This window comes from Coregonus clupeaformis, chromosome 31 (genome assembly GCF_020615455.1).
Source record: "Coregonus clupeaformis isolate EN_2021a chromosome 31, ASM2061545v1, whole genome shotgun sequence".
NCBI lineage: Eukaryota > Metazoa > Chordata > Actinopteri > Salmoniformes > Salmonidae > Coregonus > Coregonus clupeaformis.
The window spans coordinates 9,202,443-9,324,338 of NC_059222.1; the positions used below are offsets into that span (position 1 = coordinate 9,202,443).

Sequence of the window (121,896 nt, forward strand, 5' to 3'; positions counted from 1 at the left end):
ATGAGTGGTTTGGAAGGAATCAGTGGCTAACTGCAAGCATTGCAAAGCAATCACTATTTTGCTTCCCCTGCTATTCGGTGGAGAGGGTCTGTGGTCCAAGTCTGGGTTTACGGGTCTCTTTTCCACGTTTAAAAGGATAAACATTCACACGCAACACCATGGGCCAGAAAAGGTTGAATACATTGGCCATGCTGTCAATCCAGCATGACTTCTGCCGCGTTCAAAACAACTGTAAACTCGGAACTGGGAAATCTCAGACTTCAGTGAGTTCAAGACAATTAGGAACTCGGGAAGAAATGTGCTCCGACTGGGAAAATACTTTTTGAACGGTCATCCAACTCGGAATTCCAAGTCGGGAACTCTGTGTCTTTCTAGAGCTCCGACCTGAAGATTACTGAAGTCATGATTCAACCTTGTTTTTTTCCCGAGTTGTCTTGAAAACACCATAAATCCAGAGAATGCCAGACTTTGATGACCAAGTTTCATGACAAGATTTGCCCAGAAGAAGGGCTGCCGCGCCACGTTCCTGTTCAAGTGAGTACAGCAAAACAGTGAGTCCAAAAATTTTGTGAATGCTGCTGCATAAATGATGTAATATGCCAGGAAGATATGTAAACTGTAGCTAAGAAAGTAATACTAAGTGTATGTTGTGTAGTAAGCTGTTAGTAGCCCATGTGCCTTACCCTAATAATTTGGTCCCTTTCCCCCTCATAATTTAGCCTACTGTTCTGACTTGGTGGTACACATGTAGCTTATAGCCTGTTTAGAGAAATGTCATCATCGAATATTCTAAGTGCTTTCATTGTCTGCTTATATGCCCCCTTTATTTATCCTACAGTTATGACTTGGTGTACAGGGAGAATACTCTAAGAATGGCCCATGTTCTGAATTCTGTCGCTGTACATTTCAAAAGTGCTGAACAAATAGTTATATTGACTACATCAGTCTTAGCTCCGCTGGTAGCCAGGTGTAGTGGTGGTAAGGATTCACTCCATGGTTCTGAAAATAAAGATCTGCTGTTGTCAGAGTGCTGTGTGTGGATGAGTGAAGGGAATCAAGCGCAGGAACAAGGATGACTTCAACAGACTTTAGTAATATCCAACACAGGAATGAGTCGCCAACCCAACCGGGCGGCGCGAACAATTACGCACAACACACAGTGCGGAAAACAAGAAAAAGCGCACGCAGTGCGAACTCTCGAAAATACAACAAACGAGAGAGACAAACTCCTCGGAGGCAAGCTGACAATAACAATCACACATAACACCTGACCCAAACAAACGAAACTAAATAGGGAACACAATCAAACACAAACAAGGGACAGGTGTTACAAAGAGACAAAACCAAACGAACATGAAACATAGAACGGTGGCAGCTAGTACTCCGGAGACGACGACCGCCGAAAGCCTGCCCGAACAAGGAGGAGGAGCAGCCTCGGCCGAAACCGTGACAGTACCCCCCCCTTGACCGTGCGCCGACCCGGGGCTCGGGGACGACCCGGACGACGCGGAGCAGGGCGCGCAGGATGACCCCGATGGAACTCGGTCAGCAGGGACTGGTCCAATATGTCCCTCCTTGGCACCCAGCACCGCTCCTCCGGGCCGTACCCCTCCCACTCCACGAGATATTGAAGACCCCCCATCCGGCGTCTCGAATCAAGGATGGACCTCACAGTGTACGCCGGAGCCCCCTCGATGTCCAACGGGGGCGGAGGAGTCTCCTCTATCTCATACTCCTGGAGTGGACCAGCTACCACCGGCCTGAGGAGAGACACATGGAACGAGGGGTTAATATTCCTATAGTCAATAGGCAGTTCTAACCTGTAACACACCTCGTTCAACCTCCTCAGGACTTTGAATGGCCCCACAAACCGCCGACCCAGCTTCCGGCAGGGCAGGCGGAGGGGCAGGTTTCTGGTCGAGAGCCAGACTCGATCTCCAGGTGCGTACACAGGCCCCTCACTGCGGTGGAGATCGGCGCTCGTTTTCTGCCGACGGATGGCCCGCTGCAGATGTACGTGGGCAGCGTTCCATGTTTCCTCCGAGCGCCGTACCCATTCATCCACCGCAGGGGCCTCGATCTGGCTCTCGTGCCAAGGTGCCAGAACCGGCTGGTACCCTAACACACACTGGAAAGGGGTTAGTTGGGTGGAGGAGTGGCGGAGAGAGTTCTGTGCCATTTCGGCCCACGGAACGTATCTCGCCCACTCCTCCGGCCGGCCCTGGCAATAAGACCTCAGAAACCTACCCACCTCCTGGTTAACACGTTCAACCTGCCCATTACTCTCCGGGTGGTAACCCGAGGTAAGGCTTACCGAAACCCCCAACCGTTCCATAAACGCTCTCCACACTCTGGAGGTGAACTGGGGGCCTCGGTCAGACACTATATCCTCGGGTACCCCGTAATGCCGGAAGACATGGGTAAACAGAGCCTCAGCGGTCTGTAGGGCAGTGGGTAGACCCGGCATGGGAAGGAGACGACAGGCCTTCGAGAACCGATCCACAACGACCAGGATGGTAGTATTCCCCTGTGAGGGGGAAGGTCGGTAACAAAATCCACCGAGAGGTGGGACCAGGGTCGTTGTGGAATAGGCAGGGGTTGTAGCTTACCCCTGGGCAAATGTCTGGGCGCCTTACACTGGGCACACACCGAACAGGAGGAGACATAAATCCTCACATCCCTAGCTAACGTTGGCCACCAGTACTTCGTGCTAAGACAGTGCACTGTCCGGCCGATACCCGGATGGCCAGAGGAGGGGGGACGTATGAGCCCAACAAATGAGGCGATCGCGTACCTCGAGCGGAACGTACGTCCGACCCACTGGACACTGTGGAGGACTTGGGTCGGTGCGTAACGCCCGCTCGATCTCGGCATCAACCTCCCACACCACCGGTGCAACCAGACAAGACTCTGGTAGTATGGGCGTGGGCTCAACGGACCTCTCCTCCGCGTCATACCGCCGAGACAGAGCATCTGCCTTCCCGTTCTGGGACCCAGGGATGTAAGTGATTTTAAACACAAACCGGGCTAGAAACATAGTCCAGCGGGCCTGGCGAGGATTCAGTCTCCTAGCTGCCCGGATGTATTCCAGGTTACGATGGTCAGTTAGAATGAGGAAAGGGTGTTGAGCCCCCTCGAGCCAATGCCGCCACACCTTTAGGGCCTGTACCACGGCTAACAGCTCCCTGTCTCCTACGTCATAATTCCGCTCCGCCGGACTGAGCTTTTTAGAATAAAACGCACACGGACGGAGTTTAGGTGGTGTGCCAGAACGTTGGGAAAGAACGGCCCCTATACCGGCCTCTGACGCGTCCACCTCTACCTGGAAAGGTAAAGAGGGATCCGGATGCGCCAACACCGGCGCCGAGGTAAACAGGTCCTTCAGTTTCCCAAAAGCCCTGTCCGCCTCAGCTGACCACCGCAAGCGCACCGGACCCCCCTTCAACAGAGACGTTATGGGAGCTGCCACCTGTCCAAAACCCTGGATAAACCTCCGGTAATAATTTGCAAAACCCAAGAACTGTTGCACCTCCTTCACAGTGGTTGGGGTCTGCCAATTACGCACAGCTGACACCCGGTCTACCTCCATCTTCACCCCTGACGCAGACAACTGATAACCCAGAAAGGAGACCGACTTCTGAAAAAACAGACATTTCTCTGCCTTGACATATAGGTCATGCTCCAACAGCCTCCTCAATAGTCGGCGCACCAGGGCTACATGCTCTGCTCGGGTAGGACTGTACACCAGAATATCGTCGATGTACACGACTACTCCCTGTCCCTGCATGTCCCGGAAAATCTCATCGACGAAGGATTGGAAGACTGAGGGAGCATTCATTAACCCATATGGCATGACTAGATACTCGTAGTGTCCGGAAGTCGTGCTAAACGCTGTCTTCCATTCATCGCCCTCTCTAATGCGCACCAAGTTATATGCGCTCCTGAGATCCAATTTTGTAAAGAACTGCGCACCGTGCAGTGACTCCGTCATAGTCGCAATCAGAGGAAGTGGATAGCTGTACTTCACCGTAATCTGATTGAGACCGCGGTAATCAATACACGGGCGCAGACCTCCATCCTTTTTCTTCACAAAAAAGAAACTTGAGGAAGCGGGTGAAGTGGAGGCCCGTATGTATCCCTGTCTCAGAGACTCAGCGATGTACGTCTCCATTGCCTTCCTCTCCTCTTGAGACAAGGGATACACATGGCTCCGCGGGAGAGCTGCTCCTGACTGGAGATCTATCGCACAATCCCCCGTCTATGAGGCGGCAGCTGCGCCGCCCTAGTTTTACTAAACACCAGTTTCAAATCCTCATACTCGGGGGAATATGCAGTGCTGTCATCAGATTCTGACTTTCCACCGAGGTCGCCCCTATGGAAACACCCAGACACCGCCCCCTCACACTGGGCAGACCACCCTTTAAGAGCTTTCTCTCGCCACATAATAGTAGGGTCATGGGTCATCAACCAGGGAAGGCCCAGCACTACCGGATACGCAGGAGAGTCAATCAGATAGAGCTGAATCGTCTCCTCATGACCCTCCTGCGCCATCATTTGAAGGGGTGCTGTGACCTCCTAATCAACCCAGACCCTAACGGACGGCTATCTAGGGCATGAACAGGGAAAGGCTTATCAACTGGAAGGAGGGGAATCCCTAACTCTATACAAAACTGGCGATCTACAAAATTCCCAGCTGCGCCTGAATCTACCAGCGCCTTATGCTGGGAACGAGGTGCAACCTGTGGAAAACAAACAGGCAAGGTTAGGTGAACGACAGAAAGCTCTGGGTAAGTAGGGCGCCTACTCACCTGGGGGGACCCCCAATGCGTGACCTGCCTTCTCCTCCACCGGGGACCCTCCCCAACACCTAGCCGCGGTGTGCCCTCCACGGCCACAGTTAGTGCAGGGAACGGCCCCCCTCGGGTTCCTACTCCTCCGTTCTCTAGCGCCAGCACCCCGAGCTCCATAGGGCTCGGCTCGGAGGTGCTGGAGAGTGGAATGGGCGAACCCCACCCGGGACGTCCACGGGTGGCGAGCAGGGTATCCAGCCGAATGGCCATGTCGACAAGTTGGTCAAAGGTCAACGAGGTGTCCCTGCACGCCAACTCTCGCTGGACGTCCTCCCGGAGGCTGCAACGGAAGTGGTCTATAAGGGCCCGCTCATTCCACCCTGCATCGGCCGCTAGAGTCCGGAATTCCAAGGCAAAGTCCTGGGCGCTCCTCATCCCCTGTCGGAGGTAGAACAGACGCTCCCCGCCGCCTTCCCCTCTGGTGGATGGTCAAACACAGCACGGAAGCGGCGGGAGAACTCCGCATAGGTAGTGGTAGCGGCGTCCATTCTCCTCCATTCGGCGTTGGCCCACTCCAACGCCTTGCCGGTGAGACAGGAGATGAGGGCTGAGACGCTCTCGTGTCCCGAGGGCGCCGGGTGTACGGTGGCGAGGTAGAGCTCCACTTGCAGCAGGAACCCTTGACACCCGGCAGCGGAGCCGTCGTACGCCCTCGGGAGCGAGAGCCGAATCCCACTGGGTTCCGGAGATGGGACAGGAGGACTGACCGATGGGGATGGTTCGGTAGGTGGGGTCGTGGGTACCCCGCTGGTTTCCCATCGGTGGAGAGTGTTCATCACCCCCTCCAGGGCATGACAGACCTGGTTAATCCGGTCCTCCTGCCCACGAAGACGTTCCTCCATACTTGCTGTTGGCGCGGTCGCTCGTGCTGATTCCATGGTCGATGTGTGATTCTGTCAGAGTGCTGTGTGTGGATGAGTGAAGGGAATCAAGCGCAGGAACAAGGATGACTTCAACAGACTTTAGTAATATCCAACACAGGAATGAGTCGCCAACCCAACCGGGCGGCGCGAACAATTACGCACAACACACAGTGCGGAAAACAAGAAAAAGCGCACGCAGTGCGAACTCTCGAAAATACAACAAACGAGAGAGACAAACTCCTCGGAGGCAAGCTGACAATAACAATCACACATAACACCTGACCCAAACAAACGAAACTAAATAGGGAACACAATCAAACACAAACAAGGGACAGGTGTTACAAAGAGACAAAACCAAACGAACATGAAACATAGAACGGTGGCAGCTAGTACTCCGGAGACGACGACCGCCGAAGCCTGCCCGAACAAGGAGGAGGAGCAGCCTCGGCCGAAACCGTGACAGCTGTTGGTACAGCTTTATGTAGTTCCTAACAGTTTTTGGGCACTGTTTATCACTTTATAGTGCAATTAATATATTGTTAGGTGTTGTGTTGTGTTGTGTAGTGGCTTTGCTGGCATACATAAAATAAAAAATTAAAAAGGAGTTTGCCCCACCAAGATTTACATGCTAAAATCGCCACTGGCTACAGCAGACCATGGCCTTATGATTTGGCCGAAATGCTTCATAGATGCTTTTTCTTTTGTTGTATTAGCTAATTAGGCCAATGTATGCATTTTATTCTGCTCACCCATCTGTCGATAGGTTTATTCTGTAGATTCAAACTGAGCCGACTGTCTGTTGATATGGCCAAATTATCAACAAGCTATTTCTGTTTTTGGTTGCTATTATTTCTTTGGGGGGGCATAATGGACAATCAATTCTCTGGTTATGGATATTGGTTATGGACATTGCGCCGCTCTGTGGAATCAAGCAGAGAAGACCACTCCGACTTGTTCTAATTGACTGAGACTTAGTCTAATAATTGAAACTTTTTGTGTTTGAACGGATGATCTGCCAAGAATGAAATAATGTTGTTTTGTTTGGAGCCCTGTTCTGTTATGTATATGGTTATAACAATTGGAATAATCTAGGCCTATACAATATCTAATAGCGTTTAAAGTTGTATGGCCACATTAGGATGGATTAAGGTCAGGCAATAAGAATCCTTTTCATTTTTGCTAATTGGACGTTATACAAATGGGGTGGGAATGAACTGGGAAAGTAAATTGACAATTTTCCCTTGCTGAAAAATGTTTGATATTTAATTAAGCCATGCAGGCGCCCCTCATTGGGACGCTTCGTAAGAACGCTGACATTAATGAACATGTCAAGCAGGCAGCCTAAGATCAGCATTTATTCATAATGTTTTTGTAATCGCTAATAATATAGCCCTTAAATGGAATTTAAATACTGAAATTATAGCATTTTCGTCTTCTCTTTTAATTTAGGAAGGAACTTATAACTCTAGGGTGTTCTTTACAATTTTGACTGCTGTATTGTGCATTATTCAAGATTTAGACCGCTAATCTCTTTACTCATTTATGTTTTACATTAGGAGACGGTTGCTAAGCACCTTATTATGCCACAACCCTGCATCTGTACAAGGGGGACATTCTTAGGGAGCGTCAATAGGGAGTGGGGGGGGGACACAATTTTTTCCCCTCATGTCTTGCTTGTTATATGTGCTTATTGTGTTATGTTTTGTTTGTCTTTCCTGTGTTTATTATGTCACTCCTAAGATGATTATGAATTTGAAAATGAAATGGTCAAATACAACTTTGTGAGCCACAATGTGAATAGTTTGGGAAGCACTTTGAAAAATTAATAAAGATTGTCTTATTTGAATAAAAAGAGAGTAGACATAGCTTTTCTACAAGAGACTCATCTCTTAACAACTGCTCACGAGCAACTTCGATCCAGATGGGTTGACAAAGTGTTCTATTCCTCTTTTACATCCAACACTAGAGGGGGGGGGGGATTTCAATTGTATTTTGGATGCCAATTTTGATAAATCATCGACTAATGTCCAGTCATTGTCCAATATGTCTATAGGACTTGTCCATAACACTCAAGATTTGGGACTTCAAGAAGTATGGAACACAACACATCCTAATGAAAGGGTATTTTTTTATTCTCATGTACACAAATCCTATTCAACAATAAATTTTTTCTTTGTTCCATAAAACATTTTTATCCAAGATTTCAAATTGTGTTTATTATCCTAGAATGCTATCTGACCACTCTGCCCTGTTTTTTGCGGGACCTCCTGTGACACTATGTCACGACTTCCTCCGAGGCTGCCTCCTCTCCTTGTTTGGGCAGGTTTCGGTGTTCGTCGTCACCGGCCTTCTAGCCACTACCGCTCCTCATCTCATCATTCCATTTGTTTTGTCTTGTTTATTACACACACCTGCTTCATATCCCCTCATCAGTACCTGCATAAGTGTTTCCTCTGCCCCCTTGTCTTTGTGTGTGATTGTATATTGTGAGATTAGTGAAGCTCGGTGGAGCTCCTTGTATTTTGTATCACCAGGTTATTTTCCCCGTGTGCCTTCTTGGTTTCAGTGCGCCTGTTTTGCGCACTGGACTGTTTTGACGCTTTATTGCGTAACTCTGTATTCCGGAATAAATCCTGTTATTCTGTGATTTACCCTCCTGCGCCTGACTCCTTCAAATAACCACATCACAGAATCACACACCCACCATGGAGTCAGCAGCAGAGGAACACATGCCTGGAGTCGTGGCACGGGTCCGGGAGCATTTGACGATGCTAGCCAGCTTGGGAGAAGCGATGGATCGGGTTCTCCAGGTCGTCCAACGCCTGGAGAGGAGAGGTCCTGATCTGTCGGGACCATCTGGGCGACCGGATCTAGCCACCCCCACCCAGAGGGATCCATATCTCCCGACCACGGGATTTCAACAGGGCAGCTGCTCTCTGCCAGGGATTCCTCCTACAACTGGAGCTATATTATTCAAACATCAGCCCAGCTCCATCGGAGCGGGAGAAGGTGTCCGCCCTCGTCTCCTGTCTCTCGGGGAAAGCCCTGGAGTGGGCCAACGCGGTTTGGAGTGAAGGAGGAGCCGTGTTGGACAACTACGGGGAGTTCGCTCGCCTCTTCCGGGCAGTCTTCGACCACCAGCACGCAGGACTTCGCCCTGGAGTTTTGGACTCTAGTAGCTGGGTCCGGGTGGAATGAGCGGGTCCTCATCGACCACTTCCAGTGCCATCTGCGAGAGGACATCCGAAGGGAGCTAGCCTGCTGGGACACCATGTTGTCCTTCAACCTACTGGTGGACATGGCCATCCGGTTGGACAACCTGCTGGCTGCTAGAGGACTTCCTGGAAGGGGCCTGCCCATTCCACCCCTCCCCCCCAACCCGGATCACGAGATGATGGAGATGGGTGGAGCGGCGATCTTGGACAGCAGAGGACGACAGCGCCAGTGTCACACTCGTGGCGCGAGAGGACATTCTCCTTCACAATGTCTTCAGCGTTCTTTTGCGTCTGGAGGCGGCAGGCAGGGCACTCTCGCGACACCCCAGGTATCGAACACCCTCACTCGTTCAGAGCCCTCTGCTGCGCACTGTACCCTACTCATCCACTTTCCTGATTACATTGTAGTTCCCCAGTGTAAGGCGCTGGTCGATTCAGGCACAGCTGGGAACTTTATGGACAGGTCATTTTCACATAGTCTAGGCATTACATTGGTTCCCCTATCCATTCCACTCCCCATTAGAGCACTTGACAGTTGACCATTAGGGTCCGGGTTAGTTAAGGAAGTTACAGCACCAGTCACTATGGTTACGCACGAGACTCATCGAGAGCAAGTCACTTTTTTTTTATTATTGCGTCTCCTGATTTCCCTGTTGTGTTAGGTCTTCCCTGGTTAGCACTACACAACCCCACCTTTTCATGGCCGCAGAGGGTTCTCACGGGGTGGTCGCGAGAGTGTCAGGGTAGGTGTCTAGGTGTTTCCGTTGGTGCAACCATGGTGGAAAGTCCAGACAGTACCGCCACCATGCGCATTCCCCCCGAATACCTCGATTTAGCGCACGCGTTTTCCAAAACGCAGGCGACCAAATTACCACCTCATCGGGTGGGGGATTGCACGATAAACCTACGGGTAGACGCTGTGCCTCCCAGGAGTCATGTGTATCCCCGGTCGCAGGCTGAAACTGAGGCTATGGAGACATATGTCTTCGAGTCCCCGCGCCAGGGGTTCATACATCCCTCCACTTCACCCGCCTCCTGAAGTTATTTTTTTGTAAAGAAGAAAGACGGAGGTCTGTGCCCTTGCATTGATTTCCGAGCACTGAACAAGGGGTCAATACGTTATAGTTGTTCTCTACCCCTCATTCCATCTGTGATCGAGTCAATGCATGGTGCGCGCTTCTTCACAAAATTAGATCTCCGGAGTGCGTACAACCTGGTGCGTGTCCGAGAGGGGGACGAGTGGAAGACAGCATTCAGCACCACCACAGGGCATTACGACTACCTGGTGATGTCTTACAGTTTGATGAATGCTCCATCTGTCTTCCAGTCCTTTGTGAACAAGGTGTTTCGGGACATGCTTGGTCGCGGTGTAGTAGTCTACATCGATGACATTTTGGTGTATTCCGCTACGCGCGCCGAGCATGTGTCCCTGGTTCTCAAAGTGCTGGCCCAACTGTTGGAACATGACCTTTATGCCAAGGCAGAAAAGTGTCTGTTTTTCCAACAGTCCGTCTCCTTCCTCGGATACCGCATTACCACCTCAGGTGTGGAGATGGAGGGATATCGCATTTCAGCCGTGCGTAACTGGCCGACTCCAACCACGGTGAAGGAGGTGCAGCGCTTTATTGACTTTGCCAACTACTATCGGAGGTTTATCCGGGGCTTTGGCAAGGTCGCAGCTCCCATCACATCACTGTTGAAGGGTGGGCCGTCCCGGCTCCGCTGGTCTGCTGAGGCTGACAGGGCCTTCAGTAACCTGAGGGTTCTGTTCACCTCAGCCCCGGTACTGGCCCATCCCAATCCATCACTACCATTCGTAGTGGAGGTGGATGCGTCCAAGGTAGGGATAGGCGCTGTCCTATCTCAACACTCGGGCACGCCACCCAAGCTCCGCCCCTGTGCCTTCTTCTCCAAGCAGCTCAGCCCGGCAGAGCAGAACTACGACGTTGGTGATCGGGAGCTGTTGGCTGTTGTCCGAGCCCTGACTGTGTGGAGGCACATGCTCGAGGGGGTGAAACACCCTTTCCTGGTCTGGACAGACCACCGTAACCTGGAGTACATCCGGGCAGCGAGGAGGCTGAACCCTCGCCAGGCCAGGTGGGCCCTATTCTTCACCCAGTTTGACTTTTCACTATCTTACATTGTATATTGTGAGATTAGTGAAGCTCGGTGGAGCTCCTTGTATTTTCCATCACCGGGTTATTTTCCCCCTGTGCCTTCTTGGTTTCAGTGCGCCTGTTTTGCGCACTGGATTGTTTTGACGCTTTATTGCGTAACTCTGTATTCCGGAATAAATCCTGTTATTCTTTGATTTACCCTCCTGCGCCTGACTCCTTCAAATCACCACATCACACACCAAAGTCTTGGAGATTCAACATATCACTACTAGCAAATCATGAATTTATTGATTATATTAATTTGAAGTGCATGGGAACACAGCAGTAGGCCCTTTAAAGGTCTGGGATACCCTGAAAGCCTACTTTAGAGGGAACATCATATCATTTGCTTCTTCTCTAAAAAGGACCCTTGAATACCTTGAATACTCACTCTATAGAACGATCTATTTTAAAAACAAAACAAAGATATGTAGAACAAGGTGAAATGGCTGGCAAGTTACTGGCTTGGCAAATAAATAAAGAAACCGAAGAAAGAGCCATCTTGAAAAAAATAACAGATGGCAGTGTTAAAGTCAACAGTAGATCCACTTCAAATTAATGAAACGTTTAGATGATTCTATGAAGACTTGTACTCATCTAGTTTGCAATGTAACTCAGAGACTCTTTAATGCCTTCCTGAAAGATATCAATCTACCAACTTTATCAGAAGAAGCAAAGCTAAATTTAGATCAAGACATTACTACTGGGGAGCTATCAGATGCTATGGGTTCCTTCCAAAATGGAAAGGCACCAGGATTAGATTGGTTTCCTATATAATTCTATAGACAATTCTCTGAGTGGTTGATGCCTCTTTTTCTCCATATGATCAAGGCCTGTCTGGAGAAAAAACAGCTTCCTCATACTTTACGTCTTGCAGCTATTACTTTACTAAAAAAGAAAGATAAAGATCACACGTTGTGCTCCTCCCATAGACCAGTCACTTTTAAATGTTGATTATAAATTGATTGCTAAAATATTAACTCTGCGCCTACAGTCTCATCCACACAGACCAAACTGGTTTTCTGCAGGGTCGTCTCTCCTCTGATAATTTACGTCGATATTTTGACTTTTCATACTAATGATCTTAAGACCCCAAATGTTGTAGTGTCCCTTGATGCTGAAAAAGCATTCGACAGAGTGGAATGGAACGACCTTATGTCTGTATTGTCAAGGTTTAATTTTTGTCCAATATTTATCTCATGGATTCAAATTCTTTATAATTCACCAATGGCAGTAGTTAAAACCAACACCCAATACTCAACCCCCTTCCTGTTGTCTCGAGGGACAAGGCAAGGCTGTCCGGCCAGTGCAGGACTTTTTGCTTTGGTCATAGAACCCCTTGCCGCCATGATTAGAGCACATTACCAAATTAAAGGAATTAAAAATTGAAAATAATACCATATTATATCATTATATGCGGATGATGTCTTGCTCTATCTCCAAGACCCCTCATACTCAATTCCATTCCTCCTGTCATTGCTTGAAGAGTTTGGTAAACTATCTGATTACAAAGTCAATTGGTCCAAGACAGATATTATGCCTATATCTACCTTCAACCCCAAACCTTTACTAGACCAATTCAAATGGAAATGGTCCTTGATGTATACCCATATACTGTCTGATATACAGTTGAAGCCGGAAGTTTACATACACTTAGGTTGGAGTCATTAAAACTCGTTTTTCAACCACTCCATACATTTCTTGTTAACAAACTATAGTTTTGGCAAGTTGGTTAGGACATCTACTTTGTGCATGACACAAGTAACCTTTCCAACAATTGTTTACAGACAGATTATTTCACTTATAATTCACTGTATCACAATTCCAGTGGGTCAGAAGTTTACATACACAAGTTGACTGTGCCTTTAAACAGCTTGGAAAATTCCAGAAAATGATGTCATTGCTTTAGAAGCTTCTGATTGGCCAATTGACATAATTTGATTCAATTGGAGGTGTACCTGTGGATGTATTTCAAGGCCTACCTTCAAACTCAGTGCCTCTTTGCTTGACATCATGGGAAAATCAAAAGAAATCAGCCAAGACCTCAGAAAACAAATGTGTAGACCTTCACAAGTCTGGTTCATCCTTGGGAGCAATTTCCAAACGCCTGAAGGTACCACGTTCATCTGTACAAACAATAGTACGCAAGTATAAACACCATGGGACCACGCAGCCGTCATACCGCTCAGGAAGAAGACGCGTTCCGTCTCCTAGAGATGAACGTACTTTGGTGCAAAAAGTGCAAATCAATCCCAGAACAACAGCAAAGGACCTTGTGAAGATGCTGGAGGAAAAAGGTACAAAAGTATCTATATCCACAGTAAAACAAGTCCTATATCGATATATAACCTGAAAGGCCGCTCAGCAAGGAAGAAGCCACTGCTTCAAAACCGCCATAAAAAAGACAGACTACAGTTTGCAACTGCACATGGGGACAAAGATCGTACTTTTTGGAGAAATGTCCTCTTGTCTGATGAATCAAAAATAGAACTGTTTGGCCATAATGACCATCGTTATGTTTGGAGGAAAAAGGGGAACGCTTGCAAGCCGAAGAACACCATCCCAACCATGAAGTACGGGGGTGGCAGCATCATGCTGTGGGGATGTTTTGCTGCAGGAAGGACTGGTACACTTCTTAAAATAGATGGCATCATGAGGAAGGAAAATTATGTGGATATATTGAAGCAACATCTCAAGACATCAGTCAGGAAGTTAAAGCTTGGTCGCAAATGGGTCTTCCAAATGGACAATGACCCCAAGCATACTTCCAAAGTTGTGGCAAAATGGCTTAAGGACAACAAAGTCAAGGTATTGGAGTGGCCATCACAAAGCCCTGACCTCAATCCTATAGAACATTTGTGGGCAGAACTGAAAAAGCGTGCGCGAGCAAGGAGGCCTACAAACCTGACTCAGTTACACCAGCTCTGTCAGGAGGAATGGGCCAAAATTCACCCAACTTATTGTGGGAAGCTTGTGGAAGGCTACCCGAAATGTTTGTCCCAAGTGAAACAATTTAAAGGCAATGCTAACAAATACTAATTGAGTGTATGTAAACTTCTGACCCACTGGGAATGTGATGAAAGAAATAAAAGCTGAAATAAATAATTCTCTCTACTATTATTCTGACTTTTCACATTCTTAAAATAAAGTGGTGATCCTAACTCACCAAAGACAGGGAATTTTTTCTAGGATTAAATGTCAGGAATTGTGAAAAACTGAGTTTAAATGTATTTGGCTAAGGCGTATGTAAACTTCCGACTTCAACTGTACCACAGCTTTCAGTCAATCAGCATTCAGGGCTCGAACCACCCAGTTTATAATTGTTCGAGCCCTGAATGCTGATTGGCTGACAGCCATGGTATATCGGACCATATACCATGCGTATGACAAAACATTTATTTGTACTGCTCTAATTATGTTGGTAACCAGTTTATAATGGCAATAAGGCACCTCGTGGTTTGTGGTATATAGCCAATATATCACATCTAAGGGCTGTATCCAGGCACTCCGCATTGCGTTGTGCATAAGAACAGCCCTTGGCAGTGGTATAATGGTCATATACCACACCCCCTCTAGCTTTATTACTTAATCAAATACTCTGTTCTCATCGTGTTCATTAATGAAGATGTTCATATTTGAAGATGGCAAAAAGGCCAGTCTCTTTGGCACATGACATGGAGTACAGGGAGTGGATTAGCTAAAGAGACTGGTACCCAGGCTAACTGCCTTCCATTTTTGAAGACATTTCCTTTCATTGTTAGAGAGGCCACATGAGTATCTGGTCAATGTCAAGGATAATCAGTCCCGTGTAGCTCAGTTGGTAGAGCATGGCGTTTGCGATTCCCACGGGGGGCCAGTATGAAAAATGTATGCACTCACTAACTGTAAATCGCTCTGGATAAGAGCGTCTGCTAAATGACTAAAATGTAATAATCTGTGGTCACACACGATAACTGAAAGGTTAGTCACACTATCTCAATTGGCCCAATGGGGGGCGCTGCATCATTAGTGGGGGATGACATGTTTACTGTTGCCTTGTTTTTCTATTATTTATCTTTCTTTCTCTCTGCAATGTTGGGAAGGGCCGTAAGTAGGCTAAGCATTTCCCTTTAGTTTACCTGTTTTTTTACAAAGCATGTGACAAAACAAATTTGATTTAATTTGTACAACTTGAGTCATTTTGTATTTGATTTCAAAACGATTATGTTGGTTGTAGACTAATATACATGACATGTAAATTAAACTAAACTAAAACAATTCAGATTCCTATACTTTATTATAGTATGATGCTCTTGTGTAGGAATTCCTTCTCATATTTCCCTCTGCAGTTGAATGGGAGCTATTTGATAGCCTACTGTAAATAAGGGGTTAGTATGGAATGCTGAGGGTAAAGTGCAACACAAGCGCGGGACGTGTGGCGCGACTTTTCTGCGCTCCATGGGAGGACTGTGGCGCCATATCGCTCTCAACAGGTCATGGATTACGTTTGGGGTCGGGACAACAATGGCCTTTAGGAAAGAAAAACAAGATGCCACGTGTTGTTAGTTGATTTTGTGGTTATTTTTGTATTCCGCAATTTAACCTTAAAGGGGCAATAAGCAGTTTAAATCACAAGAAAGCGTGGTCCTCGCCCCTGTTTTGGTAAAAAGCTGTGGCTGAGAAATGTAAGCACTCTCAAATTCATAGACAGAGCTATGGATGCAAGGACTGACCATCCATGATATCACAATTAGTTTTAACCATGTTTTGAGGCTATATAGTGATTGTTTACATTTACTTTGTTTACCAACATTGGAGTAAAACAAGCTTACATTTTGGGTTCTGAGGGGCTACTACAGTTGAACTAAGCTCATGAGGCATGTATAATTTATATTATTTAAGAATCCATGGCTATAATTATACGTATGCTACATTAATTCCGAGGTTGAATATGCAGTTCAGCGCGCTCCTCATATCCCCATGAACGTCAGCCGTGTCTGACAAGCCAAGTGAAACCTGGAGAGAAGGGAACCAACCAATCAGAGACTTCCAAGACGTGTAACGTGCTCGTGTGCAGTCTCTCCACCTTTATTATGAGCATCCAAGAACCTTCCAGCACTCAGACTTTTTCATGTATCATTCCGTAAAGCAACTGGCCGGGAATTAAATAATTAGGATTATGCAAAAACGACTGAAATGGATGAAATAATCTGATGGATTTCTATATGAACTGCTGCATCCTACTTTGGTGAGCCCTCCCCCTCTGCACTTCTTGCGCAGAGGATAGTGCTTCGCTGGAGTCCTTTTAGAATAGAGCGCAGTGACTGATCGACAGAGGGTTGCAACAGGTGCAAACTGTTCCAGAGCATCATCGCTGACCTGTCATTGAGGTAAGGATATAGGCTATCTGCTGTATTATGATCATTTTTGTTTAATTTTCGGATCATGTTTTGACACGGCATGTTGAGACGAATAGTCAATTTTTTATGGTGTGTTTTTAATACTGTAATGGGGTAGTGGCTCAAATTCGAATTAGTATGTTTTTTAATATTTGTTTTGTGCAGGAAATCTAATTGAACAGTCCTACAAAATTTCTACATCTTTGTGGGTGACCGTCTTGTGCGTCACGCTCTGAATGCCTGTCCTGATGAGTCCGGAGATCGCCTCCAGGTTTAAGGATAAATGGCTGAAACTACAGCCGGAGAACCCGGACACCGCAGCCGGGTCAGTGCACCTGGACGACAGCCTGACCAGTCTCCACTGGCTTCAGAACTTCTCCATCCTCAGCACTAACTCGGAAAGACCCACCGGCACCGGCTCCGGTTGCCCCTCACAGCACCTGCTCTCCTACCACCAGCGCCTGTACCCCCGGGGCACCGACTCCCCGTCTAGCCCTCCAGCCGGGGACACGGCCGCTACCGGGATGCCGCTCTGCCTCGGGAGCCCCGTTACCTCTGGCAGTAACTCCACCGACGCGCGTTTGGTGAATTACCCACACCACCAAACCACAACCTACCCTCACCACAACCACCACATCACGACGCAGATCATCCCACCTGAGGAGATTGACTTTAAAACGAACCCCAAAGTCAAACCGCCTTATTCCTACGCCTCTCTCATCTGTATGGCCATGCAGGCCAGCAAGAAGCCCAAGGTGACTCTTTCCACCATCTATAACTGGATCACAGACAACTTCTGCTACTACAGACATGCTGAGCCCAGCTGGCAGGTAAATGACCTGGCTCTCCTCTGTTGCTCTATTATTGATTAGCTAAATGGGACAGGGAGAGAAGAGATAGGGAGAAGGGGGGGCAGAAGGGTTGCCACATGCATACTAAACCTGTTGTTTTGTTGTAAGAATATTAATACACTTATAGAAAATACACTTAAAACACATTTATCCTATTATTTATCATAATCTTCCAGTCTAACAGTAACTTATAATGTATTCTATTAGGTATGACACAGCTTGACTAGCCTAGTCATATTCATTTTGATTTACATTTCTAATCACTGAACATGTCTGCAATTTCTACCCTCCAAGAGATCTCTGTCAGGCTTCTTTCTCAGGGGGTCAGGCACAAGTGCTCTACTGCTCCAGGGAGGGGTGTGCAGCGAGGGGTGTGTGTGTGTGTGTGTTAATGAGGATCGCTGTGAGAGCTCCCTTGGCAGCCAAGCACGGCTGATCATGTTTAAAATGCACAGAATTCTACACTAGAAAGCCTCATTAGGTGCATTTGATTTCCTACGCAAACAACAACAATACCTCCTCCCCCTTAAACGCCTTTCTCTCTCTCTCTTTCTCTCTCTCTCTATTTGACACACACAAACACACACCATTCATACATTATATTAAATTAGAACACATTCAACATGGATTTAACATATTTGTTTCTTCTCCGCTCGTCCTCACAGAACTCTATCCGCCATAACCTCTCGCTCAACAAGTGCTTCATGAAGGTGCCGCGGCAGAAAGATGAACCAGGGAAAGGAGGCTTCTGGCAGATCGACCCTCAGTACGCTGACATGTTCGTCAACGGAGTCTTCAAGAGAAGGAGAATGTCCTCCAACCACTACAACACCCACAGGCAGCGCAAGCTCCTACACAACCAGGAAACTGGCTACCACAGAGCCACTCAGCGGAGGCAAGATGGCTACCACTACCAAGGAGCTGGAGCCGGCAACAAGCGTAAACAACCTTCTCCAAGGCAAAACAGCAAGATGGCGCGGACACCCAAATCTCCGCTGTTAGCCACGGAGGCCCACAGCGCAGATGTAGTTCTGAGGGGAGACTTTGACCTGGCGTCTGTGTTTGACGACGTCCTCAGTGGAAACTGCAGTACATTCGAAGACCTGGACATCAACACTGCTCTGAGCTCCCTGGGCTGCGAGGTGGACCTGACCCTGCAGGAAAGGCACTCTGCTGGGTTGGGGAGGTGGTGTGGAGAGGGGGACAACCAGACCCAGACCCCGAACCAGACCCACCACTCTTACGGCTACATGGAGCTGAGTGGCTCAGTGGGATGTAACAGTAGTAACATAGGGGACCTTTACGTTCAACAGCAGCAGCTGAACCAGGATCAGTTGTTACAGACTCACCTGCACCAGTTTGAGGAGGTGACTCTGTTCCCAGAGCAGCAGGAGGTGCACCCCTGGGAGGAGATGAAGGAGGAAGCGCAGGCCACCCCTCAGACTCTGGATCAGGGCTTTGGGCTGTGTGAAGGATTCTTCTCAGAGATACAACCCTGGGAGAGGGCTGAGGCCTACCTGTGACAGACCAACCACTGTTGAACCGATGCTGATGCCAGCCCTTAACCAAGGGATTCAGGCCCTAGCCACAGCTTCCTTACATTAATTTCTGGGACAGGGGTTTCAGGAGACCACTGGTCATTCATGGCCTGTCCATGCAGTTCCTTCAGACTATGGCTAAAGACTGGGTTGTTGTGGTTTGAAGGAACATGTTGTATTTGTTTCACAACACAATGAAACACCATTGGTCTTACCTTCTGCTATGTGCCCCACACTCCAAACAAATATGCACTCTATTGGCTGGTGGGGCAGACCTACATACAGACTACTATTTTTCTACATTAGCATCATGAAATCTTATACACATCAAATGTATTTTTTTCTTGTTTGGTTTTGCATTATGTTTTTGAGAGATCTATGCTGTATGTTTATGACTTCATGAATATCTATGTTTCTGGTTTGATCACGGGCTAGAGAAGTCAATTAAGTCAAATGCAGTACTTAGTGTTGGGTCGTAGTCAGATTTCAATATGTTTTTCAAGTAATCAATTTAATATATATATATCGATTAGAGTCTATGATAAGAGTCTAGATGGCCATGTGTCTTGAGTCATAGGCTATGGCAAAGCAGAAAGAGGGACAGAAATGAACTGAAATGCCTCAATCAGAATACCCAAGCATATGCACTTTGAGTGACAACAGGTATGTTTGAGGATAGAAAATATATCAATTATCATGTTCTGCTGTGCATCAGAATGCTATTTTCCCTTGTTCCATAAAACATGCAATGACACAGATTCAGCGTGCACACACAATCGTTTGACAGCAATACCACAGTCTTAGTAGGCACTGATGTTTTTTTTCAAGTTTTCCATTATTCTGCCAATCTTGCATTTGATTGAACTCTGTTGATGAGTCAGTCTGTTCAGGATATACTGAGGAAATCTGAATTCTGTCACTGGGTGATCGGCTTCCTTTTTGTGATAATGATTACTGATTTGATTGATTACGTCAAACTACTATAATTTTGTATATTTAACAACAATGGACTGTTTTTGAAAAGATGATTCATTTAAAACGGTATGTTGTTTGGGAAAACTGATGAACCAATGAAAAGGCTTGTACTCTAGAAAGGTTAGATTTTCTTGAGTCAATTGTGAAGTTCAGATCAACCTTTATACAATGTCTTTAATGTCATTCTGTTGTTTTTATTTGTACTCTTATAAGTTGTTCAAAATGCAATCATGCCTCAATGCAATAAATGTTGTCAATTTAGATGTTTTATCTCATTCATTTGCCATATTGCATGTGAAAGTCAAAGATGCAATCCATTGGTCAATAAGGGTCAAGAACAGCTGGTTCATAGATGAGAAGATACAGTATATCGCACTCTTGGTCAGGCACAGACTAGCCTGGTCTCTCAGAATTGCAACATCACATTGAACAAATACCTATAACTCTGCTGGGTCTCTGCCAGAATCTTAGGTCGATGTGATCTGGCCAGGGTCAGTGCTAGGCTAGGTTATGAGGTGGTGGAATAGAGGTTGTTGTACAGGAGCATATGTACAGGTGAAAAGTTTATGGAATATAATGTGAAAAGAAACCTTGCTCTTTCAGTTCAGATGCACAACAAATAAATATCTTGCAGTTGGAGCATGAAGAACTGCATATAGGTTATTTTCTATTTCCAGTTGTCAAATTTTGCTGGCTTCTTTCATTTGAAAGATTAATGTCTCAGCATTTATGTTGATCAAGTCTCTATCCAGAGAACATTCTCTCAAACCAGGTTGGTTTGAACTAAGAGCAACAGTTTTCAAGGAATTACGTCTGTGCCATGCACACAAACATGGTTTCTCCCTTCAAATCTCTTTTTAATTGAAAAAGCCAGAAAAGGGGATAAAAAAGTGGATTATCCAATCCCATTGGTTCTCCTTCTCTGAGGTTGGAGGTCAGGAGTAAAGATCTTTTGGGATCAGCCAAATAACTCAGATTCCTAGAAACAGCAGGGACTGTGCAAAGAGACAGAATTGTGAGGTTACTTGATTCTACAATTTTCCTGAGAGCTGATGATAACTATGGTATATATCAGTTATATACCAGCCTGTACCTGTTGTTATGTTCCAGTCTCCCTGGAGTCCTGCTTATTCTAATGATGATGATGGTGGTGGTGGTGATGGTGTGTGTGTGCATGCGTGTGTGTGCCTGCATGTGTGTGTGTGTGTGTGTTTGTAAATGTGTGTGTGTGTGTGTGTGTGTGTTTGAGGTTTAAATATTGGCCCCCATGGTTGAATAGATAACATTATCTCTATGGAGGCAGGATTCTGCAGCTCTATTCACCATGGCTCTGAGACCAGCGCTGGCAAGCACGCGGACGCTGTGACTGCAGGACCAGGAACAAGACTAGCCTGTCACAGTGGGCTAATGCTACGCTACTTTATAGCTCCTCTGGCACCGTGTGTGTGTGTGTTTTATAGCCCCCCTGGCACCCCATGGACAAACCCTGATTAGCGGGGTGCATACAGACCCCCCTAACACATACTGGACAGGAGGAGGGAATTCGAGGAGTGGAGGGGAGTGGCTAAGATAGGAAATACACCTCAATGATTTTGTTAATAGGTTGATGTTTATGTATGACATGTAAATTAGGTTCCATTTGTTGCATTTGACAATCTTTGCTCTTTTCATCCATGTGCTTTGCTATGTTCCTGTGATGCGTGTGGTAGAAGGAGTCAGGCGCAGGAGAGTAATACGCATCCAAAGTGTTTATTCCGTCGATAAACAGTTGCGCAAGCATGCGACAACAAAACTCAGGCACAGGGGAAATATCTACCCTGGCAAACAACAAGGTAAGGGTAGCTCAACCAAGCTACACACAGCTCACAACAAACAATCACCCACACAGACAAAGAAGCAGAGGGAACACTTATACAATGACTAATTGGGGTTAAGAACCAGGGGTGTGTGATTAATTAGACAAGACAAGTGGAGTGATGATAAATGGATCGGCAGCAGCTAGTAAGTGACGACGAACGCCGAAACCTGCCCGAACAAGGAGGGGAGGCAGCCTCGGCGGAAGTCGTGACAGTTCCAGTGATACAGTGGTTGACATTATGAAAGACTGTGAACTTACAAGGTCATTGTGTCCTAAATTGTAGTCAGAGTGTATGTTTGTGTTTGTGCGTGTGTGTGTGTGTGTCTACAAGTCTACGTGTGTCCATGTGTCTGTCTGTCCAGAACACTTTACATGTAAAAGCTCTCAGCAGCCTGTGTTGAATGGGGTTTAGTGATGTTATTGTTAAGCTAAACCCAGAAGATTTCCTGAAGCAATTAACAATTCTGTCTATGTGACTATGATTAACAAGGGCTGTGTCTTATAACTTCTTCTTCGATCAAAGACAACGACCACGAATCCTAAATCGACCCCTAGCTATTCAAGGCACCTGAACTATGGGATATGAGATGGAAGCAATATGGTGAAAAAAACTCAAAATAGTATAATAGAGGTCCAGGTGAAACTATGAAGATATTATTAATATACCTATCAAATATTTGTAGGTCTACTCAAGTGCCTAGGAGTTAGGGACTGGGGGTCGATTTGGAATCAGGTACCACCATTGAACCACTGTATAGTAGTAGTTGTGGGGTGAGCTATATGCTGCAGAACAGAGAGCTTGAAATAGGAATCAAAGACATGCCATTTTCTTTTCATGAATCTCATGAATAGCTTATAGCGCTTGCTCACTGTAGAAGATCCTCTCTGTCTATCAAATTGTGTTAAGTATCAGTCCAGTCAGGCCTCATAACTGATGGGGCAGTGTTAGCAGTGCAATGGACAGTGGTGTATGATGGAGTTGGTATGTGCCATAGTGATGTGTAGTGTTGGTTTATGTTGGTGGTGTGTGTTGTTGGAGTGTGAGAACTGGCGTTCACTCAGTAAAAATTGCCTCTGTTTTCCAGGGAGTCCCCTGGACTGTTTTCCAGAGGGTATTGGTGTGTGTTGGCATTGCTACTACTGCTACTGCCCATGTCAGTGAAAGGCATTCCTCTCTGCTCCCTGTGGTCACTATGATCTTTGGGTACTATGGGACTAAACTGGCTGCTCAGGGGAGAGAAGACAGGGGAGCCAATGGGACTACAGACTGCAGGCTTTAGAGAGGAGGCCAGCCAGAGGCCAGCATGTCTGGGGTGGGTAAACTGGGCACAGACGAGGGGGACAAGAGGGACCAGAGGAACCCAGTCCTCCTGGACCTCTGCCACACACACTGCCCCATGCCAAACACACACTGCCCCATGCCAAACACACACACTGCCCCATGCCAAACATCAGAGCAGAGAACAAGTCTGTGCCCAGACTGTCCACCTCCCGCATTATGTCTGTTGTATAGTTTCTTCTTTCTCCACTCCGGAGACAGAAATCTCCTGGGAGGTTTTCTCTCATTTGGTAGTTTTGGAGTGCACTCCAAAACTACCAAAGCAACCAACATTCTAAATGAATGAATAACATAATACTAAACAAGTACATCATGAGAACTGATGTAGATGGGCTTTAACTGACTGGAGAGTGTAGCAGTAGCAGACTGGTAAAATCTCCTCCTTTCTTGAGACACATATTTTGGCTTTTCACAGAGATACATTGTCAATCATGGTGGAGATTGTCATGATGGAGATCATCATGGTGGAGATTGTCATAGTGGAGATTGTCATAGTGAAGACTGTCATGGTGGATATTATGAAGACAATGAAATTATTGCTTATATAATAGTTCTTCAAACTCTTGCAAAAATTATTTTTCAGTAGAGTATGTGTGTGTGTGTGCCTGTATTTCTATACATCCTGTGATGTCACGAGAGGCTGTGTCCTGGAGGGACGTTACATCCCCCTGAGGTGGCTGCAAACCCAGACAGCTATGGCTCCATCTGCTGGTATGGTCGGGAACTCCACCCCTCTATGGCCAATCTTCCCACGCAGCTGAAACAAATGAGGAGCTGATGAGCTGAAGGTTGGGGAAGGGAAGAGACACACTGAGGGAGTGTGTGGGGGGTGAAGAGACACAGTCTCAACCTGGGCTCTCTGGAGGACAAGAGTGCTGCACGTCCACTTCCATGAGGAATATAAGGATTTGGAGATACTTACCTTTGGGAAATACTCACCTTTGGATATATGCACCTGTGGAAATACGTGAGAGACATTTGGAAGGACTTTTTGCTGGGTTGGCCACTAGCTGCAACGTGGACTACAGTAAGGCTGGGGAAAAGTTATCTGAGCGAGGGAGAATTATGATTCTGGATGTGGAAGAGACATCCCTGAACTGTTAACCCTTAAAGAGCCACAAGAGAACAGAATTTTGTTATATTTTCGTTAATTTCCCAAGACCTATAATAAAATCCTTGTTTTGTTTGAACCTTGTCTCCTTGCACTACTTGAGCAATCCCGCTGAAAGCTGTGTAGCCTCTCGTGACGTCACAGATGGTGGTGAATACGGGCACGCTCAAGCGTTAATAGTGCATGTCAGAGGAGGATACCGAAGGTTTGATCACCCAGTTTTCCAAGTTGGCCGTAGGCTCCCCGCCCGACTGAAATGGAGGACATATTGAAAGCCCTTGTTGCTGGCCAGCAAGCCCAGATGCAAGCAAACGTGGCTCTCTTGGAGGAGCAAAAGAAAGCCAACCTTCTGAAGGCAGAGGAATTGCAGTTGCAGAGACAGAGGGTGGTCCAAAATACCCGCCCAATAAAGGCAAGTGACTTTATATCTAAGATGGGAGCTACCGATGACATTGAGGCATACCTGCATGCATTTGAGGCCACGGCCACTAGGGAAGCCTGGCCCAAGCAACAGTGGGTTGGTCTGTTAGCCCCCCTTCCTAACCGGGGAATCGCTGAATGCTGTCCGGGACCTGGGCCCTGACCAGGTTACTGACTATGATGCCCTGAAGTCTGAGATCCTCAGCAGATATGGACTCACAAAGTTTGGTATGGCCCAGCGCTTTCACAGCTGGACCTTCCAACCAGACCAACCTCCTCGGGCGCAGATGCATGAACTTGTCCGAATCGCAAGGAAATGGCTGGATCCGCAGAGGAATACAGCAGCGGCGGTGGTGGAGGCCGTTGTGGTGGATCGTTACCTACGCGCCCCCTGCCTTATGAGGCAAAACGGTTCATCAGTCAACAGGCCTTGACCACGGCTGATCTGACCGTGGAAGCTGTGGAAAAGTACCAGGCCACAGCGGAGATGCTGAATGCTTCCCGAAAAAGACCCCAGGAGTGCGGCCCCACCACAAAGGGGAAGAACCCGTCCAAAGGACCCCAAGGTCTCGAACCCAGCCACGTCAGGACTTATCCCGGCTCCAGGGGGAGCCAGAAACCAGGCGGGTCCAAGAAGAGTACACCAGGAGGGGGAAACTTCGACAGTGTTACCGGTGTGGGGAGATGGGACATATCTCCTGGCAGTGTGGGAAACCAGCCGATGAACCTATGCCCACTGCGGGAGTCCTCCAGCTCAGCACCCACACACCGTTTTGCCTCGCTCTTGGGAGTCGTAGATGGCGGCCCAGATCGACCCCCACCTGCCCGGTAACTGTGAATCACCATGATGTGGAGGCCTTACTGGATTCTGGTAGCCGGGCCACCCTGGTGCGTAAGGATTTGGTGGGCCCAACGTGTCTGACCCCGGGGAAAGTCCTCCCAGTTTCCTGTGTCCATGGGGACACCAGAGAATACCCCATTACTGAACTTACAATGACCAGCACACGGGGAACCATACACACGACGGCGGGGGTGGTTGATTCCCTCCCCGTCCCTGTCCTAATTGGACGAGACTGCCCAGCCTTTTACCCACTCTGGAGAGAGTCTCAGGAGAGGATAACCCGAGTACCTCGGAAACGGAGAGGCAAGACTCATCCTGGGAAGGCTCCGGTGCAATCCTCCGAGTTACTCACTCCCGCCCGGGCTCTGATAGGGATGGCAGGTGCCCAGACCGACACAGAGACGGAGCTACAGAATCTGGACAAAGAACTGTCTGGTCTGAAGGGGACCGCTGAGAGGTATCGTTTGTTAAAGCAACAGTTAGACATGAAGACAGAAGAGTTAGATATCCTCCAGGCTAAACTCCAACAGAGCTCCTTCCCTAAGCAACAGGAGGAGCTGGAGAGGCTGCGCAGGACCATCGAGGAGTGTGAGGAGACCCTGCGCAGTAGTAAGGAGGTCCAGAAGAAGGCAGAGGAGAAGTACAAGGTGTTGGAGAACAAGATGAAGAATGCGGAGGCAGAGAGAGAGAAGGAACTGAAAGCTGCTCAACAGAAGCTAAACTCTGCTAAAACCAAGGCTGATGCGTTCAGTAAGAAACTCAAGGAGAGACAACAGGAGGCTGAGTCCCTGGTCCTAGAGTTGGAGGAGTTGAAGAGAGAGCAGTCTGGCAAGCACCACGGCAATGCGGACGCCCTCTCCCGGCGTGATGCCTTCTTCGCTGCCTTTACCCCGACGAGGACGTCGGTCCCGAGGAGGGGGATGTGTGATGTCACGAGAGGCTGTGTCCTGGAGGGACGTTACATCCCCCTGAGGTGGCTGCAAACCCAGACAGCTATGGCTCCATCTGCTGGTATGGTCGGGAACTCCACCCCTCTATGGCCAATCTTCCCACGCAGCTGAAACAAATGAGGAGCTGATGAGCTGAAGGTTGGGGAAGGGAAGAGACACACTGAGGGAGTGTGTGGGGGGTGAAGAGACACAGTCTCAACCTGGGCTCTCTGGAGGACAAGAGTGCTGCACGTCCACTTCCATGAGGAATATAAGGATTTGGAGATACTTACCTTTGGGAAATACTCACCTTTAGGATATATGCACCTGTGGAAATACGTGAGAGACATTTGGAAGGACTTTTTGCTGGGTTGGCCACTAGCTGCAACGTGGACTACAGTAAGGCTGGGGAAAAGTTATCTGAGCGAGGGAGAATTATGATTCTGGATGTGGAAGAGACATCCCTGAACTGTTAACCCTTAAAGAGCCACAAGAGAACAGAATTTTGTTATATTTTCGTTAATTTCCCAAGACCTATAATAAAATCCTTGTTTTGTTTGAACCTTGTCTCCTTGCACTACTTGAGCAATCCCGCTGAAAGCTGTGTAGCCTCTCGTGACGTCACAATCCACACCAACTGTCTTATCCTCTTGAAGGCCCTACACTGAGCCTCTCTCTCCCCTGGCGTCCACACACACACTCCATTCTCTCTCTCAGACTACACAGACACTGCTCAGGGCTCTTATTTGATTAGCTGGGCTTTGCTTTGTCAAACCTGGGATCTGGCACACCAGGAGAGCTATGGTACACCTTACACTGGGCTCTGCCTATACACACACACACACACACACACACATCACTAGCACACACACACGCAAGCACGTAACACACATACATACACAATCCAACACCACCACCATCAGTAGCATAAGCAGTACTCCTAACAAAAAACAGTCCAGTCTAAATCATTTACATCTCTCTGACCCTGATCATGATCTCTATGACCTCACTCCATTGTTGGGAAAGCACCTCTGATTACATAAGGGTGACTGTGTGGTGTGTAACTCTATCTGTCAGGCCTTAGTTAAACTAATCACCTGCTGGTTAAATATGCATGAACTGACTGGTCACCTGTGTGGGGTGTGAATAGTCCATATGCCAAACATCAGGTGTCTTCCCTCAGCTTGCCTTACAGTGACCGCATCAACATGGTCATGGTTTTTGCAGAGCTGGTTTGCAGGAATCTGGTTGCATGATGACAAACCTTGCTGAGCTGAATTAGATGAGTAAGCTATGACAGGTAGAGCCTACCTGAGAGAGCACACAGACACACATACACACACACACACACACACACACACACACACACACACACACACACACACACACACACACACACACACACACACACACACACACACACACACACACACACACACTTACCACAAGGGGTTAATTAAAACTGATTGGGTCTTGTGGGACCAAACCTACCCCTGACAGGTAAGGTATCAGTCTCCCATGTACTATTCTGTGTGTGTGTACATATGTGTAAGCTAAGCAGTGCCTCCCCCTCCCCAAGTGCAGTGCCTCTCAGTGAGACAGGCGTGAAGCTGCAGGCAAGCAGGAATTGGTTCCGGAGTGTTCCAGTTTTCCAGAGTGTTCCAGTGCTCCAGAGTGTAGGCCTAATCAGCAGCCGAGCATGAGCATTCTGAAGTGACTCTGAAGAGCATGACGCACCTCTCTGGATCCTTCTGGGACCGCTGGGGGTAAAGAAACAGAGCCTAGAGCCCATGAGCACTACATTAGGCCTATCACTCTGCATAAACGCAGAGAGAAAGATGTACAGAAACACACACACACATGCACACACACACACAAAGACAGACATAAGATGCGGACACACGCGTACCCACACATACACAATGAGCTAAATCCATACAGTCAAGCAATTCAGAGCATTGTCTTTTACTGTCTGTGCCAAGATAATGGTGTGTTCATATTAGCATGTTATGTTCTGTTCTGTCAAAGGCTGGTTAGAGCTACGTGCTGTTTGTTCATGTCATCTAAGCAAAGCAATGTTCTATAGCAGCAGCATGGCAGGGCCAGGGGACAGCCCCTAACAATACACACCTCCCTCTGCTCTGCCAGCAGGCTAGAACAGCCAAATTGGCCCCTGGAGAACAGACAGCCATGGTAGAGATCTCCACTGGGGCTGGATGGGAACGCAAGAGAGAGGAGAGCGAGAGAAACAGGAGGGGAGAGAGAGGGGGTGAGGAGCCATGAGATCTTGTTCGAGGAGCTGGCGGAGAGGGATAGAAGAAGAGAGAGCGGAGAGGAGAGAGAGGGAGGAGAGAGATGGGGAAGGAGAGGAGATAATGAGATAGGGGAGAAGAGAAAATCATATTTATGTTTTGTTGTCACATACACCGGATAGGTGCAGTGAAATGTGTTGTTTTACAGGATCAGCTATAATTGTACAGCACCCCCTGTAGCAAATTAGGTTTAAGTGCCCTGCTCAAGGGCACATCGACAGATTTTTCACCTTGTCGGCTTGGGTATTCGAACCAGAGACCTTTAGGTTACTGGCCCAATGCTCTAACTGTGTTGACATGCAGCTTATACCTCCCAGTGCCCTGTCATAATGTCATAACACACAGAGCATCAGGAAGACAATGCTCATGTCCTCCTCCACACTTCTTTCTATTGGTCTGTAATTCTAGTCTGTACCTCCGGTCAATTGTCTAAAGCTGAAACAGCCTTGGCTACCAGGCTAGCCATGTTCACAGTCACTAGCATCATGGTAATGTCTGGTTCCAATAAAGTGTTTTGAAAGCGGCCAAGTCACCGTTGAGGGTCAGTGTCTGAATGTGGAGCAGTGTTTCTGTGATCAGAATGGCTCTTTAGAATTACACTCACACTGTCATAGTCATCTATGCAGTGGTTCCAAAACTGTGGGGCACGAGGGGTCGGTGGGGGGGGACTCAGTCCGGCTTTAAAGGAACTCAGTCCGGCTTTACTTACACTTGAAAGTTGTAATAGTAGAATGCACAAGGTGCAATTTCGAAATACGGTAGTGCATTATCAATTCCCCTTGTCATGTTAGTCATTGCATACCTTAGAAAGCTATTTATAACTTGTCAGAAATGTTCAGATGAAATAGCCCATGTCAGCTCTTTTTATTTAGTTTTTTTAGGCCATAGATATTGTTGTAAATTTTTTGTCACTTAAATATCACATGAATACACATTAGACATGGCAAAATGTATAGAACTGCAAGAAAATGTGCTTTAAAACAGCAAACTGTTGTCACGCCCTGGCTCTGGGGACTCTTATATGTTGAGCCAGGGTGTGTAGGGTCTATGTTTTGTGTTCTATGTTTCAGTTTCTAGTTCATGTGTTTTCTAGGTTGGCTGGGGTGGTTCTCAATCAGAGGCAACGAGAATCAGCTGTTGCTTGTTGTCTCTGATTGGGAACCATACTTAGGCAGCCTGTTGTGCACTTGTGTTTTGTGGGATCTTGTTCCGTGTAGGTTTGTGTTTGTTAACCGAGGACTTCACGTTTCGTGTTGTTGTTGTCGTTGTCGTTGTTGTTGTTGTTGTTGTTGTTGTTGTTTGTAGTACACTATTAAAAGTATGTACTCATATCACGCTGCGCATTGGTCCGCTCATTATGACGATCGTGACAACTGTTCTTTGCACCCCATGACAAAATGTGTAGAATTGCAGGAAATAAGCTTTAAACCTGCAAAATTCTCTCCACCAACAAGAAGGGTGTACTTGTGTCCATGGAAATAGACGTGGCGCGTGCGCGAGCGCAGGGGGGATTTTCCCCAATACTGGAAAGGGGGCCCAGAGTGAAAAAGAACCCTTGATCTATAGGACTCCAAAAGGACACAGTTCTTCATTCTGATTCAGCATCAAATCATTCTGTGGTGTGGTGTGGTGTGGTGTGGTGTGGTGTGGTGTGGTGTGGTGTGTCTTTCTTTCTTTCTCTCTCTCTCTCTCTCTCTCTCTCTCTCTCTCTCTCTCTCTCTCTCTCTCTCTCTCTCTCTCTCTCTCTCTCTCTCTCTCGCTCTCTCTCTTCTTAGTCCCACTCTTGTATCTCTCTGCCATTTGGATTCACACATTCTCCCATTCAGGCACTAAAAGAAGAGAAGAGAAGAAAGAGAAAGGAGATAAAAAGAGAAGAGAGACAAGCGTTTTCTCCCTGATGCCAGACCTGGGCCAGACCCTGGCCAACTCTGCTGTCATAGTGAGCTTATTATGCTAGACCACAGACACCCTGGGTGACACTGCCAACCAACCCAGACACACAGAGGAGATGAGGGAGAGAAGGAGGTAAGGCATGTATTTGTTAAGTTCATGTAGTCTGTGGCTGTGTGGGGAATGTTAACTCTGTTCATCAATGCTACCTTACTGGAGTGTGTGACAGGACCCTGCTGAGCAGGCGTGCCTGCGTTTGTGTGTGTGTCCAGTCTGCCCAGTAGAGACGATGAGAGACAGAGGTTTTCAGTGCAGACATGTACCATAGTTTGCCAGAGATCTGTCCGGAGAGATGTAAACTCCAGAGGAAAGATGAACTAGCTCTAAACCTTGAAGTGGCTTCAGTCTAATCATTCCATCTTTATTCTCTGAAACTAACAAATAAACGTGCTATCCAAAATCAGAAGGACACCTGTTTCGGCAGTGGCACCTATTCCTCCACATCCCCCTCTCTGTGTATTATTGATTTGGTCCCTCTCTCTGTATCATTGATTTGGTCCCTCTCTGTGTATCATTGATTTGGTCCCTCTCTGTGTATCATTGATTTGGTCCCTCTCTGTGTATCAATGATTTGGTCCCTCTCTGTGTATCATTGATTTGGTCCCTCTCTGTGTATCATTGATTTGGTCCCTCTCTGTGTATCATTGATTTGGTCCCTCTCTGTGTATCAGTGATTAAGTCCCTCTCTGTGCAGCATTGATTTGGTCCCTCTCTGTGTATCAGTGATTTAGTCCAGTGCACGTTGGGGTGAGGGTTGTGAATTCATTAGCGGTGGTAATTACAGGATCCCTCTCTACAGTAATCATGTGTCATTAAACCCCCTCAGCCTCACACATTGCCAATTAAGATCAGAGGGGGATAGGTTACACCCACCCACAACCTACAAACTGTGTGTATTCATGCATGTGTGTGTGGTGTGTGTGTGTGTGTGTATGTGTGTGGGTGTGTGTGTGTGTGTCAGTGAAGGCTCCACAGAGGAGCCAATCCTCCTCAGTGAATTTCATTAATTTTTTATAGTGAAACATTAAAAAAGTTATCCTTTTTAGATCAAACTATACTAAGTATATTCACGTCACCAAATAATTGATTAAAACAAACTTCCTCAACAGCACTCTGTAGGGTAGCACCATGGTGTAGCCGGAGGACAGCTAGTTTCTGTCCTCCTCTGGGTACATTGACTTCAATACAAAACCTAGGAGGCTCGTGGTTCTCACCCCCTTCCATAGACTTACACAACTTCCAGAGGACGTCCTCCAACCTATCAGAGCTCTTGCAGCATGAACTGACATGTTGTCCACCCAATCAGAGAATGAATCTAGTACTGAAAGCATAAGCTACAGCTAACCAGCACTGCAGCACATAAAATATGGTGAGTAGTTGACTCAAAGAGAGAGAAAGACAATAGTTGAACAGTTTTGAACAAATTAATGTATTCAAAAATGAGGGAGAAGCAAGAGAGAGAGAGATATTTTGTTGTAATTTTTTTCATTTTCTCTTAGCCTACTTAACTAGTGAATGCAGCTAGCTAGTTTAGCTTAGTCAAACACTGGACTCAAACAGAGAGGGATGCTATGTTAGCTAGCTGGCTATGGCTATTCAAAACTGGAAGTCTTCCAAGTCAAGGTAAGCTTTTGGTTTTATTAATTTATTTATACCGGGGCCCGCCGGAATAACTGCTAAACTGCTTGCTGCTGACTGTACACTCTACTGCATGATTGTAGCGGGTTTACTAATGCGTTAGTTCTAGTAGCTATGTTGACTATGAAGTTAATATGGTGACAACGATGTAGGCTGTGTGTAGTGGTTAGCGGTTATGATATGAAGGTTTGGCTCTGAAAGTTTTTTTCACCTGGTCACAGAAAGCTGATGTGTTGTGTACTGAAGTCCACAAGCAAAGGAAAAAGGTGAGAGGAGAGCTCATAGATGTGAGAAGGAATAGAACAATCAAAGGGATCATGCTTTTTGTATGTGGCTGCTATGAAAGTGAACTGTGTTTGCGTGTGATCAGGGGTATACTAATTCTGTTTTAAAACTTTTCTTAAACGGAACCAAACGGGGATAAACATACCTGAATTTGTCCAATAGAAACTTTAGTTTGCAAATGTTGGACTAATGATTACACCCTGGATCAGCTAGATGCAGGCAAGAGAGTTCAAGGCGGTATTGAATGTGTCAATGTCTGTTACTTTGATTACTCAAATGTCTCTCAACCTGTGCACCTACGTTGTAAACTTTCATTTATAGGCTAGGTTGTAGCAACCTCATGATGGGTATAGGGAATATTTGAGTATCATGTAGTAGCCTAAACCTATCGATGTTACTTTGACCTTGGTGAATGGAATATGAATGACTGTCATCCAATATGCTGTAATAGAAATAAGGCCATGCTCATTATAAAATTCATCTTCATCCCTCATCTTGAACGTCACCGACCGCCACTGGTGTGTGTGTGTGTTTTATTTTATTTTAATTATTATTATTATTATTTTTTTTCACCTTTATTTAACCAGGTAAGCCAGTTGAGAACAAGGTCCTTTCCTGGCCAAGATAAAGCAAAGCAGTGCAATAAAAACAACAACACAGAGTTACATATGGGATAAACATAACAAAGTCAAAAATACAACAGAAAATATATATACAGTGTGTGCGAATGTAGTAAATTATGGAGGTAAGGCAATAAATAGGCCATAGTGCAAAATAGTTACAATTTCGTATTAAAACTGGAATGATAGATGTGCAAAAGATGATGTGCAAATAGATATACTGGGGTGCAAATTAGCAAAATAAACAACAATATGGGGATGAGGTAGTTGGGTGGGCTAATTTCAGAATGGCTGTGTACAGGTGCAGTGATCGGTAAGCTGCTCTACATTTAACTTTGGATTGGAGATGCTTAATGTGAGTCTGGAAGGAGAGTTTACGGTCTAACCAGACACCTAGGTATTTGTAGTTGTCCACATATTCTAAGTTAGACCCGCCGAGAGTAGTGATTCTAGTCGGGCGGGCGGGTGCAAGCAGCGTTCGATTGAAGAGCATGCATTTAGTTTTACTAGCGTTTAAGAGCAGTTGGAGGCCACAGAAGGAGTGTTGTATGGCATTTAAGCTCGTTTGGAGGTTTGTTAACAGAGTGTCCAATGAAGGGCCAGATGTATACAAAATGGTGTCGTCTGTGTAGAGGTGGATCTGAGAGTCACCAGCAGCAAGAGCGACATCATTGATATACACAGAGAATAGAGTCGGCCCGAGAATTGAACCCTGTGGCACCACCATAGAGACTGCCAGAGGTCCAGACAACAGGCCCTCCGATTTGACACATTGAACTCTATCTGAGAAGTAGTTGGTGAACCAGGCGAGGCAGTCATTTGAGAAACCAAGGCTATTTAGTCTGCCAATAAGAATGCAGTGGTTGACAGAGTCGAAAGCCTTAGCCAGGTCGATGAAGACGGCTGCGCAGTATTGTCTTTTATCGATCGCGGTTATAATATCGTTTAGGACCTTGAGCGTGGCTGAGGTGCACCCATGACCAGCTCGGAAACGGGATTGCATAGCGGAGAAGGTACGGTGGGATTCGAAATGGTCGGTGATCTGTTTGTTTACTTGTCTTTCAAATACTTTCGAAAGGCTGGGCAGGATGGATATAGGTCTGTAACAGTTTGGATCTAGAGTGTCACCCCCTTTGAAGAGGGGGATGACCGCGGCAGCTTTCCAATCTCTGGGGATCTCAGACGATACGAAAGAGAGGTTGAACAGGCTAGTAATAGGGGTTGCGACAATTTCGGTGGCTAATTTGAGAAAGGAAGGGTCCAGATTGTCTAGCCCAGCTGATTTGTAGGGGTCCAGATTTGTCAGCTCTTTCAGAACATCAGCTGTCTGAATTTGTGTGAAGAAGAAGCGGGGGGGGGGGCATGGGCACGTTGCAGCGGAGGGTGCAGAGCTGGTAGCCGGGGTAGTGGTAGCCAGGTGGAAAGCATGGCCAGCCGTAGCAAAATGCTTGTTGTAGCTCAGTTGGTAGAGCATGGCGCTTGCAATGCCAGGGTTGTGGGTTTGATTCCCACGGGGGGCCAGTATGAAAAATGTATGCACTTGCTAACTGTAAGTCGTTCTGGATAAGAGCATCTGCTAAATGACTAAAAATGTAAAATGTTATCAGTGGTGACAGTGTTTCCTAGCCTCAGTGCAGTTGGGAGGAGGTGCTCTTATTCTCCATGGACTTTACTGTGTCCCAAAACTTTGTGGAGTTAGTGCTACAGGATGCGCATTTCTGTTTGAAAAGGCTAGCCTTTGCTTTCCTAACTGATTGTGTATATTGGTTCCTGACTTCCCTGAAAAGTTGCATATCGCGGGGGCTGTTTGATGCTAATGCAGTACGCCACAGGATGTATATATCTGTTCTTAGTTCTGAATTTTTTGAATGGGGCATGCTTATTTAAGATTGAGAAGAAAGCTCTTTTGAAGAACAACCAGGCATCCTCTACTGAGGGAATGAGGTCAATATCCATCCAGGATACCCGGGCCAGGTCAATTAGAAATGCTTGCTCGCTAAAGTGTTTTAGTGAGCGTTTGACAGTGATGAGGGGTGGTCGTTTGACCGCTGACCCATTACGGACGCAGGCAATAAGGCAGTGATCGCTGAGATCCTGGTTGAAGACAGCGGAGGTGTATGTAGAGGGTACATTTGTCAAGATTATATCTTTGAGGGTGCCCATGTTTACAGATTTAGGGTTGTACCTGGTAGGTTCGTTGATAATTTGTGTGAGATTGAGGGCATCTAGTTTAGATTGTAGGTTGGCCGGGGTGTTAAGCATATCCCAGTTTAGGTCACCAAGCAGTACGAACTCTGAGGATAGATGGGGGGGCAATCAGTTCACATATGGTGTCCAGGGCACAGCTCGGGGCTGAGGGGGGTCTGTAGCAAGCGGCAACAGTGAGAGACTTATTTCTGGAAAGGTGGATTTTTAGAAGTAGAAGCTCAAACTGTTTGGGCTCAGACCTGGATAGTATGATAGAGCTCTGCAGGCTATCTCTACATTAGATTGCAACCCCACCCCCTTTGGCAGTTCTATCTAGATGGAAAATGTTGTAGTTGGGGATGGACATTTCTGAATTTTTGGTGGCCTTCCTAAGCCAGGATTCAGACACTGCTAGAACATCAGAGTTGGCGGAGTGTGCTAACGCAGTGAATAACTCAAACTTAGGGAGGAGGCATGAAACAAAGGCTTTTACGGTTACAGAAGTCAACAAATGATAACGCCTGGGGAGTAGGAGTGATACTGGGGGCTACAGGGCCTGGGTTAACCTCTACATCACCAGAGGAACAGAGGAGGAGTAGAATAAGGATACGGCTAAAGGCTTTAAAAACTGGTCTTCTAGTGTGTTGGGTACAGAGAATAAAAGGGGCAGATTTCCGGGCGTTGTAGAATAGATTCAGGGCATTATGTACAGACAAGGATATGGAAGGATATGAGTACAGTGGAGGTAAACCTAAGCGTTGGGTAATGATGAAAGAGATAGCATCCCTGGAGGCACCGATTGAGTCGGGCTCCGCGTGTATGGGGGGTGCGACAAAGGAGGCTATCTAAGGCAGGTTGAGCTGGACTTGGGGCTCTACGGTGAAATAGTACAATAAGAAATAACCAAAACAGCAATAAGCAAGGCATATTGACATGGGAGAGAGGCATAAAGCAATCACAGGTGTTATTCGAGAGAGCTAAGACAACAGCTGGTAATGGCGACAAAGTTTGGGCTGAGGCTAAACATAAACAGGATGTGGTACCGTATAAAGGAACAGTCCAGCAGGCATCAGCTGTATAGCTGAGTTATCATAAGGTCCAGTGAACAGCAATAGGAGAGTTCAGAGATAGTTCGGGGGCTGCTACAGCACTGGCGAGCAAGAGGCACGGCTTGCGTGTGCTTGCGGGCCGGGGCTAGCAGATGGATCTTCGTGTTCGACGTCGTAACGGGAAGGCTGTTGAAACCACATCAGACGATTTTGTCAGCAGACCAGTCGTGTTGGATTGGCGGGGCTCCGTGTCAACACTAGGAGGTCCCGTCTGGTTGACAGAGAGATAGATACCCGGGAGATGGGCCTGGCTCGAGGCTAGCTCAAGTTTAACTGGTGCTTGCTAAGGGGCAATGGTAATTAGCCAACGACCACAGCCATTCGGTTGCCGCTAGCTAGTTGCGATGATCCGGCATTAGGGTCCAGTGATTCCGGCAGAAAATCCGATATGTTCTGGGTCGATAGCATGCTGTGCAGACTGGCCGACAAATTATCCAGGCTAGAGCTGGCTGGTGGGTAGTGCAGGCCACGGACAATGGTTTAGACCACTAACGGTGGCTAATACCAAGTAGCTAGCTAGCTGGCTACAACAGCCATTCGGTTGCAGTTAGCTAGTTGCGATGATCCGGTGTTACAGGTCCAGTATTTCCGGCAGAAAATCCGATATGCTCTGGGTCGATAGCACGCTGTGCAGACTGGCCGACAAATTGTCCAGGCTAGAGCTAGAGCTGGCTGGTGGGTAGTGCAGGCCACGGACAATGGTGAAGACGCTAACGGTGGCTAATAGCAAGTAGCTAGCTAGCTGGCTACCACAGCCATTCGGTTGCAGCTAGACTAGTTTCAGCTTAAGGTTCTTGATAAAAGTTATAAAGAAATAATAGAATCCTTTCCACGTTGGGTGAGGTGGGTTGCAGGAAAGTATATTTAGTTAAAGAATGAAAAGTAAAATTGAGAAATATATACAAAATAGACAACAACAAAAAACGGGCTATTTACACGAAGACACGACAGAAAACACAACTGCACTGCTACGCCATCTTGTGTATATGTGTGTGTGTGTGTGTGTTCATGTGTCCCAGCTAGCTAAAATACCGCAAAGTCAGAGTTGTGTTTGAATAGATGTTTGATCTCTCATTTGGGGTTATGTCACAATGACAAATGTCAAGCTGTTATTCGATGAAAAGCTGAAATGAAATAGACTAAAAACTTTTACAAAATTGTCACATTATGATCCATGAGATGCCTATGTGACCTATAGCATTTAAATGATTTATGAGAGGGTTGTGGAGACAAAGAGACTACTGGTGTCATCTGGAAATGTTAATGGTTCATAAAAGTTCACACTTGTGATTTGCGTTTATATCAGTATTTCTTTATTTAACTTTGGATGAATAAACACAGGATAATACATAGCATGAAGGACATCTCCCAGTAGCTACCGCTTTGTCTAGCAAACCGAGCGGATAAGACACAACCTCCTTTTAAATCCACATGATATACACTGAGTGTACAAAACATTGATTTCATGCCAATACTTGACATTGTTGGACATAAAAGTGTGTGTGTGCTTCTGTGCCTTCATGCATGTGAGTGATCAGTGTATGTGTGTGTGACTGCCAGTAAAACAAGAAGAGAAGCCAAACACACAAGGTGGTCTTCCAAAGACCCCTACAGCCCTGAGAGACAAAGAACAAACATGTTTTATTTATTTAACCAGGCAAGTCAGTTAAGAACAACATCTTATTTACAATAACGGCCTACACCGGCCAAACCCAGACGATGCTGGGCCAATTGTGCGCCGCTCTATGGGACTCCCAATCATGGCCGGTTGTGATACAGCCTGGAATCGAACCAGGGGGTCTGTAGTGACGCCTCAGATGCAGTGCCTTAGACCGCTGTGCCGCTTGGGAGCGCCGAGTGGCAAACAAAGGGATACAAGAGAGGAGAGAAAATAAAGGGTACAGGGATGAAAAGAGAGAACGTTAATGTCAGTGAGCCTTGAATCTGACTTCTGGTAAACATGTCAAATCAAATCAAATGTTATTGGTCGCTTACACATATTTTGCACATGTTGTCGCAGATGCAGCGAAATGCTTATGTTTCTAGCTCCAACAGTGCACTAATGCCTAACAATACAAAACAATACACAAAAATCCCCAAAATTTAAAGAAATAAATTAATATCAGAACAAGCAATGTCAGAGTCCACATGTGTGTGTGCATGTATGTGTGTGTGTTGAAGGTTCGGGTTACCAGATAACCCCACAGTGTGTGCCAGAGAAGAGCAGGACACTGGTGAAAATGTATTTCAAATTGTGTTGAAGTAGTACTGAGAGAAAGGGGGAACAGTTGAGAAAAGGAGGAAAGGAAGAGTCTGTTTCCTCTCTTCCCTCTGTTTGTTGTTGTCTTCCCTCCCTCTCACCCTCTCAGTGCTGTGAGGACACACCAGGGGAGAACGACTGCTCCCTTTCATTCAAGCCTTGGCAGTTCAAGGCTGACCACGGTCCTGCAGGCATTGTTAGCAGAAAACAGGATCCCTCATTATAGTGAATGGAAAAATGGCAATCTTTGTGTAAATAAAAAACATATTTAGAAGACAATCATGGTACCAATAATTGCTTCTAATACATCAGATGTATGTCCTTGAACCGAATATTTTAAAATCTGGCTTTCTGGAGTAGCTCAAACTGCGCATGTTATGTCTCCATGAGACGCCATCTTAACTGACTTCATTTGGCTTCAATGCGATATTGAGTCTTCACATAGGAATGAATGGTGTCACGTGATCGATGGCTTTGTCCATACATACATACATAGGTACAATCATTGGTACACACACACACGCCTCCTCCCCCCACCCTCAACCCCACATACACACACACTTGAGTCTTTTACTGATTACCTCACACAAGTCAAGCTTCTCTGAGTGGTTTAAAGTGGGACTGACAGCATGTTAACTACTTTGCAGATATAAAACAAAAAGACAATCATAATATCAATCAAAAATATCAAATTCCCAGTTTGTGATTCAAAACCAACTTTATAAGAGGATTCAGATTCAGATATTCAGATTCAGAGATTCAGAGTGTTTAATAGTCACATGTACAGGGTTGCAGGTGTGATTGCAGGGTACAGTGAACATCTTAGGCTTTGAACTCCAACATGCAGGACTAAGTGAAATAAATAAAATAATGAAAATGGTAATAACAAACTGTAGAAATATAAATAGCACTATACACATAATAACAACTGTGGCAGTGATGAATAAATACATGTCCATTGGGGTGGATGCAGAGTAAAGGCTGTTGAGGGGGGTGACCATAGGGAGCAGCAGCATGACCATTGAGTGGGTGTCAAAATATGAGTCAAAATATGTTCTATTTGACTCAAAATTCAATGACGTACAGTAAAGCATTGTTTGCAGAATAGATGGATGCAGTTCAATGCATTATTAATATAATTCACCAATACATTTCTTGGTAGTCCCAAAAATATTGCTATCAGGTTGTAAATCACAGTTGGCTTGGTACATTGTTTGCTGCCTCCACCCATTCAGGAAGCACTGTCAGTTTTAGTTTCAATAACTCAATAGGTTCAATAGGCTGGGAATGTCAATACAATCAAACTAGCAAGGGCAACGATCACAAGTCAGTCATAACGTGGCCAATAGGCTAGCGCACATGTCAAACACAAGGCCCGCGGGCCAAATAGGACACACAAGCGAGTATAAATGAGTCAACAGTTGAGTCATCTACTTTATGAAATTACAGCCTGATGCGCACAAATCGGTGAATTCAACTTCAATTGCACTGCTTTCGTGTGTCCCGTTTACAGCGTGCAGCTGAGGGAAAGTGTACAGACACATGCCACAGTCCTAGCTAGGCTACTAAAATGTTGCGGTCTGGCTTCGTTTTTTAATAAATGTTTTGGTATTTCGAGCTTGTCTCATCACTGCAACTCCCCAATGGGCTCGGGAGGTGAAGGTTGAGTCATGTGTCCTCTGAAACATGACCCACCAAATCACGCTTCTTAACACCTGCCCACTTAACCCAGAAGCCAGCTGCACCAATGTGTTGGAGGAAACACTGTTCACCTGACGACCGAGGTCAGCCTGCAGGTGCCTGGCCTGCCACAAGAGCACAATGAGCCAAGTAAATCCCCCCCCAGCCAAACCCTCCCCAGCCAAACCCTCCCCAGCCAAACGACGCTGGGCCAATTGTGCGCCGCCCTATGGGACTCCAGATCATGGCCAGCTGTGATACAGCCTGGGAACAAACCAGGGTATGTAGTGATGCCTCTAGCACTGCAATGCAGTGCCTTAGACCGCTGTGCCACTCGGGAGCCCCTGGCTTTGGTTTTTAAAGCTTGACAATTAATAATCAAAAAACAAAACCTGCAACAAAACACCACGCAAAGGAGAAACATGTAGTCCTATTACAGCAACACTTGAGCAGTAGCCTACGCTGGCTACTCAACTACAATTTATTTTGAGTGCACCATACAGCAATGCTGCATTTAACTGCACCGGTGATCCATGCAGTGCAAAATAAAATATATATATTTTTTTAGTTTAAATGTTACAACATATGTTTTGATTATTTGGAGTTATTAAATACCTCTTGATTAGGGTTGCAGCATATTATGCACATCTGCAAGCATAGCAGCAAAGGCTGGACAAATATGAGTTATAGCTCAGTTGGTAGAGCATGGCGCTTGCAACGCCAGGGTTGTGGGTTTGTTTCCCACGGGGGGCCAGTATGAAAATGTATGCACTCACTAACTGTAAGTCGCTCTGGATAAGAGCGTCTGCTAAATGACTCAAATGTAAATCTCTTCTTTTGTTTTAATATGTTAAAATGCTATACACAGCATCCTTTTTTCTAATAAAACAATGGCCAATTTGGGTCGCATTCACACGTTTTTTTGTAAAAACAAATAGGTTATGTCTGACCCGCAAATTCGTTTTTCAATATGGCCCATGGGCCGATTGAGCTTGACACCCCTGCCCTGGACTAGTGTATCTATTTATGTAGGTAGCTATTTATTTAGCAAGCTAAAAACACGGAGCCTAACATTAGCTAGCTATCTAGCTAGCTGCTGGGAGGATTTCATGTCATTGGATGAGTGGGTGAGTGACTGACTTTTTCACCTCATCGTTTTTCGGTGGCTTCAGCTAGAGATGCAGGTGTCATTTGGTTAGCTAGCAAGAAATGTGAATCGCTTCGCTAGCTATGCTGAACTTGAACGACTGTTATCCACAGTAGCATATCTCTTAGTTGTCAATCAAATGTATTTGGCATCGATCAAATGGGCGGGCAGGCAAGTTCCCATTCACTTGTCAAAACGTGAGTCGGGACAAGCATGCATTGGCAGGCAAGCTGCAGAAGGACGAGCAGGCTACTATTCTCCATCGTTTCAGTGCAATTTCGACGGCCAACTATCTTTAAAAGTTTGAGAGGGTTTATCTAATATTCCCTCGTTAGATTTTAGCTTATCTCACTCTGGCTAGCATTAGTTGTTGATCTTGTTGTTGTTGTGCATAGGCAACTGAGGGATAGAGAGCCTACCTTTTCACGGTTGTTTGATCAATAGGACTGTGAAGTTCCCAAATGTAAGAGGACTCCAGTGGTTTTTACATATTTGCATAAATCCATTCAGGTGTATTTTGTGGCTTTTGGCGAATGCGTTCTAATGATCTAAAGTCACACTGTTGCTACTGCCTGTAAACACACAGTCCAGTTCAAAGTAAATGATGGCAGGCCCTACTGTAGTTCTGATTGGCTATGGCAAACTGGTCTGCATAGACTCCGGTCCTGGACAAGACAGATGTTTTTATTCGGTTTTATTTACTGCAGTGTCTATTAATTGTCCAAAAGCACAGCTGCTTTCCCACTCTATATTGCTATGGAATTTTCACAAATACCTTACTATACGTCATTCCCAAACATTCTATGAATTTATGAAAACGTGAAAATGACGATATCTAAGTGCTCGCTTTGCAGACAAAGTAAAAAAAAATAAGTGTCATATTCTTCCTGGGGGTGTATATGAACAGATTTTAATAAGATTTCATGTCACTAAAATGCTGTCAGTTCCTCTTTAATGGTTGAGGATTATAGAGCAGGTTTTAACTCTTTACTTCCTGATGCCTTGACAAGCTCTTTGTTTATTGTCTTTGTCTCACTGTCTTTGTCCTTTCAGTACAGCTGAAAGAGCAGGCACACTCTTTCTGTCTCGTTTTTTACACAAACAGTCCAAAACATTGTAATAGGGACCACAATGGAAATAAGTCAGACTTTTTTGTGATATACCTGTCACGTTTTTAACTGGCAAATAACATCAATCAATAAACCTGTATTTACCTCAATATGTTTATTTTATGTCACATACACCAGATGGGTGCAGATGTGTTGTTTTACAGGGTCAGCCATAGTATAGCACGCATGGAGGAAATTAAGGTAAGTGCCAAGGACAGATTTTTCACCTTGTCAGCTCAGGTATTCAAACCAGCAAACTTTTGATTAATGACCCAACTCTTTAACTGCTAGGCTACCTGCCACCCAACCAAGATCACTTCCCTAACCCTAAAAACCCCGAGAAGAGAACCCTTGTTATTAGGTCAGGGGAACTCTGTGTTCTATCCGTCCTATCCAATCAATCTCTGCGGTGGTCGTTTGTTGTCTCACCTCCCTCTCTCCCTCTCTTCTCCTACCCTTTATCTTTTCCTCTGTTTTATATGTGTCCTGCTCGTCCCATTCCATTCAGGCCTCACTTATCATCACAATGGCCGCCTGGGGAGACCCTCTACCCAGCTATAGCCCAGGCCGCTGTGGGCTCCTGGCAGCTTAATTCACTGGGCCAACCCATTGTGAGCTGTAAAGGGGTGGTGGATGTCTGGGTCGGATGTATAGGGCCCCATAGTAAAGATTCAGAACACGCTTGTTGTGTCTGGTGGATGTAAAATGGAGGACCGGGACAGTTTGGGACAGGATGGTGCGGCTATTGGTTTTATGTGCTGACTGTGCGGAAATTGCGCTCTTGAATGGACAGGAAAGCTGTTGGACTGCAATTGTGCAGTGTTAAACTAGAAAGAGACAATGGATTAACGAATTGCTATGTATGGTGCAATGTTCTTCCAATTCTTGTACTTAGTTTCGGTATTATAGCCATTGGGAAAACAACTGGTTTTGGTACTGAGTAAATTAACTAGGATTGCTGTAGGCACAAATGCAGTTCCGCCATGCATCAGGCTTCAGACAACCTTTCCTATCTTTACAAATCTGCCAACAGATTTCTTAGTCTTAAGTGAATGCACATTCTAACGTAACCAAGGAAATGAATACTACCCTCTCTCGCTCTCTCTCGCTCTCTCTCTCTCACCACTAGGGTACCGACTCAGTGTGCCAATGGCATGAATGGGAAACGTGAATACAGTATAATGTGGAGTTGTGTGCGGGAGTTGAGACAAAGGTTTTAGAAGTGACTCCTTGGTGAGGTTTTGGAGGTCAGTCAGGCTGGTTGGAGAGTTTAGGCCTCTTTAGTAGCTGATGGAGGCAATACATGATTGCTTTGTCTGAAGAGCCACACTCCATCAAAATCATGCAAGTTGAAATTTTGTCGTCGGGCACTGACAGGGTCTGTCTGTGATTAGAGAAGTCTGTGTGTGTGTATATGTGTCCTCGTGCCTCAGACCTTGGAAAATTATACATAACATCATTAAAATGATGCCTTATTCAATTGACTTGATGGATCAGCTTCTCACATAAGCTTTTATCAACAGGTTAGTGGTTAAAAATATACATCTTTATGACAGTGGAGGCTCCTCAGAGGAGGAAGGGAAGGACCATCCACCTCAGTGAACATTTAAAAATGTTTCCTTTTTAGATAAAACTATACTAAATATAATCACGTCACCAAATAATTGATTAAAACACACTATTTTGCAAAGAAGGTCTACAGTAGCCTCAACAGCACTCTGTAGTGTAGCACCATGGTGTAGCCGGAGGACAGTTAGCTTCAGTCCTCCTCTGAGTACATTGACTTCAACACAAAATCTAGGAGGCTCATGGTTCTCACCGCCTTCCATAGACTTACACAGTAATTATGACAACTTCCGGAGGACGTCCTCCAACCTATCAGAGCTCTTGCAGCATGAACTGACATGTTGTCCACCAAATCAAAGGATCAGAAAATTAATCTAGTACTGAAAGCATAAGCTACAGCTAGCTAGCACTGCAGTGCATAAAATGTGGTGAGTAGTTGACTCAAAGAGAGAAAGAAAATAGTTGAACAGTTTTGAACAAATTCATTTCTTCCCAAATAAAGGATAAGCAAGAGAGAAATAGAGAGATTGTTTTTTGTTTTTTTTGTTTTACTTACTTCACTAGCAAATGCCGCTAGCTAGTTTAGCCTACTGAAACACCCTGCTCAAACAGTGGGATGCTATGATAGCTTGCTGGCTATGACTATCCAACACAACACTGGAACCCTTCCAAGTCCAGGTAAGCTTTTGGTTTAACTAATTTATTGCCACCGGAGCACGCAAGTGTAACTGCTTACTGACTGTACACTTTAACGTTACTGCATGATTGTAGCGGGTTTACTAACGCGTTAGTTCTGTTAGCTATGCTGACTATGATGTAACGTTAGCTAATATGGTGACAACAATGTAGGCTGTGTGTAGCGGTTTGGCTTGGAAAGGTATTTTTGCCTGGTCACATACAGCTGATGTGTTGTGCATTGAAGTCCACAAGCGAAGGGAAGAGGTGAAAGGAGGAGAGCGCATAACGTAGATGAGAAAAGGAATACAATGTGGCTGCTATGAAACTGTGAACTGTGTTTACACGTGATTAGAGGTGTAGTCATTCCGCCAATTCTGTTGAAAAACGTTTCTTAAACAGATGCAAACGGAACAAAAATCAACATACCTGAATTTGTCCAATAGAAACTCTCGTTTGCAACTGTTGGACTAATGATTATACCCACTATCAGCTAGATGCAGGCAAGAATGTGCAAGGCGGTATTGAATGTCACTGTCTGTCCCTGTGTCACTGTCTGTCACATGTGCACCTACGTTGTAAACTTTCATTCATAGGCTAGGTTGTAGCAACCTCATGATGGGTATAGGGAAAATTTGAGTATCATGTAGTAGCCTCAACCTATCACTGTTACATTGAACTGGGTGAATGGAATATGAATGACAGTCATCCAATATGCTGTAATTGTATTTATTTTATTTCACCTTTATTTAACCAGGTAAGCCAGTTGAGAATAAGTTATCATTTACAACTGCGACCTGGCCAAGATAAATCAAAGCAGTGCGATAAAAACAACACAGAGTTACATATGGAATAAACAAAAACGTACAGTCAATAACACAATAGAAAATAGAACATCTATATACAGTGTGTGCAAATGTAGTGAGTTATGGAGGTAAGGCAATAAATAGGCCAATTTAGACAATTTCATATTAACACTGGAGTGATAGATGTGCAGAAGATGATGTGCAAATAGAGATACTGGTGTGCAAATTAGCAAAATAAATGACAATGTAAATAACAATATGGGGATGAGGTAGTTGGGTGGGCTAATTACAGATGGGCTGTGTACAGGTACAATGATCGGTAAGCTGCTCTGACAACTGATGCTTAAAGTTAATGAGGGAGATAAGTGTCTCCAGCTTCAGAGATTTTTGTAGTTCGTTCCAGTCATTTGCAGCAGAGAACTGGAAGGAATGGCGGCCAAAGGAGGTGTTGGCTTTGGGGATGACCAGTGAGATATACCTGCTGGAGCGCATACTATGGTGGGTGTTGCTATGGTGACCAATGACCTAAGATAAGGCGGGGATTTGCCTAGAAGTGATTTATAGATGACCTGGAGCCAGTGGGTTTGGCGACGAATATGTAGTGAGGGCCAGCCAACGAGAGCGTACAGGTCACAATGGTGGGTAGTATATGGGGCTTTGGTGACAAAACGGATGGCACTGTGATAGACTACATCAAATTTGCTGAGTTGAGTGTTGGAAGCTATTTTGTAAATGACATCGCCGAAGTCAAGGATCGGTAGGATAGTCAGTTTTACGAGGGCATGTTTAGCAGCATGAGTGAAGGAGGCTTTGTTGAAACAGGAAGCCGATTCTACATTTAACTTTGGATTGGAGATGCTTAATGTGAGTCTGGAAGGAGAGTTTACGGTCTAACCAGACACCTAGGTATTTGTAGTTGTCCACATATTCTAAGTCAGACCCGCCGAGAGTAGTGATTCTAGTCGGGCGGGTGGGTGCAAGCAGCGTTCGATTGAAGAGCATGCATTTAGTTTTACTAGCGTTTAAGAGCAGTTGGAGGCCACAGAAGGAGTGTTGTATGGCATTGAAGCTCGTTTGGAGGTTTGTTAACACAGTGTCCAATGAAGGGCCAGATGTATACAAAATGGTGTCGTCTGTGTAGAGGTGGATCTGAGAGTCACCAGCAGCAAGAGCGACATCATTGATACACACAGAGAATAGTCGGCCCGAGAATTGAACCCTGTGGCACCCCCATAGAGACTGCCAGAGGTCCAGACAACAGGCCCTCCGATTTGACACATTGAACTCTATCTGAAAAGTAGTTGGTGAACCAGGCGAGGCAGTCAGTTGAGAACCAAGGCTATTTAGTCTGCCAATAAGAATGTGGTGATTGACAGAGTCAAAAACCTTGGCCAGGTCGATGAAGACGGCTGCACAGTACTGTCTTTTATCAATCATGGTTATTATATCGTTTAGGACCTTGAGCGTGGCTAAGGTGCACCCATGACCAGCTCGGAAACCAGATTGCATAGCGGAGAAGGTACGGTGGGATTCGAAGTGGTCGGTGATCTGTTTGTTAACTTGGCCTTCAAATACTTTCGAAAGGCAGGGTAGGATGGATATAGGTCTGTAACAGTTTGGATCTAGAGTATCACCCCCTTTGAAGAGGGGGATGACCGCGGCAGCTTTCCAATCTCTGGGGATCTCAGATTATACGAAAGAGAGGTTGAATAGGCTAGTAATAGGGGTTGCGACAATTTCGGCGGCAAATTTTAGAAAGAAAGGGTCCAGATTGTCTAGCCCAGCTGATTTGTAGGGGTCCAGATTTTGCAGCTCTTTCAGGACATCAGCTATTTGAATTTGGGTGAAGGAGGAGCAATGGGGAGGGGGGGGGGGTTATGGCATGGGCAAGTTGCAGCGGAGGGTGCAGAGCTGGTGGCCAGGGTAGGGGTAGCCAGGTGGAAAGCATGGACAGCCATAGCAAAATGCTCATTGAAATTCTCGATTATCGTAGATTTATCGGTGGTGACAGTGTTTCCTAGCCTCAGTGCAGTGGGTAGCTGGGAGGAGGTGCTTTTATTCTCCATGGACTTTACAGTGTCCCAAAACCTTTTAAATAATAAGCCATTTAGCAGACACTTTTATCCAAAGCAATTTACAGTCATGCATGCATACATTTTTACGTATGGGTGGTCCCGGGGATCGAACCCACTACCCTGGTGTTACAAGCGCCATGCTCTACCAATTAAGCTACAGAGGACTTTTGGAGTTAGTGCTACAGGATTCAAATTTCTGTTCGAAAAAGCTAGCCTTTCCTTTCCTAACTGATTGTGTATATTGGTTCCTGACTTCCCTGAAAAGTTGCATATCGTGGGGGCTGTTCGATGCTAATGCAGTACGCCACAGGATGTTTTTGTGCTGGTCAAGGGCAGTCAAGTCTGGAGTGAACCAGGGGCAATATCTGTTCTTAGTTCTGAATATTTTGAATGGGGCATGCTTATTTAAGATGGAGAGGAAAGCACTTTTGAAGAACATCCAGGCATCCTCTACAGAAGGAATGAGGTCAATATCCATCCAGGATACCCGGGCCAGGTCAATTAGAAAGGCCTGCTCGCTGAAGTGTTTTAGGGAGCATTTGACAGTGATGAGGGATGCAGGCAATGAGGCAGTGATCGCTGAGATCCTGGTTGAAGACAGCGGAGGTGTATTTAGAGGGTACATTTGTCAGGATGATATCTATGAGGGTGCCCATGTTTACGGATTTAGGGTTGTACCTGTTAGGTTCCTTGATAATTTGTGTGAGATTGAGTGCATCTAGTTTAGATTGTAGGACGGCCGGGGTGTTTAGGTCACCAAGCAATACGAACTCTGAGGATAGATGGGGGGCAAGCAATTCACATATGGTGTCCAGGGCACAACTGGGGGCTGAGGGGGGTCTGTAGCAAGCAGCAACAGTGAGAGACTTATTTCTGGAAAGGTGGATTTTTAGAAGTAGAAGCTCAAACTGTTTGGGCACAGACCTGGATAGTATGATAGAGCTCTGCAGGCTATCTCTACAGTAGATTGCAACTCCACCCCCTTTGGCAGTTCTATCTAGACGGAAAATGTTGTAGTTCGGGATGGAAATGTCTGAATTTTTGGTGGCCTTCCTAAGCCAGGATTCAGACACTGCTAGAACATCAGGGTTGGCAGAGTGTGCTAAAGTAGTGAATAATTCAAACTTGGGGAGGAGGCTTCTGATGTTAACATGCACGAAACCAAGGCTTTTACGGTTACAGAAGTCAACAATTGATAGCGCCTCGGAAGTAGGAGTGATACTTGGGGCTACAGGGCCTGGGTTAACCTCTACATCACCAGAGGAACAGAGGAGGAATATAATAAGCATACTGCTAAAGGCTTTAAGAACTGGTTTTCTAGTGCGTTGTGTACAGAGAATAAACGGGGCAGATTTCTGGGCGTTGTAGAATAGATTCAGGGCATTATGTACAGACAAGGATATGGAAGGATATGAGTACAGTGGAGGTACACCTAAGCATTGGGTAACGATGAAAGAGATAGCATCACTGGAGGTACCGATTGAGCCGGTCTCTGCGTGTATGGGGGGTGGGAAAAAGAAGGGCAGGTTGAGCGGGACTGGGGGCTTTACAGTGAAATAGTACAATAACAACTAACCCAAACTGCAATAGACTAGGCATATTGACATGGGAGAGAGGCATAACGCAATCACAGGTGTTATTCGAGAGGGCTAAGACAACAACTGGTAATGGCGATGAAAGTTTGGGCTGAGGCTAAACAGATAAACAGGATGGGGTACCATGTAAAGGAACAGTCCAGCGGGCATCAGATGTGTAGCTGAGTGATCATAAGGTCCAGTGAACAGCAATAGGTAAGTCTGGGAGCAGTTCGTAGGCTGCTACAGCACAGGCAAGCAGGAGGCATGGTTGTTGATTGCGCGTGCTAGCGGGCCGGTGCTAGCAGATGGATCTTCGTGGTTGTTGCAATGGGAAGCCTGTTGAAACCACATCAGACGATTACGTCGGCAGACCAGTCGTGATGGATCGGCGGGGCTCCGTGTCGACACTAGGAGGTCCCGTCCGGTTGACAGAGAGGTGGATAGCCGGGAGATGGGCCTGGCTTGAGGCTAGCTCTAGGCTAACTGGTGCTAGCTTTGGGACAAGTGGTCATTAGTGGTGATTAGCCAACAACAACATCCATCCGGTTGCAGCTAGCTAGTTGTGATGATCCGGTGTTAAGGTCCAGTGATTCAAAATCCGAAATGCTCTGGGTCGATAGCACACTGTGCAGACTGGCCGATAATTGTCCAGGCTAGAGCTGGCTTGTAAGTGGTGTTACATAGATGCTGTGTTCACGATGCATGATTAATACATAATGCATGGTTTATTTGATGTAGTAAATAAATACATGATTTATTGATGTATAGGTAAGAATTTAAATGTGATGTAACAGGTAAAATTAACGTTAGGCCATTGTTTGTGTTTTTATGTTCCATCCCGGAACTAACGTTCTCTGTTGTGTTACTGCTACGGAATTTGTTAATTGACTGTGTGCAATCTAACTTAAGCAGATCTTAGTCTGAGTTATAATTGTTGATGGCAGAGGCCAAGAAAGACAGTAAAGGGACTTTCAAGGGACTTTAAGGGACTTTAAGGATTCAGGACAAGCAGGACTTTTCAGGACAAGCAGCCAACAAGGTATTTTGTTCAACCTGTAGAACTTTGTTTATATTCGCCATTTGTATTGTCGCACCAAGCGCCATTTGTATTGTCGCGTCGAGCGCCATTTGTATTCTTTTGTTTCAGTACTGTATAATTTATTAACGTTACTGTGTTCATTCAAATATATAGTTCTCACGGCGTGACGTGGATGCATCAGAGAAAAAGACGTGCAAGGCAATAAACGCCAGTTTCAAGGAACCAACCTGTGTCTGTTGTCGTGAAGAGAGCTACAGGCTGGTAGGTAGTGCAGGCCACGGACAGTGGTGAAGACCGCTAACGGTGGCTAATAGCAATAGTTAATAGCAAGTAGCTAGTTAGCTGGCTAGCTGGCTAGTTTCAGCCGTTCAGGGTTCTTGATAAAAGGTATGAAGAAATAATAGAACCCGTTCCACATTGGGTGAGGCGGGTTGCAGGACAGTATATTTAGTTAAGGATGGAAAGTGAGATAGAGAAATATATACAAGGACACAACATAATACACGACCGCACTGCTGTGCCATCTTGGAATCAGTTATAGTAATAGTTATAAGGCCACGCTCATGAAAAAAACATTGTCCTCCCTAATCTGAAACGGCACTGACCGCCACTGCTTTATGATTCTGGTGGTCAATTACCTTATGTCAAGCCATAGGAATGTGATAAGTCTTATGAATTTGCCGTTTGTGAAGTGAATAAAGACGTTTTTTCTATCAAGACATGAGGAGCGTGCATGACAAGGACAGCTGGAGTGCACCTGATTGGTAGGGCTAAGCATGAATAGTCATTGAAATTTGTGAAATAAATCTCCTACTACATTCCCATTAAAGTGAGATGAGAAAATGATGGTTAATATAGCTAGTATGTGATCCATTTTAGTCTGATTTATATTGTAAGGATAAATATTGTGGTTGTGCAACATCGCGTTTCATAACTTACGAACCTATAGAGTTAATTATTCAAATACTTCCACCCCGCCGGCAGGTGCAAAAGTAACAATGCGGTAGTTCTGTTCTTGGTCTATTTAATTTCAACTCATTTACTCTAGAAATGAAATTACAGTTGCTAATGGTAGAGGACACGTATAAGTTGTTTGTCATAAAATATGATGTCTCTAGCTCTATCGAGCTCTGAGTAATTAGGAGAAAAACTAAGTGTTACTTTCCTCCCGGATCTCCCCTATCTACCCAGGTCATCTCTGTACCTCAATATCTCTTCTTTATCTACTCTCCAGCCAAGCAAATCAAATCAAATCAAATTGTATTGGTCACATACAGGTGTTTAGCAGATGTTATTGCGGGTGGAGTGAAATGCTTGTGCTTCTAGCTCCGACAGTGCAGTAATATCTAACAAGTAATATCTAACAATTTCACAACATGTACCCTATACACACAAATCTAAGTAAGGAATGAATTAAGAATATATACACTACCAGTCAAAAGCTTGGACACACCTACTCATTCAAGGGTTTTTCTTTATTTTGACTATTCTTTACATTGTAGAATAATAGTGAAGACATCAAAACTATGAAATAACACATATTGAATCATGTAGTAACCAAAAAAGGGTTAAACAAATCAAAATATATGTTATATTTGAGATTCTTCAAATAGTCACCCTTTGCCTTGATGACAGCTTTGCACAGTCTTGGCATTCTCTCAATCAGCTTCATGAGGTAGTCACCTGGAATGCATTTAAATTAACAGGTGTGCCTTCTTAAAAGTTAATGTGTGGAATTTATTTCCTTCTTAATGCATTTGAGCCAATCAGTTGTGTTGTGACAAGGTAGGAGGGTAGACGGAAGATAGCCCTATTTGGTAAAATACCAAGTCCATGGCAAGAACAGCTCAAATAAGCAAAGAGAAACAACAGTCCATCATTATTTTAAGACATGAAGGTCAGTCAATGCGGAAAATTTAAAGAACTTTTAAAGTTTCTTAAAGTGCAGTCACAAAACCCATCAAGCGCTATGATGAAACTGGCTCTCATGAGGACCGCCACAGGAATGGAAGACCCAGAGTTACCTCTGCTGCAGAGGATAAGTTCATTAGAGTTACCAGCCTCAGAAATTGCAGCCCAAATAAATGCTTCACAGAGTTCAAGTACCAGACAAATCTCAACATCAACTGTTCAGAGGAGACCGTGTGAATCAGACCTTCATGGTCGAATTGCTGCAAAGAAACCACTACTAAAGGACACCAATAAGAAGAAGAGACTTACTTGGGCCAAGAAACACGAGCAATGGACATTAGACCGGTGGAAATGTGTCCTTTGGTCTGGAGTCCAAATTCAAGATTTTTGGTTCCAACCGCAGTGGATTTGTGAGACGCGGTGTGGGTGAACGGATGATCTCTGCATGTGTATTTCCCACCATAAAGCATGGAGGAGGAGGTGTTATGGTGTGGGGGTGCTTTGCTGGTGACACTGTCTGTGATTTATTTAGAATTCAAGACACACTTCACCAGCATGGCTACCACAGCATTCTGCAGCGATACGCCATCCCATCTGGTTTGGGCTTAGTGGGACTATCATTTGTTTTTCAACAGGACAATGACCCAACACACCTCCATGCTTTGTAAGGGCCATTTGCCCAAGAAGGAGAGTGATGGAGTGCTGCATCAGATGACCTGGCCTCCACAATCTCCCGACCTCAACCCAATTGAGATGGTTTGGGATGAGTCGGACCGCAGAGTGAAGGAAAAGCAGCCAACAAGTGCTCAGCATATGTGGGAACTCCTTCAAAACTGTTGGAAAAGCATTCCAGGTGAAGCTGGTTGAGAGAATGCCAAGAGTGTGCAAAGCTGTCATCAAGGGAAAGGGTGGCTATTTGAAGAATCTCAAATATATCATATATATTGATTTGTTTTACACCTTTTTGGTTACTACATGATTCCATATGTGTTATTTTATAGTTTTGATGTCTTCACTATTATTCTACAATGTAGAAAATAGTAAAAATAAAGAAAAACCCTTGAATGAGTAGGTGTGTCCAAACTTTTGACTGGTACTGTACATATATGGACGAGCGATGTCAGAGCGGCATGGACTAAGATACAGTAGAATAGTATAGAATACAGTATATACATTTGAGATGAGTAATGCAAGATATGTAAACATTATTCAAGTGATTAAGATGCCGTATAATAGTATAGAATACAGTATATACATATGAGATGAGTAATGCAAGATATGTAAACATTATTAAAGTTGCTAGTGTTCCATTTCTTAAAGTGGCCTGTGATTTCTAGTCTATGTCTATAGGCAGCAACCTCTAATGTGCTAGTGATGGCTGTTTAACAGTCTGATGGCCACGAGATAGAAGCAGTTTTTCAGTCTCTCGGTCCCAGCTTTGATGCACCTGTACTGACCTCGCCTTCTGGATGCTAGCGGGGTGAACAGGCCATGGCTCGGATGGTTGATGTCCTTGATGATCTTTTTGGCCTTCCTGTGACATCGGGTGCTGTAGGTGTCCTGGAGGGCGGGTAGTTTGCCCATGGTAATGCGTTGGGCAGACTGCACCACCCTCTGGAGAGCCTTGCGGTTGCAGGCGGTGCACTTGCTGTACCAGGCGGTGATACAGCCCGACTGGATGCTCTCAATTGTGCATCTGTAAAAGTTTGTGAGGCTTGTAGGTGCCAAGCCAAATTTCTTTAGCCTCCTGAGGTTGAAGAGGCTCTGTTGCGCCTTCTTCACCACACTGTCTATGTGGGTGGTCCATTTCAGTTTGTCAGTGATGTGTACACCAAGGAACTTGAAGCTTTCCACCTTCTCCACTACAGTCCAGTTGATGTGGATAGGGGGGTGCACCCCCTGCTGTTTCCTGAAGTCCACGATCATCTCCATTGTTTTGTTGACGATGAGTGAGAGGTTATTTTCCTGGCACCACACTCCCAGAGCCCTCACCTCCTCCCTGTAGGCTGTCTCGTCATTGTTGGTAATCAAGCCTACTACTGTTGTGTCGTCTGCAAACTTGATGATTGAGTTGGAGGCGTGCTTGACCATGCAGTCATGGGTGAACAGGGAGTACAGGAGTGGGCTGAGCACGCACCCAGTGTTTAGGATTAGCGAAGTGGAGGTGTTGTTTCCTACCTTCACCACCTGGGGGCGGCCAGTCATGAAGTCCAGGACCCAGTTGCACAGGGCGGGGTTCAGACCCAGGGCCTCGAGCTTAATGATGAGCTTGGAGTGTACTATGGTGTTGAATGCTGAGCTATAGTCAATGAACATCATTCTTACATAGGTATTCCTCTTGTCCAGATGGGATAGGGCAGTGTGCAGAGTGATGGCGATTGCATCGTCTGTGGATCTATTGGGGTGGTAAGCAAATTGAAGTGGGTCTAGGATGGCAGGTAAGGTAGAGGTGATATGATCCTTGACTAGTCTCTCAAAGCACTTCATGATGACAGAGGTGAGTGCTACGGGGCGATAGTCGTTTAGTTCAGTTACCTTTGCTTTCTTGGGTACAGGAACAATGGTGGCCATCTTGAAGCATGTGGGGACAGCATACTGGGATAGGGAGAGATTGAATATGCTGGAAGAGTTGTTCTGCTCTGTTATCATCTGAAGGAAGACTCCCATCCAAAGGTTGTTGATGCAGGTGACTGATAGATTAGATAAATAGCAAACAGATGGGAGAGACTTTAAAGATACCCTCTTTAGGGCGCAGGCAGGCTGCCAATATAGGTGGGCGTCTTCCTCCTTTACATCCAGTAAATCTATAAGAAACATATATAACCTAACTGTAGTTTGTAGATGGTTTTAGATGTTTCACTGTTTAAAGACATGCTCCGGACTTTGGGGACTAGTAAGTATTTTTTAAACTTCCCCCTTTGGGCTGGATGTGTCAATGTTACTTTATGAGTAGTTAGGGGAATCAGGCATGCTATGGCGCTGCAGGGAACAATAATAGCCTCACCTTGGAGGTGTTGGTGAGTACTGCATGTCGACAGGTGGAATTCAAAACCACATACAGTACACCTCTGACTATACCCTTCACTCTGTTTGAGATACAATAGAGTTTTTCAGGGTTTGTCACTGACAATTTACCAGACTACAATTACCCCAAAATAGTTATTGTCAGAAATTATAGCTAATTTACTGTGGATGGTGGGCAAGCAATGCCTTCATCAGGAGACCCAGGCTCTAACAGATGCCCAGCCACCCACCACAGGTACACAGTATAGCCACGATCATCAGCCTGGCTGTGTCTCTGTGTGATGGGGTCAATAATAATCTACGGCTCTGAGCTCTGAAATGATGAAGGGAACGAGAGAAGACATGAAGAGATGAAAAACAAGAGATGTTTATTAGATGTTATTTACAATGTGAGCTGATTAGTGACAAATCAGTAAGTCTTGAAGAAAATGACCCCAAATGATCTGTTTGGTAAATGATATAATGTATGTCACTAAGTCAAGTCAAGGGGGATGCCATGATAATATGTCATGGTCTTTTAGGCCCTCTGATAATGCTTTTGATGATTGATGAGAAATATGACTTCAATAATCACTTGAGAAGCTGGGATATTATGCCCCGTTTCGCCTCAGAGCATTATGTCAACCAAACTTAAGCAGGGGAGTAGTTAATAATAACCAGTGATGGGGACTGGCTGATCCTGGCTCTCACACATTCAATACAGTGATGTAGGGTGATTTTCCACAGGTCAAAAGATTTTGAGAGCAATAATAATAATATGGGCATTCATCCAAATCTACAGTAGCTTTCATGCCTGTGTGCACCCGTTCCTGTGTGTGTCTGTGTGCCCGCATAAATGTGAGTGCATGCGTTTGTGTGTTTGTTATTTTCCCAGTGCTGAGTCAGAAGGGGACAATATATTAAGCCTGACCAGTGATAAGGGCCGCTCCTCAGTCCAGGCAGGTCTCTACTTGCCCTGTTCACTGATTAGACAGGATTGTTTTACACAGGACACATAATATAACAATGGCTGCCTGCTTCTTCACAACTATTGACCCATCACACAGTACAGTCAATGGAACACAGCCCAGGTGGACAAGACATTCTAGTTCTTTGGAACAGGAGCTCATGTGGTGGAAATATTTCTACTACCTCTACCTGGTTAAACAGAGATGTGCTGAATCACCTGTGTGTTTGAAAGGATGTGAATATATTAGTACACTGATTCCCTCTCTTCTCCTCGCCTCGCCTCTCCTCTCATCCTTTGAAAATAAACTATTAGAGACGTAAGGTCCGCTGTACTCCCTGACCTTACCCATTATGCATCTGTCCTATAAAGGGCACCCAAATCCCTCTGTGTGTGTGTGTATGTGTGTGATTAGAAACAGAGGACCAGAGAGAAGGGGCTTAGGGGATCAGGGCCAGGGCCGGGAGGGGGGGTGGGGGGGGCGACGTCTGTAGGGCTGCTGGGGGACACAAGGCCTTGGCAGGACGGGGTCTGGAACTGACAGGTGAGGGGTGAAGGAAAGGAGGGGGATAGCAGGACAGGAGGGTATTTTTTGAATGTGCACCCTTTAAAGAGCAGATACAGATTCTTAGTACACACTCTCCTCTCCGTGTGTCTCCTCTCTGCCTGGGGGAAGGGGTCAGTCAGTCACACAAGAACAACAAACCGGGAAAAGAGAACCAGTGTGGATGCTCTTAGCTTAGTGTATTAGACTGCTGTCTTAGTGCTTAAACTCCCTCCTCTCTCTCTGCCAGGGGGAAGGGGGCCAGTCAGTCACAGCCCAGGTGGCAGATAGGCCAAGTGTGATTCAGGCTATTATTATTCACAATAATACTGTGTCATTGCAGAGGGTGGAGGTGGGCACAGACAGGTGCACTGTAGACCCTCTCCCTCCCACCCCCCTCACCTGGGCTAAGGGCCTGGGGGCCTGGTGTGTGTGTGTGTATGTGTGTATGTGTGTGTGTGTGTGTGTGTGTGTGTGTTGCTCCAGGCACAATGAAGAGAGAGAACCTGTCAGTGACCACCTGGCGTGCAGCTGTCAGGGTCCAGTTTCAGGGTCGGCTTTCCAGCAAGGGGGGCAGTAGCACACCCACCTACCTGCCTGCCCATATATCCATCTATCCATCCATTTATTCATCCATCAATTCATCCAATTTCTTGTTGCTCCTAATTTCTCTCATTTCCTTCTAATGGAGGGATAGATAATAGTCATTATAGGAAAATAATAGTCTGTTACCCTGTTAACAAGCTTAGGATGATTGTCTCACGTCAGGTGGCGTCACTCCTACGTGACACTCATCCCTCAACTGACAGTACAGGCGGAATTGTCGCACCAGTGATGTAGTCAAGTCCCTAAACCTCAAGTCCGAGTCGAGTCCCAAATTCCTAGTGTTCGAGTCCAAGTCTAAGTTCTATATACTCTCTAGTCTTAAGTCGAGTCACGAGTCCCTTGATAGGCTAAAAGCTGCGATCCAACAAGCTTTGAACATACATTTCATGATGTAGAAAGTTAGTTCACTTACAGTGTTAAACATTACCAACTCAGTGGCCTTGTGGTAAGATGGTCCGCCCTGAGTTTAAAATGTTGGGAGTTTGATCCCCAGTCGAGTTATACCAAAGACTGTAAAAACGGGACCCTATGTGTCTGTGCTTGGCAGTTAAATTGTAAGTAAGGCCCTGCGATAGACTAGCTTCATGTCCAGGTTGCTACTGAAACAGGCTACTCACTTTTATTTACATTGGTAGGGCTTTTAGCTAATACAGTAGCTACTGCAGTGAATGAAGCAAGGGAGAGATATTTTCTAGTTAGGATCCACCTGGTTCTGGAAATGGTTGCCAGTTTATACTATCTGGTCATGCTACAAAGGACAGAGGTACGTCTAACCCCACTCTCCGCGGGGTCACGATTTTCTACCTAACTTCAGTTTCCCCTGAAAAACGGATGTGGGGACTCTGCTCAGATGTCTTTTTACGCCTGCTACGTTAGGTTAGTTTGACCCTAACCTTAAACTGAACCGACAAGGTTCTTATACCATGAAGCAACAAAAATGAAAATATATGTTGTTCTTGAAGAAAAGCTGAACTTTCAAGTCAATTTGTTTCTTCCACCACTAAATTGTGGGAAAATAACATCATGAATCAATCTAATGTTCTTTCCAGAATAATGTCACTGCAGGTTTAATTCTCAGTTAATCACCTGCATTCTTACAGTATGCCACAAAGATCACAGCAGGCAAAGTTATGTTTGGAACGTTGACGTGGTTAAAGGGGGATACTGTTGAAATTCAGTTTTATCTCCTAAATTGTAGCAATTTGACAAAATTACAATGCAGACTTGATAGTTGAATTTTTGTGAAGTAGTCCTGATCGTGTCAATTTCCCAATTACCTTAATCAACGATATAGCCAAAGTTGTGCTTTCTAGTATGAGCAACAAGAGTTTACTGGGCAGTGGGCACCGTTGGGTGGAGAGACGAGCAGGTGTTACAAACAGGGCGAAACATTTTCCCAGGTCATGTCGTTGATTGCAGTTTCTATTCATCCAGATCTCAATTGTTTCCTCCATCACTAAATGGTGACAAAGATCACAGCAGGTAAAGTTCCTTTTAGACCATTGACATGGTTAAAAGGAGATACAGTTAAAATTCCCTTTCATAAGAGATAAGATTAATAGAATATATACTTTATTAGTCGATACGGGACGGAAATTTGTCTTCAGCTTTTTTCACAACCCCTCAAATATACACACACACTTACACACAAACATTAAGTTGGAGTGGATTGAGCAGTTTAAATTGTAGCAATTTAACTAAATTAACTACCCATACAATGGTTCCTTAAGTCCCTACACCTTGAGTCCGAATTGAGTCCAAAGTCCCTAGCGTTGGAGTCAGAGTCGTACAGAGTCCCAAGTCGAGTCGTGAGTCCCTTGATAGGCTAAAAGCTGCGGTCCAGCAATCTATGAAGTTACATTTCATAATGTAGAAAGCTAGCTGACGGTGTTGCATATTAGTAGAGCTAGCTAGCTAATACAGTAGCTACTGCAGTGAATTAAGCAAGGGAGAAAGATTTTCTGACAACATCACTACTGGTCAAGTTCGAGTTCTGGACTCAAGTCCTAGAACACTGCGTTGCGCTATCTGATGTAAGACAATGGCTTAGGATTGGAAAGACAGACATAACATTTCCACTATGGTTATTCCATGGAAGGAGTGATTAAAGTGGGTATGCATTGTAAAGGGCGACCAATGACTAATGTCCAAATAAGACACAGACAGAGAACATTTATAAAACATTTACTTAACTAGAGTGGAGAGAGAGAAAGATAGAGTGAGAGAGCGAGATCGAGAAAGACAGAGAAAGAGTTAAAAAGACCAGACAGCATGTCCCTCTCTTTGATCCATATGACCCAGTGCAGTTTGCTAATCAGACAGAGGTCATCTAGTCGGCTGATGAGGAGAGGGGCAGGAGAGGACTGGGAGAGGGAGGGGTATAGCCCACTTAAAATTAGCATCTCTATAGGGCCATGGATGGAGGAGAGAGGGAGGGGATGGAGGGGAGGATAGGATGGGAAGAGAGAAGCTGGGAGAGTTTAATGGCACTGTGTGCCCCCCTCAGCTGTTCAGCTGTCTTAGAGAGAGAACGGGAGAAAAAGAAAGAAAGAGAGAGAGAGAGAGAGAGACGTTTTGAGGGGTAGAGGTATACGATAGAAAATACATACAGTTGAGAGGAGAAAATGAGCCTAAACTAGTCCCATCTAAAAGGGCTGGATGTGTGAATGTAATATGGCATACAATCTACAGGCAGAGAAGCATCTGTAAGGTGAGATTCATGGAATAGCACCTAAACATACTACGTAGCTATTATACCTTGGCTGCAAATAAGGGTCTGTCATATTCAGCTTTCCTTCGACAGGAGGCTTGAGTGGAGTGTACACACTAATTAACTTTGAATTAGACTCAGTGTGTGTGTGCGTGTGTGTGTGTGTGTGTGTGTGTGTGTGTGTGTGTGTGGGGGGGACTCAAGGAGAGGGGGGTGGAAGAGAGAATTACTAAACGACAAAAGACAGAGGACTTGAAGTGCACCATAAATTACAGAGTGTGTGTGTGTGTGTGTGCGCGCGCATGCGTGTGTGAATGCATGGGAAGGGGCTTGCGACTCAAGGAGAGGCAGAGAGAATTAGTAAACAACAAAATAAATGTCTTGAAGTGCACCATTAAGAGTTGTGTGGGATAAAAATATCAGACACTCAAATCATGAGGCCAGAGCCATGGAACAACATGGGTCTGTAGTCGTCATTAGCCTACAAATTCCCTGGCAGAAAATGTTTCTATGCACACAATGTATGCATTATATATCTTACTTTAACAGCCATTTAGACTAAGTTTGTTGAAGGGTATTTGACGACATCAGATATGCATCTTGTGTATGTTACATGTCCCTGATAGCAGCCATTTACATTTTACATTTTAGTCATTTAGCAGACACTCTTATCCAGAGCGACTTACAGTTAGTGAGTGTATACATTTACTCAAAGCAACTCTGTCATCTACTGGGGGAAACATGCATGTGCAACAAGGCACAAGACAGTTTCAGATCCCTCACACACACACATTCACACAACAGAAATAAACTGGACACACAGACAGAAAGTTTCAGTTTGTGTTGCTGTATTGTCAGGTACAGATAAGCAGGTAGCTAAAACGCTACCCTCCAAACACTCACCACTACTTAGACAGCAGTATACATGTTAACCTACAAGTGTTTTGTCTAGTGTAACATAATGCACATGACACACTATTCCCTATATAGTTCACTGTATAGAGCAGTTGTTCCCCCTGGGGGGTGCGAGGGGTCGGCAGGAGGGGCGCAGGGTACACCCCCCCCAAAAACAAAAACAAACATAACAATTAAAACAGACCGGCTTTCAATTTACTCTTGAAAGTTGTAATAGTAGAATGCAAAAGGTGCATTTTCGAAATTGGGTAGTGCATCATCAGTTTTCTTCTTGTCATGTCAGTCATTGCATACCTTAGAGAGCTATTTACAACTTGTCAGCAATATCCAGATCAACTAGCCCATGTCATCTAAGCCAGGTTTTTTAGCCTATACATTTTGTTGTAATGTTTGAGTCACTCAAATGTCACATGAATACACATTAGACATGGCAAAATGTATACAATTTCAGGGAATACGCTTTAAACCTCTCCGCCAACAAGAGGGGTGTGAACAGTTTGTGTCATGAACAGTGTTTGTGCCATTGTGAGATGTTCCCCAATGCTGGAAGGGGGGACTGAGTGAAAAAGTTTGGGAACCTCTGGTATAGAGAATAGTGTGCCATTTGAGACTTGGACCTACACTACCAGTCAAAAGTTTGGACACACCTAGTCATTCAAGGGTTTTTCTTTATTTGTACTATTTTTTACATTGTAGAATAATAGTGAAGACATCAAAACTATGAAATAACACATATGGAATCATGTAACCAAAATAGTGTTAAACAAATCAAAATATATTTTATATTTGAGATTCTTCAAATAGCCACCCTTTGCCTTGATGACAGCTTTGCACACTCTTGGCATTCTCTCAACCAGCTTCATGAGATAGTCGCCTGGAATGCATTTAAATTAACAGGTGTTAACTTCTTAAAAGTTAATTTGTGGAATTTCTTTCCTTCTTAATGTGTTTGAGCCAATCAGTTGTGTTGTGACAAGGTTCGGGGGGTATACAGAAGATAGCCCTATTTGGTAAAACACCAAGTCCATATTATGGCAAGAACAGCTCAAATAAGCAAAGAGAAACAACAGTCCATCATTACTTTAAGACATGAAGGTCAGTCAATACGGAACATATCAAGAACTTTGAAGTCCAGCCACAAAACCCATCAAGCGTTATGATGAAACTGGCTCTCATGAGGACCGCCACAGGAATGGAAGACCCAGAGTTACCTCTGCTTCACAGAGTTCAAGTACCAGACACATCTCAACATCAACTGCTCAGAGGAGACTGTGTGAATCAGGCCTTCATGGTCGAATTGCTGCAAAGAAACCACTACTAAAGGACACCAATAATAAGAAGAGACTTGCTTGGGCCAAGAAACACGAACAATGGACATTAGACCGGTGGAAATGTGTCCTTTGTCCGGAGTCCAAATTTGAGATTTTTGGTTCCAACTGCCGTGCCTTTGTGAGACACGGTGTGGGTGAACGGATGATCTCCACGTGTGTATTTCCCACCTTAAAGCATGGAGGAGGCGGTGTTATGGTGTGGGGGTGCTTTGCTGGTGACACTGTCTGTGATTTATTTAGAATTCAAGGCACACTTAACCAGCATGGCTACCACAGCATTCTGCAGTGATACGCCATCCCATCTGGTTTGGGCTTAGTGGGACTATCATTTGTTTTCAACAGGACAATGACCCAACACACCTCCAGGCTGTGTAAGGGCTATATTACCAAGAAGGAGAGTGATGGAGCGCTGCATCAGATGACCTGGCCTCCACAATCCCCCGACCTCAACCCAATTGAGATGGTTTGGGATGAGTCGGACCGCAGAGTGAAGGAAAAGCAGCCAACAAGTGCTCAGCATATGTGGGAACTCCTTCAAGACTGTTGGAAAAGCATTCCAGGTGAAGCTGGTTGAGAGAATGCCAAGTGTGCAAAGCTGTCATCAAGGCAAAGGGTGGCTATTTGAAGAATCTCAAATATTAAATATATTTACTACATGATTACTACATGATTCCATATGTGTTATTTCATAGTTTTGATACCTTCACTATTATTCCACAATGTAGAAAATAGTAAAAATAAAGAAGAACCCTTGAATGAGTAGGTGTGTCCCAACTTTTGTCTGGTACTGTAGATATGGCAGTAATGACCAAGGCACCAGAGGCAGTCATCCTACGGTACTAAACATCCCTTTTCTTTCCTGTGAGATAGCTCCCTGTCTGAGGTCATCCAATAAACCGATAAAACTTTTAGTCAGCTTTATGACGTGTGTAGAAAAATACAAAACAAAATCCCTCCACAGCTGTGTGTAAAGTCAGGGGCTGTTATGTGGTCTGATGGCCACAAAGTGGTGCTGTTGGGTCTGTTTTTAATAAGAGCAGCGAGAGGAGTGGGATCAGTGGCAAGGCATCACAGTCACATATAACCCCCTTCTCCTCCCTCTTGCTCTTTAAGTCTTTATGCTTTGAAAGTGACAGGTCACTCGCTAGCAATGTCCATATCAACAAAACTGAATGGAGACAGATCAACAGTTTAACAGTTATTAAGATCAACAGATATTTTTCCAAGATTGGCAATCTTCATGTCCAATGTCCTGAATGCTACACCAAATATTGCCGCCGGTCCGGTCCATGCCGTGACGTTGCTTAGAGCCTAGTCTTGTTCACCAGCCGAGCCTTGTGTCCTGATTTCCTGGCGCGTGAGGCTATACTTCTTTGAGAATGTCCTTTCTAGTCATTGTAGTTGTACAGTCAAAGGCCTGGTCAGTGGAGGTGGGCGTTGAGGTCGTACTTGTCACAGAACTTGTCAGTGAGGGGAATACAGGTGAGGTACTCACACCACTCACACTTGACCGGGTGGACGTAGAACAGTACAGCCAGCCCTGAGAAGAGACCCAGGAACACCAACAGGAACACACAGATCTGGACACGTTTACGGTACATGTCCGAACGGCCAAAACTGGAAATAATAAGAAGAATAGGATCATAAAATCAATATTAGTGTTTTACATATTACAGGGTATAGCATACCCTTGAGGCCATATTTTCATTCAATGTAATAATAAAAAATATTAAAAATATTACCCAAAGTAACTTAAAGTTTTAGTAAAACATAATTGATTCAGGTATATGTGGCCTCAAACCCAGAACCAATTGAGCCATTTAGAACTGAGCCACATTATTATTATTTTTTAAAGTAGTTCAAAGCGCTTTACATTACATACACAAAAAATCCCCAAAAATATGACTAAATCAAACCAGCTCTCACCTGATGTATGGCAGGAAGGAGAAGGAGAGGAAGAGTCCAGAGATGAATCCGGAGATGTGGGCGAAGTTGTCTATCCAGGGCAGCAGGCCGAAGGAGAAGAGGAAGATGCCGACACACAGCAGCTTGCTGAAAGCCCTCCACGGACGCTCCAGGATCTGCCAGCTCTGGAACAGCTCAACAAACAGACAGGCCAGGATACCAAACTGAGAGCCAGCTGGACCCACCTGGGGAGGAAGGGGGAGAGGGAGCAGGAGAACAGAAAGAGAGAGAGACACATATTGGCAGCTGAATACTTGGCATCCCGCCACCTAAGGGACAGCCAGTGGAATGACAATAAAACAAATTAAATTACATTTTAGATTCTTGATTATTATGGGTCCATAGTATCATAATCAAACAAATCTCCCATCATTATACCAGTGACATCACTAGACCTATATGGTCAGTGTATCTACAGTACTGTACCTCTGCTCTGTAGGGCAGGAAGATAGCGCTGGCCAGGTTGCCAGTGATTCCAGAGACGATGTAGATGATAGAGATCCTCAGCCAGCCGGCCAGCTTCTCTAAGTCCCTCAGGATGGTCATCTGGAAGAGCACCGACACCAGGCAGTGCAGGATCCTACAGGGATACATATTAGCAAATAAAGAAAGACATATGGCGAGCCTCAGCAGGTTACAAACTATATGATTTTCCAATAGGGTCTGGCTCCAGCAGATACTTTTTCATACTACAGACACTGTGAGACATACGAGATGAGACAGGATGTCGAATGGTGCCAGAGAGGATGGTGCGTTACCGCCACCAACAGTACGAGTGGTGAAATTAGATTTATAATTAAAAGCTAGGTACTAGCTAGCTAGCATATACTAGCTAGCTAGCTAGCGTGTACTAGCTACCTAACCTAGCTAGTGTGTACTAACTAGCTGCACAAGCAACAGTGGTTAACAGAGCTAGTGCGCCGACTGGTATGTGTGTAGCACACTAATGCCCAGGAACAAAGCTGACTCACGATACACGAGACCAACAAACGTCTACAGGTTGCGCATGCACATACCATTTGAGACTTAAAAATATGATTTTCTGGCCAAATACAGTAGCCTCCTCATTTATTCAGGATGTTTGACACATCATGCAGGACATTGTGCAGGACAGAGTTTAAACATATTGAACACAACTTGTCTAATACCAATATATATATATATATTGTGACGTCACGAGAGGCTACACAGCTTTCAGCGGGATTGCTCAAGTAGTGCAAGGAGACAAGGTTCAACCAAAACAAGGATTTTATTAAAGGTCTTGGGAAATTAACGAAAATATAACAAAATTCTGTTCTCTTGTGGCTCTTTAAGGGTTAACAGTTCAGGGATGTCTCTTCCACATCCAAAATCATAATTCTCACTTGCTCAGATAACTTTTCCCCAGCCTTACTGTAGTCCACGTTGCAGCTAGTGGCCAACCCAGCAAAAAGTCCTTCCAAATGTCTCTCACGTATTTCCACAGGTGCATATATCCAAAGGTGAGTATTTCCCAAAGGTAAGTATCTCCAAATCCTTATATTCCTCATGGAAGTGGACGTGCAGCACTCTTGTCCTCCAGAGAGCCCAGGTTGGAGACTGTGTCTCTTCACCCCCACACACTCCCCTCAGTGTGTCTCTTCCCTTCCCAAACCTTCAGCTCATCAGCTCCTCATTTGTTTCAGCTGCGTGGGAAGATTGGCCATAGAGGGGTGGAGTTCCCGACCATACCAGCAGATGGAGCCATAGCTGTCTGGGTTTGCAGCCACCTCAGGGGGATGTAACGTCCCTCCAGGACACAGCCTCTCGTGACATCACACATCCCCCTCCTCGGGACCGACGTCCTCGTCGGGGTAAAGGCAGCGAAGAAGGCATCACGCCGGGAGAGGGCGTCCGCATTGCCGTGGTGCTTGCCAGCCTGCTCTCTCTTCAACTCCTCCACCTCTAGGACCAGGGACTCAGCCTCCTGTTGTCTCTCCTTGAGTTTCTTACTGAACGCATCAGCCTTGGTTTTAGCAGAGTTTAGCTTCTGTTGAGCAGCTTTCAGTTCCTTCTCTCTCTCTGCCTCCGCATTCTTCATCTTGTTCTCCAACACCTTGTACTTCTCCTCTGCCTTCTTCTGGACCTCCTTACTACTGCGCAGGGTCTCCTCACACTCCTCGATGGTCCTGCGCAGCCTCTCCAGCTCCTCCTGTTGCTTATGGAAGGAGCTCTGTTGGAGTTTAGCCTGGAGGATATCTAACTCTTCTGTCTTCATGTCTAACTGTTGCTTTAACAAACGATACCTCTCAGCGGTCCCCTTCAGACCAGACAGTTCTTTGTCCAGATTCTGTAGCTCCGTCTCTGTGTCGGTCTGGGCACCTGCCATCCCTATCAGAGCCCGGGCGGGAGTGAGTAATTCGGAGGATTGCACCGGAGCCTTCCCAGGATGAGTCTTGCCTCTCCGTTTCCGAGGTACTCGGGTTATCCTCTCCTGAGACTCTCTCCAGAGTGGGTAAAAGGCTGGGCAGTCTCGTCCAATTAGGACAGGGACGGGGAGGGAATCAACCACCCCGCCGTCGTGTGTATGGTTCCCCGTGTGCTGGTCATTGTAAGTTCAGTAATGGGGTATTCTCTGGTGTCCCCATGGACACAGGAAACTGGGAGGACTTTCCCCGGGGTCAGACACGTTGGGCCCACCAAATCCTTACGCACCAGGGTGGCCCGGCTACCAGAATCCAGTAAGGCCTCCACATCATGGTGATTCACAGTTACCGGGCAGGTGGGGGTCGATCTGGGCCGCCATCTACGACTCCCAAGAGCGAGGCAAAACGGTGTGTGGGTGCTGAGCTGGAGGACTCCGCAGTGGGCATAGGTTCATCGGCTGGTTTCCCACACTGCCAGGAGATATGTCCCATCTCCCCACACCGGTAACACTGTCGAGTTTCCCCCTCCTGGTGTACTCTTCTTGGACCCGCCTGGTTTCTGGCTCCCCCTGGAGCCGGGATAAGTCCTGACGTGGCTGGGTTCGAGACCTTGGGGTCCTTTGGACGGGTTCTTCCCATTTGTGGTGGGGCCGCACTCCTGGGGGTCTTTTCGGAAGCATTCAGCATCTCCGCTGTGGCCTGGTACTTTTCCACAGCTTCCACGGTCAGATCAGCCGTGGTCAAGGCCTGTTGACTGATGAACCGTTTTGCCTCATAAGGCAGGGCGCGTAGGTAACGATCCACCACAACGGCCTCCACCACCGCCGCTGCTGTATTCCTCTGCGGATCCAGCCATTTCCTTGCGATTCGGACAAGTTCATGCATCTGCGCCCGAGGAGGTTGGTCTGGTTGGAAGGTCCAGCCGTGAAAGCGCTGGGCCATACCAAACTTTGTGAGTCCATATCTGCTGAGGATCTCAGACTTCAGGGCATCATAGTCAGTAACCTGGTCAGGGCCCAGGTCCCGGACAGCATTCAGTGATTCCCCGGTTAGAAAGGGGGCTAACAGACCAACCCACTGTTGCTTGGGCCAGGCTTCCCTAGTGGCCGTGGCCTCAAATGCATGCAGGTATGCCTCAATGTCATCGGTAGCTCCCATCTTAGATATAAAGTCACTTGCCTTTATTGGGCGGGTATTTTGGACAACCCTCTGTCTCTGCAACTGCAATTCCTCTGCCTTCAGAAGGTTGGCTTTCTTTTGCTCCTCCAAGAGAGCCACGTTTGCTTGCATCTGGGCTTGCTGGCCAGCAACAAGGGCTTTCAATATGTCCTCCATTTCAGTCGGCGGGGAGCCTACGGCCAACTTGGAAAACTGGGTGATCAAACCTTCGGTATCCTCCTCTGACATGCACTATTAACGCTTGAGCGTGCCTGTATTCTCCACCATCTGTGACGTCACGAGAGGCTACACAGCTTTAAGCGGGATTGCTCAAGTAGTGCAAGGAGACAAGGTTCAACCAAAACAAGGATTTTATTAAAGGTCTTGGGAAATTAACGAAAATATAACAAAATTCTGTTCTCTTGTGGCTCTTTAAGGGTTAACAGTTCAGGGATGTCTCTTCCACATCCAAAATCATAATTCTCACTTGCTCAGATAACTTTTCCCCCAGCCTTACTGTAGTCCACGTTGCAGCTAGTGGCCAACCCAGCAAAAAGTCCTTCCAAATGTCTCTCACGTATTTCCACAGGTGCATATATCCAAAGGTGAGTATTTCCCAAAGGTAAGTATCTCCAAATCCTTATATTCCTCATGGAAGTGGACGTGCAGCACTCTTGTCCTCCAGAGAGCCCAGGTTGGAGACTGTGTCTCTTCACCCCCCACACACTCCCTCAGTGTGTCTCTTCCCTTCCCAAACCTTCAGCTCATCAGCTCCTCATTTGTTTCAGCTGCGTGGGAAGATTGGCCATAGAGGGGTGGAGTTCCCGACCATACCAGCAGATGGAGCCATAGCTGTCTGGGTTTGCAGCCACCTCAGGGGGATGTAACGTCCCTCCAGGACACAGCCTCTCGTGACATCACAATATATATATATATATACAGTGCATTCAGAAAGTATTCTGACCCCTTCACTTTTTCTACAGTTTACGTTACAGCCTTATTATAAAATTGATTAAATTCATTTTTTCCCTCATCAATCTGCACACAATACCCCATTATGACAAAGCGAAAACAGGTTTTTAATTTGTTTTTGCAAATGTATAAAAAACAAAAAACAGAAATACCTTATTTACATAACTATTCAGACCCTTTGCTATGAGACTCGAAATTGAGCTCAGGTGCATCCTGCATCCTGTTTGCTTCCTGATTTCCACTGTTTCTACAACTTCATTGGAGTCCACCTGTGGTAAATGAAATTGATTGGACATGATTTGGCAGGGGCACACACCTGTCCATATAAGGTCCCAGAGTTCACAGTGCATGTCAGAGCAAAAACCAAGCCATGAGTTCGAAGGAATTGTCCGTAGAGCTCCAAGACAGGATTGTGTCGAGGCACAGATCTGGCCAAGGGTACCAAAAAATGTCTGCAGCATTGAAGGTCCTCAAGAACACAGTGGCCTCCATCATTCTTAAATGGAAGAAGTTTGGAACCACCAAGACTCTTCCTAGATCTGGCCGCCTGGCCAAACTGAGCAATCGGGGGAGAAGGGCCTTGGTCAGGGAGGTGATCAAGAACCTGATGGTCACTCTGACAGAGCTCCAGAGTTCCTCTGTGGAGATGGGAGAACCTTCCAGAAGGACAACCATCTCTGCAGCACTCCACCAATCAGGCCTTTATGGTAGAGTGGCCAGACGAAAGCCACTCCTCAGTAAAAGGCACATGACAGCCCGCTTGGAGTTTGCCAAAAGGCAACTAAAGGACTCAGACCATGAGAAACAAGATTCTCTGGTCTGATGAAACCAAGATTGAACTCTTTAGCCTGAATGCCAAGCGGCACATCTGGAGGAAATCTGACACCATGGTGCTGGCAGCATCATGCTGTGGGGATGTTTTTCAGCGGCAGGGACTGGGAGACTAGTCAGGATCGAGGGAAAGATTAACAGAGAAAAGTACAGAGAGATCCTTGATGAAAACCTGAATGTCCTTGAGTGGCCCAGCCAGAGCCCGGACTTGAACCCGATCGAACACCTCTGGAGAGACCTGAAAATAGTTGTGCAGAAACGCTCCCCATCCAACCTGACAGAGCTTGAGAGGATCTGCAGAGAAGAATGGGAGAAACTCCCCAAATACAGGTATGCCAAGCTTGTAGCGTCATACCCAAGAAGACTCGAGGATATAATTGCTGCCAAAGGTGCGTCAACAAAGTACTGAGAAAAGGGTCTGAATACTTATGTAAATTTGCTATTTCAGTATTTTATATATATATTTGTTTTTTCTTGTTTTCTTTACTCTAAAAACAAACTCATACATATGAACAACAACTTACAGACACACACAAACAATGACTACATCTCATCAGCCCAGTCCCACATGCTCACACCCCCATCCCTAGTGCCTGCATTATTGTTTGCCACGTGGCCTTACATTTTACCAATTAGTTTTTTTCGGTCGCCCATGCTATTTCAATATTTCAATAATAAATCATTCAATTTTTCCATTGTGTCAATGATGGCAGATTGATTGACTTCCAAGTTGTTAGTATACATTTTTTCAAGATGAGTGATGAGAAGACAATCGTCCAGCCCATTGGGTATCGCACTATTCTTCTATATTGTTATAGTGTTCTTAACTATTAAGTTGTGAATGTTCTTAGCTTTATCCTTTAAAAATAGACGCGTAAAAAGATTCTAATGAATATTCTTTACAGAGAAACACTACTCACCCAGCATGGAGGAATAGAGAGAGCCATAGTCTGTAGAACTGGTCTGGGATCTCAGGGTTGAGGAAAGGTAGCAGGCCACACACATCATCCATACAGGCCACCTGGGAGCAGAGAGTAGCCTCCTCGTGGAAGTAGCCCTTCATAAAGTCACAGTACTCTCTGGACGTGATCTCACACCTGAATAGTGAACACACAACACAAGCCATTACAACATCAACTACCTATAGCTGTGGAGACTGAGGGAACTGAACAGCATAAAGTACTAGTACAGGCTCCTCAGCAACACACTTTCAAAACATAGCTAATTGTTTGTATAAGTCATATAGCAGGGATAATCAACTAGATTCAGCTGCGGGCCGATTTTTTCTTGAGCGGATGGTCGGGGGCCGGAAAATAATTACAAATAATTTATAGACTGCAAATTGACCACAAGAAGCCCAAACAGATGACTCAAACATAATCACTTCAAACCTTGCTTACATTTGTATACAATCACATATATCTCTATATTATGCGTGAAAATACTTCGGAACAGATTTCCAAAATTGGAAAAGCTGATTTACCAGTCTATTTACAGTATTTTATGTCCAACAATCAAATAATAATAAAATTAAATAACAGTTTTTTTTTTCTTCTCCGAGAAATTGAGGGGCCAGTTGGGGAACCCTGTCATATAGTATTCACCACTACCGTGCAGTTTGTGGAGAGTACTGTCTGTCCTCACCTCCCTTTGGTCCCGATGCAGCAGGGCCGTCCGGTGATGGCACAGTCCACGTGGGGGAGGTTAGTGTGGTTGCCTGGGTTGTACCTGGTACACACTGGCCACTTGGTGATGTCATCAGGCCACTCGTGAGGCGATACAGAGGCTGGCTCCAGGCATATCCTGAAAAGAGAGGAACAGAGGAAAGAACATATAACGTCTAGAGGGAAGAGGAGATCCAATTTGTAAGTCGCTTTGGATAAGAGCGTCTGTTAAATGACGAAAATGTAAATGTAAATATAGAAGAAGAGAGGGAGATGGATGAAGAGAAGGAGAGAGAGAGAGGCAGTTTATTACCTGGGGTCCTGGTGGCAGACTGAGCCGTGCTGACGGACCTTCCCCTCCAGGAGAGGAGCACTGGGGTGATGAGGCCACTTCACCCACACTGCTAGAGTAGACTGGGGAGAGAGAGAGATAGAGAGAGAGAGAGGGGTTAATTGCTACAGATTTTAGGATATTAAACATAAAATGACTGTAACAGTAGTGTAACACCAGGGTAACTCACAGAGCACTCCTCCTGTGAGGTCTGGAGACAGCCAGAGCGGTCGTTCCTCACACAGCAGGCTGAATCCCGCTCTCTTCCTCTCTTCTCCTGGATCAGGTCATGGACCTGCTGGTCCTGACGCATGCAGGGGGAGAACTTAGCCCCCAGGTGTATCAGCGCCTCCTGCAGGCCAGGGGAGGGTGTGCAGTCAGTACACAGACAAGGGGCTCTATTTTCGGCTGGTGCTATGGCAGCGCAAGTGCCAAACACAGTCGTTTTTACATTTCAGCATGTAAAAACTGGTACTCTGGCGTTTTGCACCCAAGGTTCAGCAATTTACCTGTCCTAATATAAATGTACCTGTCTAATATAAGCTCGCTTGCACTGAGGTGGGAATATTTGTGGTGTGTCCTTGAAAACAAGCACAAAAGCAGGGGTTGGAACCGGTTCAGGGAAAATAACCGGAAACCGGAAAATAACAAACATTTTCAAGGAACAGAATCAGAACCGGGAACGAAAGTGATCTATACTTTCCCGGAACAGAACCATTATTTTAAAAGCATGGGAACCAGTTAATAACATTATTTTACGTTCCGGCATTTCCCCCCCCCCCCCACATAAAACGCAACAAAGCAGCTATGCAAAGCTCTCCCTCTGTCACTCAGAAACTTCTTCCAGTGTCTGCCTGCCAGCTGAAACTCTTTGCCAGAGTGTGTGTGTGTGTAGGCTACCTGCCCCTCCCCCTCCGAAGTATAGGTTACTGTAGCCTACTGATGTTACAAGCATGATTCAGAAGATACGGAGAGAGATTTTAATTAGAGAAGAATGGATTAACTTTTTCAGTACTAGTTAAGGATACTATAGTTATCACATTTCATATTGGATTATTGACGTGTTTTTAATTCTGGTGCCAGTCCTCCATTGACGCTGCTCCTCCGTAGGTATAATTCTGTGGGCCTAATTCAGATAATGCATGTCACAACAAGATGCCCAGCGCTTCAAGCCAAGCTTCCTCCTCCACCCTCTCTTGCTTTCTCCCCACCCGCAAAATGTTCATCGCATCTCGCGCCCTACACTTTTCTTTCCATCACACATGTAAACAACTATAGCCTGCCCGCTCCATAGCAAGCTGCTCTATCTGCACTGATTGGTGAAGTAAATCTGGTCGGAACAGTGGAATGAACCCCCCAAAAATTATGGTTCTGTTCAGAACAAAACGATAAAAAAGGTATTTTGGTTCCAACCCCTGCAGCGCATATCAGGAGATTTAAGACCAACGAAAAGCAGATATTAGCGGTAACGTGGTTGGTAATGGCATGGATTTTGTGAGCGGAAGCGTAACCTATCCAGCCGTGACAAACAGGAGTCTTATGCTCATGGAACAAGAAAGGAGATGTGCTTTTTGTGCCGGTAACCCTCGTATTAATAAACATCTTAATCACCAAAGTTTTATTAAAAGATCAAGTTTGGGAGCAGTATAACAGTGAGTGGACACGCCCATAAATGCGCCAGCGCTATGATTTACCATTGTGTTAGGTTTGTTAAAATAGAAACACAATGTCTTATAGCTGACATATAGGTTTAAATGATCAAATGAAGTCCATTAGCCTAAAAAAAGTTACACTTACCGAATTTGGTCCCACCCAGAAGTTTTCTTGTTGCACAAACTTGACATTTTCATAAACACCTTTATTTCTCAATACCTAAAGAGAGAGAGAGGAAAAGCCAAAGGGTTTACAAAGTGAAATGCAAAGACATAACACATTGATACAATGGATCACTCATCACATAAGGCACAACCTTTATAGCAAAGACTCTACAACCATCACTGTAACCTTTATAACGCAAACTACATTATATAACAGTCACTGTACTGACCGAGTCGACGGTCTCGTGCTGGGAGAAGCCCACAGGGGCGATGCCGTAGAGACAAACAGTCAGGATGGTGATCAACAGGTGGACAAATGTGATCCAGTAGGTAAAGAAAGGCCTGCACACACACACACAAACACACATACACAATATTAATACGGTATCTCACATAGTACAGCAGCTTGCCTATTCTGTTAGAAACAGTATCTCAGTATGTCAGTGTGGGCTTCACACTGAAAACAGCTGCATCCACTAAGATAGTAATGTGTGACAACAACTGTGTAACCCATTGTTTCCCACATGGTGATCTGGGACTCGACCATCTGTGACTGAGTCACACCGTCCTGGTTTGTTTATTAATCTAGAGGCCAGGAATAAGGTGCTTTCTATTATCCTGTGATGACTCATACTGTATCTTATCTGGGACAAACTCAACACAGCTCCTACCTCCACTACAGCTATGACTGGGCTCTTCTCCTGCAGTGTGATAAAATGTTTTATGTTACAGTGCGACCATGTGACCATGCCAGGGTTGAAGTCAAATGCATAGCAATGTAGCAAATTTAGAATTCGACATTGAAATTCAAGAATCGAAAAATCCTCATTGACAATAAGGTGTACCTGTGGTCGTCCATGTCCTCTATCTGTTGCTGGACGAAGCTGTCGATACGTTTGCGGTAGGTTCTGTTGGTGAGCCTGCCCACCATCCCTAGGCCGTAGGGCCTCTTCTCCCTGGCGAAGAGCTTCTTGACGGGCACCGTGATCCGCTGGCCTCGCCGCTGCCCGCTCACACTCACCACCTCCTGCCGCAGACGCACCTTGGGCAGGACCTGAGACGGTCCAGGTTCTTTACCCTTACGCCAGCCCCGCTCCAGGGGCCTGTGGAATGTAGAGAGAGAGGAGGGGGAGAGAGAGAGAGAGAGGGTAGCGGAGGAAGGGGAGATAGAGAGAGGGTGTGTGTTAGGTGAAATGGGCTACAGTAGCAGCAACAACTTGCGTGTGTGATGTCTGTGTGTTACACTCACAGCATCAGGTGACTCCTCTCCAGTTCGTTCTTGTCCAGGGCGCCACCTGTGAGGTCACTCTCATCCGCTGCTGTGTTAGACTCCTCCTCTTTAATGGCGGCCTCAGACGGAGAGTCAAACACATCGTCTGCATAGGTAGACAGCTCCTCATCTCCTCTCCTCAGACCATCCTGCATGGAGGAGGAGGAGAAGGAGGAAAAGAGATGAAGAGGGGCAGGAGAAACTGTGCGAGTGTGCTATCTGTGCGTGAATGTGTGATGGAATGTGTGTGTGTGTGTGTGTGTGTGTTACTCACCCTAGCAAAGAAGGAGGTGTCCAGCTCGTCAGGGAAGTCCACTGTGTCATCCTCCAGGAAACTCACTGGCATGAAGCTCCGCCTGCGACACCGCCGGGCAGCGCCCTCCCTCTCCCTCACCGTACGGCCCTGACACACACCATCATCATCGTCATTATCATCACTGTCATCACCGTCATCATCATCATCGTCGTCGTCAACTCCGTCGTTGTAACCGCTAATACATACTCTCTGTTACACATGTATTGCATGATATTACATTACTGTTGTGTGTGACAGTGAGACCATGACGGGTCAATTCCACTTGCATTCAGTCAGTTCAGGAAGTGAATTAATTTAAAATAGAAATGGAATTGACCCCAACCCGGGATTAAGAACACATCCAGTAAACAGAGGGCAGACAGCATCCCCAAAGCCCCAGACCAGAGAACACAAATGATTGTGTCCTCTCTGACTCCTGACAACCAGCTGTGGCCAGTGGCCATGATGATTATGATGCTTTGACCTCTGGAGGCTGGATTAGCCCTGCAGCGGTCAATGTTCCAGTTTCAGAATACACAGTATTCTACTGGCTAACAGAACAGACACACAGCTGAGCATTCTGACTGGAGGACGGGACTGACAGCAGAGTTGTCCTAATGCCATCTGTTAATGTCTATGTCCCAAATGGCACCCTATTCCCTTTTTAGTGCACTACTTTTGACCAGGGGCCCTGGTCAAAAGTAGTGCACTAAATAGGGAATAGGGTGCCATTTGGGATGCAAACAGTCTCCCTCCCCAGCCTAGTCATCTACCTATGTGCCCCCCACCACCCTGCCTGACACCACAGGACAGGAGAGAGGAACAGCCTCTGTACAGTGCTGTTACACCAAAGCCTAATCCTACAAGACAAGCTGGGGCTCAACTTTTACATAACACTGACATTGGTAATCGTCCTATACGATATAAACATACACACACTCGGTGTGTGTGTGTTTGTGTGTGTGCGTTTTTGTATGTGTGTGTGCACGCGCGTGTCCATAAGTAGAATACAATAAACTGGGGTCATGTGATTAAGTCTCGATGCATGCCATTTTTCCATCTCAACAACCATTTTGGGGGAAGAGATCAAGGCCTAGACCAAACAATGCAATCCAGCACGGTTTTGCTGTGTTTTAGTGTGCCATCATTTAAACAAAGACCACAGAGCAGAAACGGTTCAGTGACCAGGGTCATAAAAGACAGGCAGCATCTAAGAGGTACTGAGACTACTGAGACTAAGATGTTTGCATACTTGGTTTGAGATAGTAAATATGAGTCAAGGTGACTCCCAATGATGCATTTAGTTAGATCAAAGCAGTGTCTGTTACTAGAACTGTTATATCTCAGCTGCTGGAGTTTCAGGGATGATTCATCAACAGTACAGTAGTAAACATGCAGGAAACACATCGGCTCCCTGCAAACACACACACACACACACACAGACACACACACACACACATACACACACACACACACACAAACACACACACTCTGATCCTCACGTCTGACACTGTCTGTGCGACACACACCTTGACCAGCGCTGCGGCGGCCTTGAAGCTCATGACGGCGACGGACTCTCGCTTGCGTCGCCGTGGTAACCTGTTGAGTGCGGAGCGCGAGCTGGAGAAGGAGCAGAGAGAGGTGGTACCAGGGGTGATGGGGGTCTGGGGTACGCTGTAACCATCTACCTCCTCCACCATGCGGAATGCACGGCCTCGCGCCAGGGGGTCCACAATCTACACACACAGAGGCAGACACTGTCATGTCCGATGCGATTGTAAACACCACGGAGGAAAGTATGTCCTTTTAGGTTATTTGGTGGTAAACTCACTTGAATAGTTACAACAATGGGGCTCTTGTAAGAGGCTACATGACAGGTCAAGTTCACGGTTATATCAATACACAGGTTACCATAGTGATGGACCTCTAACAGTTGCATGACTCCATGTATTAATACGCTTATCAGCTTACATCACAGAAACAAACACCCGAAATAAGCAAAATATCAATTCTGATATCTATTTTGAATTGTATTGAATAACGTCATTGTTCCCAAGGGAGAGACATAGGATTGATATTGGGTAAAGAAACACAACACCACCTTAATCAGAACACAACACAGCACAACACATGACATGACATATGCACAGATGTACAGTTGAAGTCGGAAGTTTACATACACCTTAGCCAAATACATTTAAACTCAGTTTTTCACAATTCCTGACATTTAATCGTAGTAAAAATTCCCTGTCTTAGGTCAGTTAGGATCACCACTTTATTTTAAGAATGTGAAATGTCAGAATAATAGTAGAGAGAATTATTTATTTCAGCTTTTCTTTCTTTCATCACATTCCCAGTGGGTCAGATGTTTACATACACTCAATTAGTATTTGGTAGCATTGCCTTTAAATTGTTTAACTTGGGTCAAACGTTTCGGGTAGCCTTCCACAAGCTTCCCACAATAAGTTGGGTGAATTTTGGCCCATTCCTCCTAACAGAGCTGGTGTAACTGAGTCAGGTTTGTAGGCCTCCTTGCTCGCACACGCTTTTTCAGTTCTGCCCACAAATGTTCTATAGGATTGAGGTCAGGGCTTTGTGATGGCCACTCCAATACCTTGACTTTGTTGTCCTTAAGCCATTTTGCCACAACTTTGGAAGTATGCTTGGGGTCATTGTCCATTTGGAAGACCCATTTGCGACCAAGCTTTAACTTCCTGACTGATGTCTTGAGATGTTGCTTCAATATATCCACATAATTTTCCTTCCTCATGATGCCATCTATTTTGTGAAGTGCCCAGTCCCTCCTGCAGCAAAGCACCCCCACAGCATGATGCTGCCACCCCCGTGCTTCACGGTTGGGATGGTTATCTTCGGCTTGCAAGCCCCCCCTTTTTCCTCCAAACATAACGATGGTCATTATGGCCAAACAGTTCTATTTTTGTTTCATCAGACCAGACTTTTCTCCAAAAAGTACGATCTTTGTCCCCATGTGCAGTTGCAAACCGTAGTTTTTGAGCAGTGGCTTCTTCCTTGCTGAGCGGCCTTTCAGGTTATGTCAATATAGTACTCGTTTTACTGTATATAGATACATTTGTACCTGTTTCCTTCAGCAACTTCACAAGGTCCTTTGCTGCTGTTCTGGGATTGATTTGCACTTTACGCACCAAAGTACGTTCATCTCTAGGAGACAGAACGCGTCTCCTTCCTGAGCGGTATGACGGCTGCGTGGTTCCATGGTGTTTATACTTGCGTACTACTGTTTGTACAGATGAACGTGGTACCTTCAGGCATTTGGAAATTGCTCCCAACGATGAACCAGACTTGTGGAGGTCTACAATTTTTTTTCTGAGGTCTTGGCAGATTTCTTTTGATTTTCCCATGATGTCAAGCAAAGAGACACTGAGTTTGAAGGTAGGCCTTGAAATACATCCACAGGTACACCTCCAATTGACTCAAATGATGTCAATTAGCCTATCAGAAGCTTCTAAAGCCATGACATCATTTTCTGGAATTTTCCAAGCTGTTTAAAGGCACAGTCAACTTAGTGTATGTAAACTTCTGACCCACTGGAATTGTGATACAGTGAATTATAAGTGAAATATTCTGTCTGTAAACAATTGTTGGAAAAATTACTTGTGTCATGCATAAAGTAGATGTCCTAACCGATTTGCCAAAACTATAGTTTGTTAACAAGAAATTTGTGGTTGAAAAACAAGTTTTAATGACTCCAACCTAAGTGTATGTAAACTTCCGACTTCAACTGTATGGCAAGAGACAGAGAAAGAGAGAGATATAAAGAGAGTCTATGAATGTATGTCTGTGGGCGGCGCTGCCCTACCCTCTGCATGGCATAGGGGTGGTGGTGGTGGTGGGGATGGTGGTGTGGGGGGAGGTAGAGGGGTGGTGGGGTCTCAGTGCTGGTCAGAGACAGGTTGTCCTGGCTGGACAGCTCCATCTCCCTCATCACCTGGGCCTTGAGACGGCCGTAGCGCAGGTTGCAATGCTGCAGGCTCTTCCTCCTCCATCGCTGGGTGCTATCGTTTTCCTTACTGACCCCGAACCAGTCTGCTGTCCCCCTGAGGGGACAGAGAGGGAGATTAGGTTAAGGTGAATCTCAGTTCACTGATGTACTTGATAGTAATAGTTGGTAGAAACAGTTCAAATTTAGTTCAAAGAGAAATGGCACGAAACAAACACTCCGTCTACGAGGCAGTATTTGGGTTGAGTGTGGGCTCTTTTCTTTGCAGAGAGTGTACAGAAAAGACAGAAACAGATTACAATAGCATAGATGAAACAACCCAGGCACGGTAGTGGGTTTGTAGTTTATTTATACATGGAACGTGGCCATTTGATGTCACCATGTGAGTGTGTTCCCCTCTTCTCAGCTCTACCATTTCAAACCCAGTGTAAAGCCAGAGACATGTGGAGTAACTGACGGGCATTAGTGTTGTGCGTCACCACTCAGTCAAACAACGACAGAGTACAGAAGGATTACATCACTTCCACTCACACAGAGAGGAAGTCAACTCCAGCTGCAAAATAGGTGCCTTACAGTACTAATGACATACCACTCACACAAAAACATGCTCAGACACACACAATACAACCCCAATGCATGCACACACACGTATGTACAGTAGTGGTCAAAAGTTTTGGTCTTCACAAAGTTTGCTGCTTCAGTGTTTTTAGATATTTTTGTCAGATGTTACTATGGTATACTGAAGTATAATTACAAGCATTCCATAAGTGTCAAAGGCTTTTATTGACAATTATATTAAGTTTATTCGAAGAGTCAATATTTGCAGTGTTGACCCTTCTTTTTCAAGACCTCTGCAATCCACCCTGGCATGCTGTCAATTAACTTCTGGGCCACATCCTGACTGATGGCAGCCCATTTTTGCATAATCAATGCTTGGAGTTTGTCAGAATTTGTGGGTTTTTGTTTGTCCATCCGCCTCTTGAGGATTGACCACAAATTCTCAATGGGATTAAGGTCTGGGGAGTTTCCTGGACATGGACCCAAAATGTCGATGTTTTGTTCCCCGAGCCACTTAGTTATCACTTTTGCCTTATGGCAAGGTGTTCCATCATGCTGGAAAAGGCATTGTTCGTCACCAAACTGTTCTTGGATGGTTGGGTGAAGTTGCTCTCGGAGGATGTGTTGGTACCATTCTTTATTCATGGCTCTGTTCTTAGGCAAAATTGTGAGTGAGACCACTCCCTTGGCTGAGAAGCAACCCCACACATGAATGGTCTCAGGATTCTTTACCGTTGGCATGACACAGGACTGATGCTAGCGCTCACCTTGTCTTCTCCGGACAAGCTTTTTTCCGGATGCCCCAAACAATCGGAAAGGGAATTCATCAGAGAAAATGACTTTACCCCAGTCCTCAGCAGTCCAATCCCTGTACCTTTTGCAGAATATCAGTCTGTCCCTGATGTTTTTCCTGGAGAGAAGTGGCTTCCTCGCTGCCCTTCTTGACACCAGGCCATCCTCCAAAAGTCTTTGCCTCACTGTGCGTGCAGATGCACTCACACCTGCTTGCTGCCATTCCTGAGCAAGCTCTGCACTGGTGGTGCCCCGATCCCGCAGCTGAATCAACTTTAGGAGACGGTCCTGGCGCTTGCTGGACTTTCTTGGGCGCCCTGAAGCCTTCTTCACAACAATTGAACCTCTCTCCTTGAAGTTCTTGATGATCCGATAAATGGTTGATTTAGGTGCAATCTTACTAGCAATATCCTTGCCTGTGAAGCCCTTTTTGTGCAAAGCAATGATGACGGCACGTGTTTCCTTGCAGGTAACCATGGTTAACAGAGGAAGAACAATGATTTCAAGCACCACCCTCCTTTTAAAGCTTCCAGTCTGTTATTCTAACTCAATCAGCATGACAGAGTGATCTGCAGCCTTGTCCTCGTCAACACTCTCACCTGTGTTAACGAGAGAATCACTGACATGATGTCAGCTGGTCCTTTTGTGGCAGGGCTGAAATGCAGTGGAAATGTTGTTTTGGGATTAAGTTCATTTTCATGGCAAAGAGGGACTTTACAATTAATTGCAATTCATCTGATCACTCTTCATAACATTCTGGAGTATATGCAAACTTTGTGAAAATTAATATTTGTGTAATTCTCAAAACTTTTGACCACGACTGTACACAAGCACACATGCACATGCACACACACATAAAACCCAGTGACAAAAAGGACCTGGGAGAATACAGACTACAGCCAAGTCCTCTTTCCTCTTTTAGTGGATATATGTATTAGTGTGGGTGTCTGTGTTAGTGTGGGTGTCTGTATTAGTGTGGGTGTCTGTATTAGTGTGGGTGTCTGTATTAGTGTGGGTGTCTGTATTAGTGTGGGTGTCTGTATTAGTGTGGGTGTCTTTATTAGTGTGAGTGTCTGTATCAGTGTGGGTGTCTTTATTAGTGTGAGTGTCTGTATCAGTGTGGGTGTCTTTATTAGTGTGGGTGTCTGTATTAGTGTGGGTGTCTGTATTAGTGTGGGTGTCTGTATTAGTGTGGGTGTCTGTATCAGTGTGGGTGTCTTTATTAGTGTGGGTGTCTGTATTAGTGTGGGTGTCTATATTAGTGTGAGTGTCTGTATACGTGTGGGTGTCTGTATTAGTGTAGGTGTCTGTATTAGTTACATTTTACATTTTAGTCATTTAGCAGACGCTCTTATCCAGAGCGACTTACAGGAGCAATTAGGGTTAAGTGCCTTGCTCAAGGGCACATTAGTGTGGGTGTGTGATTGTGTGGGTGTGTGAGTGTGTGAGTGTCTGTATTAGTGTGGGTGTGTGTGTGTGTGTGTGAGTGTGCGAGTGTCTGTATTACACTGCATGTGTTGTCTTCCCCTAGCGACCCTCTGTATATGTAGGAGCATCTCAGAGTGTGTAAATCAGGAGGATAGGAGAAGTGTTCTGTGAAGGATGCGGGTCGGGGAGTAGAGGATTGTTTACAGTAGAGGACACTCAGTAATAACACAGTCTCCATCATTAGAGAGAAACCATCCAGCTGGGGAAGCCTTTTAAGGCTGCGCACCGTCAGGGGAGAGAGGGAGGGAGTAATGTTTTAAGAGGGATCCCAGGTTTAGGTTGGGAACAATGTTCCCTCAAATACTTTTAGGCACTGAGCAAATTTCAGGTCTGCTGAGAGCAAACTTGAACATTGTGAAAATTCTGTGCAACTTCCGGCGTGCGTTTACTGTGAACACTGAGGCTGTACCCACTTTAAATTACAATTGAACAGTGGTCAAATAGGGTACTGTGGCTATTTGATCATAATGTAGGCCTACCAGAGTGGCTTACCTCCAAAAACAATGGAGAAAATACATCCCATAACATTTTAACATGGAAATAGAAGGCATATCATTCAGCCTACACAGCAGCCAATGTGTGGTGTTCAATGTAGGCCTACATTCCATGAGACCATTGAAAAAAACACGCAGGGCTTGACATTAACCTGTTTATCCACTTGTCCTTCCGACAAGGAGGTGACTGAAAATGTTGTTATGTTGTTTGATGCAAGAAACCACTTTACAAAATAAAATGCATCATTATTCCCATACCATTATACAGAGAATCAGACAAATTATGTCACCCTCTGCCTATTGGCTACTTAGCTTATTCAACTCTGTCTCAAAATACAACACAAAATACAACACACTTTAAGACAAAAAAAAGCTCTTTACTTGACTCACTTTTCAAAGATGGATAGAAATGCACACGTTTTGTGCTTTTGTAGGAAGTAATCACTCCCCTAATGCTGACTACAAATGATCTGTAACTGGGCTAATAACTGACTAACTAGCAAAGGATATGAACAAAATGTGCACACATGGCTACATGCAGCTCTCGCTTTGAAACAAAACAAGCGCATCTACTCACGACCGCTCATGCTGTAAACACTCTAGTTCAAAGTGAATGGCACAGATCCAAATATGGCAATGGTCTATTTGCATATAGGCCTACTGCAGCTCTGATTGGTTATGGTGCACCGGTCTGTGTAGAGTACGGGCTGAGTAGTGCCTGTCAATGCAATAGAATCCTACTCCGATAAGTTCTGCCTACAACAAAATCTCTTGCATAGTTAGTTAAGTCTTGCATAGTTTGTTTTGTTTCGGTATGTGGCATTGAAACAGTAAAGGGAAACATTGATAGTGTTAACAAACGTGGAAAACGTTAGAAAGTTGAGTGAAGTTCAATCTCCTGCTTCTCTGCGCAGGCTGATATTTATTCTGCACCGCAGTCCCGGATAGGGAACTTTGGTTGGGAGGAGGGTTGGGGGGGTAGAGTGAGTGGTGGTGATTGACAGAGAGAGGCTCTTAAGGTAGCAGGATAAGTAAACACCACAGAAGAAGAAAACACAGAGTGACACATGCAGTCCATCTTTACAGTTAAACACACTCTGTGAGATGAGGTTCTGGGAATACTCAGAAGGTTGTTTCTAGGAAAATAAACACCTTGACTCACTACGCTACAAACCTAGTGTGTGCGTGTGTGTGTGTGTGTGTGTGTGTGTGTGTGTGTGTGTGTGTGTGTGCACCAGGGTTTCCATTAGGAAAATGTGGCTCCGGACATTTGACCGGCAACATTTTAATTTACCAGACATTTGAGGAATATGCCAGACCCATATGCATTGGATTCGTAACCAGATTAGCGCGTCCACCCACGGTGCTCAGAATGACAGAAATCACATTTTGATTATGGTAATTCATATTAACAGAACATGCAAGTCGAGGATGGAACGACGTGCAGTGCTTCTTACCGAATTCTGATGTGCACTTTGAAGATGTTAGAATAACTGTCCACATTTACTTTTCCTCAACCAACAAGATGGGTAACGAACAGCAAAATCACTAGCCTATGTCAATCTACTATCTCCCATAGTAGAAAAGTTGACCTATTGTATTGGTTAACTTGTCAAGGAATAGCCTATTCCAAACACTCTGGGACAGTTGTGCTTCTACATCTGCATTGCTTGCTGTTTGGGGTTTTAGGCTGGGTTTCTGTATAGCACTTTGTAACATCTGCTGATGTAAAAAGGGCTTTATAAATACAATTGATTGATTGATTGATTGAGTTGTGGGAAGACAGAGCCCAAATTCATACAAACAGTAGGCCTAGGCTACATAACATTATATATAATTTAAGCAATGAGTCTGATGAAACAGATCAGAATGTTTAGCTTAAAATGTTGGTAGACTATTATTTCTTCACAGCAATGCACACAAGGCAGTAGGCTACGCGTGAATGTTCGTTCCATAATGCAATTAGCAGGAAAACACCGTTGTCAAAAGGGCACCGCACATGCAAGTGGTTTCATGTGACAGAGATGAAAATATCTGTTAGAAATTTAGAAAGAGAGGAGATCTAATAGCGTACTTTTGAAGCAAGGTAAGACATGCCTCATAATACGTATTAAAACATTCAGGTTTCAAACAATGAAGTATATGTTTTCAAAATGCATAGCCTACTGCCTCCAGCTCATTGGTGTGTGACGTGGTGATGAAGCCTGCCTTCAGTTGCCGTTTGAGGTCCTGCAGGAGCAGCTGTCTGACAGCTTTCCTGCTCAAAGGCTCTGTATCTGTATGCTGTGATACACTATATATACAAAAGTATGTGGACACCCCTTCAAATTAGTGGATTAGGCTATTTCAGCCACACCCGTTGCTGACAGGTGTATAAAATTGAGCACACCGCCATGCAATCTCCATAGACAAACATTGGCAGTAGAATGGCCCGTACTAAAGAGCTCAGTGACTTTCAACGTGGCACCGTCATAGGATGTCAGCTTTCCAACAAGTCAGTTTGTCAAATTTCTGCCCTGCTAGAGTTGCCACGGTCAACTGTATGTGCTATTATTGTGAAGTGGAAACGTCTAGGAGCAGCAACGGCTCAGCCATGAAGTGGTAAGCCACAGAAGCTCACATTACAGGACTGCAGAGTGCTGAAGCACGTAGCACGTAAAAATTGCCGGTCCTTGAACACTCACTACCGAGTTCCAAACTGCCTCTGGAAGCAACGTCAGCACAATAATTGTTCGTCGGGAGCATCATGAAATGGGTTTCCATGGTCGAGCAGCCACACACAAGCGTAAGATCACCATGCGCAACACAGGAGGTTGGTGGCACCTTAATTGGGGAGGACAGGCGGAATGGTATCAAATACATCAAACACATGGTTTCCATGTATTTGATGCCATTCCATTTGCTCCGTTCCGGACATTATTATGAGCCGTCCTCCCCTCAGCAGCCTCCACTGATGCGCAATGCCAAGCATCGGCTGGAGTGGTGTAAAGCTTGCTGCCATTGGACTCTGGAGCAGTGGAAACGCGTTCTCTGGATTGATGAATCACGCTTCACCATCTGGCAGTGCGACGTACAAATCTGGGTTTGACGGATTCCAGGAGGACACTACCTGCCCGAATGCATAGTTTGGTGGAGGAGGAATAATGGTCTGGGGCTGTTTTTCATGGTTCAGGCTCTTAGTTCCAGTGAAGGGAAATCTTAACGCTACAGCATACAATGACATTCTAGACGATTCTGTGCTTCCAACTTTGTGGCAACAGTTTGGGGAAGGCCCTTTTCTGTTTCAGCATGACAATGCCCCCGTGCACAAAGCGAGGTCCATACAGAAATGGTTTGTCGAGATCGGTGTGGAAGAACTTGACTGGCCTGCACAGAGCCCTGACCTCAATCCTATCGAACACCTTTGGGATGAATTGGAACGGCAACTGCGAGCCAGGCCTAATCGCCCAACACCAGTGCTCGACCTCACTAATGCTCTTGTGGCTGAATGGAAGCAAGTCCCTGCAGCAATGTTCCAACATCTAGTAGAAAGCCTTCCCAGAAGAGTGGAGGCTGTTATAGCAGCAAAGGGGGGACCAACTCCATATTAATGCCCATGGTTTTGGAATGAGATGTTCGACGAGCAGGTGTCCACATACTTTTGGTCATGTAGTGTAAATAAGATACATAACAAATATACTATAGCCTACAGACGCGCAAATGTAATTCCACAGAATTATGCTAATCTACCAATAGACCAGTCAAATGTATTTACATCAACGGGTATTTCCATAAATGAATAGGCTAAAAATAATTATTTCGCAATGGGATTTTTTCTTCTTCCCCCTGACAATTGGCCAGCGGCAATTTTACTTATCGGCTTTTCTATTTTTTATAGGCCAAAAGCCACCTATTACCGGCTAACGGAAACCCTGGTGTGCACGTTTGCGTGCCTGCATTTGAATGTGCGTGTATGTCACAGTCATTCCCAAACTAAATAACACAACAACAACTGGTTCATGAGTACACCAGTCTGCCAAGCGGCAACGATTGAAACTACATCACCCTACATCAATAGGCTTTTTGATATCCTCAAGCTAGGGTTGGTTGGTACACACAGTGTGCTCAATCATTCACAATCATTATCTACCTTAGATTGGGAAGTTTAGCTGACTATTGATACACAAAGCTATAAATCTCCCACTCAAAGAAAGACAAAGATGCCAATAGAAAATAGTGCCCTATAAGGATATCCAGTGCTACCACTTTGCCAATGATTCTGAGACTGGCAGAGATCATAAAAAGAAATAGCTATTGCCAGTAGAGCCAGAAGCTACTGGTATTATTCCACTACCAGAGGTATACAGACAACGGAAATGTGTAGCTTGGGGAGAGACATTTAGTGAAGGTTGAACATCCTTATTTATGTCACAGTGATCAGTGCATGTTCTATTTCCCTTGTTCTACTACATTTGGGTCATTCTGCAGCGCCTAACATCATAAAAACAAGCATCCCTCAACTATGAAAAATCAAAAGATAAACGGTTCCTTTGTAAAATACTGTCAGTGATCCCTGCACAGCTGGAAATCCTCTCCTCTAATCTCCCATCCCCTCGACCTCTCTTTTTTCCTTCCTCTCCCTCCCTCTTGCTCCCTCTCTCTTCTTTCCTCCTTCCCTCCCTCCTGTTTCCCACATGTTCCTCTACCCAGTCCCACACTGTCTTACCTGTCCAGCACATCCCCTCCTTCCCCTTCCCCTCTCCTGTGTCTCCCCACTGCATTCCTTTCCAACACACTAACGTACCTCTCCCCCCCGCTCCCCCAAGTCCTCCTACCTGTCCAGTCCATCCCAGTCCCAGGAAGCAGGTAGGGTCATGCCTCTGGCTCACACAGAGCTACAGCAGCCTGGAGCCACAATCACATACTGTCTTGGTCTCACCCCTAACCCCTGTCTGACGTCTGACCCCACGTCAACCTCTGGTTCACAGCTGGTGAGAACAATTGAAGGTCAATTGAGGCTGAGAGCTGCTATACATCCATTGGGTGCTGATGTGAAATGTACTTCCATTCAGTAGTATGTTCTTCCCAGAGAGGGGGTCAATCAAACGGCCTGGCAAAGCTGATGATCCTCAGACCAGATGATCACACTAGGAGAATGTGTAGTCTAGAAGCCGTTGCTGGCTGACCTCCAGTGTGACTCCAAAATAACCGCCTTTCTCCTGCAACACTGCAGACTTTGAGATAGAATCCAACAGACTTTTAATTCAACAGAAGATTTGCTCTCTGAACTTGAGACAAACTTGATGCAGTGTGATCTTCTTGTCTGTATCTCTTACAGGGATTTGCTCTCTTCAGTTCCACAACCTCCAGGCTATGATCTGTGATCCGTCTACTGTGCTTGGAAGTATTGAGTATCCAGTTTTCCTCAAAACTGTCTTCTCTCTCCAGTATATGTCTTCTCTCTCCAGGATTCCTTTCAATTCAACAGAAGATTTTCTCTCTGAACTTGAGGTTGTGAAATCTTTCCGCCTGTATCTCCATGAATCCTCTCTCTCTAGCTGCCTGATCCTCAGTGGGAATGGACAACGGATATACAGATCTGCTCTCTGTGAATCTCTGTTCCCACCTCCCTAACACACTTAGTTCGACATACCTCTCCCTCTTATTTCTTGACCTCTCTCTCTCTCTCTCTCGCCCTCTCTCTCTCTCTCTCAGCCCTATATTTCTATTAACCCCCTCTCTCTCCCTCTTTCTCTGCCTCTCTCTCTGTCTCTCTCTCCCCCCCTCTCTCTCTGTTTGGGGAGTGTGTGTAAACTAGCCAACGCTCCCACTAACATACCAGCACTTCCCAGGAAGAGAGAGATTAGAAGGAGAGAAAAGACAAGGTTGGTTGTACATATCAGGCGGAGGAGGGAGGGTGCGGGACCTGTCTCAACAAGAGAGAGAGAGAGGACGAGAGAGAGAGAGGGAGAGAGAGAGAGAGAGGATGAGAGAGGGAGAGCGAGAGAGAGAGAGGAAGAGAGAGAGGGAGAGAGAGAAGTGGGGAGAGAGAGAGAGAAAGAATGCACACAAGGTTGACGCTGCTAAGTCATGAACCCCTTGCATGATCATGAGGAAACTACCTTAGGGTGAGGCGTGGTGTCCCCTGTAGCTCAGTTGGTAGACCATGGCGCTTGCAACGCCAGGGTTGTGGGTTCGTTTCCCACGGGGGGCCAGTATGAAAATGTATGCACTCACTAACTGTAAGTCGCTCTGGATAAGAGCGTCTGCTAAATCACTAGAATGTAAAAAGGTTAACTAATGCCTAGGCTTTCGCTCAGCAGGCTAACACAGTCTTGTGACACACTGCTAACACGGGGGTTCAAACTCAGTCAGTCACATACAGTATCATCATGTGTATGAATATAACTTCATAGGTGTGACAATAGCTGTGTGTCAATAGAAAGTTAGCATTGCTGACATTCCTGTCCCTCTCACAGGCCTTAGCTTGCCATTACAAGTGCCCCCTCAACATGCTACTGTCATACTATTGATAGAGTCCTACTGGAGCCAATTGGACCCCACGCCCACACGCACACATACACACACACCATGGTTCCACCTTTCGCATGCAAAGGTTCAGGCAGGCCTTTGAAGAGGTAGCTGTCTTTGGTGTTGGCCCACCGTCACACAATGAGCTGAACACACAAACCAGCTACACGGAGCTCCGATGGATTCACAGTGGCCTTGATGTGGGAGGCCAGGTAGCTGCTCTTTATGAGTCATTGTGTGTGTATAAAGGGTGGTGGGTGGAATGTGTGAATGCATCCTCTATGCGTCATGGAACAGTCAAAAACATGAAAACATAACACACAACAGATGTGGTCCCTGTGTGTTGTTTTGAGGATTCATCCTTAAACACAGATGATTTGGTGAGCGAATTGCTGGAAGTTTGCATCATATCTTCAGGGGATTCTTACATTGTTGTATTGAGGATTCTTACATTGTTGTATTGAGGATTCTTACATTGTTGTATTGAGAATTCTTACATTGTTGTATTGAGGATTCTTACATTGTTCTATTGACACATTATCTTAATATTTTCCTTCTCTCTCTTCCCTTGTTCCTTCTTTCATCCTTCTCTATCTTTCTCCATATGCCTCCTCATCCCCTCCCCCCTCTCTCTCTTACTTGATGATTTGTTTCGGGATGGACGAGCGGCGGCGGGTGACCAGTTTAGGGACACAGGAGCGCCTGCGGAGCACAGACGCCCGTCGGGGGCCCCTCTGGCCCTTAGGAGGGACCGTGTTGACCCGCTTGAAATGCACCCTCTTCTCACTACACACACACACACACCAGACCGAGGAAAGCCGAGGAGGCGTGTAGGCAGAGCGGGAAGGAGAAGGAAGAGACACAAAGAGGAAGGAGAGAGAGTGGGAAATAAAGGAGAGGAGTAAAAAGAGAAATTAAAAGAGTATAAGTTCAGATCAGCTGGAAAAGAGTAAGAGTCAGTTAGTAAAAGTGAGTGTTATTTAGAAAATATATTCAGGGAATGCAGAAATCATAGTAGTGAGCAGTTAAGCAAGGAGAGTGGAAGGTGTGGTGTGTCATACACGCATGTGCATGTGTGTGGTCTCACCTCTTGATGGTCTGTGTGATGGAGGGCTGGTGCTGCAAGGGGGGTTGGAGATAGTTGCTGGGGTCAAAGGTTGCGATTCCTGATTGTATGTTCTCACCGGGCATGCTTACACTGCGCAGGAACCCCTGCCTCTTCACCGGCTGCAACACACACCAGACAACAAAAAGACATTGCACCTCAAAAGCTGAGTGGACTTACTGTAGCTGGTCTCTATTTTACGCTTGTATTGAATCTGTATTGAACCTGTATGTAGGCCAGATTACAGTAACTGTACCTGTATGTATGAATGTGTGTGGAGTGTGTGTTGTACCTGTATACGTGTGTGTTCAGTGTCTATCCAGTTGGATTGTATCTGTAATGTAAGGGGTGTGTGTGTGTGTGTGTGTGTGTGTGTGTGTGTGTGTGTGTGTGTGTGTGTGTGTGTGTGTGTGTGTGTGTGTGTGTGTGTGTGAATGTGTGAGCGAGAGAGAGAGAGAGGCGTGTCATCATACCTGTATGAATGTTGAGGGCTCATCCAGGGACAGCTGTGGGGGGATGTCCACTCTGAGCCATGGAGGTTTCTTCCTCTGCAGACTACTGCTCTCCTGGGGCTGGCTCTGGCCGGGTTCAGCCATCCTCTCTACCACCCCCTACCGTGCTACGCCTGCCAGCTGGAGACACAGGGAGAGAAGGAGAGATGTGAGACAGAAGTTCAGAACACACACACACACATTGTAGCCGTATTACAGATAACCCCAGTGATCTGACTCAGAGCAGAGCGCATGAAGCAGCTTTATTGAGTACTTTACATTATTGGGAAGTTGGCTGATCCTAATGCTGGCGATGCTGCCAGTCAACCTAACACAAACAGACTGTGTGCCCTCCAAACTGGAAACACCCTTCCCTGTGTCCGCTGTCTGTCTGCCCATCTGGACACAGCCTCAGATTTAGTCTGCTCTGTCTGGGCTCTCTCTATGTATATTCACTGTCTCTCTTCCATTCTTTGTAGTCATATATCTTTGTGTCGGGTATGCTATCGCTGTACCACTGCATCAAAATCAAATCAAATTTTATTGGTCGCATACACATATTTAGCAGATGTTATTGTGGGTGTAGTGAAATGCTTGTAGCAAAGCAGACCTATGATTTCCATGGACTGTGTGTTTATTAAGACTTTGTACTAGTATATTCTCCCACAAGGGGGCAATGATTGCCTCAACAAGTTCTCCTCATCCAACCCCACTCAATGTTGCACTGTATTTACGCTAAGTCTTTGAACTCGGCCACCCCTAAGGATGTTCACACACACACACACACTGCCGTCAGCACCGGAACCACTGCATCAAAGGAACAGCCTGATAATTAGGGGCTCCACTCCACACATACATACATACATACATACATACATACATACACTAATGAATCCTGTGGACAGAATAAACACAGAGAGTCGTTGATTGGTATACTGTACACATACAGTAGCACACCCACTAAGTCAAACCTAAACCCACACTGTCTCCAGACAGGCAGGGCTTCCTCACTGAAGCAGTTGACTAATAGATTGTTTGCTATGTGTCAAGAGCTAAGATATGATCTTTGATGTAAGCCTTAGGAAAACTTGTATTGATATCATCCTTCATCCATTCAGCAGGGTGGTCTTGGCTGATCAACAGGAGGCCGTAAGGCATTGAGGCTGTGTCTGGGATCCTGTCCTATGTCTGTGTGGTGACAATGTGGGATCTAACTATGATCTGGAAAGGAAGTCCTAGAGCCAGCCAACGTTAAATAAGAGTTAAATAGGAGATGATCATGAAAAGGACATCTGAATGAAGCATCTGTAAGACTGAACAGACAACCACCATTTAAGGAGATATCAGATGTGGATGGTTTTGAGGTTTATTTTGAAACATTTCTCAGAAGGAAATTACAGTCTTTGGTCTTGCCATGAAATCATTAACAGAACAATTACCTATTATATCGTAATTGATTCTTGAGGCTGAATATTCAGACTCACTGAAGCCAAGTCCAACAAGCTGTGTGCTATCCAATACCAGCAGAGACACACTTGCCAGCCAGGCAGTCAGAGTGGGTGTGTTTCCAAACCCAAGGGAATGGAGTTTACGGTAAGAATTCAGGAAAAAAGCAGCACATAAAAATGTGTAGTTATTCCTCGGCTAGCTGTGTTCTGAAGGTCATTCTGTGGTTGGTTCTAGAACCCTGTGTGCTCCTTCAGAGACTTTCAGAGACAGAGAGAGTAAACACTCCTACAAAAAGCATCTCACCAGAACAATACGACCACATCCTATTGCTATGCTGTAGCTACGCACACACACACACACACACACACACACACACACACACACACACACACACACACACACACACACACACACACACACACACACACACATGCACACTAACACATGCACACACAGTTGCACGTACGCACATAAACTGCGTTTAAGGCTTAAGTCAGAAGTTTACAGTATGAGAGTTAAAATGAAATTAACCCGAATGAAAATAACAAAATCCCTTTTTCTCTCATCCCCCTTTTGACACAAAACAGCATTCAACACACATACACATTGTTTGCTATTCCATGATCCCTCTATCCCTCTGTCCCTCTTTCACCCGGTCAGTTTTCTACATCTGTGTGTGTGTGCGTGTGCGTGACAAGCAGATTAAGGTCCAACGGACAGGCTTTAATCCTGCAGTAGACCACATGATGATACGCCTCCTCCTGTCTGTCAGCCTAGAAGGAGATCAGGACAGGGATTGGATGGGTGATGTCATAAACATCAAGAATCTCCAGGAAGTCACCCTGCACCAGGAGTCAAAAGGAACTGAATGGAAGTGAGTTTTCATTGAATGAAACTGAATGAATGTGTTTGAATGGATTTGCTCTTGTGTTATGCACATTGGTGTTGATTTCACTACAGTATATGGATGATTTGGAGAAACAGAGCTGGATCTTTTCCTACAGTTACGCTGCACAGTATCAAGTACATGGGCCTGTTTTGCATACAGGGACATTTCCTCCAGACACATCTTGCTGAAATAAACAGAATGTCACTTTGCAAAAAATAGTTGTCCAAACATTGTCCTCTCCTACCCTGTTTGCTGTGCTCATGGAAAGAGATTTGCACCGTACAGTACTGGGGTTGAACTGAGCTCAAGTTACTCCTCATTGTGTCTATTTCAATAGCCTTGCACTTTCCAAACCAATCTTTCTCCTACTCTCTCTCTCTCTCTCTCTCTCTCTCTCTCTTTCTCTTTCTCTCTCTCTTTCTCTCTCTCTATATCTTTCTTTCTCTCTCTCGTTCTCTCTTTCTCTTTCTCTCTCTCTCTCCCCATCTTTCCTTCCTTTTCTCTCCATCTCTTTTTCTACCTCTCTCATTTCAACCTTCCTTGCTCGAGTACAGAAATACCAAGCTGTATTTTTTGACATTATAATTGACACTTCCTTCACCGACTGTTTCCCTGTGTCTCAAAATAGCTAATTTTTTATGTGAAACAATCACTCTATTTAGAACTCAGGATAAGGTCAGTGTAACTTTACAGAGCCCAATCCCACCTCTTCTCATGTCAGCTTGACAGAGTATTGTAGAGGAGCTCTGCTTTTTTATGCTTTATGCACCATGGACAAAGCAATGGGCCTGAAATCATCTCAGTTCAAACAGTTATGATATTTATTATCTTTTGTCATGAAAATGGACTTGTGTGTTATGCATGTTTGGCTGAAATCAATATTTGATGTGTTGGAAAAATCTAACCTCAGTGAACCCGTCATCTGCTCTTAGATAAGTCCTAGTTATGCCCCCTCCCCCCTATGTGACATCATCAGAGGTCTGTGTAGTGGGTTTTGATCTGTGCCAGATGTTACAGCCATATCTATCTCTTTGTGTGTGTGTGTGTGTGTGTGTGTGTGTGTGTGTGTGTCCTCCAGCGATGGATGACCTCATTTTGTCGCTTCCTTTTTGCGAGTGGTGCCGTGTTGTGTGTGTTTTGTGTTGTGTGTGTGTTGTGTGTTGTGTGTGTGTGTTGTGTTGTGTGTGTGTTGTGTTGTGTGTGTGTTGTGTTGTGTGTGTGGGTGTTTATTGTGTTGTGTCCCTCTTCCAGGGCCTTCCCCTCGCTTTGTTTGACTACAACACACGCTCAGACCAGCTGCAAAAAAACACATCTGCCTAACAACAGTGTGTATAACAGAGAAAACAGCCACAGAAGGCACAATAAAAGTATGACCTACAGCAGGGATGGGCAGCTTTGATGGGGCCACAAAAAAACATAACTTATTATGAGGGGCCGCAGTGACTCGTGGGTCTGCGTACCCAAAATTGCTGACATGGCTAATTGAGTTACTGTTGATGCACAACCAAATTGCACCTTGTGTATTCTATTATTCTAACTCTCATCAGTAAGTTGAGACCCCGACTGAGTTCGATTTTTTTGTTTATGGGCCTACAAAAGGGGGGCTGCGGGCCGCATGCGGTCAGTTGCCCATCCCTGACCTACAGTAAAGAAGAGGGTGCACTCATTGGCACAACTTAAAGTCGATTGTATTTGTAGTTCATCTCGTTATCATATTGGAAAGAGAACTTATGGAGTTTTTAAGAAGTTCAAACAAGAGGTCACATTTTAGTTTGACTCCACTAAGGTTTACCCACATTTTGGACTAAATGTTCCATAAACCACCCACACCATCATCATCCCCAACAGCAAAACCAAGCCAAAATATGATCTGAAAAAGAGAAAATACAGTAATCTTTTTTGTATTCCAACTCATTCTACTATTGACATATGTCACCAAGTTTAATCTGGTATTACGGGTCCATTCTATTTACCTCAATCCTCAGACCCAGTGGTCAACCAGGAAACAGGGGGAGGAATAAGCTTTTCACTAAAGACTTCTTCTCTTTTTTCATAAAGCCCAATCCTGACGTAAATTCATGTGCATAACTCAAATTTAAACCCAAATCCCATGCACATCAATACAAGATTTATGAGAACGCCTGTTGTGTGCGTTCCTCAAGTTAAGATCCGGTCTATAATGCATTATGTATTGCTAGGGAAGTAGAGGCAGAATCAGAGTTCTCTATTGCACAAACCACAACCAAGCTAGCACAGACCATTCTCAACCATTATTTGACCAGGGTAAGTTAACCATACCAGAAGCCCTGTGGTAGAGGTGCCCTTGATAGTCATGGCGCACCGCCTGGTTAGCGCGACACTCTGTGGTGCACATGCTCGGAAATACCTCACATTCCTCCTGAGAAACCAGGCAGTTCCGCCCCACTTCATCCCACTCAGTTCTGCTTCTGGTGGCGTGAACCGTGATAGTGTGGCATGGCTGTACAGCTACAGAACCAAAACCACTCTGCGAGCCTGATTCAGCTACAAGGCTTTTGGGAAACTCACCCCCTAGGCCTCTGTTATTGAGCCATAGCCATGAAAATGCAGGCGTCGCAAAAGACCAGCTGTTTTCACAATAACAGTTCTCAGCAGTCCAATGGAGAATATCCACACGCATAAATTAAGCCCTCAAACATCAACAGTTTCAGTCATTCATTGTCCTGGGCTGGTTCAATACTGTATGTAAAAATCACAGAAGTGTAAAGGCTTGCTATGCTGAACCCCTAGGTACAAGGTTGAATCTATCAAGACCTTTCCAGTGAATGTAGGTTTTCCTTCTATCCTAAAAAAGTGCACACCAGGCATTTATATACAGTAGTAAACACTCTATTTGTATTCAGTATTGCGGGAGGATTCCAGCCAGCTGGAGCTCTGAATGTCACTCTGACAGCATGTATAAGAGGCTGGTTATCAGCCAAGCTCTCAGTCCCTCAGCAGATTACCAAGCCGTGAAAAAGAAAAAGAGGAAGGAGGAGAGGAGAGAGAGAACATGAACAGGAGGAGAAGATATAAAAAGGTGGAGAAAAAGAAAAACACATGACATATTGAAGAAGAAGAAAAGAGAAAAGAAAGAGAGAGGTAGAAGCAAGAAGGAAGAAGAAAGAGAGAAGCACTGTGGTAATTCTACTGGGACCCACCATCTTGGATCCATCTCTTAATCTGCCCACAGACACGTCATTGTCCAGACCCCTCGGACCCCTGGCCATGGGTCTCTTCCCCTGGATAACTCACAGACCTGTGTGGGTCTATCTATTCATTTACATAGTTTCCATAGCATACGCTATCGTACCTGTAGACCTCCAGTCATTGACAGAATATCGCAGTATCCCCTTAACTCAGTTTCTGAGTTAAAGGTCTGGTGTTAATAATGATGCTAATGATCCTACAGAAAGAAAAGCCCACGCAAGTCACAGCATAGTGCTTTATTCCTGCACTGACATAATTATGTCAGGTCTGCTTCTAAATAAAGCTTATTGACGTAACATTCACTCAATTTGCATACAAAAAATTATATTCAAAATGGAATGGAAAAATCCTATAGGGAAAACTCACTGCAGTTCCAACATTTCCAATATCTTATCATGGCATATTTGACTGCCAGGAAACACTGAAATAAAAAGTTACAATTCTTCCCAATATCATGCCAAGTGACTTCAAAAGCCTGGGCAGAAGGCATAGCCTGGTTCCCATCTGTCAGTTTGTCATTTTTAAACAGTGAGTTGATGACAGAGACCCAGAATGAGAGGGAAAGAGCGAGAGGCAGGGGGGAAATTGAGAGAAAAATAAATATAAAAGGAAGGGGGAAATGGCCAGACCTACCACAAAGCGCTCTCTCAGGGGAGAGGAGAGAATAGAGACACAGTAGGAGTCTGAGGGTTGGTCTCTTCTCCAACTGGCACTGAACAACCTGCCTGGGAAAATAAACACTATTACGCTGTCACAACTACCCACTGCAGTCAGTCGGCAGACTAAGGGCTCAAATGCATGGCACCCTTTTCCAGTGGTGTAAAGTACTGAAGTAAAAATACTTTAAAGTACTACTTAAGTAGTTTTTTGGGGTATCTGTACTTTACTTTGCTATTTATATTTTTGACAATTTTTACTTTTACTTATTCCTATAGAAAATGATGTACTTTTTACTCCATACATTTTTCCTGACACCCAAAAGTACTCGTTACATTTTTATGCTTAGCAGTAAAGGGAAATGGTCCAATTCACGCACTAATCAAGAGAACATCCCTGGTAATCCCTATTGCCTCTGATCTGGCGGACTCACGGACTCACAAAACACAAATTATGTGTTTGTAAATTATGTCTGAGTGTTGGAGTTTGTCCCTGGCTATTCGTAAATTAAAAATATTTGCTGTAAGGAATTTGAAACGATTTATACTTTTACTTTTGGTACTTAAGTATATTTTAGCAATTACATTTACTTTTGATACTTAAGTATATTTAAAACTAAATACTTATTTATTTTTACTCAAGTAGTATTTTACTGGGTGACTTTCACTTTTACTTGAGTCATTTTCTATTAAGGTATCTTTACCTTTACTCAAGTATGACAATTGGGTACTTTTTCCACCACTGCCCTTTTCCACATAGTGCACTACTGTGATGTGGCTTCACATATCACAGTCTCAAGCCAACAGTTCCATCACCTGACAACAAAATGGCATCCAATTCCATAAAGCCTGTGTGGAACAAGCTCAGAATGGAATGGGAGTCGGTATTCCAATTATGTTTCATTCCATTCTGGAATGGAACTCTGAGAGCTGTTTGCATATCAGAAACACACCAGAGGTAACAGCCCATAGTGCCCATTTGCAAAGAGGGAATTATGAAGCATTAACTACAGCTTCATAGGGGTACACATCCACTGAGAGCACTGTCTCTAAGCTGCTATAAGCTTCATGGAGCCCACTGACTAATGACGGTGTGAATAAATTATAATCCTACATTACGTTGGTTCGCTATAATGCAGCAGGAAGGATCCACTTACACAAATGACTGATGATTGGCTGAGAGAAATAGATGAGAAAAAGATTTTGGGGTCTGTTTTGTTAGACTTCAGTACGGCTTTTGACATTATCGATCATAGTCTGCTGCTGGAAAAACGTACGTGTTATCGCTTTACACCCCGTGCTATATTGTGGATAAAGAGTTGTTCTTTAATGGAAGCCTCTCCAACATAATCCAGATAGAATCAGGAATTCCCCAGGGCAGCTGTCTAGGCCCCTTACTTTTTTCAATGTTTACTTTGAGTAAAGCCAGTGTGTCTATGTATGCAGATGACTCAACACTATACACGTCAGCTACTACAGCGAATGAAATGATTGCAATACTTAACAAAGGGCTGCAGTTAGTTTCAGAATGGGTGGCAAGGAATAAGTTAGTCCTAAATATTTCAAAAACTAAAAGCATTCACTAAACCCTAAACCTCAACTAAATCTTGTAATAAATAATGTGGAAATTGAGCAAGTTGAGGTGACTAAACTGCTTGGAGTAACCCTGGATTGTAAAATGTCATGGTCAAAACATATTGATAGAACAGTAGCTACGATGGGGAGAAGTCTGTCCATAATAAACCGCTACTCTACCTTTTTAACAGCACTATAACAGGGCAGGTCCTACAGGCTCTAGTTTTGTCGCACTTGGACTACTGTTCAGTCGTGTGGTCAGGTGCCACAAAGAGGGACTTAGGAAAATTGCAATTGGCTTAGAACAGGGCAGCACGGCTGGCCCTTGGATGTACACAGCGAGCAAACATTAATAATATGCATGTCAATCTCTCCTGGCTCAAAGTGGAGGAGAGATTGACTTCATCACTACTTGTATTTGTGAGAGGTATTGACATGTTGAAAGCATCGAGCTGTCTGTTTAAATGACTAGCCCACAGCTCAGACACCCATACATACCCCACAAGACATGCCACCAGAGGTCTCTTCACAGTCCCCCCCCAAAAAAAACAGACTATGGGAGGCGCACAGTACTACATAGAGCAATGGGGGGCAAAGTACGGCCCGCCGGGCACTTCAATCCGGTCCGCGAGACATTTTTTAAATGTATTAAATATTATAATATTTGAGTTACGATTTTTGGCCTATAATTACTCATTCTATGATATACAAACAACCTCCAATAGATGGCGATGTAGCCTGGCAGCACGCTCTTTATTTGGGCCTACAGTCAGATTCAGAATGCGCTCAGTCATCATAGCCACTTCATTGCTTGACCACTTTTGACGTGAAAAAGGAGTGCTGCGAAAATGAGAAAAGACTCTGAATGTTGTGTGTTTAACCTCTACGGGATCGGTGTCCCGTATATGGGACGGTTGAGCTAACGTGCGCTAATGTGATTAGCATGACTGTTGTAAGTAACAGCAAACTTTCCAGGACATAGATATGTCTTATATGGGCAGAAAGCTTAACTTCTTGTTAATCTAACTGCACTGTCCAATTTACAGTAGCTATTACAGTGAAAACATACCATGCTATTGTTTGAGGAGAGTGCACAACAACAACAAAAACGTATCACGGCAACTGGTTTGATACATTCACCTCTGAAGGTAAATAATGTACTTACATTCAGTAATCTTGCTCTGATTTGTCATCCTAAGGGTCCCAGAGATAAAATGTAGCATAGGTTTGTTTGATAAAATAAATTGTTATATTAAAATGTAGGAACTGGGTTCTATAGTTTGAACCCCTGCTGTCTCTGGCTCCACACCCACCCCGCCCGGCCATCTAGATGTGTGAAAGTTAGTGTATAAGCTAATGATCCATCATGTATGTATGACATTCCTGGGAGTGTGTAAACGTACATTTTGTATTACCATATAATTTTTTTATGTTCTCTATAGTTATGTACTTGAAAATGTATCAATTGACTAATTCGGCACATTTGGGCAGACTTGATACAAAATAGTCCAGTATTGCAATGCTTCACTGGATCAATCTGAAACTTTGCACACACACTGCTGCCATCTAGTGGCCAAAGTCTAAATTGCGCCTAAACTGCAATATTATATTGTGGCCTTTCTCTTGCATTTCAAAGATGATGGAACAAAAATAATTATAGAAAACGCATGTTTTTTTTGTTTGTATTATCTTTTACCAGATCTAATGTGTTATATTCTCCTACATTAATTTCACATTTCCACAAACTTCAAAGTGTTTCCTTTCAAATGGTATCAAAAATATATATGCATACCCTTGCTTCAGGTCCTGAGCTACAGGCAGTTAAATTTGGGTATGTCAATTTAGGCGAAAATTGAAAAGAAAGGTCAGATCCTTAAGAGGTTAAAGAAGAATGGACAGAAAAATACTTTTTTACTAATATTGGACATGCCAGTTGATATGCCAAGAAAGTGTTGCCATTTTTAAGGAATATAATCTCAATCGTCATTTTTCAAGCAAGCGTGCTAAAAGTGTGTTAAAGCTGGAACATTTTGTCAAAGTGAGTGTAAAACTTGTCAACATTATACTGGCAAGGGGGTTAACCATAGTCAGTTCATTCAGCTGCTCAATGACACAGAGGCAGAGCACCAGGACTTGTTGTACCATTCAAATGTGCGCTGGCTAAGCCTGGGGAAAGTATTTCGCTGTGTGTGGGAACTGAGAGGGGAGATAGGTATGTTCTTTTATACGGTTGGTAAAGCTGAAGACTTCTCAGTGTTTAAAGACACAGACTGGCTGGGCGACTTTGTTTTCAGTTTGGACATATTGGGGCATCTGAATGATCTAAATGTGAAACTGCAGGGAAATTGTGTTTTTGTGCATGAACTGTATTCCAACGTTAAAGCATTCAAGGCCAAATTTATGTTGTTCTCCAGACAATTGAGCAGTCGGTCTCTCACTCATTTTCCGACACTGGCCACGCTGAACGCGCCCACATCGCAGTGCAGCACTGAGACATACAGTAGCACTTTGATCGACCTGCATGCTGAGTTTTCCCGCCGCTTCTCAGACTTCACCAATATTGAGTCTGAGCTGGAGCTTGTATCATGCCCCCTGTCTTTCGACAGTGAGAAAGACCAGTTCTATGGCTCACTGTATGAAACAAAGTCGCCAAACATTAAAAAGCAAGCCCAAAGGATACTTGTTTTATTCGGGTCCACATATGTGTGTGAACAAACGTTCTCAGTCATGAATTACAACAAATCCTGTCACAGGTCAAATGTAACAAATTACCACTTTTCAGCTGTTCTGAGAATCTCTACATCAATGATGACACCAGACTTTGATGCCCTTGCCAAGAGAGGTGACCAGACCCATTGTTCACATTAAGACTCAAATAACCGTGACTGGGGTAGGCAAGGATAATGCTTTTTCATGGTGATGGTTATGCAGTGAGAATTATCCAGCAATGCACTTGGATACAGGTAATAACTAATCAGTCAGATTTGGGCTGAGGTTATTGGAAAACTGTAAACATGTCTCACAATGGAGATGAGAAATGTTCCTTAATATGCTTTCAAAAACAGACCATTCCAAATGAAAAGAATGCTCGAATTTTAGAATAGTTTTTTGTTTACACATCTGCTGTTACATTTTGCATGTCTCCAGTCATATAATATACAGTGGGGAAAAAAGTATTTAGTCAGCCACCAATTGTGCAAGTTCTCCCACTTAAAAAGATGAGAGAGGCCTGTAATTTTCATCATAGGTACACGTCAACTATGACAGACATATTGAGATTTTTTTTCTCCAGAAAATCACATTGTAGGATTTTTAATGAATTTATTTGCAAATTATGTGTCATTGCCAACAAAGGGTATATAACAAAGTATTGAGAAACTTTTGTTATTGACCAAATACTTATTTTCCACCATAATTTGCAAATAAATTCATTAAAAATCCTACAATGTGATTTTCTGGATTTTTTTTTCTAATTTTGTCTGTCTTAGTTGACGTGTACCTATGATGAAAATGACAGGCCTCTCTCATCTTTTTAAGTGGGAGAACTTGAACAATTGGTGGCTGACTAAATACTTGTTTTCCCCACTGTATATCTATTTTGAAGTTTGCATATTGTGACTGTAAGTTTGATTGTACTTTACAAGGGTAGAGATGCAGGATCTGTGTGTGTGTTTGACTGTGTCTGTGATGTTATAAATTATATAAATTTTGTGAAAAATGTGTGGGAAATGTGTTCACAAAAAACAAGGGTAGAGATGTGTCACGGTTTCGGCCGAGGCTGCCTCTCTCCCTTGTTCGGGCAGGCTTCGGCGTTCGTTGTCTCCGGAATACTAGCTGCCACCGTTGTATGTTTCATGTTCGTTTGCTTTTGTCTGTTTTGTTGTGACACCTGTTCTCGTTTAGCCTAATTAGTGTCCTATAAGTTTCTCGTTGTGTTTGTCTAGTGTTGTGTGTTATTGATTTTGGTCTGTCGTGTGTTGGGCTTATTTTCGCCCTTTCGCTCGGTTGAGCTTTCCTCCACTGCGTTGGAGCGTTACGCACCTGTTAGTGCGCTTTTTGCTTATTCGCCTTCGTGCGTATTTTTGCCTTCGGGCAAGTGTTGTTAGTTTTCCTGTTTGGAGATTTACTAAAGTTGTTTGGACTATCCTTCGGTGTTCTGCGTTTGATTCCACCACTACACCCACCTACAGCACGCGTGACAGAATAACACACCAATAATGGAATCAGCAGGAGCCGCAGCAGCCCAGACGACGCTGGAGGACCAGGTCCGGGAACAACGGGACCAGATCCTGCAGATGGGGACCGCCCTGCAGGAGGTGATCACCACCATCCGAGGCTGGGGAACGCCTCCACCGCCACCCTCCCTGCCAGCACCATCGGCCAGTCCGCCCATTCCCGCACCGGAACTCAGAGGAGTCCGACTCTCGCTCCCGAGGGCCTACGATGGAACCGCGGCCGGGTGTCAGGGATTCCTTCTCCAGGTGGAGCTGTACCTGGCCACCGTGCACCCGGCGCCCTCGGGACATGAGAGCGTGTCTGCCCTGATCTCCTGCCTTTCCGGGAAGGCATTGGAATGGGCCAACGCGGAGTGGAGGAGGATCGACGCGGACACCATCACGTACGACGAGTTCTCCCGCCGCTTCAGGGCGGTGTTTGACCATCCCCCGGAGGGGGAAAGCGGCGGGGAGCGTCTGGTCTTCCTCCGGCAGGGGAGGAGGAGTGCCCAAGAGTTCGCCTCGAATTCCGTGACTCTAGCGGCAGATGCAGGGTGGAATGATCGGGCTCTCGTCGATCACTACAGATGTAGTCTACGAGAGGACGTCCGTCGGGAGCTGGCTTGTAGGGACACCAGCCTCTCGTTCGACCAGTTGGTCGACATGTCCATCAGGCTGGATAACCTACTAGCTACCCGCGGACGTCCCGAGGGGGGTCCGTCCATTTCACCCTCCAGCGCCTCCGAGCCGTGTCCCATGGAGCTCGGGGGCGCTGGCGCTAGAGAGAGGAGGGGTCGGCTTACTAGGGGGTCCATCCCCTGCACCAACTGTGGTCGGGGAGGACACACCGCGGCTAGGTGCTGGGGATGGTCTCCTAGGGGAGAGGACGACAGGTCCCGCACTGGGGATTCCTTCCAGGTGAGTAGGCGCCCCACTCACCCAGAGCTCTCTGTTGCACATTTCTGTATACCTGTGAGTTTTCCACAGGTAGCACCTCATTCCCAGCATAAGGCGCTGGTAGATTCAGGCGCGGCTGGGAATTTTGTTGATAAGAAGTTTTGTTTAGCCTTAGGGGATTCCCCTTCTTCCTGTGGATGTCCCTTTCCCGTTCATGCCCTAGATAGCCGTCCGTTGGGTGCGGGCTTGATCAGGGAGGTCACTGCGCCACTTAGGATGTGTGCGCAGGGGGTCATCAGGAGATGATTCAGCTATTTCTGATTGACTCTCCTGCGTATCCGGTGGTGCTGGGCATGCCCTGGTTGAGTACCCATAACCCATTTATTTCGTGGCAGGAGAGGGCTCTGATGGAGTGGTCTGCCCAGTGTGTGGGTCGATGTTTGGGCGTTTCCGTAGGGGGCTACCTCGGTGGAGAGTCCAAACCAGGTGCCCGCATTGCACGTTCCCCCTGAGTATGGGGATTTGGCCATCGCGTTTAGTAAGTCGAGGGCGACGCGGTTGCCGCCCCATAGGCAGGGAGATTGTGCGATAGACCTCCAGGCAGGAGCTGCGCTCCCACGGAGCCATGTGTATCCTCTGTCTCAGGAGGAGAAGAAAGCTATGGAGACTTACATAGACAAATCTCTGAGACAAGGATACATACGGCCTTCCACTTCCCCTGCGTCCTCAAGTTTCTTTTTTGTGAAGAAGAAGGATGGGGGTTTACGCCCGTGCATCGATTACCGTGGTCTCAATCAGATCACGGTGAAGTACAGTTATCCACTCCCGCTGATTGCGACCATGACTGAGTCCTTGCATGGGGCGCGTTTCTTCACTAAATTAGATCTCAGGAGCGCGTACAACTTGGTGCGCATCAGGGAGGGCGATGAATGGAAGACAGCCTTTAGTACCACCTCGGGCCATTACGAGTATCTTGTCATGCCATACGGGTTGATGAACGCTCCGTCAGTTTTCCAATCATTCGTGGATGAGATCTTCAGGGACATGCAGGGGCAGGGGGTCGTTGTGTACATAGATGACATTCTCGTGTACTCGCCTACCCGTGTCGAGCATGTGGCCCTGGTGCGCAGAGTGTTGCGGAGGCTGGTGGAGCACGACCTTTATGTTAAGGCAGAGAAGTGTCTGTTTTTCCAGGAGTCGGTCTCCTTTTTGGGGTATCAGTTGTCTGCGTCAGGGGTGAAGATGGAGGTAGACCGGGTGTCAGCCGTGCGTAATTGGCAAACACCAACCACTGTGAAGGAGGTGCAGCAGTTTTTGGGGTTTGCGAATTACTACCGGAGGCTTATCCGGGGTTTTGGACAGGTGGCAGCTCCCATCACGTCTCTCTTGAAGGGGGTCGGTGCGTCTGCAGTGGTCTGCCGAGGCGGACAGGGCGTTTGGGAGGCTGAAGGACCTGTTTACCTCGGCTCCAGTGCTGGCACATCCGGATCCCTCTTTACCATTTCAGGTAGAGGTGGACGCGTCTGAGGCCGGTATAGGAGCCGTGCTTTCACAACGGTCAGGCGCGCCACCTAAACTCCGCCCCTGTGCTTTTTATTCCAAGAAGCTCAGTCCGGCGGAGCGAAACTATGACGTAGGGGACAGGGAGCTGTTAGCCGTGGTAAAGGTGTGGAGGCACTGGCTTGAGGGGGCTCAACACCCTTTCCTCATTTTGACGGACCACCGTAACCTGGAGTACATCCGGGCAGCGAGGAGGCTAAACCCTCGGCAGGCTAGATGGAATATGTTTTTGACCCGGTTTACATTTAAGATCACGTACATCCCTGGGTCACAGAACGGTAAGGCAGATGCGCTGTCTCGGCGGTATGACACGGAGGAGAGGTCCGTGGAGCCCACTCCCATACTGCCGGAGTCGTGTCTGGTGGCACCGGTAGTGTGGGAGGTCGATGCTGAGCTCGAGCGGGCGTTACGCACCGACCCTAGTCCACCACAGTGCCCGGAGGGTCGGAAGTACGTTCCGCTCGAGGTTCGGGGATCGATTGATCTATTGGGCTCACACGTCACCCTCCTCTGGACACCCGGGTATCGGCCGGACAGTGCACTGTCTTAGTGCCAAGTACTGGTGGCCCACGTTGGCAAGGGATGTGAGGGTTTATGTTTCCTCCTGCTCGGTGTGCGCCCAGTGTAAGGTGCCTAGACATCTGCCTAGGGGTAAGTTACTACCCCTGCCCGTTCCACAACGACCATGGTCCCACCTCTCGGTGGATTTCCTTACTGACCTTCCTCCTTCACAGGGGAATACCACTATACTGGTCGTTGTGGACCGGTTTTCTAAGGCCTGTCGTTTGCTCCCCATGCCGGGCCTTCCTACCGCCCTGCAAACTGCCGAAGCCCTATTCACCCATGTGTTCCGGCACTACGGGGTACCCGAGGATATTGTGTCTGATCGAGGTCCCCAATTTACCTCCAGAGTCTGGAGGGCCTTTATGGAGCGGTTGGGGGTCTCGGTGAGCCTCACCTCGGGTTACCACCCGGAGAGTAATGGGCAGGTGGAACGTGTGAACCAGGATGTGGGTAGGTTTCTTAGAACATACTGCCAGGACCGGCCGGAGGAGTGGGCAAGGTACGTTCCCTGGGCCGAAATGGCCCAGAATTCCCTACGCCATTCCTCCACTAACCTAACCCCTTTCCAATGTGTGTTAGGTTACCAGCCGGTTCTGGCACCTTGGCAGCAGAGCCAGATCGAGGCTCCTGCGGTGGATGAGTGGGCGAGGCGCTCGGAGGAGACATGGAACGCTGCACACGTCCACCTGCAGCGGGCCCTCCGACGTCATAAGGCGAGCGCCGATCTCCACCGCAGTGAGGGACCGGTGTACGCACCTGGTGATCGAGTCTGGCTCTCTACCAGAAACCTGCCCCTCCGCCTGCCCTGTCGGAAACTGGGTCGGCGGTTTGTGGGGCCATTTAAAGTCCTGGGAAGGTTGAACGAGGTGTGTTACAAATTACAGCTACCTGTTGAATATAAAAGTATTAACCCCTCGTTCCATGTGTCCCTTCTCAGGCCGGTGGTAGCTGGCCCACTCCAAGAAAGTGAGATCAGGGAGACTCCTCCGCCCCCATTGGACATCGAGGGGCACCGGCGTACTCCGTGAGGTCCATCTTGGATTTGAGACGTCGGATGGGGGGTCTCCAATATCTAGTGGAGTGGGAGGGGTACGGTCCGGAGGAGCGGTGCTGGGTGCCGAGGAGAGACATTTTGGACCCGTCTCTCCTGACGGAATTCCATCGTGGGCACCCGACGCACCCTGCTCCGCGTCCTCCGGGTCGTCCCCGAGGCCGGAGTCGGCGCACGTCTGGAGCCGCGTGTCAAGGGGAGGGTACTGTCACGGTTTCGGCCGAGGCTGCCTCTCTCCCTTGTTCGGGCAGGCTTCGGCGTTCGTTGTCTCCGGAATACTAGCTGCCACCGTTGTATGTTTCATGTTCGTTTGCTTTTGTCTTTTTTGTTGTGACACCTGTTCTCGTTTAGCCTAATTAGTGTCCTATAAGTTTCTCGTTGTGTTTGTCTAGTGTTGTGTGTTATTGATTTTGGTCTGTCGTGTGTTGGGCTTATTTTCGCCCTTTCGCTCGGTTGAGCTTTCCTCCACTGCGTTGGAGCGTTACGCACCTGTTAGTGCGCTTTTGCTTATTCGCCTTCGTGCGTATTTTTGCCTTCGGGCAAGTGTTGTTAGTTTTCCTGTTTGGAGATTTACTAAAGTTGTTTGGACTATCCTTCGGTGTTCTGCGTTTGATTCCACCACTACACCCACCTACAGCACGCGTGACAAGATGGTACAAGGGTAGAATTGTTCTGCAAGCATATGTACACCTACAGTACACTAGTAGTTGCGTGTCGATGTGAAAATGAATAAAGGCTTCACATGTTTTGTCACGCATATAGTATGTGGCCCTTCACTTGGTTTCAAAAACTCAATGTGGCCCTTGAGCCAAAAGGTTTGCCCACCCTTGATATAGAGCCATGACTAACTACATGGAACTATATTCCACATCAGGTAACTGATGCAAGCAGTATAATCTGATTTAAAAAACAGAGAAAAATGGAACAGCGGGGACTGTGAACCAACACAAACATAAGCGCAGACACATGCATACACACACACTACCACACATACGCACTATACACACACGCACACATGGATTTTGTGTTATAGATATGTGGTAGTGGAGTAGGGGCCTGAGGGCACACACTTGTGTTGTGAAATCCGTTATGAATGTATTGTAATGTTTTTAAAATTGTATAACTGCCTTAATTTTGCCGGACCCCAGGAAGAGTAGATGCTGCCTTGGCAGCAGCTAATGGGGATCTATAATAAATACAGATACCTGTAACACACCCAAGCCTGACAGAGACAGAACTCCACAGACCTTTTACCCCTTTATGACATGGTGTAATATGTGTAATATGACATGGTTCAAATGGACTCCGGCTGCTGCCTGGTCTACCTTCTGCACTCACGTTACACTGTAAATGACAGTTATAACGGCAGTAAATCTGCTCCTGTTCTCCAGTTGTGTTGGTTTTGATACTGATACCCAGTGGCTAGTGCTTGACTAATATGCAGTGAGACTGGAGGAGACTTGGCTGCCAACACACATTTCAGATTACATGCAGTCGCAGTCTTATGAGTTCAATGAATCTATCACTAACTAATACATCTATTAATAAACACATAAAATCCCAACACAGACATTCATCAGGCCATTCAAATGTCACTTTTTTTTTCACTGGAAAATGTGCCCCATGTGCTATGGATATTTAGCCTGTACTCTGTCATCGTGTCAAAGGCACCAACAGCTTGCTGATGTCTGCTGGGAATGTGATAGATGACAGATCTTTAGATGACACAGTCCCATAGTTATTAACAAAGACCGAAAGAGAGAGAGATAGACACAGAGAGAGCGAGAGAGAGAGAGAGAGAGATAGATAGAGAGAGCGAGAGAGAGACAGACACAGAGAGAGAGAGAGAGAGAGAGAGAGAGAGAGAGAGAGAGAGAGAGAGAGAGAGAGAGAGAGAGAGAGAGAGAGAGAGAGAGAGAGAGAGAGAGAGAGAGAGACTTGGCTCTGGCCCCTGGCTACAGTATGAACAGAACTTCCCTGGCGATGGCTCCCACAGTGGCTGCTATCTAGAACCTAAAAGGGTTCTTCGGCTTTAAAGAACCCTTTTTGGTACCAGGTAGAACTCTTTTGGGTTCCCTGTAAAACCCTCTGTGTAAAGGGTTCTACATGGAACAAAAAAGGGTTATCCTATGGGGACAGCCAAAGAACACTTTTGGAACTGTGGGAGCCATCGCCAGGGAAATTCTCTTTATGGAAGACTCCTTTGTCTCAGCTAGCTGGTGGAAGTGAAGACCATTGTCACATTCAATGTGTGGCCTTTAGTCTGCTCTGATGAATAGAGCTCCTTATGGACCATCCACATGCTGTGACTTAGACATAACAGCTTCCTCTGTTGGCTTGCAATGGATAAAAACATCTAATGGTAATTGCACACAGATGCTGCATTGGAGAACAGAGGGAGGAGAGGGAGGAAAATGACACTGAAAAGAATATTTAGAGAGGAGAATGAAGAATGTCATAATTGTGGCTGCTTTGAAATGGACCACTCAGTCTGGAGTCCCCATGAAGAACTTTGGCCTTTGTGACAGCACTGACATCATCCATGTTAATTGACATCAATGAAAGATGTGACTAGACTTTGGTAAAGCATTTTCCATTCAACCACTCAAGTTTGGTGTGACATTTTTGGGGGGGATTCTAGCCTCCATTCCACACCTTCATTTACATATATTTTCTCTCTGCAGAATCTACAACTTAGCCAAAATATAACCCTATCCCCAACCTACCGCAAACTCCCTAAATGAAACTCATCCATCCATCTACTCTGCCCATCCCACTGCTGTTGCCACTAGCCTCCATAGCAGTAGATCCCAGATCATCACAGAGGATCATCTCAGATCACATCCCAGATCATCATGGAGGATAATCAGCGGTTTTCTCCTTGCTCCTGTCTTTTTCAAGTTCCTGTTTTCTAGTTTTCCCTGTTTTGACCATTCTGCCTGACCTGACCCTGAGCCTGCCTGCCGTTCTGTACCTTTTGGACACTGACCTGGATTACTGACCTCTGCCTGCCCTTGACCTGTCGTTTGACTGCCCCCTGTTTTTGTAATAAACTTGTGTTACTTCGACACTGTCTGCATCTGCGTCGTCTCCTGAAACGTGATAGTTCGGACCTCTGGGTGTAATGGCTAAGGTGTTGGACTGACAGTTGCAGAGAGTTACAAAGTCCCGGCCGGGTTACCAAATCACTGAAATATCCTAGCAACACTTTCCTTGAACCCTCTGATATAAAGTCTACTACATAATGGTGTTATGATAATGTCAACATAAAGTCTTACCAGCATGGATGGGGTCGACTCCATTTCAAATCATTCAAAATAAAAATCTGAAAAGGAGAAATTATCTTTCAAATGTGTGCTTTTTCAATCTCCTGAATTGACAGGATTAAAATGGAACTGACCCTAACCAGTATCGTCACATGGAGCCAGGTGAGATGATAATACAGGTGAGAACACAGTAGACTGACAATGACTTACTACTACTACTGAAAGGTCACTGGTTCGAATCCCAGGGCAGACAAGGTAAAACATATATTGCTGTGCCCTTGAGCAAGGTACTTATCCCCAATTGCTCCCTGTGCGTGTCTCAGGGGAAGTTGGAATATGCAAAAAAACACATTTCTATGGGAAAATAAAAGCACCACCCAAATTACTACTGGCTACTGCTGCTCCTACAGCAGCAGCTTCGCTGGTGACAGGTCAGGATAGCACAACAGCATCAGCCTTGATATAAACCTGATAAATAAGATCACTGATTAGATTTACTGCCTACTGTGCCTAGCAAAAAACATGCCCAGGCATGCTTCCCATGGCTGCTGTGTGTGTGTGTGTGTGTGTCACACCCTGACTCAGGGGACGCTTATATGTTGAGTCAGGGTGTGTATATTCCTTGTTGTGCTTTTTCTATGTGGCTTGTCTAGTATGTATAGTTCTATGTTGGCCGGTGTGGTTCCCAATCAGAGGCAGCTGTCGCTCGTTGTCTCTGATTGGGGACCATACTTAGGCAGCCTATTGGCACTGTCTAGTTGTGGGATCTTGTTCCAGTTAAGGTTGGTTGTGTATCTACCTTAGGACTTCACGTTTCGTTTCGTTTATTGTTTTGTCGTGTGTTTATTAAGTTTAATAAACATGTACGTATATCACGCTGCGCCTTGGTCTGTCCCGTCATTCAACGAACGTGACAGAAGATCCCACCAAACGAGGACCAAGCAGCGTGTTCAGGCGGAGCGGATGGCCATGTCACAGGTGGCCAATTTGTGGTCATGGGAGGAGATATTTGCAGGGAAAGGACCATGAGCTAATGTAGATGCCCAGGCAGGAGAGGAGCAACGGCAACACGGAGGAGGCCGGTCGAGGAGGAAGCCCGAGAAGCAGCCCCAATAACATTTTGGGGGGGGGCACACGGGGTGGTTGGCGGAGCCTAGGGTTAGAGCAGAGCCAACTCCCCGTACTCACGCGAAGAGGCGTATGACTGGGCAAGCTCCGTGTTATGCGGAGCTACGTACTGTGTCGGTGCGTGTCGCCAGCCCGGCCCGGCCTGTTCCTGCTCCTCGCACCAAGCCAGTGGTGCGCGTCGCCAGTCCGGCCCGGCCTGTTCCTGCTCCTCGCACCAAGCCAGTGGTGCGCGTCGCCAGTCCGGCCCGGCCCGTTCCTGCTCCTCGCACCAAGCCAGTGGTGCGCGTCGCCAGTCCGGCCCGGCCCGTTCCTGCTCCTCTCACCAAGCCAGTGGTGCGCGTCGCCAGTCCGGCCCGGCCCGTTCCTGCTCCTCGCACCAAGCCAGTGGTGCGCGTCGCCAGTCCGGCCCGGCCCGTTCCTGCCCCTCGCACCAAGCCAGTGGTGCGTGTTCCTAGTCCAGTCCGGCCCGTGCCTGCTCCTCGCACCAGACCAGTGGTGCATTTGTCCAGTCCGGCACGGCCCGTGCCCAGCTGCTCCACTCCGGAGCCAGAGCAGTCCGCTCCACCGGTGCCTGATCCAGTTCCGGTCAGCCGCTCCACTCCGGAGCCAGAGCAGTCCGCTCCACCGGTGCCTGATCCAGCTCCGGTCAGCGGCTCCACTCCGGAGCCAGAGCAGTCCGCTCCACCGGTGCCTAGTCCAGCTCCGGTCAGCGGCTCCAGTCCAGACCCAGACGTCAGCCCCTCTCCAGGTTCGGGGTCTCCCACACCAGGGTCCAGACAGGGCCTGGCGTATCGTGGGAGGAAGGAGAGGGGAAGCAGCACGCCGAGGTCCAGACCAGACCAGGGGCGCAACAGGGAGGCGGAGAGTGAGCCGGATCCGCCTCCGAGGCGGAATGCCCACCCGGCCCCTACCCTGTTATGTTTATGTTGTGCGGTCGGAGTCCGCACCTTTGGGGGGGGGGGTACTGTCACGCCCTGACTCAGGGGACGCTTATATGTTGAGTCAGGGTGTGTATATTCCTTGTTGTGCTTTTTCTATGTGGCTTGTCTAGTATGTAAAGTTCTATGTTGGCCGGTGTGGTTCCCAATCAGAGGCAGCTGTCGCTCGTTGTCTCTGATTGGGGACAATACTTAGGCAGCCTATTGGCACTGTCTAGTTGTGGGATCTTGTTCCGGTTAAGGTTGGTTGTGTATCTACCTTAGGACTTTACGTTTCGTTTCGTTTATTGTTTTGTCGTGTGTTTATTAAGTTTAATAAACATGTACGTATATCTCCCACATTCAACGAACGTGACAGTGTGTAGGGGAGTTGAAGTTAACAATGGAAGTAGAAAAGGGGACACACACCAATAAGTTACAAACAGGAAACAAACAGAGCTAGGAAAAGGTTAGGTGGATATCTACTCTCTCTCTCCCTATCTCTTTTTCTGTCACTCTATCTCTCTCTCTCTGTAGGATAATAAACAACATGTGAGCATGTTTCACTACCAAGCCACACCCTTCATAATGCTTTAACACTCTGCATAACTCTGATTCCAAACTACTGCATAACTCTGATTCCAAACTACTCCCACATACAGTACTTACCTCAGAGTAACACGATATCATCCACAGACTGTTGCTAAACACCGGACCAACACCTTGCTGCTGTAGAGAGGAATTCGGAAGCTGTTGTGTCATTCACTGGAATTTCCCTCGAGGGAACCATTGGATTTCATGCCCTTCAATCAGTTGGTGTATGCAGGATAGGCCCTAGACCAGTGGAAGACCAGTGTGCTATGTTGCTAGCTAAGAATCGTGTTGGAAAAAAGAGGCATATCCCATCTGTTGTCAACTAATCATGTTGACAACATAAACAGCATGGGTTTGGGATGTCTCAAACCCCCAGCACTCTATGGACCAGCTTTTATAGAGGAACATCATTGTAATAAGCAATGTAACCATATGTAATACACCATGTAACACCATATTGTAATACGCCATGTATGCACTCTTAATGAGTGGGACCAAATTATTCAGATGGTTCGATGAGTCAGTCTATTTAAGGACCATAATGACGTCCACTAATAACTACTTTTACAGAAAAGCCTTGAGTCATCAGAAGTCACTTCCTCTCAGAAAGGAAACCAAAACAAACACTTGAGGTTATGGGTCAGTTTTTCTCTCCATGGGATCCTATCATCCTTCTGCAAGCTGGATGAGAGGAAATTGACCCTGTCTTTAAACACTTACTGTCTCCGACATGTAGGGAGAATGGGGTAAATTCTGTATAGAATTTTTGGATTGTTGTTTGTTATAACACAGGGCACCATTGAAAAAGAGACCCTGGTCTCATTTGGGATTCTCTGTATAAATAAAGGTTAAATCAATAAAAATGCAACAAATATTCTAAGGGATTGCCTAATGCCTGCCTCAAATATATCACCAGCCAGAAACTCACATATAAAGGTGGGAAATTGAGAATGTTCCAAGTTATTAATGCTCCTGTGCTGGTCACATGTCTCAGCTGTAGCCAGGGAAATATCAATAGCTCAAAAATGGATTGGAGGATAGAGAGAGAGAGAGAGAGAGAGAGAGAGAGAGAGAGAGAGAGAGAGAGAGAGAGAGAGAGAGAGAGAGAGAGAGAGAGAGAGATATGGCATTCCACCTGTTTCTTTCATTTCAACACTCGTCTCTGGCCCCTGGCTACAGTATGAACAGAACTTCCTTGGCGACTGCTTCCCACAGTGGCTGCTATCTAGAACCTAAAAGGGTACTTCGGCTGTCCCCTTAGGAGAACCCTTTGAAGAACCCTTTTTGGTACCAGGTAGAACTATTTTGGGTTCCATGTAAAACCCTTTGTAGGGTTCTTAATGGAACTCAAAAGGGTTCTACCTGGAACCAAAATAAATACATGAGATCATAGTTGACTTCCCTCAGGCAAGTCTAGGGATCCCACCCATATGACCTGTGTGTGTGTGTGTGTGTGTGTGTGTGTGTGTGTGTGTGTGTGTGTGCGTGTGTACAGGTGGGACATTTTGAATGTTCCAAGTTATTGATGCTCCTGTGCTGGTCACATGTCTTAGCTGTAGCCAGGGAAACATCAATAGCACAAAAATGGATTGGTGGGGGAGGATATAGAGAGAGAGAGAGAGAGAGAGAGAGAGAGAGAGAGAGAGAGAGAGAGAGAGAGAGAGAGAGAGAGAGAGAGAGAGAGAGAGAGAGAGAGGATGAGAGAGGGAGAGAGGATGAGAGGGAGGAGAGAGAGAGAGAGAGAGAGAGAGAGAGAGAGAGAGAGAGATGGCATTCCACCTGTTTCTTTCATTTCAACACTTGGCTCTGGCCCCTGGCTACAGTATGAACAGAACTTCCCTGGCGATGGCTCCCACAGTGGCTGCTATCTAGAACCTAAAAGGGTTCTTCAGCTTTAAATAACCCTTTTTGGTACCAGGTAGAACTCTTTTGGGTTCCCTGTAAAACCCTCTGTGTAAAGGGTTCTACATGGAACAAAAAAGGGTTATCCTATGGGGACAGCCAAAGAACACTTTTGGAACTTTTTTCTAAGAATGTAGAGTTGACATGATACAGTCTGAAGTGTAATGAGCAGATTTAGTTTGGTCTTGTGTTGTTAATCTCATAACTCAGTCAGCCACAGTGTGATCTAATCTCAATTTATGATGTAATAAAATTGAGGTTACGAAATGGAAGATTGCAGAAAAGAGGATTATCGCTAATAGTATTGGTGCTCTTTCCCAAATCATAATCCAATGGTCTCTACATCCAAAACTCCATATCAGACATTCAGTGAGAATGAATAGAGATGTGAGCCTTTCCTGCCTCACAAAACTCAAAATAAATACATGAGATCATAGTTGACTTCCCTCAGGCAAGTCTGGGGATCCCACCCCAATGACCTGTGTGTGTGTGTGTGTGTGTGTGTGTGTGTGTGTGTGTGTGTGTGTGTGTGTGTGTGTGTGTGTGTGTGTGTGCATGTGTTTGACAGTGATGAGGCAGTAGACAGACAGAAACCTGTTTTGATGTCATGCGTGTTGACATGCCTGAGGAAAGCAAATAGACCTACACATTGTGCACTTTTAGAATTAGTGGTGACTCGAGGAACCCTGGAGAACATCAAGGAACACCTGGAGTTCCTCAAGGAACCATTTCTAGTGGTTCATATTTGCACCATTGACTAGTTGAGGTGTTCTTGGAGGAACCTTTAATGTTTCAATGTAGCAAAGGGTTCCTGGAGGAACCCTGGACTGAAGGCGTGGCTTAGTAGGGTCATGGCTTTCAGATAGATATTTTTAGGCCACCCGTGGGAGTAAATGTAATTCCTGTTCATCTGTTCTGTTGTATTGTCATTAAGGTTGAACACTAACAGTTTTGTAGCTTCAATGAGGCTTACGGAGGTGTATTACACACAAATTCATTACTTATTTTTACCCCCTCACCTCACAACTCCAGTTCGACCCAAACTTGACAAAAATTACCAAACGGAAAAGACCAGACAAACAATAGACCAACAAGAGACCAGACCAGAAGACCAGCCCAGAACCCAAACCCCGATATCAGAAAACACGACCCGCCAAAACCCCTATCCCCTCAGAGAAACCGTCTCCCCCTCCCACACTCCATTACTTCAGCTGATCGCTCTTCCCTGCATCTTACTGTCCCTGATTCCCCACTCCCACCACCAACTGCATCCCCTAACATACCCCCTCCTGCCCCTGACTCCCCCCGCCCTGTTCCTTAGTGACCCAGAACCACACCGCTTACATGCTGACTAGACCGGGCACGCGCATGCATCCGTGTGCGCCATCGCGCGCATGTTGATTTTGTCCATCCACACCAGGCCTGATCAGGACACGCAGGTTGAAATATCAAACGAACTCTGAGCCAACTATATTAATTTGGGGACAGATTGAAACATATGAAACATTTATAGACATTTAGCTAGCTAGCTTGCTATTGCTAGCTAATTTGTCGTGGGATATAAATATTAGGTTGTTATTTTACCTGAAATGCAAAAGGTCAATTTCTTCTGGATCTTTGTAGAATATTGACCCCTTTTGAGTCACACAAAATTCCATAGATAAAAGGGGAAACCTAGTTGGTTTCTAATATCCTCTCCTCCTTCAGTCTTCTTCTTCTGTGGACTCTATATGGGGGTTGCAACCAACTTTGACTGGAGTGTGGACCACAGTTCATCTTTCAATCACCGACGTGGGTATATGCTAAAAACCAATTAGGAGATGGGAGAGGAGGGACTTGCAGTGTGTCAAGCGTCAAAAATAGAACCAAGTCTGGCTACGCAGACGCTCTTTGACGCGCACAAGCAGTTTGGATTAAATTATTGAACAACATGTATAGTGCATTCGGAAAGTATTCAGACCCCTTGACTTTTTCCACATTTTGTTACGTTACAGCCTTATTCAAAATGTATTTATTTTAAAGGTAGGACGCTACAAGCTTGGCACACCTGTATTTGGGGAGTTTCTCCCATTCCTCTCTGCAGATCCTCTCAAGCTCTGTCAGATTGGATGGGGATTGTTGCTGCACAGCTATTTTCAGGTCTCTCCAGAGATGTTAGACCGGGTTCAATTCCGGGCTCTGGCTGGGCCACTCAAGGACATTCAGAGACTTGTCCCGAAGCCACTCCTGCGTTGTCTTGGCTGTGTGCTTAGGGTCATTGTCCTGTTTTAAGGTGAACCTTCGCCCCAGTCTGAGGTCCTGAGCGCTCTGGAGCAGGTTTTTATCAAGGATCTCTTTGTACTTCGCTCCGTTCATCTTTCCCTCGATCCTGACAAGTCTCCCAGTCCCTGCAGCTGAAAAACATCCCCAAAGCATGATGCTGCCACCACCATGCTTCACCGTAGGGATGGTGCCAGGTTTCCTCCAGACGTGACGCTTGACATTCAGGCCAAAGAGTTTAATCTTGGTTTCATCAGACGAGAGAATCTTGTTTCTCATGGTCTGAGAGTCTTTAGGTGCCTTTTGGCAAACTCCAAGCGGACTGTCATGTGCCTTTTACTGAAGAGTGGCTTCCATCTGGCCACTCTACCATAAAGGCCTGATTGGTGGAGTGCTGCAGAGATGGTTGTCCTTCTGGAAGGTTCTCCCATCTCCACAGAGGAACTCTCGACCTCTGTCAGAGTGATCATCGGGTTCTTGGTCACCTCACTGACCAAGGCCCTTCTCCCCCGATTGCTCAGTTTGGCCAGGCGACCAGCTCTAGGAAGAGTCTTGGTGGTTCCAAACTTCTTCCATTTAAGAATGATGGAGGCCACTGTGTTCTTGGGGACCTTCAATGCTGCAGACATGTTTTGTTATCCTTCTCCAGAGCTGTGCCTCAACACAATCCTGTCTCGGAGCTCTAAGGACAATTCCTTCGACCTCATGGCTTGGTTTTTGCTCTGACATGCACTGTCAACTGTGGGACCTTATATAGACACGTGTGTACCTTTCCAAATCATGTCCAATCAATTGAATTTACCACACGTGGACTCCAATCAAGTTGTAGAACCATCTCAAGGATGATCAATGGAAACAGGATGCACCTGAGCTCAATTTCGAGTCTCATAGCAAAGGGTCTGAATACTTACGGAAATAAGGTATTTCTGTTTATTATTTTTAATAAATGTGCTAAAATTTCTAAAAACCTGTTTTCACTTTGTCATTATGGGATATTGTGTGTAGATTAAAAAAATATCAATTTTAGAATAAGGCTGTAACGTAATAAAATGTGGAAAATATCAAGGGGTCTGAATACTTTCCGAAGGCACTGTATATGTACATTTATTTTGCAACGCTCGCGCATGCAACGCGGGCGGTGTGGTCACCATGTTAGCCCTCCTTGCCCCTGACCGCGCACAGCAGCAAACCAGCCAGTCCCAGTCCAGACCCTCCGTACCCTCCGAACCGCCATCACCCCTCCCAGCATCTCCCATTCCATCACCAAGACAGTAGAGGGTTTCACCAGGCAGTCGGTGGGGAGTCATGGCAAGACCTGTGAAGAGCCAAGAACCACCCAACAACACAAACGACCCGCTAGAGGCCCTCATCCAAATCTGCTATGAAATTATCAGAACTGGACCACCCCCCAGCCTTGCCGCCGCATTGCTCCTCCTCCAACACCAGCCTAGGCCAATGGACATTAGGCGTCACCATGCTACAGTTCGGCTGGCGGCTAGCCAAAGTGCTCCCATACTCCCTTTTAAGACCTTGACTTGAAAAACAAGAAAAAAGTGGCAATAGTACTGTTTGTCCATTTAGAGACGCAGTAGCCAGTATACACTTCCTCAAAATAGTCTGAATTTATCTAAGATAACTCAAGAAATCTGTCATTAACTTTGATGTTTTTGCAGAGGAGATCTTAGTTGTGTAATTTTACATCTAACTAATATGTTTGATGCAGTGTTTCCCAATGATGAAATGTACATGAAAACGAGTCGTCTCTAGTTGAATGACAACAAAGACTTTACTGAAAAATCCCTACTGTTGTCCTATCACCGACGAAGGGGTGTAGACTTCAGCTACCGACTTCGGCTTGCCTAAATAAATAAAATTGTGTGCCCGAACAACCAAAAAAACTCTTACCGAAGTCCAAAACTAACAAAAACGTCAAAAAATGTCGTCATAATATATACACAAACTCTTCCGAACGGTTTCGGCTGGGAAGCACGCAGACGCCTATACCCTTCACCACCCCTACCCCGCTGCTCCCTCGCCATCCCTTTCCCCCTTCCTCCCTCTACACTTATCCCTCTCACAGAACCAAACCAGAACCAGGAACGATTCATCAACACATCAGAAGAGGCGCGGAGGAAGGACCAAAGCTCTAGACCTACGCCTAGAGCAGGCCACAGGGGAGTACCATCATTGACCTCCGGGTCTTGTGCTTCCAGGTGTGTCTGCTCTCTCTTCAGGTTGTCCTTCCTCCCCTCTGCAGATCCAACACCAGTCCCAGTTCCAGCACCAGACCCAGTCACAACACCAGAACACCGGGAAGAGGCGCGGAGGAGGGACCAAACAACAGACATTCACCTGGAGCAAGCGGACCACAGGGGAGTGCCACAATTGACCTCTGGGTCAAGGGCTCCCTTGCATGTCTGCTTGCTCCTCAGGTTGTCCTTCATCCCCTCTGCAGATCCAGCATTAGTCCCAGCACCAATCCAGATCTCGGTTTCCAGCACCAGTCCCAGCACCAGACCACCAGACGAGGCGTGGAGGAGGGACCAACAACCAGACCTTCACTCAGAGCGAACAGGCCACAGGGAAGTACCACCATTGACCTGTGCGTCTGCTTGCTCCTCAGGTTGTCCTTCCTCCCCTCTATAGATCCCAACCCAGCCTCAGTTCCCGGTTCCTGGTTCCCAGTTGCTGTTTTTTCCCAGGTCCCCAGTCCCAGCACCAACCCCTGGTACCAGCACGATTTCCAACCCGGCCCCAACACCAACCCAGGTTTTCCCGGTCCCAGCCCCAACACCAGCACCAACCCTGGACACAGCACCGACCAACCACAACTATCACCTCCATCCAGCAACTGCTTCCCCTCCCCCAACACAAAGACACTAACACACCCTCAACCACTCCACCAGACGAACCATGACTGACAGACTGACTGACTAACAAATTGATGGACTGATTATTGATACCCGTTTCTTGACTGAATGCATTATTATTATTTTTTTTCATTTGTTTAGGTTAAGTTGGTTTGATTACTTATTGTTTTGAATTTCAACCAAATTGATTTGAAATGTTCACTTATTATGAATTTTGAAAAACTGCACTGACAAGTAAAATTAAATAAAAGAGATTTACAGAGGTGTATGAGATCCTCAAGAGCCCATGCAAATCCCAAAGTTGGAATAGTTACCACTTTATAACTATATGTAATCAGCTATTATAATATCATTAATATAAAATCTGAATATGTCATATGCATACATATTCTATGAACATTTTAATTTGCAGTGTACAAACTTAATATGATGAACAGGAATTACATTTACTCTAACGGGTGGCCAAAAATAACTATCTGAAAGCCACACCTCCAATAAGCCATGCCTCCAATCTTCTGATAGGCTGCCACCTCTACAATATATTATTAAAAAGGTTCAAAATTGAACCCCTCCCAACAAAAAACTGTTCCGGTTTGAACCTTTACACAGGAGTTCCTCAAACACCATTTTCAGAGGGTTTTTGAACTGGAAAGGTTCCCCCTGTATGGCAATTTTTTTAAACCCAAAAGGTTCTTCCAACCCAGGCTCCTTTACTTCTAAGAGTGTATGCTACAGCAACCCGGATGCAATACTATCGGTTTGTCACCGTGGGCTATACAGTCGAAATCATGTTTTGAAAGATTGAAGTGTGTTGGATTGAGGCCAAATGCAATCCTCTCTCAATCTTCAAATCCTATTTTCCCTCGAATAGCCTACACAATGTGCATCGATAATATAGATTTGGCAACTCCAGTAGAAAACTCTAGATGTTTAAGTTTGCACTTTTTTACAGCAGCCTACCAAAGCATGATGGTCTCATAATTGCCTACCTTACTGAAAATGCTCAGGTCCTCAACAGCTCGCTCCACCTTGTTGGTCGCACTCCGATGAACAATATACCGTGTAAATCAAGTCACTTCATGACTCAATCATGCAACTGCAAGATGACATATACAATATAATCTCTTCTTAAACTGCATCCGAAATGGGGCATTCTGTCGCTCTCACAAACCGTGTCCTCTTCGTTGCCTTAACAGAGACACTCTCCACCGCTGACTGTCCCGGAGTCCGCTCGGCTCGTTCCGCGAGGAATTTCAGTCCGTCTGTACAGTTTCGCTCACGGGTACCGGGAACGGCCACGCGAGGTTGACTGTGCTGTGCTGGAGAGGGCAGAGAAAACTGAGAGTTGTCAAACGTCACCGCCAACCGTTGTGCCCGCGCTATAGCAGGCGCGCGGGCGTCTTTATGCGTGAGTATGAAAAATAATACAGGCTTATGTATTTATGTATGTTCTACCATAGAGAGCCTCAGCCATATATGGTTCCTGTAGTTGTGAGAGCATGTTATATTCTCCCTGATCCTTTAGAAACTCATTGCAGCCCCTCACTTCTGATGGGTCATGGATACCTCCAGATACTAGATACCCTAACCAACGTTTTGTACCACAAGCAATGAAGCCAAGAATAACACCACAGAACCCCTCCCGGTAAAACCCTATCGAGGTGGGCTCTCTTCTCCCTCCTACAGACCCTGCGAGCTGGGTGTCCATGGGTGTTCTGTTCTGTCTATAGGTCTTCCTTTATCTCTGGGTTACTATTTCTGTCTAATAACACCTGAGAGCAGAAGACCCCATTTGATCTATTCACCTGATCACTGTTACTCATCACCATGACCAATCACTGTGTGACATAAGGGTCAAGAAGTTGAAAATATTTTCATTTTTCTAAAAACAGCCTTTTCCTGCAATCTAGAACAATAATCATTATGCTTAATTCTATGTAAAAAAAAAAAAATGTAGATTTTTCTGCATATCTAAGCATACCTCTTAACCTGTCTGTATCCACCTGGGTTTTTTTTTTTTAAGAAACGAAATATGCTTCTCTGCATCACTGCTAAAATCTGGGTAAAAGATTGAAAGGAATGTGAGTCTTATTCAGTACATTTAGTAATTGGTTTCTTTTCTGAATTCTACCAACCTTGCCAGCAGGCATGTCAGCTAAATATATCAAGGTAATGGCCACGAATGCAGCTCATTGTCTGATTGCCCTTATGACTCAGTGGTTTCAGAAACTTTGTTTTTACCAACAATTTCATAATTGAAATTATAAAAATGATCACCCCAACTCAGGTTGATGTGGCCATACTAGCTATAGGCAACAACCAACAAGTGGGTTGTCTGTCTAGCTCCAGCACATGCATTGTAACCCTGGCAACAACAGCAGTGGGATCAGTACCCTGCATAGACGATGAAGCAAGAGCCGAATGATG

At 45.7% G+C, this 121,896-nt stretch overlaps 2 protein-coding genes across 3 annotated transcripts; one reads left to right on the forward strand and one right to left on the reverse strand.

Annotated features, from left to right (window-relative positions):
• Positions 1 to 16,210: 16,210 nt before the first annotated feature.
• foxj1b (forkhead box J1b) lies at positions 16,211 to 20,087 on the forward strand. 2 transcript variants are annotated; one of them, XM_041859402.1, is made up of 3 exons: positions 16,211 to 16,453; positions 16,628 to 17,292; positions 17,979 to 20,087. In XM_041859402.1, exons 2-3 carry the CDS (start codon positions 16,699 to 16,701, stop codon positions 18,834 to 18,836), a joined length of 1,452 nt encoding a protein of 483 aa, XP_041715336.1. In that variant the 5' UTR covers positions 16,211 to 16,453; positions 16,628 to 16,698; the 3' UTR covers positions 18,837 to 20,087. The 2 variants fall into 2 exon arrangements, with proteins under 2 accessions (XP_041715336.1, XP_041715335.1); XM_041859401.2 differs by lacking the exon at positions 16,211 to 16,453 and having other exon boundaries at positions 16,495 to 17,292.
• A 42,979-nt stretch (positions 20,088 to 63,066) lies between these two features.
• On the reverse strand, positions 63,067 to 120,867 carry rhbdf1b (rhomboid 5 homolog 1b (Drosophila)). Its single transcript, XM_041858809.2, has 18 exons — positions 120,459 to 120,867; positions 90,433 to 90,591; positions 89,942 to 90,081; positions 89,494 to 89,640; positions 78,872 to 79,109; positions 76,563 to 76,769; positions 75,013 to 75,141; positions 74,718 to 74,887; positions 74,314 to 74,571; positions 73,699 to 73,810; positions 73,449 to 73,523; positions 71,842 to 72,003; positions 71,634 to 71,734; positions 71,301 to 71,459; positions 70,577 to 70,753; positions 64,738 to 64,891; positions 64,273 to 64,496; positions 63,067 to 63,963 (listed from the first exon to the last, which is right to left on the reverse strand). Exons 2-18 carry the CDS (start codon positions 90,553 to 90,555, stop codon positions 63,768 to 63,770), a joined length of 2,772 nt encoding a protein of 923 aa, XP_041714743.2. The 5' UTR covers positions 90,556 to 90,591; positions 120,459 to 120,867; the 3' UTR covers positions 63,067 to 63,767.
• Between the last annotated feature and the right edge of the window lie 1,029 nt (positions 120,868 to 121,896).

Coding starts and splice junctions, on each gene's coding strand:
- foxj1b (XM_041859402.1), top strand. CDS start 16,699: ATGCCTGTCCTGATGAGTCCGGAGATCGCCTCCAGGTTTAAGGATAAA. Junction 17,293..17,978: donor ATGCTGAGCCCAGCTGGCAG/GTAAATGACCTG, acceptor TCGTCCTCACAG/AACTCTATCCGCCATAACCT.
- rhbdf1b (XM_041858809.2), bottom strand. CDS start 90,555: ATGGCTGAACCCGGCCAGAGCCAGCCCCAGGAGAGCAGTAGTCTGCAG. Junction 89,641..89,941: donor ATCACACAGACCATCAAGAG/GTGAGACCACAC, acceptor GTGTGTGTGTAG/TGAGAAGAGGGTGCATTTCA. Junction 75,142..76,562: donor CCGCCGCAGCGCTGGTCAAG/GTGTGTGTCGCA, acceptor GGTGTGTGTCAG/GGCCGTACGGTGAGGGAGAG.